Source organism: Mya arenaria, chromosome 15 (assembly GCF_026914265.1).
Source record: "Mya arenaria isolate MELC-2E11 chromosome 15, ASM2691426v1".
In the NCBI taxonomy this organism is placed as follows: Eukaryota; Metazoa; Mollusca; class Bivalvia; order Myida; family Myidae; genus Mya; species Mya arenaria.
In genome coordinates, this window is record NC_069136.1 from 26,967,326 (window position 1) to 27,111,504 (window position 144,179).

General features: G+C 35.7%; 8 protein-coding genes and 1 non-coding gene across 15 annotated transcripts; 5 read left to right on the top strand and 4 right to left on the bottom strand.

Moving 5' to 3' along the window:
* Positions 1–5,030: 5,030 nt before the first annotated feature.
* LOC128220043 (uncharacterized) lies at positions 5,031–31,458 on the bottom strand. Its single transcript, XM_052928290.1, has 13 exons — positions 30,076–31,458; positions 26,114–26,259; positions 20,628–21,056; positions 19,481–19,825; positions 13,974–14,105; positions 13,428–13,622; positions 11,716–11,868; positions 10,752–10,888; positions 8,384–8,594; positions 7,596–7,931; positions 7,108–7,178; positions 6,724–6,826; positions 5,031–6,187 (listed from the first exon to the last, which is right to left on the bottom strand). Exons 1-13 carry the CDS (start codon positions 30,816–30,818, stop codon positions 5,976–5,978), a joined length of 3,213 nt encoding a protein of 1,070 aa, XP_052784250.1. The 5' UTR covers positions 30,819–31,458; the 3' UTR covers positions 5,031–5,975.
* Positions 31,459–32,905: 1,447 nt separating this feature from the next.
* Positions 32,906–35,287, top strand: LOC128220639 (uncharacterized). The gene is made up of 3 exons (XM_052929117.1): positions 32,906–33,247; positions 33,481–33,677; positions 33,896–35,287. The coding sequence occupies exons 1-3, from the start codon at positions 32,933–32,935 to the stop codon at positions 34,947–34,949; spliced, it is 1,566 nt and encodes a 521-aa protein (XP_052785077.1). The 5' UTR covers positions 32,906–32,932; the 3' UTR covers positions 34,950–35,287.
* A 1,228-nt stretch (positions 35,288–36,515) lies between these two features.
* Positions 36,516–39,208, bottom strand: LOC128219258 (uncharacterized). Its single transcript, XM_052927070.1, has 3 exons — positions 38,792–39,208; positions 38,288–38,451; positions 36,516–37,815 (listed from the first exon to the last, which is right to left on the bottom strand). The coding sequence occupies exons 1-3, from the start codon at positions 39,206–39,208 to the stop codon at positions 36,651–36,653; spliced, it is 1,746 nt and encodes a 581-aa protein (XP_052783030.1). The 3' UTR covers positions 36,516–36,650.
* A 1,993-nt stretch (positions 39,209–41,201) lies between these two features.
* LOC128219896 (2'-deoxynucleoside 5'-phosphate N-hydrolase 1-like) lies at positions 41,202–48,063 on the top strand. The gene is made up of 5 exons (XM_052928041.1): positions 41,202–41,282; positions 44,977–45,110; positions 45,958–46,023; positions 46,860–46,970; positions 47,497–48,063. The coding sequence occupies exons 2-5, from the start codon at positions 44,978–44,980 to the stop codon at positions 47,598–47,600; spliced, it is 414 nt and encodes a 137-aa protein (XP_052784001.1). The 5' UTR covers positions 41,202–41,282; position 44,977; the 3' UTR covers positions 47,601–48,063.
* Trnar-gcg (transfer RNA arginine (anticodon GCG)) lies at positions 41,520–41,596 on the bottom strand. Its single transcript has one exon. It is a non-coding gene; the product is annotated as a tRNA-Arg (tRNA).
* A 91-nt stretch (positions 48,064–48,154) lies between the features above and the next one.
* LOC128219894 (gamma-tubulin complex component 3 homolog) lies at positions 48,155–81,027 on the bottom strand. Of its 5 annotated transcripts, XM_052928036.1 has the most exons (28): positions 80,854–81,027; positions 77,175–77,220; positions 75,926–75,987; positions 75,337–75,404; positions 73,977–74,057; positions 73,183–73,294; positions 72,793–72,907; positions 71,775–71,863; positions 71,171–71,233; positions 70,485–70,603; positions 69,895–70,020; positions 68,998–69,066; positions 67,667–67,799; positions 67,118–67,212; positions 65,182–65,253; positions 63,033–63,143; positions 60,601–60,703; positions 59,800–59,927; positions 57,255–57,319; positions 56,598–56,733; positions 56,145–56,213; positions 55,178–55,313; positions 54,470–54,558; positions 53,331–53,462; positions 52,985–53,017; positions 51,033–51,173; positions 50,550–50,669; positions 48,155–49,845 (listed from the first exon to the last, which is right to left on the bottom strand). In XM_052928036.1, the coding sequence occupies exons 1-28, from the start codon at positions 80,945–80,947 to the stop codon at positions 49,690–49,692; spliced, it is 2,763 nt and encodes a 920-aa protein (XP_052783996.1). In that variant the 5' UTR covers positions 80,948–81,027; the 3' UTR covers positions 48,155–49,689. The 5 variants fall into 5 exon arrangements, with proteins under 5 accessions (XP_052783996.1, XP_052783997.1, XP_052784000.1 ...); XM_052928037.1 differs by lacking the exon at positions 52,985–53,017; XM_052928040.1 differs by lacking the exons at positions 48,155–49,845; positions 50,550–50,669; positions 51,033–51,173; positions 52,985–53,017; positions 53,331–53,462 and adding an exon at positions 53,661–53,750.
* Positions 81,028–83,010: 1,983 nt separating this feature from the next.
* On the top strand, positions 83,011–109,787 carry LOC128220691 (uncharacterized protein C5orf34 homolog). 3 transcript variants are annotated; one of them, XM_052929185.1, is made up of 13 exons: positions 83,011–83,039; positions 93,928–94,102; positions 96,804–96,888; positions 97,239–97,293; positions 102,152–102,959; positions 103,273–103,407; positions 103,586–103,820; positions 104,493–104,610; positions 105,342–105,497; positions 106,819–107,004; positions 107,189–107,292; positions 107,907–108,046; positions 108,927–109,787. In XM_052929185.1, the coding sequence occupies exons 2-13, from the start codon at positions 93,958–93,960 to the stop codon at positions 109,370–109,372; spliced, it is 2,613 nt and encodes an 870-aa protein (XP_052785145.1). In that variant the 5' UTR covers positions 83,011–83,039; positions 93,928–93,957; the 3' UTR covers positions 109,373–109,787. The 3 variants fall into 3 exon arrangements, with proteins under 3 accessions (XP_052785145.1, XP_052785146.1, XP_052785147.1); XM_052929186.1 differs by lacking the exon at positions 83,011–83,039 and adding an exon at positions 92,208–92,224; XM_052929187.1 differs by lacking the exon at positions 83,011–83,039 and adding an exon at positions 92,558–92,574.
* LOC128220692 (uncharacterized protein DDB_G0274171-like) lies at positions 89,306–90,370 on the top strand. Its single transcript, XM_052929188.1, has one exon. The coding sequence runs from the start codon at positions 89,397–89,399 to the stop codon at positions 90,198–90,200; it is 804 nt and encodes a 267-aa protein (XP_052785148.1). The 5' UTR covers positions 89,306–89,396; the 3' UTR covers positions 90,201–90,370.
* A 26,045-nt stretch (positions 109,788–135,832) lies between the features above and the next one.
* LOC128219259 (FMRFamide receptor-like) lies at positions 135,833–136,957 on the top strand. The gene has a single exon (XM_052927072.1). It carries the CDS (start codon positions 135,833–135,835, stop codon positions 136,955–136,957), a length of 1,125 nt encoding a protein of 374 aa, XP_052783032.1.
* The last annotated feature ends 7,222 nt before the right edge of the window (positions 136,958–144,179 follow it).

A 144,179-nucleotide genomic window follows, 5' to 3' on the forward strand; every position in this document is an offset into this window, starting at 1 on the left:
TGTAATTCTGGTTGTATAATTATACAAAAAAGAAAGTGTTTGATTGAATGAAAGTAGCATGTTTTAATTGCATTTTGATGTTTTATGTATGGTTAATGTCCATTGAATATGTATTAAATGTTTTAATCATGACGTTAGACTGCTGTCCAGGTTCTAATTTTGGTTAAATATTGACGCAGGTTTGCTAATTGGAACATTATGACTTGCATGTTTGGGATAACTGTTAAACACTGGACTGATTAGACTTTCAATTTTATTTTTTTAAACATTTACTTAAATCTGCACTCTCACAGATTGAACATTTTGACAACTTTTTTATTTTTTGTCTTGGAACGAGCAAATGTTTGCATTTATATCTGCAAACTAGTGATAAAAGACTGATGGCATAAGATCAGATTTTCATATTTTCGCTCCAAAATTTATGTTTAATGCATTTTTCTTAAACAGTTAGTAATGGTTTAAGCCATAAAACATTAAATTTGGAATGGAAATATGAAAATCTGCGATCTGATCTTTTGTCAGCAGTCTTTTATCACTGGTTTGCAGATATTTACGCCAAAAATTGCTAATTCTAAGACAAAAAATAAAAAAGTTGGAAAAACAGTAAATCTGTGAGAGTGCAGCTTTAAGGGACAGACATTTATCTTATCATGATTTATGATAACAGTTAACTTCCTTATGTGATTTTGAAAATAATTTTTGCTATGTAACAAGATTTTTTTGCTGATGTCTAACATCATCTATAAAAGTGTTAAACATAGTCTATGTTCAAAAACGATACCGCAACATAGAAGAATGGGATTTAGTAATGGTTAAAAGTTGTTAGTATCCGCTATGACAGCATATGGTTTGCTTACATCATATCTTCTGTTAGACACTTTTCTGCTTGTTGTGGTTCAAAGAACATTGTGTGATCAGTTTATACATAAAAAATGGCACCCTCGTAAACCAATCAACAAGGCCTATGTAAAAAATGGTTTAATAGAACCAACCATTAGCCCAAACATACTTGTCCATGCCCTACAACTGGTCTTAATTATGCCCCCCTTCGAAGAAGAGGGGTATATTGCTTTGCACATGTCGGTCGGTCCCTCGGTAGACCAAAGCTTGTCCGAGTGATAACTCTACAATTCCTGGACGCATGGTCATCAAACTTGACATGAAGGTTGGGCCTGACCAGTAGATGACCCCTATTGATTTTAGGGCTCATCGGGTCAAAGGTTAAGGTCACAGTGACCTTTAATAGTAAAATAATTTTAGAGCTTGTCCGAGTGATAACTCAACAATGCCTAGACCTATGGTCATCAAACTTGATATAGAAGTTGGGCCTGACCGGTAGATGACCCCTATTGTTTTTGGGGGTCATTGGGCAAAAGGTCAAGGTCACAGTGATCTTGAATGGTAAAAGGTTGTCCGTGTGATAACTCAACAATGCCTGCACCCATGGCCCTCATACATGACATGGAGGTTGGGCCTGACCAGTAGATGACCCCTATTGTTTTTGGGGGTCATCGGGCCAAAGGTCAAGGTAACAGTGATCTTGAATGGTAAAAGGTTGTTCGTGTGAAACTCGACAATGCCTGCACCCATGGCCCTCATACTTGACATGGCTGTTGGGCCTGACCAGTAGATGACCCCTATTGTTTTTGGGGGTCATCGGGCCAAAGGTCAAGGTAACAGTGATCTTGAATGGTAAAAGGTTGTCCGTGTGATTACTCGACAATGCCTGTTCCCATGGCCCTCATACTTGACATGGCTGTTGTGCCTGACCAGTAGATGACCCCTATTGTTTTGGGGGGTCAATGGGCCAAAGGTCAAGGTCACAGTGATCTTGAATGGTAAAAGGTTGTCAATGTGATAACTCGACAATGCTTGCATCCATGGCCCTCATACTTGACATGGGGGTTGGGCCTGACCAGTAGACGACCCCTATTGTTTTTAAGGGTCATTTGGCCAAAGGTCAAGTTCACAGTGACCTTGAATGGTAGAAGGTTGTCCGAGTGATAACTCGACAATGTCTGCACCCATGGCCCTCATACTTGACATGGACGTTGGGCCTGACCGGTAGAGGACCCCTATTGTTTTGGGGGGTCATCGGGCCAAAGGTCAAGGTCACAGTGACCTTGAATGGTAAAAGTTTGTCTGAATGATAACTCAACAATGCCTGCACCCATGGCCCTCAAACTTGACTTGGAAGTTGAGTCTGACCAGTATATGACCCCTATGGATTTTAGGGGTCAAAGCAAACTCGACAATTCCTGGACCTATGGTCATCAAACTTGACAAGAAAGGTGGGCCTGACCAGTAGATGAGCCCTCTTGACATTGGGGGTCATCGGGCCAAGGTCACAGTAACATTTAACAAAAAAAATTTACTAAATCTTCTCCCAGTGATATCTAAACAATGCCTATGATCATCAAACTTGACATGGAAGTTGGGCCTGACCAAAAGATGACCCTTATTGATTTTAGGAGTCATCGAGTCAAAGGTCAAGTTTTCAGTGACCTTGAATGCGAAAATGTTTCGATAACTCGACAATGCCTGCACCCATGGCTCTCATACTTGACTTGATGTTGCGTCTAATCTGTAGAAGACCCCTTATGATTTTAGGTGTCATCGGGTCAAAGGTCAAGGTTACAGGGACCTTGAACGAAAAAATATTGTCTGTGTGATAACTTATCAATGCCTGCATCCATGGCCCTCAAACTTGACATTAAGATTTTTTGTGCCCAGCTGATGACTCTTTTGGATTTTGAGGTCAAACGTCATGGTCATAATACACTCTTTCCTCACACTTTGAATAGTCATAATCTTAAAACTGCCTCAACGGCATCTAATGTCAGTGACAAACCAGCTGTCATTTCGGTCCATGCATATTTCATTCAATTGTCCATATAATCCTGACAACATGGCGCTCGGGGGGGGGGGGGGGGCATAATGTTTGACAAACATCTCTTGTTACATTTATGTTGCATAATCAAGAATGCTAACCAGTCTGAGATGTCATGTTTGTTGCATACTCATAAACTTCAATCAGTCTGTATGTCCATGTACATGAATAATCAGGAATGTCAACCAGTCTGAGATACCATGTTTGTTGCATAATCAGAAATGTCAACCAGTCTGATATATCATGCGTTGCATAATTAGAAATGTCAACCAGTCTGAGATCCCATGTGTGTTGCATAATTAGGAATGTCAACCAGTTTGAGATACATATTCATGAATGTCAACCAGTCTGAGATCCTATGTGTGTTGCATAATTAGGAATGTCAACCAGTTTGAGATACATATTCATGAATGTCAACCAGTCTGAGATCCCATGTGTGTTGCATAATTAGGAATGTCAACCAGTCTGAGATCCCATGTGTGTTGCATAATTAGGAATGTCAACCAGTCTGAGATCCCATGTGTGTTGCATAATAAGAAATGTCAACCAGTCTGAGATCCCATGTGTGTTGCATAATTAGGAAGGTCAACCAGTTTGAGATCCCATGTGTGTTGCATAATAAGAAATGTCAACCAGTCTGAGATCCCATGTGTGTTGCATAATTAGGAAGGTCAACCAGTCTGAGATCCCATGTGTGTTGCATAATTAGGAAGGTCAACCAGTCTGAGATCCCATGTGTGTTGCATAATTAGGAATGTCAACCAGTCTGAGATCCCATGTGTGTTGCATAATTAGGAATGTCAACCAGTCTGAGATCCCATGTGTGTTGCATAATAAGAAATGTCAACCAGTCTGAGATCCCATGTGTGTTGCATAATTAGGAAGGTCAACCAGTTTGAGATACATATTCATGAATGTCAACCAGTCTGAGATCCCATGTGTGTTGCATAATTAGGAATGTCAACCAGTCTGAGATACATAATCATGAATGTCAACCAGTCTTGGATACTGTGTAGGTGTTAAAACTAGTATGATATACCATGTATTATGCATAATCGTGAATGTAAACCAGTCTGGGATACCATGTATGTTACCTAAACTTGTCTGACATATCATGAATGTCAACCAGTCTGATATAATTTACCATATATGTTACATAAACTAGTCTGAGATGCCATGTATGTTGGATAATTGTGAATAATGAACAGTCCGAGATACCAAGTAACCTTTATGTAGTTTGTTAATGATATTTCATATGAGTTTTATTGTACAGTGTGAAACTGTAATTATATAGTATTTTTAATTTGTTGATATGTGCTATTCCATTTAAACATATAGCCCCCGGGGGGAAGGCACTTTTAAAATACACAACCCCCATACAGAAGCAAATTTACCCTTTCCGGGTCAAAATTAGCCAAAAAAGACACCATCCCATATACTATTTAAATAATTGCCCCCCCCCCCCGTGGGTTATATAACTGGAATAGCCCTTACTTAGTTCATGAAACAATTTTCTGGTCATGTTTAACCATCACCGTTTAAGGTGGTGTCAACAATAAATCCTAAATTTTCGTATATTTTCTTTGGGTTGTATTTCGCTCTCCATTGGCTTCAGTTCAATGAACATGACCAGGGCTATAGATCCTGTACAGCCATTAAAACCCGGTCATGTTGATCACTCACATGGATAAGTTTAGTATATACTAATTTATTTTAGCTTGAATGTGACGAAGCTGATAGCTTATAGAATCACTCTCGAGTTTGTTTCCTGGACAGAAACCAATACAGTGTTCCCTTTGAGAGACCATGAGAAAGTAACCCTGGTGGGAATCAAACCCAAGACCTCTTGGGTGAAAGGCGGAGACATATACCACTACACCAGTGTGGGACTGTATAATTTTGACACAGGGATGCCTGGGTTTCAAACGTACACCGGCCAAAGTAGATATGAAGTGTACGCAAGATGATGCTAAAAAGATTAAATTACTGATTTTGAAAGCGAAATTCGACAATAATGATACAATTATTTAAAGCTTGACGTGTCTGTCTTAAAGTTTTTGACTTTGAAATTGAACAAAAGTATTGGAACAACATATAATATGAAAAAAATGACAAGATGAGAATACTGGAAACACCAAAATCGGAATGTAAATCATTTTATTCAAAATAACATCAAAGCAAGGCGATGTTTAAATATCATAAAATCCCTTTACCTAGGTGATTGTCTAGTATTTCTCTTCGCGGAATGTCAAGCATAGACTTCTTGTAGAGTAACTCGATTTGAGTCTGTACGAATTCTTAATTTAGGTGTATTAAAAGCGACTCGCCCATGGTTTGTAAAATGCATTTTTTTTAATTACGAAATAAAATGTGGCAAATCATAAGGAGTGTTAAAACCAAAATACCAAAAGCTGGAACCCTTCAGCAAATGTTGATATTTGCTCAAATATCGTTTTTAAAGACCACAATTTTCATTAGCGTTAATAATGCGATTGAAACTTAATTACGGCGTGATTGGTTGATTGACATTATTACGTGCTGTTTTCAATGTATCGTTTGTTAAAGCCCCCGTGGCCGTGTGGACAAGTCGGCTGACTTCTAAATTTTTCTTGACTTTAGCGGCGTGGATCCGAACCCCACTAAAACCAAGTACATTTTTATGCTTCCACTGTATTTTTTTATGCAATTTCGATATCACAGAGTAAAATAATGATAAAATAAGTGTTTTCAGACGCATTTCCGGGATAACTTATTTTTGGTCCAAAAACATGAGCGAGTCATTTTCAGTGCAAAATAGTGTAAACGTGTTTGCCTTAAATTCCCTTATTTTGCAGATTTGAGCAAATCTAAATACCCTTCCACCTCTGCTCTAGGCTGTACATTTTAACAACATTTTAAAGTCTGCAGTTCAAGCTGAAATAAGAATTCCTAAAGACCCAATAGCAGTTAAAGAAATACAATTTGTTCTTGACACATTTGCCATTTACATTTGCAATTCCTATGACACTTGAGCGGCTATCGTTTTTAAGGACATTATTGTATTATTTCCATGATAAAGTTCTTCATCACTTGAGACTTTTAATGTTTATGTGTTCCACTTGGCTTGATTGAGGTCAGTATAACACATGGATCTCTGAGGTTCGAACGTGCACTGTCCTCCGTTGATATAAAGTGTGCCCAATGGACAATGTTGAATGATTTCTTGCCCTTGAACACACCAGATAAACTTGTTACATAGCACCGGGTGGGGGAAATATACGCCGTTCTTGTCAGGTGCACATGGTCGTGAAGGGTCCACTGGAAAATAAAACACTATAATGTACATAATATGTATGTAGATAGTTGATTGACCTTCTGGCGGTGGAGACACGTTCCAATAAATTTGCATGAGACAAATGCATATACTTGAATAACCCTATAATATTAGTTGCCTTCATGGCCGAGCGGGGCTGGGGGATGGACCCGGTTCCATTCCAGTCTCATTTATCAGAGTTTTGATAGCGATAAATCTACGCATAGCATAATCATTCTGATGCACGAGAATGGTCTAATGCAGTCTATCGTCAGAATATTTTTCAACCGAAAATTATGTGGTTCCTTGCGGAACTTTTGAAACTGCCTCATTAGTTATCCGTGATTACGATGTGTCGTAAAAAGTTAAAAATCATTTGGTACGAAGACATCAAAAATAGTTAATGGTTAAAATTATTTTTTCACGCACGAGTCAGGTAAAACAATGGTACGCAAGGGGGAATTGCTTACACTATCATTATTTAAGGTTATTTTTTCAAGGACAGCGAAAGAAAATCGACACTTTGATATGAAAAACATACACTCGTGGTTTTCCTCCGGTAACGGCTCGTCACACATAAGTGTTCGAGAGCTGAAACAAAACTTTGATCCGCATCGTTGAACATACGTTTGGGTCTTTGTGCACTGAAAGGTTACATAACACTAATTGTTATTAGCATGTATGCAATAAATGAATTTTGTTCTTAAAACAAACCACTTCCAATTTGAGTTTTCACATACGCAATATTTACATTAATGAATGGAAATTCATAAAAAAACATGGGAAATAACAATAAGATATATAATTTTAAAAAGGGGGTTTGATTTTTTTTCTAAACCATTTTTGGAAGTGGGCCGCATTCGTTATCAATCCTTTAAAAATAATTTATTAATCAAATCTATTAAATGAGTGAATTTTTACTTACATGAACATACTGTTGGCAGTCGTAAGGGTGGGCGTGTGGAGTTTCGTCGCCGTGAACAGCGCAGAAGTTTCCTAGTTCGGGAAGAAATAGTATCAAAGTGTGAGTTTGTTTTGTAATCGAGCATGCATATACATACGAGTAAGGCCATGCTTGTCTCCCAATATAGACTTTTAATTTCTTAAATAAATAGAATAATAACGGACATGTTTTACTTACTCTACATGGATATCTTTACGGTGAGGATTTTGTTACAAACGTGGCAGATTATATATCGTTTTGTAAGCAAGCATGCATACACAGTAAGCCCACGCATGGCACACAATATAGACTCTTAATTTGTAAAATAAATAGAATAAAAACCGACGTGCGACATTTTTTAATTACTACGTAAAATATCTTTACGATGAGGGTTTTGTAACAAACGTGGCAGATTATTTACCGAATCAACTTTTCGGACATTAATTATACAGATTTTACAAACAATTTACCAGGGACAACATGGACGGTGGCGGACGTCGTTAGCGAGTAGCCCAGCGGCAGGGTCGCCAGATTTCCAACTTCGCACCGGACCTGCATCCCGTTGTCCTCGAGCCGGGGAACAATCTTGAATGAGCGCTGGATATACGTGGAACAATTCCGGTCCTCTCGCTCTGAGGTGACTGTGAAGTCGGCGTCCCGGAAGTAAGTCTCACCGGGACGTTTGATGAGTATAGTTATGTTTCCGACGGGATGGCCCACGTTGGCGGAACACGTGAACGGATGGCTTAACCCGACGCCTTCAACTATGGCGGACGGTATGGACAAAATTGGCGCTTCCGGTTTGGCTGAAATCAAGTAAAACACATAAATTGTACTTTTAAGCTAAGGAAATGTTATAAATATAAATTTATCTTATAAACGTATTAAATGATTTGATGCAAAATAAAATTATTTCGTTTTGCTAAATGTATCACATAAGTCAAATACAAATGACCTTTAAATGATACTTCACAGAACCAATGATAAATTATTTATGATTATCCCTTCATACAAGTTGTCAGCTCATTTTTCTTTTGTTTCTTTATCTTTTAATGCAAAGATGAAAACAAAACTTACACGCTCGTCGGCGAATAAAACGAACTTTTAAGTGACGGAGAAACATTATTTAATCAATGGCGAATGTCGGCGTGTGGTCCCTTCTACCAAAACCAAACATAATCCGGATCCGCTAGACCAACTAGTACATGACATAATGAGACTAAATAGTATGAACAACGCAACATAATGTTCCCATTACTGTATATCTGCAGTGTTCCGGCGGAAACAGGAATCCCGAGCTCCGGGTCCGTGCTGCACGTGTACGTTCCCTTGTCGCCGCATGTGAGCACGTAGATCCACATGGAGACCTCCGCCTCGTACGGCCTCACGTCGTCCACGTTGGTAAACACGCGGCCCGACATGGGAGACTCGTGCACTACTGTATCCCCTCCACGCGTCACTGTTAGAATCTATAAATCGTCACGGAATAAAAAGTATGTGTACGATATAAACATGATACATCACAACAGTACGGTGAATTAATAAACATTCATTTTATCTCCAATTGGAACACCTCGGCCATTTTCTATCGAAAACAACCTCGAATGTATTTTATAGACGGTTTACGAAGTCAGAATTCTTTACATTTTACTACGTTACTCGCGTAGTAATTTCAATTTTGCAGTTTAAAGCTGCACTCTCACAGATTTACCGGTTTTTTTTTACAACTTTTTATTATTATTATTTTTTTGTCTTGGAAAGAGTACATTTTTTTGCATAAATATCTGCAAACCAGTGATGAAAGATTGCTGACAAAAGATCAGATCACAGATTTTCATATTTCCGTTCGAAAATTAATGTTTTATGGGTTAAACCGTTTTAACGGTTAAAGAAAAATGCATAAAACATCAATTTTTGAACTTAAATATAAAAATCAGCGATCTAGTTTTTGTCAGCAGTCTTATATCACTGGTTTCCATGCATTTTCGCAAAAAATGGCTCGTTCCAAGACAAAAAATATAAAAGTTGCGTTCAATCTGTGAGAGTGCAGCTTTAACCATAAAGCTTGACTCCTAATCTGATGTATTTATGCAAGTATACTCTTAACTGGGGATCCATTTGAAATCAGTTATACAATATACACGTTAAAACACTACAGTTATAAATCATTACCTATTATATAATAAAAAATATGCTCAAACACTGCGAAAGATGCACGTGTCGTAAGCGGTGTGATACATCAGTCAATAAGATTCAATGTTATGAAATACAAATTACAATTTTTTCTTGCAATCGTGTCATCTGGCCCCATTTTCTCGAAACTTCTTAAGCTAAACAAGATTAAGTAGCTTATTTCAATTAGACAAAATACATATTTAAATTGAATTTTGATAAATGAAAAATAGTTTATTGTGATTATCATAAAGATAATAATTATCTAAAGTATAAAAAACTAAAAAAGGTAAATATTACCCAAATTATTAAAAAAAATAAATAGTGAGCTTAGCTTAATCCAGTTATAAGGGACTTAAGAAATTTTAAAGAAATGTGGGCCAGGTGTTTAGTCCCTTTGAAGTTGTGTGATTATCATAAAGATAATTACTATGAGCTTAGCTTAATCCTGTTATAAGGGACTTAAGCATTTTTGAGGAATGAGGGCCAGGTGTTGTTTCAGTATCAGTCAGAGATGGTGAACAGGCCCTAATTTCTCGAAACTTCTTAAGCTTAACAGGCTTAAGTCGCTTATTTCAATTATCCAAAATGCATACTGAAAATGGATTTTTATAAATGAAAAATGATTATTCTGATAATAATACAGATTATTTCTACATAATTTCTAAAAATATCTTGAAAAAGTTAATATAACACAGTTTATAGAACAACAAAAATAGCGAGATTAGCTTAATCCTGTTATAAGGGACTTAAGAAGTTTCGAGAAATTGGGGCCAGAGGTGATCTATTTCGTATAACTATGTATGTATTGTGTATAGTATAGTCTTGATTCAAGGCGGTTTCCAGCCTTTGACCAACACACCTGAGCTTGTCAAGTAATAAAACAAAATTAATGGGCGCATACCTGAATGAGCACATAAGAAATAAGACGTTTGTAATGTTTGAATACAATGTGATTACTTTGGCTCTTGTTTTTACCTTCTTCGAATAAAGATATTATTATAACTATTATTATTATTATTATTATTATTATTATTATTATAATTATTATTATTATTATTATTATTATTATTATTATTATTATTACTATAACTATTATTATTATTACTACACAAATGTATAACTATTATTAATTTATTATTAAATTATTATTATTGTTATTATTATTATTATTATTATTGTTATTATTTTAATAATTATTATTATTATTATTATTATTATTATTATTATTATTATTATTATTATTATATCTGCATTTGCATTTAAGATTTTCGATGCATGACACTCTCGCGAAATCCGTGTATAAAAATATTGACTAGTCCTCGAAAATTCCATTTATTATCACATTCGTATCGTTTTGAGCATTTCATCGGTTGCAGTAAAGGATGTTACTTTTTACCATCACTGACTGATACTGCCACTTATGGGAATATAGACGTTGAATACATACAAACCTTATAGCTGTCCCCGTCCTGTAGTTGCTTGGACACGGTGATATTGCGCCAGTGAGTGTGACCGAGGTAGTTGAGGCGACACTTCAGCAGTGTAACACCCTCGTTCAGGTACGCTATCACACTGGTCATCGCGAGGCCTAGAACGATTACAGTTTCTTCAATGTTCTCATACAAAAACATGTATTCAATTACTTTCAAAGGCGAACACTATTTGTTGATGCATTTGTTTTTAAATTTTACTGCTTTATCATATTAACTCAATTGCTTTAAATGGTGAAAAAAAAAAAAAAAAAAAAAACCACAACAAAATACAGTCGAACCTCGTTGGCTCGAACTCCCAGGAACCGGCAAAAATATCTCGAGCCTCGAAAAAATCGAGCCAAGCGGGATTGTTTACCTTCAGTATAAATAATTTGGTCCTTTACAGCTAGTTCGAGCCAACGAGGAATTTGAGCCAAGCGAGGTTCGACTGTATTATTAAGGTATAGATTTTTAGCCTTTATCGAAGTTTTTATTAACGTGGCAACATAGTCCCCATTTGAAAAAACGCCAAAATATCGCTATTACATTTTATCTATACTTCATTCATGTGTAAAGCATTGTATTTGTTTTGATCTTTAAAGTCAAAAGAATTAAACACGATTATGCAATAAAATTACAGTAATATATTTATTTATATCCATCAACCTATAAATCTGCGCCTTTAAATGTCGGTAAACATACAAGTGTGTACATGTATTTGCTATTCAAGCAAAAACAAACTTACGAGTATGCAAATTGATTGGCAATCCCAGGTGTGATTTAAAGTCTAGACAGATGTTTTTATATATATTTATTAATACAAAAATTAATGAGTAATATTTCGATTTTCAAATAATGTTCACGCTCACAAAATCTCACTTTTTTCATTTGGAGCAAAATTTAATAAAAGCTCAATGCGTAAACATCTGTCCAATAAACTTACTTTTTCGGCCGCACATGTCATTTCTCTCATCAAAGCAAATGTCTCCCGAGCACTCCCCAATGCTGTAAGTTGCGCGCCCACACAGGATGAACTTGGAGCATGTGATTGGGTGAGCAATTCGTTTTCCCTCCTTCACTGATGCGCAAAGACCCTCTGAAAAATGATTATCGACTGCTATAGTTCAGAGACCAATTAATTTCCTATATATTCTTTAGTCAATTGACCAATTTGCATGCCAGATAACACTTATCTCTAGTGCATCACGACCCTCAACAAAATGTATGGAGAAAAAGCTCAACTTGTGTACTAAGCAATAAAGCTGCACTCTCACAGATATACAATTTTTACAACTTTTATATTTTTGTCTTGGAAAGAGCAAATTTTTGCGTAAATATCTTTAAACCAATGATAAAAGATTGCTGACAAAATATAAGATCGCAGATTTTCATATATTCGTGCAAAAAGTAATGTTTTCTGGCCTAAACCGTACGGTTTTAAGAAAAATGCATAACACATCAATTTTTGAACTGAAATATAAAAATCTGCGATCTAATTTTTTGTCAGCAGTCTTATTTAACTGGTTTCTATGGAATTTCGAAAAATATGGCTCGTTCCAAGACAAAAAAAATAAAATAAGTTGTCAAACGTTCAATCTGTGAGAGAGCAGCTTTAACAACGTTAGAAAAAAGAATAGCGTTTCTCCTAAAAAAAAAATGAAATTGGTTAAATATAACCACTGATCTATATTAAAAATGAGATATCCGGTGTACGAGGACAAACAATGAGGTGAAAATGTCCAGCATTTTTAGCCTGTTTTTGAAAGCACAAACCATTCCGCTTCAAAACCTATAAATTTGGAAGGAAGCCAATCGTCTGAGATGGTAAAAGCATGCTTTGTGTCACTATCATGTGCCAATAAAAAGAAATAAGGCATGTGACAATGAGTAGGAACTTCCAAATTGGTTTAATATGCCCTTATACTGTACCAAGATTCAACATCCAAGCATGCATGTCAAGGTCAAAGGATAATTTTCCCATCATATAATGAAAACATTAATTCAAAGAAAGAACCATCGACGGTCGCTAAAACTGAATAGTTCGAGGATATCGTGAAATATCTAAGCCAAAGGCGTTGATTTTACTCAAGATTAAGTTTAATAATGACTTAAATCACACGCACAAATACAAAAATTACATCGGTCAGCATTCATTTATCCAGAAACAATACGACGTTATAATGCCATTTTCTGTATGAGAGTCAATCTGGACGAAACTACGATTTTAGAGAAGCACAATAAAGGTTGAATGCAAAAAGAATATATGTTTCAATCTTAGTGCATTATAACGTTTAATTAATTTGACTTTAATGACCAAAACTAAAAAAGGCGTACGGTATATGTACATATAAAAGTATATTAGCCTGTATATATGTGTTTTTTTTTTTCATTTAATAGCTAAGTGACCAAAAATTCCCCAACTAAAATGCGCCAAAATATCGCTTATACCTTTTATCTATAAAAAAATAATTCATTTTTTATTGAAGTGAAATAAGGTCATCATAATAATGCATTAAAATTCATTTACCTATGTTGTGCTCAGTTGATAATAGAGTTGAAATACTTGAAAGACTTCCATAACATTTAGTATTACTATGTCAAATTTAAAATGTACAATGTTCATTTTTAAGGCTGTATACATTTAAATTAACTCACTGGGCAACATCTTTATTTCCTGTACAGCTACCAACTCCGTGGATTGTTTTGAGGTATGACCGACAACTGCGCACTTGAGGAGAGAGCCGTTTGCCTCCCTTGTCGGTGTGTAATAGAGCGATGTTGTCACGATCTGTCCACACTCCCCAGAATTCTCCACCGTAAAACCCGCGACCGGCAGAAAATTTGATACCCCTACATGATACGAAATATACGAGTTTTGGGATGAATTATTCATATGATATTATGTACAATGAAGAAAAAATACTACTTTTGTTTGTACATGTATGCGTTATTTGTTTAAGTACAATAGAGTTACTATATCAAATTAAGTTTTCATCATACACGACCGAATATGTTTTATTGTCTGTTAGAAGATTTGAGTATCCCTAATTACCTTATATAAAAAAATGGAAATGCGTATAAGAATCTATGAGATGTAGAAGTGCAAACATTAACAATCGAATGCAGAACATATGACAAATCAAAAAGATGAACACAAATAATAGATTTATCGAATGAAATTAGCATGGTTGTTTTACCTACCCCTGCCTTTAATGAACCACTGAAGTTCCCCTGGAGGGTAACCAAGGTGGGCGGAGCACTTGACAGGCGTTTCTGGTTCCTGGTCTTCCACAAGGTTGTCGGGAATCTCCAACACGGGCATCGTAGCGGCTTCTATACATGCATAAAGGCAGGTTCAAGACAAAATCACACTAATTGGTTAACATGCGCCCGCCATTTGGCGCATTGTCGCATTGTTCCATCTTGAATGAAAACGGCGCCCGCCATTTGTCGCTTTGTCCCATTTTGAATGGAAACGGCGCCCGCCATTTGGCACATTTTCGCGTTATCCCATTTTGAATGTAAAATGGTAAGGGTCCAAAGCTAGGATTTCAGTTATTGCCCAGATGAGTGGTAATGAAAGTATAATGCTTGTTGAATGGAAAATGGTAAGAGTCCAAAGCTAGGATTTCAGTTATTGCCCAGATGAGTGGTAATGAAAGTATAATGCTTGTTGAATGGAAAATGGTAAGAGTCCAAAGCTAGGATTTCAGTTATTGCCCAGATGAGTGGTAATGAAAATATAATGCTTGTTGAATGGAAAATGGTGAGGATCCAAAGCTAGGATTTCAGTAGTTTCCCAGATGAATGGTAAAGAAAGTATAATGCTTGTTGAATGGATAATGGTGAGGGTCCAAAGCTAGGATTTCAGTAGTTTCCCAGATGAGTGGTAATGAAAGTATAATGCTTGTTAAATGGATAATGGTGGGGATCCAAAGCTAGGATTTCAGTTGTTTCCCAGATGAGTGGTAATGACAGTATAATGCTTGTTGAATGGAAAATGGTGAGGATCCAAAGCTAGGATTTCAGTTGTTTCCCAGATGAGTGGTAAAGAAAGTATAATGCTTGTTGAATGGAAAATGGTAAGAGTCCAAAGCTAGGATTTCAGTTATTGCCCAGATGAGTGGTAATGAAAATATAATGCTTGTTGAATGGAAAATGGTGAGGATCCAAAGCTAGGATTTCAGTAGTTTCCCAGATGAATGGTAAAGAAAGTATAATGCTTGTTGAATGGAAAATGGTAAGAGTCCAAAGCTAGGATTTCAGTTATTGCGAAGATGAGTGTTAATGAAAATATAATGCTTGTTGAATGGAAAATGGTGAGGATCCAACGCTAGGATTTCAGTTGTTTCCCAGATGAGTGGTAAAGAAACTATAATGCTTGTTGAATGGAAAATGGTAAGAGTCCAAAGCTAGGATTTCAGTTATTGCGAAGATGAGTGTTAATGAAAATATAATGCTTGTTGAATGGAAAATGGTGAGGATCCAAAGCTAGGATTTCAGTTGTTTCCCAGATGAGTGGTAAAGAAAGTATAATGCTTGTTGAATGGAAAATGGTAAGAGTCCAAAGCTAGGATTTCAGTTATTACGAAGATGAGTGTTAATGAAAATATAATGCTTGTTGAATGGAAAATGGTGAGGATCCAAAGCTAGGATTTCAGTTGTTTCCCAGATGAGTGGTAAAGAAAGTATAATGCTTGTTGAATGGATATTGGTGAGGGTCCAAAGCTAGGATTTCAGTTGTTTCCCAGATGAATGGTAATGAAAGTATAATGCTTGTTGAATGGATAATGGTGAGGATCCAAAGCTAGGATTTCAGTTGTTTACCAGATGAGTGGTAATGAAAGTATAATGCTTGTTGAATGGATAATGGTGAGGGTCCAAAGCTAGGAATTCAGTTGTTTCCCAGATGAGTGGTAATGAAAGTATAATGCTTGTTGAATGGATAATGGTGAGGGTCCAAAGCTAGGATTTCAGTTGTTTACCAGATGAGTGGTAATGAAAGTATAATGCTTGTTGAATGGATAATGGTGAGGGTCCAAGGCTAGGAATTTAGTTGTTTCCCAGATGAGTGGTAATGAAGGTATAATGCTTGTTGAATGGATAATGGTGAGGGTCCAAAGGAAGAATTTCAGTTGTTTACCAGATGAGTGGTAATGAAAGTATAATGCTTGTTGAATGGATAATGGTGAGGGTCCAAAGCTAGGATTTCAGTTGTTTACCAGATGAGTGGTAATGAAAGTATAATGCTTGTTGAATGGATAATGGTGAGGGTCCAAAGGAAGAATTTCAGTTGTTTACCAGATGAGTGGTAATGAAAGTATAATGCTTGTAGAATGGATAATGGTGAGGGCCCATGAATCGGATTTACGGTGTGTCATGGGTGAGTGTTGATGAATAGTATAGCGCTCTTTGAATGGATAACGATGAGGGTTCATGAATATGATCTCAGTTGTTTCCCGGGGGAGTGTTGATGAATAGTGAATCAGTTGTTCCCCAAATATTTATTAGGCCCCTTAAAACGTTGCACCTCGATGACGTTTACATTTTAATTGAGCAACAAAATGGTTTTCGGCTTATATTGGTAAACTCGATCTAGAATTGATGACTGCAATAATGTATTCTGGCTTATATTAATTTACAAACATATCAGGAATGAGAAAATGCAAATTGCAAAAAAGTACGTGTATTTGATGAACAATTTTAGGGTTAATTTGTTACTTAACTGCAAATTAATATCAATTTAAGTTTATTAATATTCATTGTTTGCAATTAATTATGAGCTCTGAATTTGCATTATGTGTTACCATTAATGATTGTTGATTGAAACGCTTATCCAAAGTTCATATTAAGCAGACAGAGAAACAAACATGATTATTGTCGTAAACATGCTATTAAAGAGGTTCTTTACGAAATATAATAAGAAATAGCATATATATATAACGATGCATGACATAATACAAGGAAAAGAGAAAGGAATAAGTATGTAAAATCAAAGAACATACAAGAAGGTTAAAAAAAAGAAGAAAAAAAAAAGATACATAACGAATCAACTGTGAGATTTATAATTAATAGAGTAATGAAATATTACGGGATGCTATTTTCAAATGTCATATTTCTTGAAAGATCGAAACGATGTCATTTATATTATAAGAATTTCTAAAAAGAAATGCTTGATTTATTAATGTACCTAAATAACTTTTAGTATGCTTACGTTTTTTAATTACATTATTTCGATAAACTTCACATACTTAGACTTCTACTATAATATGGTTAAATCATTTTTTCTGATGTTTTTATATGCAGGACATATAGTGATACAATGATATTCGTCTTCGTATGCATTAAAGTTACACACTGTTCAATAACATTGAGCTGTGTCTATTCTATTTCGGCCATTTATGGCTGTTTCTGTATGAATATTTATGCGAAAAGCTACAGAAACAAGCTCAGTAGCAAAACGTTTAAACATAGACCCGGTTTAATGGCACTGGGTAAACGCCAAAGACATAGAACATAAAATCACAAACAAGAAACATGGAAGAACAGCACAAAACTCCACAAACAGCACAGTGCATACATACTGTATATAAAAAACTAGGTATGTTTATCAAGAACTGTTAGGTACATGTACCGCCTTTGAACGGTCAGTAAAATGCAAATTTACTGGGGGTTTAAAGCAGTTTATGTGCACAAACCTCACTCTTTTCCCAACAATCCTTAATAAAGATTAAACGCAAAGGTAAATCTTATCAAAGTATGCATAAACTTGAGGAAACTTAACAAAATGTTCCTTAATGATTTCATATGGGCATAGAGTAACACTTTTGCTTATTCCTTCACATCATGATTACTTGAAAACATCGAGCACTCTATTCTTGAAAGTTCTTCGGTTAGGATTTAAACTCACACGTGAGAAAACATACATATCTTACAGAGATTTTACCTTATTGACCCAGTTGTGACGATAATCAAGACTTCCTAACATGTCACTTGGCATTTCTTGGTAACATTGTCGGTAGAAATAGTTTCACACCAAAATTTGATCATCATAGAATATCTGTTGAAGCCTATTTCAGTGTAAACAGCCATGCTGCTTGAACTCGTTCTAACACCAAGTATATATTTGCAAAATTTTATTAAGGTGAATATGCCCGATTGTTTTCGAAAGATATCCCCATATCTCTGACTCATGATTCAACGTTGCCCCCAAAAAACGTCAAACATTTGACAAAGAACGCTCTGCTTAGCATTGTAATGCTTTGTATTATTTAATATCGATAGCAGGCAAATGTCTTTTTTTAGGCTCTTTATGTTCTTATAAATGGTTTATGAATAAGAACATTAATTGCCTAAAAATAGACATTTCCCTGCTATCGATTCTTGGTTTACAACAAAAGACCCGGTAAAGTTAAAAACTGTTTCAAGGCAATTAAAGTCATCAACTGTTTCAAGATATTTCAAACATTTTAAGAATGCAACAAATCTGAGCTATTTTGCAATTCATCAACAGTTTTGACAAAAACTACCATATCGTTGGCAAATGACATGAGTCTAATCATCTTTGTCCGCTTAGTGGATCATCCTCTAAAAATAATTAAGTCAAGATCATTGAAGAAAAGTGCAAATGAAATCGGGAACATTATTTCCCCTTGTTTAAGGGTGACAGCACAACAAAGAGCTACATTTTTTTCACACGATTTCACATATAAATACAAATTCTGAACAGTTCTAAGCATTTTGCCATCAACTCCTGCTCTTTAAAGCTTTAGCCAGAGGCTATGTAAACTAACATTATCAAAAGCATTGTTTGAAGTAGCAATGATTAAGGATTGATCGCGTTCTTTCGTGTGTTCATGCTGTTTGATCGCAGGATCCCCAAATGCTTGTTTTGTAAATTGCAAATGTGCACTCTTAAAAAATATAAATCACCAATTAAATTAGGTAAAACCTTCTGCAGCTGTGTATTTGTTGTTAAAGAACGTTTATCGGCAATATAAGTTTGTACACAATTAAGGCGACCATATACTCCAAAAACAAAGTCGGAACAAGCAATTTGTGTTTTAAATAAAACGATCCTTGTGTCATCCAAACACATCAAAAACGAACTTCATAATCCCATTGAAATTATGTGCATATTTTTATTCGATATTCCGGGTTATTGAAGATGCATTTCGGACAAAACGTTTGTTGGCCCGACATTACCCTTGACTATGTACATGTATTTGTTTTGTCGGTGACACCAATATGAACAGAGGAAATCCACGTTCCCGGCTTGGTGCACGCCAACAAAACGCCTATGCATCCTGGCTAGTAATCAAGATGAGAAGTAATTGTGCGTACAACATCATCTGCGGTTAGAACAATCAAGGATTTAAAATTACCCAATGTGGTGCGAGGGGATTAACTGCCACTATTTCCTTTAGACAGATATAAACTTTAGAATTAAGTGACATGCAGCCTAAAGCATTATTCTTCCCTTCTGGTTGACATACGACCTTATTCCTAACAACGGTTTTGCCATGAGACAACCAGAATTCTGGCATTTCTTGAATGGCATAATTGATAGTTTTTATCCATAGTTGTATTTTATGTGTAATTCTTAAGAACAAATACATACTACTAGGTCACGTGTCACTTTTACAGGTCATATGACACTCAAAAAATAGCAAAATTCCATCCCTTCATACCACTGTGAAATTGCTTACCTGTAATTTTCAAAACGCCACTTCTATAGTACTCTTGCTGGTTTTCAAACTCCACCGAGCATCTAAACTCTCCGTCTTGGGTGCATGATAGTCGATGTAGAAACAATTTTGTCGTGAAATCTCCATTTTTGACAGCAAAACACATCGTCGCTTTCACGTCTTGGAAGGAATCGTTCAGACAGGATTGGGATAAGATGTCTCCTCTAAGTCCAAACATGGCTGCTCCTGTATGGGTGTGTTCAATAGTTAGTTTTTGGATGGCCTGTGTCTGCACCCGGGATATTTGACATGTTATTTCTACCCGCTCTCCGTCTTCGTTTGTGATGGCACCAGTGACTTGAATATCTGCAATATCATTCTCATTCATCAGAAGTTTGACAAAGATAAATCTGACAAAACTAGCATCATCATTTTGGTGTTTTGGTGTATGAGAATGTGTTAACTAAACTGGACTATTTTACGAAATGAAATTTATATGTTTAAATAGCATAACTGATACAAATAAGTATATGTAGGCGGGCTAGTTTTATTAACACCGGCCAGGTCTATGTAAATAGGTCCTTTTGTCGTTTAATTCGTATTTTAATTCGAATTCAAGGAAATTTTCATTATGCAAATTAATGAATTGTGGTTTATAGGTCCGTGATTGTATGTTATGTTTTCGCTGTGATAATGAAAGTTCAGAAGACTTCAAAACTTCAAAGACCAACCGCAAAGCGAAGAAACAAAACACCGGAGTGACAGTTTAACAACACGATTGAAGAACAAAATAAGGTGAATGTGAAAAGCTACAAAATAACGGCTGTGAGTCAACAATACATGTACACATTTATGATAAGAATGAGAATACAAGGTCAGTTAAAAGTTTTAACTGACCCTGTATTAATATATGAACTTATATGTTTTAACTTGAAACATATAAGTTCATATATTAATCAAGAACGAAATAAATACGGCAATGGAAATTTTCACGAATAAACTAAGATGAAACAATATTTCCCGCCTGAAATTGTGTAATCAGATTGGACATCAATATTAGCAATCCAATCAGGTTGCTAAGTTTGTTTTGTGTTTAAACTAGGCGAGGTTCTTCTGCACTATTAATGTACATGTATAGTAGTTGCCAAAATTTTACGGATCTGCTCACCTGGTTGTGGGTATCGTCTAGTTGACGTTTCCATCGGATGAAATATCACTGAAGATTGTGTCACTAAAGGTCTAGATGTTGAGGTATTGGATTCCCCAATCTTGGTGCTGGTTGCTGCGGACGGTGTCATTAATATTGGAAGTGGAAACGATGGATTCATAGACGATGGTAAAGATTCCGAGGATGATGCTGATGAAAAGGAAGATGATTCTGATGCTGATGCTGATAATGGTGATTCTGATGCTGATGTTAATAATGGTGATTCTGATGCTGATGATGCTGATAATGATGATGATGATGATGATGATGATGATGATGATGATGATGATGATGATGATGATGATGTTGTTGTTGTACTAAGAAAAGGGAAAGGAAAATGTGTCTCTCCATCAATCGTTCCATTATTTTTTCGCGCTGCCTCATCAAATCCTGAAATCAAAAAACAAATGAACATAGTTACATGCACGTTCCTACTTCATTTACTGTTTATTAATACGAATGTGAAGCCCTTCTGCACTCAATAAGTATAACATTTCAATGTGTAATTTATGTGCATTGCAATTATCTTGATGAGTAATGTATTTCAGAAGCAATACTTTATCCTAATTGCAATTATTTCCCTTTCTGAATGAACTGTTTTATTGAGAAAAAAGGATTTAACTTAAAGAAATTAACAAATGAGAGATGATTTATTCCGAGTGCGGAGTAATTCATCACTTAAGTCTGATATAACGCTCAGAATACAAAAAAAACGTCTTAAGAACGCTAGACACGTACAGTCCTTCAGTGCTCTTACGTAACAGTAACGACATTATCTAATTTTGAATACTCTATTATGAAGTGTCAAACGTTTATGCGATATTCGATATTTTGTATTTATTACGTGATAGATGTATATATATATATATATATATATATATATATATATATATATATATATATATATATATATATATTCAAACGTTTCATATTTGCATTATCTAAAGATATCAAGCTTCGACAATAATTGTGCTATAAAGCCTACAGCTTATACACTTATATCATATACTCAAATTGACTTGTTTAAATATACGAAACCTCAACAATTATTAACAATAAGTATGCATAAACATTTAACTATATTTCACTGTAAAATAATAACAATTAATATTAAACATTTCTTCCTTATCAATCAAATATTAAATACTGTGCTAGACATCTAATTGTGACGACTTACGCCTAAAATGTAACGGTAAAGAAGGGTTTCTTATTAATACATGTAATAAACAGAGCGAAGATTTGCATATAAGAAACATATAATATAATGGACTGCTTTGTCTAGCAAACGTCTACAGAAAGGACAATATCTAACTAATCTATATTATGTGTTTGTGTTTGGCCAAAGGCATGCATTTGCTGATATTGCCAATGAACCGATACGTTGATACAATTTGTTTCTAATATTAGTAATCCAGCTTTTATGACAAAAAATCCAAAAGCAATATACTTAAACACACATTTTAACATATTGTATTTGGCATATTCAAAATATGATCCCTTACTTTGCCATTCTCTCACATGAAGAAACATATATAAGATAGCTACATAGATCTCTTAAGATTGATTTATTACAAGCAGATATATCAACTTTCAAAAATCGTTTACACGTTTACACGAATAAGTTGTAATATTTCAAGAACACTATAAAATAGTTTCCACCATATCTAACAGCCATAAAGTAATATAGTTGATACCTTGGAATCTTTTTTTTAAACCCGCAATTTTAAGGAATTTAAGTTATAGTGAGCTAAATAAATTATTAATGACCTTTCAGCTTTAATGGCCATTTTATATATGCAAACTATATTTGTAAACTATTGGCCGACTTAATAAAATACGCTATTGTTATCATATGTCCATGACTTTCTTGCAGACATATTACAACTATTTTCGTTTGAGCAATGCATGAACTCAACTCAGCACAGAATATTTTGTTGTTTTTACAGAACAACACTTGTATCATATATCAAAGCAATATCATGTACGACCTTACGCACGACTATTTCAGCAATAAATGGAAATAGCTGTATTAACACACTCATTCGTATATTTCATCAATAAATAAACAAAACAAAATTGAGCTTAGAGCACAGCATTGACACATACCAATACGATAATATAATATTAAGATATTTATATTCTATATAAATAATTGTAGATTGTAGTTTTTGGTATTTAGTTGTTAAAATAACAACAACATTATATTCATATTCAATTTTAAATCGCATATTTTAATTCAAGCTAGAGAAGAGTAGATCATATACAGATGATGTGGGCATAAAGTCATGTCGACTAGTTGTATGTCGACTTGCGAGTTATAAAACCAGATGTCTTGAAATGTCGCAGAAATTATGTCGACTTATATAGGTTAAACGCGTTCACATCAACATAATTATTGCGGCATGTCGTGTCATAACTCGCAGGTCGACAAAAGCAAGTCAACTTGCAATTAATAACACCCCATGTCGTAATAGTTGCGTCTACTTTTCTTGTTACAGGTCGACAAATTACAAGCGATACAAGATACAAGAATGTTAAAATAAAGTCGAGCACACGCTAACAAGAAACATTAGGTCAATGAGCAATTTTCCGACATGAATAACAAACATTCATAACATTCATATCAAAACATATCAAAGAGCTGACGACCTGGAAATAAAAGCATGTAGTTTAAATAGGTTCACTATTGAAACTATGATTTACAAAAGCCATTTCTTCATATATCCATGCATTAAATTACAAAAAGTAAGATGAGCACTGTTAATACAGAGATAACATCAACGGGTTTTCCCGCCTGTAAAGAGAATCCACACGGGCACGGGTCCTCTAGTAGACATATCAAATTATGAAAAATCATATACACTTAAAGCAGCAGAATTGTAAGTAGTGAAAGGTAATAATTAAAAACATGGTACATTGATGTGTAGTTGGTAAAATCGTTATAATAATGCAACTTTTATTCATATTCAGTATGCTTGCTTAAACTTGTCTGGAATTTGAATGCCAAATCACGTCTAGTGGGTGTAGGCCATCCCACTGAAACAAAACTAATTTTCTGTGGAGACAAAGATTTAAAGATATTCAGTGATATACCTTAAAATTCTCAATTTCTTCTTATTTTTTCAGTTACAAAAGATTAGTTGCACTTTGAGCATTTACAAGAGGTACTTGTCCAGTTGGGGAAACAACCTCCTAAATTCCAGGTAATTTTGAGAGCACCGTATTGTCTTTGGGAGGCTGTTACATACCTGACTGGCCTCAAGGCTCAATGCGGAAATATTATTTTTCATACTCGGTTGTTCTTACCGAAGGCACATCTACACATTTTTCATATCTGAGATTAAAATTACATGTCTTCCAAGCTACAAGGTTTTAAAAAAAAATCTGGTGATATACCGTACGGACATTTGTAAGTTTCAACAGCAATGCATCTTACCCTGCTAGGATGTTATGTTGGTAATTGAATTCTATGAATATTTTTTTGGGGGTGTTATCATTAAAACATGTTGATGTTCTTTCTAACCTTTCTAAGTTGGTCTTGCTACAAAAATGCTTAACCAGTAGTTGAAATTGGATCTGATAAAATTTTTAAATATAATAAGCTTAGTTTTAATTGTCAAAAAATTGCTTAGTCTTTGCTGGAAATTTAGTTGCTTAGCTATTTTTGCACATATTAGAAATCTGGGCATTACAATTTAAAAAAAAACAAACTATCAACCTCAATGCCTAAAAGTTTAACAAACAAAAGTGTGATTTAAAGTATATTGAATTGTTTTATTTCTTTACCAGACTTTGAGGCAAATTATATTTGCTTGAAATCTTTCAGGATGGAGTCCCACTCTCTGGTAATTTGTCCAAGTTTGACCCGTTGTTTTCTGTTTGTAAGATAGCTGTTCAAAAGTGTACATGCTGGAGCTGAGAGGCCATCTGCATTAACTTGTCTAAGATGAGATCATGGGACAGGCAGTCGAATGTTTTTGAGATGTCCATTAGAACTGCACCTACATAATTATCTGTCCTCATCAAGGGCTTTTTCCCAGTCTTCCACCAGCCTTAACAGGGTAGTTTGACACCCATAAAAATATGCTCTTCTCAATTCTTTTTAAGGGTTTTCTGTTTTACTGAGGCATGCAAATTCTTGTAATAACTAAAAGTGACTTTCTTATTATAAATGGCTCACATTGTTCTCGTATACTAGTTGCTAGGAGGTTGTGACAGTCGCTAAGCCTCATATTGCTTGTCGTGTGATATCTCGCAAGTCGACATTTGAAAATTAGAAATTACTACATGAACACGTGCATCATCTGTAAATAGGGTAAACTCTTCCATAGCGACCCTTCTTACATGTATCTTGTTGACGATGATTTTCATTTTATGTCATTTGCTTGGTGGTGACGGTACGGGGGTGGTGGTAGTGGGGATGGTAGTAGTGATGGTGGTTGTGGTGATGATGGTGGTTGTGATGGTAATGGTGGTTGTGTTGGTGATGGTGGTTGTGTTGGTGATGGTGGTTGTGGTGGTGATAGTGGTTCAGGAGGGGATGGTGGTGGTGATGATGGTAGTGGTAGTTACAGTAGTAGTATTAGTAGTTATCATTGTTTTAATGGTATTCCATCATTTATCGTATTTAATTTTCTACAAGTTAATGTCAGATTTTAAACGGTAAATAGATATATGTTCCAACTCAAGTTTGTTTACTGTACCATTTACACAGCTGGTGAAACAAAAAACGTAATTACATTAAAGAAAATGAAATGGGAAAGGTTTGTTTAGATTAATATGTGCAACTAAAAGTTGACATTCGAGTGACAACTAGAAAATGTTTCTGTCATTTACTGTGATTTAACAACCGCATACTTTTTTGAAACTTCCAAGTCATTTAAATCCAATTAACAGTTTTTTTGCTCATAAAATTTATAAATACTGACATAGCTGCATATCTGGGGTTAACTGGTTGACGGAAAATAACCATAAATCACATAATGGCAATCAATAATGCTCTATTAGACACTTTTTATAGTATGTAGTCAAAACTATTCGTAAATGCGTAATGTTCGAAAAAACATTTTTTTTTGTTTTGCGAAGATTTTTGCTCGTAAATATCAACAGTTTTTATTAAGTTAAGATCTTACTAATATTATTTTCATTTGCCGATACAAATTAAATTGTGAAAAAACTGTTATTATTAATCATCATGTTACATGTCAATGTTATTATTTCATCTTCCAACTGTTAAAAATATCAAAGAAAAAATCTTTCTGAATCTGTTTTTTTTTGCTATCAAAAATTGATTATCACAAATCTAACTTAATTAGATTAACAAAAACAGAAAGAGAAAAAATATCCATAAAAGACAACAAAACACGGATATTGCAATAAATTAAGATTTTCTTGCCAGTAACCACACACGACACAATATAGAATGTATTCAAAATGGTCACACCCACCATTATTTCTCGTGTACTGCGTGATGACAACAGCAGCAGCAATCAACATCACTACTACCACTAGCACGACCCCGCCAATCACGAGCGTCAGACGCTTTTTCGTGCATCGTGGAGGAGGGGCGCTCTTCTGTCCTTTATCAATGTACCTGAAAGAAACAGTAATTCATTAAATGACGTTACGTTAAATAATTAACGTCCATTTATGCAATTACAAATATTAGGTATCGATGCTATCAATCAATTGATGTGAAATTCAAAGGCTAGAAACTGCGTAGCCCCTGAATAAAAAAAATATGTTCATTTCTTAATAAAAGCTGCTTTCTAACAGATTGACAGTTTTGACATTTTTTTTTCGTCTTGGAATGAGCCAATGTTTGCGTGAATGGCTCGAAACCATTGATCCAAGACTAACGAAAAAAGACCGCTACTTTCGATAATTGATAGTTTATGGCTTAAAACGTTACTAACGCTTAAATAAAGAAAATAATTTTCTGCAGTTTCCGAAAAGGATTGAGATATGTTCTATTGTAACTTTGTGAGTAATCTTATATGACTTAATTGAAGGCATTGATACCAAAATCAGCTTATTGGTAGACGAAAACTAAAAATATGTCAATCTCTGAGAGTGCAGCTTTAAAGGGGCTGTCTCACGTATGATAAAATAGCGGGGAAAAAAGAAAATTGTCGAAAACTGACATAAACTTGGCATCGATGTGTACAATGCATTGAAACTTACTAACTGAAGTACACATAGTTTACAATGTATTTAAGTTTAGCAGTTATTTCGTATTTTTCCATTAAAAAAGATTACTGGGTATGTCTACCAGGTAGAATTCATTCCTTATGCGTGATTGGCTAGTCGGTGTTATCACATGATATTACCCAGATAGGTATATAGCTTAATTTTGTCACCCGATTAGAATGAGCTTTTGTAGCGCAGTGAGTAAGACGTTCGACTACAATTTTGGCGACGCGGGGTTCGAACCCGGTCTCCGACACAATTTATTTTTTTACATTTTGGTACTTTTTTTACAATTATGATATCAAAGCGTAACACATTCTATTAGATAATTGTCCTGAGATTCGTTACAGAAAAAACTTTTTTTGGTGCCAATCTGTGACACAGTACCTTTAATAACAGAGCAATGTTTCGTTATGAAGGAAAATGCACTTCGTTACAACGTAAAATTTTACCGTTTTCTCTAGACTGGTACTCTCATTCTTTTTTCTCCAAAAAGGAACGTAGGGTACCAGTCTAGTTATCTCGGGATTACAAAATAACAGTTCGTTTGACGAAAAGAGTATTTCGTAAGAACGGAAAAATAAATTCGTTATAACAAAATACTATTCCGTTGTAACGAAAACCCTTATCCGTTATTCCGATATATTAATATAATATTTCGTTAAGATAGTACAATAAAAAATACATTTCTAAACCGACAGAAAGTGTGTGTTTTATCACTTTAGCATTGTGGGGGAAAGGAAACCGGATATAGCTCAAAAATCAAAAAGTGATAAATCGATAAGCGTTTGGTTTTGACACATGGTAAGTTTTTTTTAATCATTTTCTGTATTTTATGGTGATATATTTATCAAAATCGAAGAGTTTCAAATAGCTTGATCCCGTGTAATATACCACTAAGAAGGAAATGTGTCCCCTCTTTTGAACAATTCTTGCCGAAAGTTGCATGATCGCTCACAAATGTTCAGAAATGTGGTACGATTTCAAACATATAGACAAAAAATAGAAAATAAAAATAAAAACCGAATCGAGCGAATTCATTGTAATTACAGCATCTAGTATTGTGTAAGATATAATTACGGCATGTTTTGTTGTTATGGGGATAATTATACTTTTTGGTGACCTGAAGGTGTACTGGGGATATATGAAGCAAATAAATTACTGCACAGGGGATAGCTATTAAGTGGACTGAGGATAGTAACGATGTATTTAGAAAAACAAGATTGTGATAATGATTACGCCTCTTTACGTCTACGCAAGCTCGGGGAAAATTGTTCGATGTTGTCCATATCGAGGGATGAGAGCAAAAAATGTTGTTGTTTTTTGTATATGTTTGTACTGTTTCATTCAAATAGATTGGTTAACCATGATGTGTTTTTCACAAGCATCAACGTTCGAGTCGCAAATATTTAAATATTTGAAACACGCCGGTAATCTGATTGGAACGCAAAACATCTGGCCGTAGATTTTATGTGGTGTTTGCTATACATATATATGGTATTGTTTTGTAAATCACGTAAGTACGCTTTTGCACACAGAAAGTCATAAGTTAAAAATGAGATAGTGTGCTCAAATTTGGAGAAAATGGTCTCTGCTCGTTCACTTCAGTGAGAAATTATGTATTGTGACCAACCTTGATATTTAAGCAGCTTGCATATATATATATATATATATATATATATATATATATATATATATATATATATATATATATATATATATATATATATATATATATATATATACGTTAATATAAGGAGAGCATGGATCAAAATCATTGTTATCAAAAGTTTGCTAAACGTACGTAGGATAATTATTTATAAAGACTGGAGTAAAGTTCGAAATAGACATACATGTATATTGTATATAAACAGTGTTACTATAATTTTTGTCCCATTTTACATGCTTTACCCAGTACATATTTCTCGACTTTGGAAACTATCCTCAGTACATAATACGGCTATCCCCAGTACAGTGCTGTGAACATTTCTAAGGATCAATCATTAACAGTTTAAAGGTTACATTGCCAGTTCTTACAATAAAAAAATAGTTGAGCTCATGCTTGAAAAATCCTTCGATTCAGATTTTTTATTTATTCGATATATTTCCTAAAAATAACAATACTCGAAATTCTGTGAGTTTTGAGGTGATCATCTCAGGTTTGAGGTAACATTTTTCATGGTCTGCTGAATCGTAAGCATTATAAAGTACACCAAAGGCCAACTTTAGCATTCAACTCTTAGCTAAAACACTAGTTTCATTTGTGGATACGGTATCTAAGCGTTAACACATCTTACCTCTGGTAAAGAAAAACAACTGCATATATTTGTCTGTTTACTTATCAGTTTTTGAGCTATATCCGGTGTCCGTTCCCCCACAGTGTTCAGGGGCTCCGCAAGAAACATAGCAATATTACTTTATTTTTTCAACTGCATCGATTTATCACGCCAATTAAATAACCACAACGCAGAATACCAAGCAATCAATTGAAAAAAGTGTTGTTGTTTTTATTTCGTTGAAGTTATCCAACATATTTATTGGATGGTCAATATCGTTTCATTAGTGACTAATAACCATATTTTCTCGGTGCCCGAAAAGTTCGCGTGGGATAATAGTAAAGCGGAAAGATATGTTGCATATTTTACGCTTAAATTTAATGTTATGTACGACACATTGATAGCATTATTACCTTCCAAAATTGGCAAGGCTATTAAGTTGTCATATTTCGATCAAGCGCAATTGAACGGAGATTTTAAAAAGAAATAGAATGTATAATGCTCCTCTGACGCAGCCGCATTGGTGAGGTGGGCTATGTGACGTTAAAAGGCGAATTATTTCAGAAATCTTAGAAAAAATCGTCGATTTAACGCTAATTCTGTTTAAATGGAGTATCAGCAGACTTCATGTGATTTTAAATCTTACGTTTTAAGCCATTACTTACAATACCAGAGGGGAAAAGAGTCGCAGCTTATCAAAAATCGTATTAAGCCTTTTAAAAAAAAAATACTGCTTGGTTTGAGCGTTTTTCAAAAATGATTGGCGATGTAAGTAAGTGGAATAGAAAAAAGAGTTGGGAACACGACTTATTCCAAAGGTCTAACCAAAATAAAGGCAATACCACGGCATACCTTTTTTTGGAAATAGTCGTGTCCTAGCTTGGTCGTATATCGCTAACCCGACTGACAACTTGAACCTTACTTTCAAGGGCAATGAATTTTACCTGAAGTCATCGTCAATGGACGCTCGCGAGTTTGAGCGAGATGAGGTGGTCGAGGACTTGGACGACTTCCGCCTCCCGTTGTCGTGGTTACTACTAAACTTCCGGGATTTCGAATGCGGCCGTTTGGTACCGCTAGTTTTATGATGTTTGCCTCTACTTTGGCCTTCCGCATCCGATAAACTGTGGTTGCTATGTCTGTGAGCAAAAGTGTCCGGATGGGAATGTTGCATTGAAGAGAGATCATGGTTATATATCTCATCACTTTTACCATGAATACCATTGCCAACAGGGTGTATCATACTGGCATCTGTGTGGAACATAGTACCGTCAGAAATATTTATATCACCAGAATGTTTACCGTTTTGTACCAGATTGTAATCCATGTCATATGAATTCTGTACACCATGATGCGGATATCTGGCGTGAGAATGACGGATGTCGCTGAATTCTGAATCTTCATTTACATCATCCAATCGTTGTGACGGCAGTTTCTTGGACACAATGTGAGCTGCATTGTCTTTGTATATTGCATTATACTCTCGGGCATGCAAGCCATTCCTTCCGGGTCGAACAACCTTGTCTGACGCTGACCTTCTTGTTTTATGTCTCACCTTGTCAGGGTCGTCGTCCGAGTGACCTTCAGGCAACGAAAACGTTCTCGCTCCTAGAATGTCACTTCTGTGCCAACGGGTAGATGGCTGCTCAGAGTTTGCGCGGTCTCTGAAGTTCGTCTTGCCAGACATGTTTTAGATTTGCAATATTATCTGCTCCGTCTTACACACTCAATGTAGCACCTGCTACGGCTGCTTCTACTGTTGCTGTTTTTGTTGTTGTCGATGATGCTGTTGTTGTTGTGGATGTGTTATACCAAATACAAAACCCATGATAATGTCAGTTGGGTCATTTTGCCCATTATTACACTCCTTGATAACATACTTCAAATCAATTAAAATTCGTCTTTATACTTCGATATCACGTATAAGTCCAAAACTGTATATTCACGTTTGTAATCTTTGACTAAGCAAAGTAAGTTCTTTCGAGGCAAATTTTATCTTTCTGCAAATATAACTTATGGTAATTTCCTATAATATTCTATCTTCAATTGCAGCTAAGTTTCTTATTTAACTATTTAACGTGTACGTTTACCATGAGTTAACGCTCCACGCCAGTAAACAATACAATAAAACGTTGACACAGCCGTCTGCGGTATGTAAAAAACGTATCTATATTTTAACATATATATATAAGACTTTTATTCCTTAAATACATTGCATAATATTAAAGAAATCTCCATTAGAACAAAAACGGCTTTCAACTCTCCACAATATTTCTGACACGTTAATGAATTATTTGTAATACGACATTGTCCATAATGATTATAAATGTATACCATCAATTTATGCACGGTAACAAATGAAATCGCAATGAACTTATGTACGTTTTCACAAATGATTAATCGGTTAGTGAGAACAGACGTAATCTAGTTTGCTAGCTCTGTTGATCAAGGATGAAATAATAAAAAAAGTGCTCACAAAAAGCGCGCCACGGCGTAAACGTCATTGTTCAACTTTTTTCTTTCTTTTTTCTTTTTCTTTTTATTTATATTAAGTCTCTCACATATCTAGAGTTCCTAAATGGGACAAAACACTATATTAGCTATTTGATTGAAAAGGCTGGTACATTTGCACCAGCCAGTGTCTGTTCTATGATAGTTTAAATGATGATACGAGATGAAATAATGAGGACTAAAATTGGACGTAAAATAAAGTCCTTTCCGTTTTAACAATACGTTCATAAAATACCAAGGTTAAGTACTTGGACAAAAGAGTTAGTGTAAACAATATGACAAAGATTGGACTGGCAGAAAGGAGGTAGGATGGGTTGAGGGGAAAAGGGGCTATCTCTATCACCAATGCCTAAGTTATTTGACGACCATGACACCGCCGAAGCCAACAACCGGAAACTAAGTCGACTTTGACAATACCTGTGACCATACTAGTTTAATTTCTGATGCATATCATGTTTTGTCAAGAAACTTTAATAACATGTTTATGACAATAAACAATTATGTCTGTATGTTTGTCTGTCTGTCCGTCCGTCCGTCCGCCCGCCCGCCCGCCCGCCCGTCCGTCCGTCTGCCCAATCGTCCGCCCGCCCGCCCGTCCGTCCGTCAGTCGGTATGTCTGCTGTCTGGCTGGCTGGCTGGCTGGCTGGCTGGCTGGCTGGCTGGCTGGCTGGATGGATGGATGGATGGCTGGCTGGCTGGCTGGCGGTCGGTCGATCTGTGGGTCTGACTGTCCTATATACATTTTCTTTGAACAAAAGACGACCTAAAATTTCAACTCATTACAATTAATTGCCTAATTTATAGGTCACTTCAGAGTAGTACATGTAACGTTTGTGATAGGTGTATTTAAAAAGAAAGAAATGTTAACTCTGATCGACCATTTCGTAAGCAATTAAAAAAAAAATCAGTATGAAATAGAAGCAACATTAATACTAATATATGTTAAGTTTGTCTATTTGAATGCGCTCCTTGCTTTAATGGTTATACACATCACAAGGCATTCATTTACAGGATACGCACATTATTGTTTTAAACAATTTCAACAATTCATATCTGAGTGAACGATTAAAGGCCATCGTTATTTGATAATGTTATTGCAGTCTGAAAAGTGCAGACTGTTTTTTTTTAATTGAGATAAATGACTTCTGATTAGTGACTGTGTGAGCAGTATTGTCCTTTCCGATAACTCGATTATCTTTCCCTGAATACTCTTCAAGTGGGCATGCGCAAAAAGCGGAAATTTACTTCCGGGGACTACACAAACCAGGAAGTAAACAGCAACAAGTGAAAATGGAAAGTAAAGATTCAAAACTAATAAAGAAAACGGGCAGGAAAACCCCTAAGTACTGTTGTATTTGTAAAGGAATTTACAGAGGAAAGGTTATTGATGGGAGAAAAGTGTCATTGCACCGTTTTCCTCAGAACAAACGTTTAAAACGTGTGTGGGTGCAGCGATGTAAAACGGTCATGAGATCGTTCCAGTGGAATGAACACAGACGATTGTGTAGTGAGCATTTTGTTGGCTTCAGAGGACCTTCATTCCAGCATACACTTCCATCTATGTTTCCAACTGAGACTGGTGCTACCAAAACCTTCCAGCCAACGGTATTTTTTATTTCTTATATTAGTTTAAGTTCTTCCTTACATGCACCTCAAAATGAATTATGTTATATCAACGGTGCTTAAAAACAATGTCACAGCACTTATTTGTAAATTTTGTAATTTAAGAAATGATTAAAGAATTGTTTTCAAATACAGCCTGGAAAAATGTGTACCATATAGCCTGGCAGATTTTGTACTAAAACATTTATCTTATACAGTTTCATTTGCAATTTCAGCTCCTTGATGAAGACGTAGGTGATGATGATGATGGTGATACGGTCAATGACGATTTAGACCTAGAACTGTCAAATGATGATAGTATACAGCCACAACTGTCATTTGTATCCCCTTCCGGGCATGCCATTGATACCTCTGTCCACCTGCATGATTACTGCATGGGACCAGTACTACAGCCACAGAATCAGTCCTTTAGGTATTGTTCAATATATATATATATTGCTTCTTGTGCTATGAAATCGATCTGATAAGTTAATTACTTCTGATCATTTTTCTTCATTCTTTAACAAAAATAGGAAAATTTAAGTGTTTGTAAATGTTTAAGGCCAAAAAAACAAACATTTGGTTAGGGTTACCAGACTGTACATGTAAGATGTGGTAAATGGGTACATGATCAATTTGTATATGTTTCAGATGTTGTGACACACAGACTGAGAACAACTGTGCAGTGATGGAAGTACAAACTGAAGAAAGTTTCCTGGGAAAAACAGCAGACTTCAGTTCACAAACAGAACATTCTACTAGAGACTTTGGTGTACAATGTCAGCTACCTATGCTCACATATGATGACGTAAAATACAATGACGATTTGGTCAGTTTTTACACCGGAATCCCTAATCGAGTTGTGTTTGAAGCTTTGTTTGATGAAATCAAGGATGAAGCTGAAGTGCGGACATCAAGGCGGAAACTTAACTATAAAGATTCAGATGGAGGACGGCCAAGAACTCTAAGTGTTCTGGATGAATTTTTCATGGTGCTGATGCGCCTACGTCTAGGTCTGTTATTTGAAGATCTAGGTACTAGGTTTTGCATATCCACTTCACAATGTAGTGACATTGTTGAAAGATGGATCAACTATTTACATGTACAATTATCCTTTCTTGTTCAATGGCCATCTCGTGAGGTAGTGAAAAATAACATGCCTGAACAATTTAAAGAGAAATATTCTAACACTAGAATTATTATCGACTGCACTGAAATTTACAGTGAAACATCCAGTTCTCTTTCTTTGAAAAGTTTAATGTACAGTGATTACAAGTCTCACATGACTCATAAGATTTTGGTGGGTATAAGCCCAAATGGTGTTGTAACTTTTGTTTCTGACTGTTGGGTGGGCTGTACCAGTGACAAGAAACTCACAGAAAAATGTGGACTCTTGGACTTGCTTGAAGAAGGAGACGCCATAATGGTTGATAAGGGTTTCACTATTACAGACCTTACTACTCCAAGAGGCATTCATCTCATTATTCCACCATTTAAACAGAAAGGAAAACAATTCTCTAAACGTGAGGTTCTCCTTACAAAAGATATTGCAAGTTTACGAATACATGTTGAAAGGCAAATGGAGAGAATCAAGAACTTTCGAATATTGCATGGCAATATTCCTATAACACAGTCAAGGAGAATTTCTAAAGTGTTCAAAATATGCACATATTTGACAAATCTATGGCCACCACTTGTTCAATAATAACTCATGTGTCAATGAAAGCGTTTGTATATATCAAGCATTAGATTTAGGGATAAAAACTTGTATACTTCTAACTAGAACAATGAAATTACAATTTTGTTTTAAAATCATTTTTTCGAGCAAGTTATATGATAACATATGAGATTACACATTTGATTCAGGTTTGACAAAAATGGATAAGGAAATATGCTCATGTGAATGGATTTCAAGATTTGATTTGAAACATGTATGCATTAACTGATCAATTTATTGATATAATTTTTTGTTTGTGAAACATCTGCTTTGTATTTTGTGGTTTTATTATTTGTAACATTTCTAAGAATAAAAGTCAAAGATCACTTATTAAGTTTGGCTCTGAAATGAGTTTTTTTTTATTTGCCATGTGTAATTGATCTACCACGTACTTCAAATCATTAGTATTGAATTGCTTAAAGGATTTTTCAGTATGAACCATTTTCATATCAGTTTCATAATTGAACTAAGTGGAAATAAGAATAGGCAAGAGTGCCATAGATCAAACTGAAATGCCCGACAAATGTTAACTTTAAGATACATTAGATTAAAAAAACTAGCCCCATGCTAAATATGTCCCAATGTTTAAAGGGACTGTACACCAGATTGGCACCAATAAAGTTTTTTTCTGTAACAAATCTCAGGACAAATTATTTAATAAAATGTTTTACTCTTCTGATATGATAATGGTAAAGAAATACCAAAATGTAAAAGAAAATTGAGCTATGGATTGAACTAGTGTCACCAAAATAGCTGTCCAGTGTTGTATCCACTTTGCTACGAAGGCTTATCCGAAACCATATGAATGCTTAAGCTAATATACCTTACTTGGTTATATCCCATGATATCATCAACTAGCAAATCACGCATAAGAATGAATTCTACTAGGTATACATACCCAGTAAAAAAAAATTAATGGAGAAATATGGAAAAAATAATGCGAAAATAAATTAATTGTATACTACGGTATGTGGTACTTCAGTTAGTTAGTTTCAATGCATTGTACACATTGATACCAAGTTTATGTCAGTTTTTGACAAGTTTCTTTTTTTTTTCGATATTTCATCACACGGTGTATAGCCCCTTTAAGTTTTGCACCCTGCAAACATAAGAAAGTAACACTCATTTGTTGTTTTTAATTAGCAAGTCAGAAAAGGAGAACAACTCGACAGTCTTGAGTTATGGGCCGTGCAGTAGCTACATGCAAACCAATATTCAATTGAACATCTTCAATTGTTTTAGAGTAAAACTCAGCTACTTCTTTAAACAATGGCAATATAAACGCTATCACTATCCTGCACACAAAATGCAATAATAACACACTTGAAAGGTTAAACATATGTCCATTTATTAAGCTCAGAAATACATCCCTGAAAACTAGATAAATGGAAAGGAAAAGTAGAAAAGGTCAAACATAAAACAAGGAAATAATTAAAGTAGATTTACAGCATCGCATAATCACAATATGTTGACAAAAGTACACATACTTTCAAAATACTGCCCAAAATTTAGATTTACAACTTTTTTATTCATGGTTTCAAATTATAGTAACAATACAGTCATTTTGGAGTTTCATTTTGAATATAGTTATGAAAATAACTGAAAGCAAACAAGATATTCACATAAATTGCCATTATTGATCATTCAAATGTACATGTATAAACAACACATAACTAGACGATGTACAAATCAATTGAACAGACTCATTCCCCTTTTAACACGTTGTGCGTACAGTTCAGGAATGTATGATTCAAGGCAAAATCTGTCAAGTTGACACAACATTTTCAGCCAAAATGATTCACAAAATGCAATTCTCTGTATAGAAAGACCTACACATGTCCAAACTACAAAATCACACCATTTCCTCCCGGTGATTCCCATCTGCCCTTGGACCTGGTAGTAATATTTGTGTGTTTCCTTGAGTAACACCTTGCCATTCTCTAACTGACAAAAAAAATCATTGTCTTCACAGCATTCCTCAGGCGTTTGCATCCTCCATTTCTTAGAGGCAGGACACTTAATCTCAACCAGACCAACACTTTCTGTACAATGTGAACAGAACACAAGCCCGTCTGGACTGGCACCAAGGTAGGGTCTGTCGGCACATACAACTAGACCACTGTCTTTAACTGCTAGTCCTTTGTGGTCAGTTTGCATTGCTTTCGCATACATTCTCTTTGCAGCCTTCTCATGTTTAATTCCATATTCTGTGTACTTGCTTGTGAAATTGGAATACAACATCTGCCGCAGGAGTCCGTCAGGTTCAGTTGATTCTTTCCTACGACAGATGCTGCCAAAGTTTGAAGCTGTTAGGCGTTCTTTTCTGGCCTCTTGCCATTTCCCACTTTTTTGGCCCCTTGTTAAGATTTCAGTTAATTGAATTTCTTCAGCGCTTTGCTTCAAAGAGTCAAAATGATCCAAAAACACTGTCTTACTAGAACTGTCCCTCAAGTTTACACTATCATGGTAGTTGAATGGCACAGAATGTAACACAGGGAGATCTGGTTCATTTTCAGTTGTTTCAATTTCAAAGTTTTTTAACCAGCCTACATTCAACTTCGAACCAACCAGTTTCTGCCTAAATCTGTCAATGTTAACAGTGCATCCATTGATAGAGTTCAGTTCATGGTTTTTGTTTACAGAAACTTTACGTACTGACACGTTGTACAGTTTCTTCTTTGAGAACATAAGATCTTCAGATTTCCTAGGCGACAGCTTACGTTTCCGTGGTGCAGACAGCATGCTGAAGTTGTTCCAGGCACAGGGTTTGGATGTTGGAGCAAGGGTTTTTTTACGCGTCAGGTCTTCAAGTCCATACAGCAGGGCACCAATATGGTTGCAGCATTCACCTTCACTAGATGAAAATAAAAAAATTCATTTACATGTGTGCCTTTTTACTTGTTATACTTACATGTATATTCCAAAACATTAAAGTTTGAAAATGGAGGTGAATACACAGTATTTTACACTTAGTATTTCCTGGTAGGCCATGAACATACAAAACACAAACAGTGCCATAAGTAAACACCAACACGGTGAAGGGAGTTCATTGAATCAATACATAAGCTCGCCTGTTCTTTCATTCAGAAAAAAATAGCAAAACTCAGCTAACCATGAAAGCCAAAATTATGACAGTTATAACATGTGCTTTTTTGTCTCTTGTAACAAGTGTACCAAGTTTGATAAGAAGATATGAAATAGTTTGAAGAATGCCCCAAGTTTAAGTATTTGATAATACTGACAAAATAGCCTAGCGTGTGTGGGTTTGACACCTTTCATCAATGCAGATCAGAGACTTTGATTTATCACAAATTAATTCAACTTACCCAGCTGGACAGTTGCAGAACGCGGAGTGTATGCAGCCAGTCACTTTCGACAGAAGGATCCAGGGTTGGTACTCTGGTGACTTTCTTTTGTCTGCAGTTGGAAATGATGGCAGCACGGAAGCTTGAACATAACAGTGGCTGCACTCTTCGCTTATGAGATGGACCTGAAGAATAAATTATAAATAATATTTTAATTTAAATGACAATAAATAAACAACATACATCATAGAACATATGAAAATTGTACAAAATACATTATTTTTTTTAAAATTAAGATAAGTATATAGTCAGTGTGGTTCGACACATACATGTGCTTGCATCCACCACACCCCCCTTAATTGTGGCTAGCCCCGCCTACATAAAAATGTTGAGTACATTTTTCACACCAAATTATTTTTATGTCCAAGTCAAAATAGTCCCCTTGAGCTAATTATATAACTAGATGAAGTAAACATGGCAGAAAAAACAGCCTCAGACTTATTATAAACTCACTATTTGACATACCTCAACTTTCTGTACATGTCCGTCCACATAATAAGTCCTCGCCTTCAATTGACGTTTCGAGTCTCTTTTCAGTACAATGTAGTTGTATATATCCTTTTCCTCTACAGCAGGAAACAGATCAATAGTGGACTTCCATGCCTTCAGTGTTGATGGCGGTGGAAGACCCTCGCCACATGGGAGGATAAAGCGTTCGGTTGCTCTTCTCTCTCTTTCTTCCCGATCTCTCTCCTCCAGCACGCGTTTGTCAGTTATAGAAAGTCTATATGCGCCTTTTATCCTCTCAATCAATTCGCATTTAAGACCTGATACATTCAATTTCCGGTTCGCAAGGTATCTTTTCAAATCGACGACCTTAAATGGTGTCAACTCATTGTTATTCATACACGCCCCAGTGATCTCATTGTCTACGTCGGCCATCTTGCAAAATGTATTCCCCGGAAGTAGGAAATGGAGTAGCCTCCCTTAGAAATCAGGGGAAGTAACCAAGTTATCGGAAAGGACAATTAGTTACTGTTACATTTAGTGACCATGGATACCATACGTGCTATGATTTAACGTGAAACCCACAAGCAGTTGACTCATTGTATAATAATGATGATGATGATGATAATAATAATAATAATAATAATAATAATAATAATAATAATAATAATAATAATAATAATAAAATTAATAATAATAATAATAATCATGATAATAATAATAATAATAATAATAATAATAATAATAATAATAATCATCATGATGATGATAATAATAATAATAATAATAATAATAATAATAATAATAATAATAATAATAATAATAATAATAATAATCATCATCATCATGATGATAATAATAATAATAATAATAATAATAATAATAATAATAATAATAATAATAATAATAATCATCATCATCATGATAATAATAATAATAATAATAATAATAATAATAATAATAATAATAATAATAATAATGATAATAATAATAATAATAATAATAATAATAATAATAATAATAATAATGATGATGATGATGATGATGATGATGATGATGATGAAGATGATGATGATGATGATGATGATGATGATGATGATGATGATGATAATAATAATAATAATAATAACTACTACAACTATGACAAAAACAGAGAACATATAAATACAGGGTTTAACAATAATATCAAAATAATCATCAATCATTACACATACATGCACATTATGCAGACAATAATCAACAATCCCTATAATGCAACACACATTTATAATGAACTACGACTATTCATTTTTCAATTACATGTAAATGATCTTTATGTATGTTTAATACAAAGCTTTAAAAGTATTTAGTGTAGAAGCTTGTCGAAGAAGAACTGTAATAGTGTTCGATCCTTACATCTTTCGATAATGATTTATTCCTACATTTGGTTTTGTAGCGAGGTGAACTGATATGTTTGTGGGTAGTGGACCTTAAAGAGTATTTTTTATTGTTTGTAAATGAAATTTCTTCACTTTAATATGGTGGCTTAATGCACCAGTCAATTATAACCACGGCTCCCCCAGGTCCGGGGAATAGCGGGGACTTTGACTTTCGGTCCAGCCATGCCCGGGTAAAATCCCCGCCCTGCGGGTACGAACTGCTGGTTAAAACCCCGCTACTGAATGCCCCCGCACCCAGGGACCAGGGACCATAGGTAAGGACCATTCCCCGCTAATTTGGGCGGGAAGACAAAATCACCCGGCACTGCGGGGCCATCTGGAAGGTAAAAACACGGCTCACTTCCCCGGCTATCCTAGGTATACCCCGGTATACCTCCAGACCTGGGGGGGGGGGCGTGGTTACAATTGACTGGTGCATAAGCCCAAGCACATATTTAAAGAAAATAACGCCAACATGAAATTCACGTGTTATCAACTAACCAATTTCTTGAATAAAGGACCAGACGGAGTAAAAAGAGGTTTTTGTAAAATTACTTTGGCAGATCACTCACCATTAAAAAATCTTTGAGTCTTTTCTGAATTGTGGATATTTTAATGGTGAGTGATTTTATACCTCTGCTACATATTGTACAGCAATTTTCCATCGTAAGTAAAATATAAGCGTTGTAAAAAAGCTTTTTCATGTCATAGTTTAAAAAAATAACTAATGAGAAATGCAATTTTCGAGTTCTTTTACAATTGTATACTGTATGGGTCTCAAAATGACTGTGGTGACTTGAGCCCTTTGTAAAAACTCTTGTCAATACTTCAATACTTTGCAAGTGGTCAAATATAAAAATGCAAGGGAGTGAAAGGTGTCCACTTAAAAGACAAAATTGAATATTAAATCGTTCCTGAATACAATATTTTCAAATCGACTTTGTCAATAATATTCAAATATTGAATGTAAGGGGAGGTCACTGCGTAGACATTTTAAATATATTCGTGTCCTTTCACCTTAAACCGGAAACAGCATGTTGTAGAGCATAACAAACAAATCGAAAGTAAATCGACACAAACACAACAAAAAGGTAGAATTGATTGTGCAACCAGTGGTGGTGGTGTTAGTAGTTTATACTCCGGGTCCCGGCGTGAGCACATTGAAGGGTCCCAGAGTGACAGTTCAACCACCGCACACATATCCTGGGCGGTTAACCAGTACTAGGTGCCTCTGCAAGGAACTGACAACTTCTGTACATGCCAGGGGCAGTGGTACAGTGTGAATGGTCGTAGAAAGGATTTCATAACCAATCACAACAGAAGTGACTTGGTCCGCCCGGGAATTGAACCCGGGTTGTCCGATTCGCAGTCCAACGCTCTACCGACTGAGCTAACCGGGCGGACATAAGTGCAACCAGTCCCTGTGGTTTTCATATAAATACTTGGGTCAATGCATTAAGATATCCCTAGATGGCATTTGTATTTTTATGTACAGTCGAAACCCGTTGGCTCAATATTTTAGGGACCGGCCAAAATACAAGCCTCGCGAATATCGAGCCAAGCGGGAATGCTAACCGAATGTGTATTTATCTTTGATACATTTATTTGTTAAATTACTTAACCTCGTTATATCCTAAACGAGTTACTTAAAGAACTTCACCGAACACGTTACTGTATATGTTACCTTACTTTAATTTGACTTAGTTCGCGTACCCACATCGTTATGTTCACCACATTACTCAGTGTTATACTCAAGTCGATTGTAACCACGGCACTCTCATGTCCAGGGGTAAACTGGGGATTGCCAGGGAAATGGGCTGTGTTTTTTACCTTCCAGGTGGCCCCGCAGTGCTGGGTGAATGCGTAGGTTTTGTCTTTACATCAAAAATAGCGGGGAATGGGCCTTACCTAGTGTCCCTGGAGTCGAGGGCATTTTGCGGGGATTTAACCAGTAGTTCGTTCCCGCACGGCGGGGATTTTACCCTGGCTTGACTAGACCAAAAGTCAAAGTCCCCACTATTCCCCGGACCTTGGGGGCCTGGTTAGAATTCACTGGTGCTTAATGCTTACACGCCAGCTTAATTCGACTAAAATGTCGCTTTATAGCGGGGAATGGGCCTTACCTAGGGTCCCTGGAGTCGAGGGCATTTGGCAGGGATTTTACCAGCAGTTCATGCCCTGCAGGGGGGGTGCTTTGGTTTCAATTGACTGGTGGATTACTGGTACATGTACACATTGGCGTATGCTGCAGAATGTTGATGTTGTCTGCATTTTGCTTTTTAGATTCACGTCCACCCTCAACAGCCATTTTGGCCCCATACTTTTGATGTAGCTTTTACAGTATGTTTTCTCTTTTTCCCCTGAGTTCCTAAGGCTGAAATTCATCTGGGGATGCTGATTTAATGTGAATGAAGCCTTCTCAAAATGCATTGAGATTTATACTTGTAATGAAGTAATTTTGATGTATTGTACTTATGCCAACTAAAGATAGAAATTAAAATGATGGTATGTTTGTTCAAACTGTTAGGCTAGTTTAATTTGATTATAATTATGATACCATTTAAGCAAATCTAATCGGTAAGCACCTTTTGCCAATGTCGAGCTCATTCTTATAAAATATGGTGTGAAATTCTTACCTGGTACCGCAAAAATGACATCCAGCCAAGCAAATAAAACAAACTATGAAAATCGAACAAGGAACCGAAAAACTGACATCGAGTGTGGAAAAAAATTCACCTGTGGCCATGCCCCTCTATCAATAACCAAAAATATTCCCAGGCTTATAAATTATGATTGCAGGTAAATATTACAGAACAATAGTAAGTTCTTGTGATATAGTACTACAGTACCCCCAACAACATATATATAGGTGAGGAAATATTTATCCGTTTTTGTCAATTGATATGGGTGGGACAACCATTGGGAGTGGCATAGCTAAGCACCCCGCCCCTTTGCATGATCCTACCAGTGTAACTGATACCCGGTTTAATTTCAGAAAGAGAGAAGTCTCTGCATCATTTTGCGCGTTAAGGAAACTTTTTATGCCCCCTTTTGAAAAAAGTGGGGTATATTGTTTTGCACATGTCGGTCAGTCGGTCGGTCTGTCTGTCTGTCGGTCGGTCGGAATACCAAATGGTTTCCGATCAATAACTTGAGAACGCTTTGACCGAGGGACCTCATACTTGGTATGTGTATTGGTCATCACCAGCAGATGAACCCTATTGATTTTGAGGTCAGTGGGTCAAAGGTCAAGGTCAGTGTGACCTTTACATGAAAAACGGTTTCCGATCAATAACTTGAGAACGCTTTGACCCAGGAACCTCATACTTGGTAGGTGTATTGGTCATGACCAGCAGATGAACCCTATTGATTTTGAGGTCAGTGGGTCAAAGGTCAAGGTCAGTGTGACCTTAACATGAAAAACGGTTTCCGATCAATAACTTGAGAACGCTTTGACCCAGGGACCTCATACTAGGTAGGCTTATTGGTCATGACCAGCAGATGAACCCTATTGATTTTGAGGTCAGTGGGTCAAAGGTCAAGGTCAGTGTGACTGTAAGCTGAAAAAAGGTTTTCTGATTGTCCATATTTTATTTAAGTGTCCAAATCCTACTAACAATTTGGCTCCCAAGGGGGCATAAATGTTTCACTAACATCTCTTGTTTATCATTCATTATGTAGGGTTGCGAAAACAAAAATCATCAAAGACTCAGAAGCGTCTGTTTATATGGACTAGGAAAGGTCTATCATCTATACTTTCTGGCAATATACTGGAAGACAAATACTTTAAAACAAGCCGTGTGATGACATGTTTTTATTATAATAATAATGTCTTATTGAACCATGACATATAAATTATGTTCACTTAAATGTCATAGAGACTTTTGACGATTTTAGTGCTTGTCAGACTTGAAACAGGGATACATAACAAATGTCAAAATGTGAAAAAAATCCCTGAACTTTAATTATTTCGGTTACAACAGAACTATGCAGTTACTATTTTACCTTTTTATCAAATAAACATCAGGACCAGGGTCAACTATAGATGTCTTAGCATAAGTATACTGTATTTTATACATAAAATTTATCTAGTCAAGCGGTAATGTTCACAGTCCAATGGCATGTGGTGATGCCACTATATGTTAAAAAAGTAATAGAGTTACTGCATTCACTAGTTATTGAAAGAATAGCGCCAGTTGTTTTAGGTAAAGTATGGGTTGTAAATTATCTGCGAACAACTAATTGCATGGTTTAGTGATGTTCCGATGATCGATTATAATCGGCGACAATCGATAGTATTTAATTAAAATCGATTATCGAAAAAAAAAAATATATATATTAGTAAGTGTTCAGATGTTATACTTAACAAAATGGCTGATGAAAGCCACAATGAGCAAGAAAATGAACTATTTTTTATACAACAACACTTAATAACTTCAATCATAGACATAAAGGTATATGCATATAATAATTAAGAGTTTGATACTGTACATGAATAAAACTACAACTCAGGTACTATCTAGTATTTTAAAAACCGATTATACTACATTGTATCGATAATCGGTTACTTGAGTGGAACCGATCATCGATAGTAAAATTGCAACCGATTCCCAACACTAGCATAGTTTAGATCCGTCTACATTTCCGTGTATCTGTTCCGATATGGGATTAAATTTTTCAGACAAAAACAAATAAATCTCTTCAACATGGTACAAGCCTGCTCCTGGCTGTAGGCCATTACCTATGTATATGCATATATATGTGTACATTCTTTTATAATCAAAGGATGAAGATCTATTTCTGTGGGAGTATTCGGGCAGGAAGACAAGATGCTGACCTCTATTTGCGACTTATTACGCAGCTGAAAACCTATGGAGAAGTGCTCACTGAACATGTTGGGGCTAAGGAGCTGGAGAACGGTTTGTACATTATTAAATATAAATAGCTGTGCATATATCTATGGGAGGCTTAATTTTAAACAAAACAGTTACGGTATGTGTGTAACCTCCCCTCAAGCACCTTGCATAATAAATATTCCTTCGTTTTTTTCCAAATCATGCATAACAGGTAATATTTAAGTTTGTGAAACCAAATTATACCAAAATTGAGTTTTTGAGTACATTATTGGGTCCAGAGTTCTCCTTAAAATCCCCTTGAATACTACATACCAAAAGGGGTGGGGCCGTGGGGGGAGGGGGGGTTACAGCATCCTTCTTTAAATGAAGAATAACACTTGCTGAATAGTACTAATGAACATAGATATATGATGATTATCTTCAAAGTTGATTGAAACATTTGTCACTTTCGTATATAAATGTTCACCTCATCATTTAAAGCTGCACTCTCACAGATTTAACATTTTTACATTTGTTTTTTGGAAAGAGCAAATTTTTGCGTAAATATCTGCAAACCAATAATATAAGATTACTGACAAAAAATCAGATCGTAGATTTTCATATTTCTGTTTGAAAATTAATGTTTAATGGCATAAACCATTACTAACGGTTTAAGAAAAATGTATAAAAGATCAATTTTTGAACTGAAATATAAAAAACTGCGATCTATTTTTTTGTCAGCCATCTTATTCAACTGGTTTCCATGGATTTTCGCAAAAATTGGCTCGTTCCAAGACAAAAAATAAAAAAGTTGTCAAAACATTCAATCTGTGAGAGTGCAGCTTTAATGTTCAAGTGATGGATAGATAAGTGTGTTTGTATTTCATTTTTAAAGAATAGATAATAACTGTTCTCTTGTACTTTCTTTCAGGTGAAAAGAACCTTACAGACAAGTTTATTCATGACAGAGATGTGGATTGGCTGAAACAGTGTGATGGTATACTTTCAGCTTTGACTTTAATAATCAAAACAAAAAATCCACGTTTTGTGTACAGATTAAAAAAATCAGAGCGGCTCCTGGATTTAAAGTTAGAGAGGCATTACTTAGGGGAGTAAGCTTTTGGTTTGCACCACTCCCTCTGAATGAAGATTTATTTTGCTTAAAGTGTAGGCAGGGATGTTGGACAATTTTCTTGTCCAAAATGGTGCATTTTGGCATATTTTATTACTTTTGTTCTTCTATATAGAAATAAAAGTAAACTTGGACATTTTTTTTGGGGGGTGAAGGCTGGCTGCGCCCCTGCGCCACCCTCAAATTGTCCCAAGTTTCTCTGTAACTGTTAAAGACTGTAAGGTTTGTGTTGGAACAAAATCAACCAAAACTTCAACAAACAACTCCCAAAACCTGGGTCAGTATTCACCAACGTCTAGAGTCCGAGTTTGAGACTCTGGCTCAGGAAACTGAATTCTTAAATGTTTCAAAATAACTTTAATGTAACAAATTTTGACAAAAGATGTGTGCCTCATTGTAGAACAGATTATATGTAACAGATACAGTTGTTTTTACCATCTTTGCTCCTTTAATAGCATTTTTACAACAATCTTAGAATTTTACTCTTCCGAGTCTCGAGTCTCAAACTTACTCAAGATGTTAGTTAACGTGGGCCTATTTCAGTAATTTTAAACTTGAAGACTTGCTTCAAATACTTGTCGCCTTGCAGAATCAGAAAGAAAATGCAATTTTCAATTCCAAACAGTTTGTTCTGATTAGCTTTTTCTTAATGGATTTTCATTTATGTATAGCAATAAAGCAGTAATGAAATACTTTTCCAGTGGTTGTTGCCGAGGTGACCCAGCCGTCCCTTGGAGTCGGGTATGAAATTGGACGAGCTATTGATATGGGCAAAAGGATTTTGTGTCTCTTCAGACCTGCTCCTGATAAACGTAAGCTTTTATTATATGCATACAAAAAACCATGTTCAGAAGGAATATGTGTATGGCTGTATTCAAATCTAGTGACAATCCACGATTTCAGATCAATATTCCTGAAACTTGGTACACATGATGCTCGACATATTTTTCATTTACCATTTCATCAGAGAGTTACCTGCCCTTGAACTTGTCAGAAAATCAGACAAATTTCCCAATCGATAATCAAATCGAAACGGAAAACTATGATCAATCGTTTAAAAAGTCAGGGCAAGTGCTTTTTAAGACTAAACTGTGGTATGAAAATTTTGGCGACTTTATCTTGTAAATTTCAAAAATAGTCAGAAAACTCATTCTTTATACTTTTTTGTTCATTTAGCAACATCTTTTATTTCATTACCAGAACCACTCAAATTTAACCAAACTTGGCCAGTTGGTGGGCAGGTTTTGTGGGCTCTGTTAGATAAAAAAACAGTAATTAAGATGTTTTGTTGTAAAGTTTCCCTTGTATTTGAAATGTATACTCTTGACTGCCTTTCAGGTCTGTCGGCCATGATAGCAGGAGCAGACAATGGTTCATCATTTATTGTGAAGAATTACCAGGAAGAGCAGGCTGCCCAGATTTTCTCCGACTTTTTCAAATAATTTGAAGATGGAGATTGATTTGAAGATATACCACCAAATTGTGTTCATTGTTTATAGCCCAATTTTGAATTCATGTGACGCTATAATCTTATTATGACTGCTCTGTTAATTACCTATTTTGTTTAACAAAGAATATATTGAAATCGAACCCAACAGGCATTTGTGTGTCCAAGGCTATCATTCCACTAGTAAATCTCTCCATTGGTTGAACAGTTATGAAAAATCATACCAGGATGGTTCTGCATCATTTCAATTGTGTTTTTAGTGCCATAGACATCATTCCCGAGACTTATCACTGTTGCATGGCTTTGAAGGCCAAATCAGATTTAAACAATCGTTGAAAAAGGTTGCTGTGCAGCTGGAGGTATAACTTGCCCTACATATTATTGACAGCATATTACTTTTTACCCATGCTATTTTGAGATTCTTAAATCACATTGTGTATTAAAAAATCAGAAATTTGTTTTTTTTTGTTAATTTGAGTTTCTCTTGTTATGTTTTAAATATACACGACAAAAGTTGGAATAAGAAAGTGTGAAAGTTGGTATAAATATTTTTTATTTCCAAAATCCAAAATCTAATGAAACAACTTCAAAGTAAGCACATCTCACATACATGTATAATCTTAGACATACATGTACAATCTTAGACTTACATGCACAATTTTAAACATACATGTACAATCTTAGACATACATGTATAATCTTAGACATACATGTACAATCTTAGACTTACATGCACAATTTTAAACATACATGTATAATCTTAGACATACATGCACGATCTTAGACTTACATGTACAATCTTAGACATACATGTACGATCTTAAACATACATGTACAATCTTAGACATACATGTAGATTTTAAACATACATGTACAATCTTAGACATACATGTATACATATACAATCTTGTACATACATGTACTTTGTTCAATAACAAATATTCAATATTAAACATTCAAAGGCAATCTTAAATATATACATATAATATCATGCAATACTATATCACAAGTCCTGTCATATTGATGGGTTTGTACATGATGCAGGAATAGGTGAAAACAATGGACTGTCATGAGAAATGTTAACATAAATGAAATATAACATGGTTCAGATCTTAAATAATAAGCATGAAATGATCAAGATGCGTGTTAAGTAATGAGGACAAATTCTGAAAACTGAAAACTCAGGATAGTGATGGAAGGGCTGAACGCATATGGTTCGATTTTCATTTTTTTAAACCAGTATATGGGAATAGAGATTTACACAATCAGATGTTTATAATAATATAGAACTAGTATCTATCAGTCAACAACGCTTATGTAAATACACAGGCATCCGATAATCCAAAAACCTCATCATTTCTTCGAAACATATGCAATACTTCTAAATTTTGATCCATACAATTTTTTAGTGTCATTTGAAAGGGAAATGCTGACACTACTAATATCTAGAATAATAGAAAATATCCTAAAGATAGTTTTTTCAAAACGTGTTATGTTTCTTAAAAGAAACTGAAATCGTACATTTTAAGGCATATTTCACCATCTTTCAAGGGTCAAAACGCTTGTTTGTAATATCTTTTAGGTATTATTGTTTCTACACACATCAGCCCCTTTCAAATGATACCAAAATGATATGGGGTCATCACGAATAATTGTACACAGAACACCTGAATATTGTCAACCTCCCATTAATTCATCATACATGAATCTTGACAAAGAATTTTCTCAAAGTTTAATTTCTGTAAAAGTTTGACACTGAAGGCAGGAATGTGACTGATCTGGCGGCTGATGGGCTCAAACTATTTTAGCGTTGGGTTGGGACGGCACTTTACCCCACCATGCTGCATAAGCAAAACTGGCTTTTTAGAAGCCGTCTTGAGGGATCTCTCTGACTTACAACTTGAAGCAAACTGAATGTCAATACTAAAAAAAAATAAAGTAAAAACCAAAAGCAACCACCTAACTATTCATATCAATTAAAAAAATAAATATTTCTTCATTTTTCTATGATTTTTTATGGTCCCTGGCACTATAAGATCCACAAATCACATCCATGCATCTCATAATTTTTACTGGTATCATCTTTATGTGAGTCTTTTGGCACGCATGTTGCCGGGAGTGCCGTACAGCTGTGGCTCCCGCGCCTTATAATGCTCGTTAAAGTCTAGACGGAACGACAGGAAGCGCAGACTCACGTCCTGGTGGCTTGTCACCATCACCAGAAATTGCTGGACCATGTCCTGGAAATTATGGATTAAAAGTTTGATGGTCATTGAGTAGATAAAATAAGAGCTTGGCAGAGTGAACCCGAACAGTCGTCAATTTTTTTTCAGAAATGACAAACATTACTCGATAATAAAAAATGCAAGTTACAGATTTGGTCTTGCTAGACCTGGGCGTATAGTCTCTACCACGTTTTATTTGAATATCTTGAACGGTCTTAAGTAATGGCAAAGGTTCAAGTGTTTGCACTATGATGATGCCAACGACAACGACGCCAAGGCTTTCAAGCACCTCAGTGTTTTATCTTCAATGAATTAAATTTTGTTATTGTGTCATACAGAATCAGTAGATTTCAGAAAAAAGATGCCAAAGCTCGACTGATTTTTCAGTTCACCAAGGGGCATAACTCAACAACTATGTAAGCCACAGTGATTGGCCTTTCTTCTATTAGTATTATCAATATTATTGTTATTTCAAAGAGGTGCACTTAGGTTCATGTGAATAATTTAACAGTTTCTAAGTTATGGTCAACATTGTTGTCATCACAAGTTTTTGTATGAATCCAAAACCAACTACAATGATTATGTTAACATCAAGATTTTAAATTACAAAAGCAAAAATGTGCTACTACTTCAGTTTTAAAACCTTATTATAACTCGACATTCTGATTTCACCAATATATCTTAAGTTTGGCTACCGGACCAACTTTGTGAACACGCACCTGGTATGACTGTGCCAGGACGGCCATCTTGGCTCGTGTAGAGGGTATCACTGTCTTGAGGAACTCCACCCGGCGAGCACGCTCCTCTTCCTCCATTGCCTCAGTAATGCCCCAGTCACCCTGAAAACAGAAAATAATCTTGTATATGAATATATTCAAAGTTACTATCATTTAAAATTTCATTGCCTGGTAAACCCATTTTGTGTTTAAAATTAATGCAAAAATGGTCAAGCCTTACTATTTATCTAGGCTCAAATTGCAACATATTATAATGTATTTTGTAAAGTCAACTTAGGGCACAACTAAAAAATTACAAAAAAACAATGCTATGTGCTACATTCATGTCATATCATTTGAATATATTGAATGGTTTTTGAGTTGTGGCCAAGTTTGATGACGACAACGTGTACATCGAGGTTCTACAGCAAGAGCAATGCATACAGATGACAATGCTCTGGCGTGATTGGGCATTGATTATCTAACCTCACTAGTTCTCTGTCTCTGGAGCTTGGCATAATGTTGGCGGGCCAGAAGCTCATGTTGCGCTGTCTCATAGAAGGCGTCCTGGGCCTGCTGGAAGTCGATTATCAGATCGAATATCGTCCGCAGCTGGGTCAGAATGCCCTGGAGAGGAGGGATGGAAATGTTGAGGAAAATATAGAGATTATATTATAGGAAGCATAGAAGTTTGGTAGAGATATTTTCATTGTAAACAAATTCCCTTCAAATAGATAGTATATTAGAAATACTGGTACATTAGTTAGCTTTGTAGAACCTACTTTAATCGAAATACTGGTACATTAATTTTGTAGAACTAACTTTAACAGAAATACTGGTACATAAAATTTTATACTGGTACATTAACCCATACACTATGTACAATAATTCATGGTCTTCTACTGAAATGTTTTATATGTGATTAAAATAGAATGACCAGTAGCCCACCACATGTATTTCATTAATTTTTCATTCAATGCTTTGTTTTCAACTATTAACCATGAATGGGCCTAGAAGTGGTTTGTTAGTAAACAAAGAAGACAAATCTTATTCTTTCTTGCAATATTGTTAACAGCACAGCAATCAATATTACCAAACAGCTCAAACCAGTTCACATGTTATGCAAATATCAGGGGTTCTAACAGGTGGTCAATCCTGAAAAGTAGCTGGGTGCCTGTTCCACTAGGGATTCATGCCCAAACCAGAGTTAAGGGCTTGGACACTTCTTGAAATTATTTCCAAAAGTCATTTATATTCATTTCAATGAATGTCCTACTGTTTTCGTTTTAAATGTCTAAGGAAAAAATAATCTATACAATTGTATAATTGTCTGAAATTAAAAGATCCCAATCCTGAAATCAGGATTAAGGTAATCCTGAACTTTAGAACCCCTGGCTCCAATTTCTCGAAACCTCTTAAGTCCCTTATAACAGGATCAAGCTAATCTCACTATTTTTGTTGTTCTATAAAATGTGTTCTATTTACTTATTAAAGAATTTTCAGAAATTATTTAGGAAAAATCTGTATGATTATCAGAAAAAAACATTTTTCATTTATCAAAATCCATTTTCAGTATGTATTTTGGCTAATTGAAATAAGCGACTTAAGCCTGTTAAGCTTAAGAAGTTTCGAGAAATTGGGGCCTGAAGTATGATATGATTGTGTACAGTGATGATTTTATCTCCTTTTGAAACTGTTGTTAATTGGGTCTTTCAAATTATACAGGATCGAGGCAAACTGGTAACTAGGACTACTTACTGGCATTTGCATCTAGGTGAAACATTCATAAGTGATAAAAATCGTTAGGTTGTAAACTAGATATTATACTTAAACATACAGAAACTTTAAACCTGAACAGTCATAGGATAAACATGTACATTAAAACAAACATGAATCTTCATGCATTTAAAAAAAAAAACACACAACAGACTATGATGGACTTCATTCTACAATCAGCTTAATGTCTGATTATCAACAAAGCATTTTCTGTCAATTGCGTGGCACAAGTTAGACCATGTCAAATTGATTTTATGCTTTAGCATCCAACAAAAAACAAACCTTAATATCTTTATTGATTTTACAAATAAAACAATCAAAAAGCAACGATCATACAACTTCAAAATAATCACAGTCCATACATTTACAAAATTAAACTTCTCTTTGTATATCTTTACTCAGATGCTTATTTCATGAACTTACTGATTAAGCTCTTAAAAATCATATTTAGTTGATTGATTCAGACTTCGGTGAATGATTTTGTTCCTTTTGAAGGCTGAAAACCAACCTGTCTGATTATGCTAAACATTGAATCAATTTTGCCTGGCCTTAGAGCTAACACCAGCTTCATGTTCATGTCCTGAACCCTGCCCCACCACCAGTAAGCCACATCATACCCCCACCCCATCACCAATAAGCCACACTGTATTGTGAGCAGAGACCTGATATGTCACTCTCCCCCTACTATCATCATGCTAATTTACATGGAAAACAGATTAATGTCAGAATATGCACAAGATAACAAACAATTAGTATAACTATATGAAATTTCAAAAATTTCTTTCACAATGTTTCAGAATTTATTATTTATCTCTGATCTAAAGTTGAGGTAGTCAGCATATAATCTTGTTATTAACGCTTATGCAAAAACTATCATGCAAGTAAAACAATTATTAACTATTCTTAATTTATCAAAATCTTTGCAAAAAGCAATAGATCTCTGCTTAAGATTTAGCCCTGATGCAGGAATCCATTCATTTTACTGAACTCAATAATACATCTACCCACCCTTGACTGTTCATCCAGAAGACACCGTGTGATAACAGTGTCTAGGAACACCTGATGCGCGGCTATAACACAGTCCAGGTCTTCCGCCTCCCGCACCTTCCCCAGTAGTTCATGCCAGGAACACTCAAGTACCTGGGGAATACAATATTTACAATATAATGTTGGACCACACTATGTAATTAGTGTCTAGACACCTGATGCGCGGCTATAACACAGTCAAGGTCTTCCGCCTCCCGCACCTTCCCCAGTAGTTCATGCCAGGAACACTCAAGTACCTGGGGAATACAATATTTACAATATAATGTTGGACCACACTATGTAATTAGTGTCTAGGAACACCTGATGCGCGGCTATAACACAGTCCAGGTCTTCCGCCTCCCGCACCTTCCCCAGTAGTTCATGCCAGGAACACTAAAGTACCTGGGGAATACAATATTTACAATATAATGTTGGACCACACTATGTAATTAGTGTCTAGGAACACCTGATGCGCAGCTATAACACAGTCAAGGTCTTACGCCTCCCGCACCTTCCCCAGTAGTTCATGCCAGTAACACTCAAGTACCTGGGGAATACAATATGTACAATATAATGTTGGACCACACTATGTAATTAGTGTCTAGACACCTGATGCCCGGCTATAACACAGTCAATGTCTTACGCCTCCCGCACCTTCCCCAGTAGTTCATTCCAGGAACACTCCAGTACCTGGGGAATACAATAATGAATATGTACAATATAATGTTGGACCACACTATGTAATTAGTGTCTAGACACCTGATGCGCAGCTATAACACAGTCAAGGTCTTACGCCTCCCGCACCTTCCCCAGTAGTTCATGCCAGTAACACTAAAGTACCTGGGGAATACAATATTTACAATATAATGTTGGACCACACTATGTAATTAGTGTCTAGACACCTGATGCGCAGCTATAACACAGTCCAGGTCTTCCGCCTCCCGCACCTTTCCCAGTAGTTCATGCCAGGAACACTCTAGTACTAAATGAATTCTTACCTTAAAGCTGATGTAGTTCTTTGTCTGTTGAATGAAGTGAGTTATGAGGTACAGGTGGATTAAATGTGTCTATTTGAGACACAGGGAAAACATTGATACAGAAATTAATTCCAATCGATATACCTCAAAGCTGATGTAGTACTGTGTCTGTTGAATGAAGTGAACCATCTCACTTCCAAGAATGTGGCACTGGTGAAGAATTCGAGACAGTTCTGAAAAACACAGGATTCATATTACCCTGTCAGAGTGCTTTTGGCATCATAGGAATAATTCTATGAACAATGGTCCAAGTAAAAATATAGACAACCCTTTGAGTCTGTAAAGCTAACTGAAGGGAAACTAAAACTAGGTGCTTGCATAAGTTTGAAAAATAGGTCTTATGTTAACATTGTAAGTATTAGTTTTGGTATCAATAATACTTCAAATATGTTATGTCATATAGTGATAAGTATTGCTTCATGTGTGTATTTAGATTTTGAGATAAATTTTAAGTGAAAGTACTTGAATCAGAAACTAGATTCATAGCGAGGATTCCCATAACTCTTTACGCTCGGGTTGTGTAAAGCATGATGTAAAAATAGATTCCTGTCACATGATTGTCCCATTTCTATGGCACACTAAACAGTCTATGACAACATTTTTAAATTAAATGATTACAACTTAGTTTCTTCTTCTCTTTTCATATTTAGAAAACCCCAACAACTTCTTTCAACAGTTTTAAGACAGTGGAGAACTTATCATAAATGTTAATTAACACGTTTAAATAATTAACATTTGTCAAACTAAATTCAGTTCCTTTAAAAGCACTATGCAATACCACAAGAGACGTACCAGGTAAAGACTCAAGGAGTTTTGAGTTGAAGATCTGGTTTTTCCATATAAGGGCAAGAACATACTCCATCCTTTTGGCGCGCCATAGGAAGTTGAACACCCGGAGGTACATTATCATGCACTCTGGGGTAAACACCTGCAGATACAGACATGTATATTATAATATTTATTCTATTCTTTATATTCTTTCTACCCTTCTCCATTATTATCTTCTTACTCTTTTTTCTTTAAACACTTAAATATTGAAAGATTAAATAACTGCTACCTGCTTTGGCAGTCACTCATATAGACCTTTTTGTACAATATGTTTTTGCGTGCGATATCACTCATACACCAATACTTAAAAAACAATTATTATGTAATACAAATATCAAGTATGCTATATTAATGTCTCATTGATATGTATATATATGTTTGCAATGTGCTGTGTTGTATAATATTTGTTAATTTTGAATAATAATTTTTTTTTTTTATAATATTGATTATGGCTAAGCTGAAAAAAGCTGTTTTGAGAATTAAATGGTATATACATGTTCAATTCAATAGAATTTAATTTGATTTTTTTTTTCTTTATGAAACAATATAAAACTATTTCTTGACCATTCTCCTCCCATACCTATGCACAATGTTATTAGTTAGTCCCTGAAGAGCATATCAGTACAAACAAGAGTGCTACGAAGCAAACATTAATGCTCATCTGTTTTTTTCCCTCTCACAAACTTGACACAACTCAACATTTATCAAATTTAGAGTTATGAGCCTTGCTTAACAAGTGCTTATTGTCCTTGGCAACAAGTGCACCAAGTTTCAAGCAAATATCTGGAAAATTTATTGAGTAACGACCAAGGTTTAAGTTTCGGCACAATGATAACTCTTTTTTTTAAGAAGAGATGAGCTTAAAATGTCATAAATCGAAAAATGAATACATTGAAACATGTGTTTTTATGGAAAGAACAAAGTTACGTACTGTTCTGATTGGTCCGTCCACATGATAGTCGAGACTGAACACATCCCAGCCTGTGTCTCCTGGGGATACCTGCAGGGAATGGTAATATTATACTCATGGGTGAAAGACTGACAACTTAAAAATATGCTATTTTAAGAATGAAATAACATTTTAACATAAGGTTTTTTTAACATTATAATCGTAGGAGAATTATTTTATAAAATACTGAGTTAAATATCATTGCAAAAAAAAAATCAACTATGTAAACTTACTCTAACTGGAAGCAAAAGAAGAAAATGTTATTTTGATTTAAAAGGGTTAAACATCCAGGTTAAAACTATTCTTCAAATGTTACTTTAACTTTTTCAAAGTACTCCTATTCTTGGTCTGCCATGCTTAGCAAGCAACACAAACGTTACAAATATTAAGATTATTTTTTTCCTTCTTTTCGTGAATCAAAACTAAAAAACAAACCTCAAGCAAGCGGACATCAAGCCTCTTAAGGATGTCTGAGTCGTCAAACTGTGCGTTAGTTCCACGTATAGCTGTTTCCAATATACCAGTCAAGTTGTGAAGATACAGGTTGGAGGCCGGCTTAGCTAGGTCCTCCCTGAATATAGACAGAAAAGTTTAATAGAAATAGTTACACACACATGCCTTGACTAGCACTGTCACAAGAGTGATGACTACTCCCAGTGCTCAAAATTAACACAAGCCCGCAAGCCCTGCACTAGCAAAATGTCTTTGGGCTTGTTCATCCAAAAGTCTAATTTCAATGATTGTACTCCCACAAACTGCTTGGAACAGGTATATTAAACTATTTCTTTTAAAAGGGGCCATACCTCCTGTATTTCATGGTGTTCATCAAGTGTACCAAAAAGTATTTAAATACCCCCATATATCCCCCCACCCCCAGATTTTGTTTTGTGGGGGGCATAATAACAAAAACATTTGGCATCGCAATGAAAATGACACCCAAGACTTTCACAATACCTTGATTTCTTTTTCTCCACAAACAATAATCTAAATGCTTATCAAACGTCTTCTTTATTAATTCAAACCTCAAAATTGGTTATGTTACTTAAGCAGAACCAATTTTAACACAGCAAGTACAAAATTGAAAGCACATACTCTAATAAGTCCATAAGGTGTCTGATGAAATCTCCTTGTCCAAGCAACAGGTATCGCCGCATCGCCTGGAATATATCATGATTTATTTGTGAGCTGTGACAATCAAAAATGGATCATCTCAGTAATTTTTGAAGATGTCAGTTTTTATAATCATGTCACATGTTTTACATACAATTGATGGTAAATAACCATGAAAATATCTTTGACACTCTAAACTTGCCACTTTGTAGGGGCTGCCAGTTTCTTTGCAGTGTAACAGCTAAATATTATGTCATGTTTCTGATATATCATATGAACGATAACACCCATTTCTGCTTGACACTGCTCATGAATCTCTGTTATTTTTAAATACCATGTATTTCAAGGCTTACAAAACTGGACAATTAGCCAGATTTAAACTCGCTGAACCAATTCCATTTTATTGTTAATTCTATTTTTAATATCTACCCAAAATGGCTAACTCAGTGGCACATGTAATACACATTTTTCATTATTAAACAAGAGCTGTCACAGTATGTGACGAATGCCCCCCGAATGTGACATTGACCTATGAACAAGGTCAGTACATGAAAAGTTGATCCTGCCTTTACGTGTCAAATACATATGGCAAGTTATTTTAAATTGCCTCTAAACATAAAAAAATACCACCGATACTTGACAACCGACACTGTTATGTCCTTATAAGCAGCATTCCATTGTGAATAAACACTAAGTGTGACCTTGAACTTAGAGGTAGGGACATGGGTATTGCACATAACATGTCGTCTTGGTATGTCGGACACATGTGGCAAGTCATTTTAAAATCTGTCCATACAAGAGAAAGTTACAGCCTGGACACTACAACCTATACTCTGAGTCCATATATAATATGCAGCATTCCATTGTGAATAAACACCTAAGTGTGACCTTGACGTTAGAGGTAGGGACACGGGTCTTGCATGCGACACATCGTCTTGGTATGTGGAACACATGTGGCAAGTTATTTTAAAATCTGTCCATACAAGGGAAAGTTACAGCCCTGACACGACAATTTATACTTTATGTCCTTATATGCAACACTCCATTGTGAATAAACACCTAAGTGTGACCTTGACCTTAGAGGTAGGGACACGGGTCTTGCACCCAACACGTCGTCTTGGTATGTGGAATACATGTGGCAAGTTATTTCAAAATCTGTCCATACAAGGGAAAGTTACAGCCCGGACATGACAACCTATACACAATGTCTTTATATGCAGCACTCCATTGTGAATAAACACTTAAGTGTGACCTTGACCTAAGAGGTAGGGACACCGGTCTTGCACGCCACACGTCGTCTTGGTATGTGGAATACATGTGGCAAGTTATTTCAAAATCTGTCCATACAAGGGAAAGTTACAGCCCGGACACGACAGCTTATACTCTCTGTCCATATATGCAGCACTCCATTGTGAATAAACACTAAGTGTGAACTTGACCTAAGAGGTAGGGACACGGTTCTTGCATGCGACACGTCGTCTTGGTATGTGGTACACATGTGGCAAGTTATTTTAAAATCTGTCCATACAAGGGAAAGTTAAAGCCCGGACACGACAACCTATACTCTATGTCCATATATGCAGCACTCCATTGTGAATAAACACTAAGTGTGACCTTGACCTTAGAGGTAGGGACACCGGTCTTGCACGCGACACGTCATCTTGGTATGTGGAACACATGTGGCAAGTTATTTCAAAATCTGTCCATACAAGGGAAAGTTACAGCCTGGACACGACAATCTATACTCTATGTCCTATATGCAGCACTCCATTGCGAATAAACACTAAGTGTGAACTTGACCTAAGAGGTAGGGACACGGTTCTTGCACCCAACACGTCATCTTGGTAGGTGGAACACATGTGACAAGTTATTTTAAAATCTGTCCATACAAGGGAAAGTTAAAGCCCGGACACAACAACCTATACTCTATGTCCATATATGCAGCACTCCATTGTGAATAAACACTAAGTGTGACCTTGACCTTAGAAGTAGGGACACGGATCTTGCACGTGACACGTCATCTTGGTATGTGGAACACATGTGGCAAGTTATTTCAAAATCTGTCCATACAAGGGAAAGTTACAGCCCGGACACGACAATCTATACTCTATGTCCTATATGCAGCACTCCATTGTGAATAAACACTAAGTGTGACCTTGACCTTAGAGGTAGGGACACGGGTCTTGCACGCGACACGTCGTCTTGGTATGTGGAACACATGTGGCAAGTTATTTTAAAATCTGTCCATGCAAGGGAAAGTTACAGCCCGGACACAAGTTATTGAGCCGGACACACAGACGGACGGACGAACGGACGGTGCGATTTTAATATGCCCACCTTTGGGGGCATAAAAATAATATTTTCAACATCTTTACCCAGCATAATTAACATAGTATTTAACTGAATTTTCTCACCATCTCCTGCGTATTATCTATCCAAGAGAACTTTACCATTTACAGTAAAATTTGGTAACTATTAACTGTCACATTGACTCCTCAATACAAAATCTTACTGTATTAAAGTTTACCTTAAGGTGGTCCATGAACTTGTATTTTGCATGTAGCACATCGAGCAGGTGTCGACTTGTCTCCTTGTATACCTTGTCGATCATGTCCTGGAAGTTATTACTTTGGTCCTGGGTGAACATCCACTCGGCTGAAATGTGTACATCAGTTTTATGCGCGATACAATAGATCCTGGTCAAATACCCATCCTGCCAGAATGTGTACACCTTGTCAATCATAAGGACGTCCTGACTCTGGTTCTGGGTAAACACCACTCTGCTGAAATATGCACACTACATTTGATTCTAGTCAAACACCCACTCCGCTTAAATGTGTACATCAGTAGATTCTGGTCAAATAACCACCCTGGAGAAATGTGTACACCTTGTTGATCAAGTGGAAAGTGTTACACTGGTCCTGGCTGAACATTTACTTCGCTGAAATGTGCACAATGTTTGATTCTAGTCCATCATCAACTTGGCTAAAATGTAGACACTGAAAGTTATTTTTTCACAATTATGATAGACAAATTTATACAGATAAGGTTTTTATTGTCCAGGCATATGAATTGATGCACTAACATATGCTCAACCTCCATTTTATAACCATGCAAAGCAGGCTTGATGTAGGTGGTCTAAAAGTATAGATGTCCAAATTTCCACCAGGTTTTGGTTTTGGTTCAGACCAGGGATACTTTCTTATTACCTCTCAAAAAGAAATCAGCACTGCTTTTTTCCCAGGAAGGAGTAGGTATATTGGTGAGATGTATCAGTTTTCAAATGTCTGCACAATCTAGTGTAAAACTTATTATACAAATCCCTTACCCTGACTCATATCGAAGGCCATAGCCATCTCTCTCCCCGGGGTTGGGGTTCGGTCCTGACAAACCTGGCGGAGAAAGTTGATGGACTTTCCTGTCAACAGGATCTAAAATGTAACATAAATGATAATGATAACAATATGGGCTGCCAAGACAATAGTAATGATTTTGGCTGCCAAAGGGTTAGAGTGTTGACACAATTGGCAGTGACCTTGACCTAATGGCCCCAAAAAGATAGGGGTCATCTACTGGTCAAAGGCATTTTTCAGGCTAAGTTTAAGGGTCTAAGGTCAATCTGTTCTTTGTAAATGAAGCCAGGGTACTAAGAAATGTAAAAATAGCAACAAAATGCCTAAAATTGTGAATTTACAACAGCATATTTCAACAAGAAAACAAAGCAAAGGCACTTTAAGAAACAGAATGCGAAGAAATTTAAGAGATAAGGAATGCATTTAAACATTACTGTACTAGATGACTTGTTAAAGTTGAAAAATTCTTTATTTTGGAGACAAAAGAAACACTATAAGCTAACATCCCAATTAAATATTAGCTATCCTTTAAAGATAAATAATGTAAATATAACCGAAACATATAACAAAATTAACTAGAGATTGCTTTTTTGAAAAAGCGCTTGTCTCTCCCATTGTGTGGTTGTAGGTGAAAAATAATCAATGATGGACATTAAATTTGTACTTTTGGACGGGAGGCAATTACCAACTAGCATACCAAGTATGAAGTTTCTGGGTGCAAGCATTCTTTAGTTACTGAGCGGAAACCGTTTCTTCACCTCAAGGTCACAGTGACCTTGACCTTTGACCTACTGATCTCAAAATCAGTAGGAATCATCTACTAGTCATGACCATCTAGCAAATAAAGTATGAAGTTCCTGGGTACAATCATTCTTTAGTTATTGAGCAGAAACCATTTTTAAGCTAAAGGTCACTGCCAACATATCGTTTTTTGCATAAAGATAACCTTGACCATTGACCAGGGCTTCCATTAAGAATTTGAAACTGGAAGTATAGACTTCCTGTCCATCAATATTGGAAGTTTTTCACTGAAATGTGGAAGTTTAAGTCTCCCCGAATACACTTTTTCCAGTATTTTTAAAATAGGATGACAGATGTTAAAAATCAAATAATTTGAAACAATATATCTTGCCGAATTCACAGATTTATATTATAATAATTCATTTTACTTCAAGACTGATTGAAATTGTGTGCATAAAAGTAATATTGACACCAGGTTTTGATATTTTGAACTTCCAAGCTTTTGACTTTGGAAGTTTTCTTCAAAATTATGGAAGTTTTTGTACTTCCAAGGAATTAAGTTTGGAAGTTTAAACCTATTTCTAGGGGGTAATATACTTCCAAACTTCCTTTAACGGAAACCCTGATTGACCTTTTGATCTCTTAATCAATAGGGTTCATCTACTAGCCATGAACAACAAGCATACTAAGTATGAAGTTCCTGAACCCAAAGGATCTTTAGTTATTGAGCGAAAACCAATTCTTCACCTCTTCTTCATTTCTTCCTTGGTCTAAGCGTTCTATAGTTATTGAGTGGAAACGAAGTGATGTAGTGACGGACTGACTGACTGACGAACAGGGCAAAACAATATGTCTCCCCATGAATGGGGTAAACATAAAAATAAAATACTTATTTTAAAAACATACATGTAATCAACTTAAAATACCAAACAGAAACACAAATAAATATTTGCATTAAAACAGCAACAAATATACCGTTATGTAGGTTATTGTCTATATTTTTGCAAAAAAAGATGAATAGATTTATTCTGTAAGAAATACATGATACATTGTTTACTAAAAAAAAACATGTGTAAAATAATTAAAACATTAATAACCTCACGAGCCATAAAAAAAACATCACATGAACACCTACACCATGGATGACTCAATAAAGAGTCAACTCTTATTTCCATAGTAAGATTCAATAGATATAAACAATTATCGGTAAGGCTTGAATTCTTATGACCAATTGTAATTTAAATACTTTCTTTTTACGTGTTCATTCTTTGACTGTGATGACAAAGTGTAATTTAGCATTGAAATGTAACAGTGCTGACATAGTTTACATAACTCCATGACAAGAAAACACTGATTTTCATAAATAACGTTGAGCAGTTAATTTTTTAAAGACTTTTAAGCCTCAAATTACACATTCTTATGTCAAAAATTTTGACAGTTTCTCTCTGGAAGTTTAATTTTTTTTTATATAAATGAACCATCGTATCAATTTTGCGAAAAAAACTTCCAGGGTCATGACAGGGAAACAAACTCTTTGAGCTTGATTTGTGGTGATATAGGCTGTAATTACAGCGAATAACACAGGATTACCGTACTATGTAAACAAATGGCACTGAATACACTAAAACAGGTGGATTTCAATAACAAAAGTATCTCAAGAAGTTACCCTGCGAGCTTGGTCTGTGGTTATATAAGCTGGAATCATTGATTTCCGTAAACTGTATTTATCGTGCCATAATCGGTCATTCTTCACAGTTGGGTCAGCAGCAACAAAGAACTGGAATAGAAGGGTGAAGTTGTGAAGTGCATTTATTTCTGTCAATTTTTTTTTTAAATCGCATAATTTATATGTACTGAAGCATGCTTTTATTTTGCAAGGTCCTTTTTCGCAGTTTGGGTTATGGGCCAACTTCCCTTAGTGTCAAATTTTTTACACCATTTTTGAAAACTTGTAATTACACATGTGCATATATATTGTCAGTGGGCACATGTGTAGAAAGTAAAATGTGGATATCTTGTTTAATGTTTTTTTAGTTATGGGTATGGTTGAAGTTTTTGCCTTAAAACACCGAGGATGTTTGGACATAAACTCAACATTTTTCTTGATGAAAAAAAAAGTAACAGACACCTAATAATCGGTAATTAATGTTTTCATATATGTAAGGTTTTAAATTTGCAACCTGGTTGATTTGCAAAAAAAACACCATATTCTAAACTATTACAAAATCTAATCAGTCTAGCATATTTATCCATTTTGTTATCATATTTTAATGCCCACATATTATGAAAGACTTGTTGAACAGGGTTTATTGTAAAAAAAAATCTAAAAATTATATGAATGAATATACAGACGCATAGCTAGGGCCAATTAGGGATTACACAGATCTATGCCGGACTGCATACTAACCCCTTCACCCCCTTCCCCACTTCAGTTTTTAGTTCAAATTCAGGGTTTATGGGATGACAAAGAATTTGACCTGTCAAAATTTCATTACGGAACTGCATATTAATTTTGTGTACAGTCAGCTACGCGCCTGATATGTGTTCTTAATAAAAGATCAATGAACAGTCTGTTTTGATATATAATACAAATACATGCATGCGGGATTTATACTGTAAACAACTTCTTTATAAGACCATGAATAAATACCATGGCAACATCATGGTGATAATTTCTTTAAGCATACACAATCCTAGAAAAAAACATAAAAGAATCATAGATATACAGGTACAATACATTATTAAACAGTTATTTACAAAGTGTTTGCATTACATGTGCAAAAAGTAGACTTGTTGAGTAGGATATTAAAACAGTAAAGGTAATATACATGTAACAGTTACCTATAGTATATATAACCTTTCATGTATAAATGCAATAATACTTCTGATGTTATTCTAAACAGATGCCTCCTTATGGGGTTGTTTTTCATAAAGACAAAACTTCAACACTCCATCCTTAAATGTGTTTTAACAGTTTGGAAATTTATTCACAGACAAGCAAACTCAGAAAATGTACTCATCGCCTTTCACATTTTTCTCAGACAACCCATACATGGGATTTCCATCTCCCTGAATCCTGAGGTTGTATTCATAAAGCTTCAAAATTAAATGTTTCAATATAGTGAATTCCATCAGTTTTACAAATCTCTTGAGAACACTACCTAGCAAGGATGTAAGAAACTAGAGCTATCACTGTATGTGATATATGCCCTATCACAGCACCTTCTAGTAATAGAACAACCATTGTCCATGAAAAGGCAGCAATTCAATCAATGCTCCTATATCATATTATATCATATGGTGCAGGAATAGTGAAAAGATGACATCGCTAAAAATGCCAAATTTCAGACAAAGTGATTGTAATATAGCCCTAACCACCAAATGGTGGGGTTATCAATAACAAGCTTATACTGGTGTATCATATTTATTTATTAAAACATCACTAATAAATATATCAGTTTTATAAAGTCCCTGTATTTTCCAACATATTCATGTGCCATTATTATATGGAATTTTACAGTTCATTTTTTTATATCTTTAGTGTAAAAACTGTGTTAGTTTTCTTTAAATTCAACTTAAACAAGAGGCCCAAGAGGGCCTATGCTCTACTGGCATGGCTCACGTGGTCATTTTCAATCCAAAGCATGTACGTATGAGTAATAGGCAACAAATACATAGTTCACTTTTTGTGTTTGGGTTAGCCGAAAACACTGTACAATCAACATCTGAGGACAGAAAGTGTTGTAAGCATTTTTTTGTTTTTACTATGATGCTTTATGCATATGGTGCCTGGATTAAACAACATGTGTATATACCTCATCATGAGTGTCCTCTAGTTCACCATCGTAGATCCATCTCAGCAGGGTGGCATAGATCGGCTGGGACACCTGCACAGTAGGTAAATAACTCCATTGAGGTATTAATTTAACTGTAGTAGTAGGGCACAGTGTACAAAACTGTAGAATCAGGTACCAAAATGAAGCAAATAAATGCATCAGCATGACTTTTTTAAATAATAATTCTTTAATACAATTTTCACAAAAATCAGTGCCTTGGTGAAACGCCATTGTTAACCTTTACGCTAGCTACACCAAACCATAATACCTACTGTACCAGATCATTAAGCTAACTACACCAAACTGTAACACTATCTACACATAACTGTTACACTAACTTGACCAAACCATTACACCAACTGCCCCAAACCATTACGCCAACTGCCCCAAACCATTACATCAACTGCCCCAAATCATTACACCAACTGCGCCAAACCATTACACCAACTGCCCCAAACCATTATGCAAACTGCCCCAAACCATTATGCCAACTGCCCCAATCCATTACACCATCTGCCCCAAACCATTACACCAACTGCCCCAAACCATTATGCCAACTGCCCTAAACCATTACACCAACTGCCCCAACCCATCACACCAACTGCCCCAAACCATTACACCAACTGCCCCAACCCATCACACCAACTGCCCTAAACCATTACACCAACTGCCCCAAACCATTATGCCAACTGCCCTAAACCATTACACCAACTGCCCCAACCCATCACACCAACTGCCCTAAACCATTACACCAACTGCCCCAACCCATCACACCAACTGCCCCAAACCATTACACCAACTACCCCAAACCATTACACCAACTGCCCCAAACCATTACACCAACTGCCCCAACCAACTGCCCCAATCCATTACACCAACTGCCCCAAACCATTATGCCAACTGCCCCAATCCATTGCACCATCTGCTCCAATCCATTACACCAACTGCCCCAAACCATTATGCCAACTGCCCCAATCCATTGCACCATCTGCTCCAATCCACTACACCAACTGCCCACAAGCATTATGCCAACTGCCCCAATCCATTACACCAACTGCCCCAAACCATTACACCATCTGCTCCAAAACATTACACCAACTGTCCCAAACCATTATGCCAACTGCCCCAAACCATTACACCAACTGCCCCAAACCATTATGCAAACTGCCCCAAACCATTACACCAACTGCCCCAACCCATCACACCAACTGCCCTAACCATTACACCAACTGTCCCAAACCATTACACCAACTGCCCCAAACCATTACACCAACTGCCCCAACCAACTGCCCCAATCCATTACACCAACTGCCCCAAACCATTATGCCAACTGCCCCAATCCATTGCACCATCTGCTCCAATCCATTACACCAACTGCCCCAAACCATTATGCCAACTGCCCCAAACCATTACACCAACTGCCCCAAACCATTATGCCAACTGCCCCAAACCATTACACCAACTGCCCCAAACCATTACACCAACTGCCCCAAACCATTATGCCAACTGCCCCAAACCATTATGCCAACTGCCCCAAACCATTATGCCAACTGCCCCAAACCATTATGCCAACTGCCCCAAACCATTACACCAACTGCCCCAAACCATTATGCCAACTGCCCCAATCCATTACACCATCTGCCCCAAACCATTACACCAACTGCCCCAAACCATTATGCCAACTGCCCCAAACCATTACACCAACTGCCCCAAACCATTATGCCAACTGCCCCAAACCATTACACCAACCTAACCACTATGCCAGCTATACCAAACTAGTGTGCTAATTACACCAAATCATTAAGCTTACTTTACCAAATCATTAACAAACCTCACCACACTAAAGTTAACACAAGTTCAACCATAGTAAGGCTTTAACATAAGCAATTAAATAAAAAACGTTTCAAATACCTACCATGGTTAGAATATGTTTGATTAGGGACTTGACAAATGGGTCACCATGTTGCATGTAGGAATAGATAGTTGAAGCCAACGCTCCTCCCTTCTTCCCTGTAATGTATTTCAAACAGGCAATGAATGGCACTAGTAGAAGTATGAATATAAACAATATATAATACGAAAAATTGTTTCTCTAAATTTGAATTTCCAAGATCCTAAAACCAAGTAATGAAAACGCACAATCTAAATATGAAAACATGGCTGTCTTTCTAGTGATTTTTCAGACCCTGAAAAGTAAGGGCACTGTCCCATTCCTCTAGATAAATTCCTGGAAAAGTTGTGACATGTTTTTCTATGACTTAAAGCTTATATTTGATTATGCTCCAGTTATGTGAAAAAAAACACACACAAAAATTCCAGTCATTTTCCCAAAATGCGGGGGAAACAAACTGTGTGATACAACCTTAAGGTACATATCAATACAATTTTACAACAAAAATGCTAAAATGAGAAAATTCTATGAAAATGATATGCATACTAAAATACACCCTGGACATTGTCTCACCTTTACACACATCAACCAGGGCTGCAAGGGTCTTCAAACGTATGAGGGGGTCGAATGTCCACACGACCAGCCGACGTAGCGTAATACTGCCATGTGTCGCCAGCCCAATACCCTGGTCAACCTCATCTTGTATCTTGAAAAAGAAGATAAACAGGTATCATGGTCAAAATTTCTCCTTTAAAACAGGATTAAGCTTAGCTCACTATTTTAGTCTTTCTAAAATTTGCATAATATTTACATCTTTAAGTGTTTTTTTATAGTTGTTCTCTTTATTTCAATCACGATAAGCCATTTGTTTGCAACTCTTTGTTTAGTTTAGGTGAGTCAGCCTTTTTACCCTTCTTTGCCGTAGCAGATACCCAGCTACTTCCCCAAGGGCCAGACCCTTTTTTTCCCTACAAAAAGCCTCTGAAATTCCACATCTAATTTTTTAAATTTCATATAATTAAAAATCTCACAATTCATCAAGAGATGTTTCTGATTGAAATATTGACTGCTTTATTGTTGTTTGTTTTTACTCTAGAGAATTTTTGCCCAAAACTTGAAAAACAACAAAAAGGGCTAGGTTGTGTTCCCTGCAAGTGGTAAAAAGGCCGTGATGTAAAATTGTTATTAGAACAGGCAACCACATTGGTCATCAGAACAATAACATTGTCAGCTGTTTGATCTCTTAAACAGTCTGTCTACTATAGTCTCCATTTAAGGGCTATTCCATTCAAACATACAACCCCCAGGGGGAAGGCACTTTTAAATTATGGCACCCCCCTACAGAAGCAAATTTACCCTTGTGGAGTCCAAATGAGCGAAAAAAGACACCCACGTATATACTATTTAAATAATTGCCTTCCCCCCGTGGGTTATATGTTTTACTGGAATAGCCCTAAGGAATGAGACACCAGATGGTCCTAAAATCAGCAAATACATTAATTCCACATAACAAGACTAGAATTGTCATTTACAAGCTAGTATGAGGCTGATAATACATCTTTTTACATGATTTAAAGAATATTTTGTCACTGTCTCTGCTGAATTTACCCGTTTAAAAATAGCGCATAATGGTTTCCCATTTTATAGTGAGTATAATAAGCATGTGCTACGTTTAAATTAACTGGAATTTACATAGACAAACCCAGTAAATTTCATATTAAAAAAGTATGAAAAACTCTAAAAAAGTACATGTGCCATAAGCCAAGTGAAACATCAGTACATTCAATGCGTTGTACACAGTGATATCATATTATAAATCTTATGTAAGTTTTTGGCAATTTTCTTTTTTTTCTTGCAATTGTATCATCTAGTGTCCAGTCCCTTTAATTCCCTTTATTTCTTACCTGAGATTCCAGCACAGCTATGAGTCTGTAATATTCTGTCAGTTCCTGTTGTAAAGCTGCACAGAAACTCTGGAAATGTAAAAGTCCTGCATTGACTACATTCACAAGTGTCTTATGACATCGTATACAAAAAATTACATGTATGTTATCATTAGTAATGATATAAAATCAAAATTTGTGTCAACTGAACAAATACACTTTTTGAAAGTGAGAGTAGTCTAGTAGTATAGGTATCCACCTCTCACCCAAGCGGTTTCAATCCCCACTATGGGTGTCTTCTCATGGCCTCTCATAACAATCAAGCTTAAAGAACAGAGTATAAAACTAAACAAATACACTCCATAAAACTAATTAATGGGTAAGGCCTGAATGCAAATAGGTACAGTTTGAGTTTTTATTAAATGATTTCATTGGTTTTTACCAATTTACCAAGCTTTAATATTGATGACATTGGTAAAAAAATATTTTGGGGTAAGTATAAAAAAGACGATATCCATACGCAAATATATGCCAATACAAAATCTAACAAAATTTTAACAATCTTCAGTACTGGCAAGTGTCAGGTATAAAATTTCTTAAAAGAACAACATCATTACATCAAACTTCTACACAAAACATTTCAGGGGTTTACTGATTTGCTAAAATATTTTTTCAACTCCTTTTTGTATTTATAAAGTCAAATTGGGAATTATTTCAAATTTAGAAAAAAATTCTTGCATTGGGAATTTGGCTAAGTTTGGTAACAAATTGGTAAGAAAGTGAAATAGGGAATTTGGGAATTGTTTAACATTTTGGGAAAAAGATCATGTTTCTGTATTCAGAATGACACCATTTTGGTTGCCCCAAAATTGTTAATAAGAAAAAAACACCACTGAACCCTGAAGTAAGCATGTATACCTGTCCCACCAGTCCAAATGTCTTGTCTGCACTCCGTGTCTCAACGTAGTTTTTCACCTTGTTAAACAGCCAGCCACACTCAGCCAGTTTGCTCACTAGCTGACGAATGGCTTTAGGAATGCCAGCCTGAAAAATGTGTCACATTTTTGTTACTAGGCATGGACCTGTGGGCCGTTTCAATTTTAGTGACTTCAATAATCTGAAATTTGTATAAATGTCACAAATGGTAAAACATGACTTATTTTATTTCATCACTTTGTTTTTAATTCTGACTAAGTTTTAATTCACTCAAATAAGAACCAAATAATGAAATTCATCTCCATTGCCCTCCTTCAAGTGTATATTTTTTAGGAGCATTGACCTCTTAACATTTGTAGCAATAAAGACATTTTTCAAAAACATGGTGATTCATGTAAGATCCCTCAAATACATAAAATTAAAAACAATTTTTAACAATTCCTTGATGATAAAGTGCAAATCATCAACAAAGCTCTAGGCAGCAATCAAACGCGGGATCATCATATCTGGAGTCTGATTTCACTAACCACTTTTCAATGACCACCCATATGATTTCCATACACTTCACATACCTGGGCGTCGACCTTATATCCGTCTTTGGAAGGGTCAAAGTGAACCCATTTGCCCTCAATGCCTTGAAAGACGTAAACCAAGTCACGGACAAGTTCAGTCTCCGGGATCTCAAAACTCGCTGAAATATGAAAGTAGAGCTGCAGCCTAGTGTATAAAACAGGTCAATTTTTATTTGGTCAAAATTAGCCAAAACAATTGCCAATATTTATCCAATAGTTGGTATTAACCAATCAAATCATTTAAATTTGCAATCTAGCCAAAAGATAACCGGACAACATCTCAAAATGTTATGCAATTGGTCGCAGGTGTCAGACAATAATACAACCTTGCGTAAAGTTTCATTGAAAAAAACTAAAGTATCAAACATTCCTTAGCCAAGATGAAAGTGTCTTTCAAGTGTCTGCAATCCGAAAGATCAAGCTAAAATCCCACAAACTGGATATGTTGCTTGTCTGAAGTGCCCATCAATAAAGCTTGACCTTAGACTTACTGGCCCACAATTAATTAGGGATCATCCACCGACCATGATGAATGCGCATACCAACAAAAAGTCATTAAAAGGTTACTGGCTGGAAACAACACCGTGATGCCGCTATAGCCATATAAAGGAATCTCTATAGATGTGTTTACAGCAGATCACAGGTACTGTAAAAATGTGAATGGAAGTAGACAGAATGTATCTTACTATTCTCCCCCTGGGCTTTCACCGTGCTTCTTCCACCTCTAGGAACCACAGCAGAACTCGATTCTGGAAGCAAATACAACATTTGCTATTATGCAATTACGGACTTTCATTGATCATAGCAGATTTTACAGTCTAAGTCAGATATGGTGTGTAGTATATAAACAAGGGAGTTGTGGTGCAAACCACAATGCTTATCTGTTATTTTCAAGTCGAAAAAGACAATTATTTTGCCTGAGTTATAGGCTTTGCCTCTGGCAACATGTGTACCAAGTTTGGAAAATCATGAATGGCTTTTGAGTTATAAACAAAGCTTTTTGCATAACAATGACGCGGACAATGACACCAACGCTCTGACGATACCCCAACTTTTTATTTTCCCAAAACAGACCAGCTAACACAAAGTTTTTTCTTTGATTCTGGGACATTGACTTGATTATTTCTGATACTCTGACGTGAAACTTTAAAAAATACTGCTTACTTCCCTGCGTATCAGGCGTACAGGTCCAAAAAAACAAACACACAAAAATCTAAAAAAATACAAGGATATTCTTTCTTCAAAATCAGGAAGACAAGCAAATAAATATATTTAAAGTCTAGAACTGACCTGTGTCCCTTCTGGAGACAGCCCCAACCAGACGAGACATGGCGGCATGTCTGTGTGTCTTGTCGCCATCCACAGATGCAAATGTTGTCCTGGAACAGAAGAAAGGTTGAATATTTGTCATCAAGAACCTTGGGTGACTAACAAACTCCTGGAATGCAAGGTTTTGTATTTCATTCACAACATGGCACATCAGGGACAAGGCCATACCTAATTGATTCACTGTTTAGCGTCTTATTCCCATTTGACGTACCAAGCTTGAGTTATTACTATGTATATCACCATGGATACCAATACAGCCAACAACCACCTTTCCATGGCAGAAATGAGTCATTTCTATGGATATCACCATGGAAACCAATGCAGTCGTTACTATGGATATCACCATGGAAACCAATGCATCCAACAACAACCTTACCTTGGCAGAAATGACTGTGGTACGGGGGTGGGGTCATTACTATGGATATCACCATGGAAACCAATGCATCCAACAACAACCTTACCTTGGCAGAAATGACTGTGGTACGGGGGTGGGGTCATTACTATGGATATCACCATGGACACCAATACATCCAACAACAACCTTACCCTTGCAGAAATGACTGTGGTACAGGGTTGGGGTCTTTACTATGAATATCACCATGGATACCAATACGTCCAACAACATTCTTACCTTTGCAGAAATGACTGTGGTACAGGGTTGGGGTCTTTACTATGAATATCACCATGGATACCAATACGTCCAACAACATTCTTACCTTTGCAGAAATGACTGTGGTACAGGGTTGGGGTCTTTACTATGAATATCACCATGGATACCAATACGTCCAACAACATTCTTACCTTTGCAGAAATGACTGTGGTACAGGGTTGGGGTCTTTACTATGAATATCACCATGGATACCAATACGTCCAACAACATTCTTACCTTTGCAGAAATGACTGAGGTATGGGGTGGATTATTACTATGAATATAACCATGGATACTAATTTAATGAAACCAATACAACAATAACCTTACCCTGGCAGAAATGACTGCGGTACAGGGGTGGGGTCGTTACTACGGATATCACCATGGATACTGCTGATTCCACTACTGCCTGTCGTGTCAATGGAGTGTATGGATGGGGTTCCACCTGCATGAACAAAGTGACAAGTATGATAATCAACAAAACTAAAACTAAAGGAGTTAATTTTTACAACATAGCAAAAGTTCCATATATACTTCTTATGTGATATTAAAGGCTTACAATATAGGTTGAGGATTTTTATTCCTGAGTCGTAATGCTTTATTATGTTTAGGCGTACAAAAATAATCTGTTTTTGGTTTCAGGCCCACAAAAAATAGGGTAGGTACTATGTAGGTTTGAAAATCTTTTTGATTACTTAGTTCATATAAAGCTTAACAAACCATGGTGTTCATGTGACCCAGGCCCAGGCATAAGTCTCCTCTGGGCTGCTGCGTTGAAAGGGGTAGACGTCGCATAGGCAGGGAGCCCTTGGCCAAATAGTAAACTGGTCGACTGAAACATTATTATCATTTCTACTAATTAATAATTGTTTTCTATATTGCATTATATTTTTACCACTTATGTTTTTTATGTATTTGTATCATCCAAATACATTTAGTAATCTGGTTGGCTCAAATATGACCATTTGTAGGTGTGTTATGATCACCATATTATGTATATAAAAAACAAACATTTAAAATGTAAAAGTATTAAACGAAGTGCAGAAACACAACATAAAATAAGTCTGGTCTTAACAGACCCTAGATTAGTGTTTTCCAATTTCGGCAATAACACATATAGGGTGGGCGAATTAGTGCAACAAAAGTAAGTAAAAAATATCTGTAGTCTAACTACCAGTGTTTTCTCTTCATCCTATTTGTTAATAGTGCCTTTAAAACTGAAAATAGCGACAAAAAGACTAAAATTGTGAATTTACGAAAGTATATTTCAAACAAGGAAACAAAGCAAAGACATTTTAAGATACAGAATTTGAAGAATTTTAAGAGATAAGGAATAACTGTACTATTTGACTTGTCCAGAGTTGAGACAAAAAAAATTAAAAAATTGAATTGTTAATTTTGAGCCCATTTTTTGCCTTTGGTGAAAAATATTCTTTTTGGGATTGCAAATGGGACTGAATTTTGGCCCCATTATCAGTTAAAAAAACCCATAAACTACTAAATGTCACCCTTACCTTGTCACGAGCATGTCTGGCCTCGCTTTCACTGATGGACTTTAACACATGCAACACTGCCCATCTGTTCTTGACCAATCCCTACAAAAAGCATATAAAATTGAATACAAGGAATATAATATTATCAATACTATTCTATCTCAAATAGGTTACTGTATTTACAAATCATACTTTTTATCTGAAAGAAGACAGAAAATTGTTAACCTATGTGCATTATTAAATGCCGATCTTTTGATTATTCAAACATTATATAAGAATAAAGGAATTCATTGTCCTTTTCTCAATAAGTTCATTATGAAATTTAAAAGTAACTAAGAATATACTGTTAAAAACAAGTTATATTAATTTAGTAAAAATGCAATGTATTAAGATAAAAAAAGTTGTATATCATGATTTTTTTGTTCACTATTTGTCATGTTTACAGTCATTGAAATTAGACTTTTGGATGAACAAGCCCAAATTCCTATACAGAATACTATTGTTTGGCATCAAATTTTCTAACAAGCCCTGCTATATAAAATTCAGAATTAGAACAAGCCCGGAAGACATTTTACCAGTTCAGGGCTTGTGGGCTTGTGTTAATTTAGACCACTGTGTTTATGATCTGTATATGTTTTTATGAATAAAAGGATCACCTCTAATGGTTCAAAAAAAACAACAAAAAAACCTACGAACAACCATGACAATGAACAATTAAAGCAAGTGGATGCCTGGACACACACCCTTATTACAGTTGATCAAGTGGTTATCATAATTATATAATAATATTGACATTTTTAAAGTCAAGTCAAGAGGCATAATGTTATTGAAGTTTTTTTTTAATTTTAATGAATAATAATTAACTCATTTGACTTTATGATCAATACAATATAAACAAAGCATATGATTATCGAACAGATAAGAACAGAAGAAAAAGATATAAGTGATATTTTGGCACTTTTTTAACTGGGGAATTTGTGGCTACATAGCTATTAAATGAAAAAGTGATTTTTATCATATAAAGGCTGATGTCTTTTTAACAGTACACAAATCATAGGTGTACATAAATCATATGCTTTTTTTGGTCAGAATGATGAATAAATTCTGAAAAATATCACATAATATATTTTATAATAAGGAAAATTCAAATTCATTAATTATTCCATTTTTGGATGATATTTTATCATTGTAACAAGCATTTTGTTTCCATTTCACACAAAATATTTTTTTTCGAAGTCTGACCCTATAAAAAGAGAATTTAAAAGGAATATTGCATTTTTATATTTCCATCTATATATTAAGTATGTTTTTACCAGAATAAAAACCTAAATAAATGGTAAATAAACTTCTTTTTTTTTTCAACAGATTAGTAAAAGCCAACCTGTGTCTGTAGCTTTCTGTGCAGTTCTGCAAACGTGGCAGCATCCTTTTCCCTTCCACGCCTTACCACTGTACCAAGAAAAAAATCTAGCTCTATATAAAAAGTTGGTGAATTTTTCTTATAATTTGGTATTAATTGCAAATAACTGCAAATAACCAGTGCTCTTAATATTATGTAAACTAAAAAAATCAATGTTTACAGGTAAAAACATGGGTAAAAAGTTGATATTTTATCTACTATATATTCAGCATTTAAGTCAGATTTTAGCGTTAAAGGAATATAAATTGTTCTTTAATATTTGTATTGAGTATAATACATATTAAATATATTGGTATGACTTTCAATTTGCTTACAGACCATACTATTTTTGGGAAGTTGTTATAAACTCCAGAATCAAGAGAAAACATTTTTTATTTCAAAATATTATTAACAAAAAATTTAAAAAATGTTCTGCTTGCTCTGAATAAATTCATAAAAATCTGAGGTCCAAGTCGGCATAATACAAGAAAGCATGTTATATTGGCTTTAACAGTAATATCATTCAAATCAGACAAATAATGACAGATCTACTGCATGGATCCATACTTACACTGCTTTCTTATTCTCTCGGAAACCTGGAACTCATCATTGTCCACAGGCAAGCTTGAAGAACTGAAATATAAAAAAAAATTAGTGGCATTATCTCGGTAATTATATTATTTCATTTCATCATTAATGAAGTAGAAATTATCTGTAAGAGTTATTGAAACACATTCTATTGTAGATATGTCAAAAACTGACCCAGTCTAAAATATACAGGTTAGGCCTAAAAAAAAAATACATTTGGTTCGGGTTACCCGACCCTACCTACGGAATAGGCGCCGACCCTACCGTTTTTATAGTCAGTTTGAAAAAAAAATGAAAAACTAAAAAAAAAAAAAAAAAAAAAAAAAAAAAAATATTTCGTTTTTTTTTTTAATTGCTTTTTAATATTAAGTTTAAACCTTAAATAATTGTACAGAAGATAGCTTTGACACCATTCTCCAATGATGAAAATTATATTCTTATATAAAACCTAATAAAAAAACAAAACAAGAGATGTTAGTGAAACATTTATGCCCCCTTGGGAGCCAAATTGTTAGTAGGATTTGGACACTTAAATAAAATATGGACAATCAGAAAACCTTTTTTCAGCTTACAGTCACACTGACCTTGACCTTTGACCCACTGACCTCAAAATCAATAGGGTTCATCTGCTGGTCATGACCAATAAGCCTACCTAGTATGAGGTCCCTGGGTCAAAGCGTTCTCAAGTTATTGATCGGAAACCGTTTTTCATGTTAAGGTCACACTGACCTTGACCTTTGACCCACTGACCTCAAAATCAATAGGGTTCATCTGCTGGTCATGACCAATACACCTACCAAGTATGAGGTTCCTGGGTCAAAGCGTTCTCAAGTTATTGATCGGAAACCGTTTTTCATGTAAAGGTCACACTGACCTTGACCTTTGACCCACTGACCTCAAAATCAATAGGGTTCATCTGCTGGTGATGACCAATACACATACCAAGTATGAGGTCCCTCGGTCAAAGCGTTCTCAAGTTATTGATCGGAAACCATTTGGTATTCCGACCGACCGACAGACAGACCGACCGACCGACCGACATGTGCAAAACAATATACCCCACTTTTTTCAAAAGGGGGCATAATAAAAAAAAATAAAAAGCCTACCTACCCTACCTATTTTTTTTAAGGATGTAACCCTAACCAAACAATTTTTTTTTTTAGGCCTTATGATTATGTACAATAAGTGCTTTTTCTAAAATGATATTAAATTATGAGCCTACCAATACATACCTTGCAAGTAACTTGTAAGCTAGTTGTAAATATGGTTGAACTTCATCTGCAAATGGTGAAAATATTTTAGTGAGCTGGTGATTAAAAACAAATAAACTAAAAAAAGTTACTACCAATAACCTTATAATGTTGGGATTCAAATTAATAAATCCTTTGTGAACTGAGCGGAAACTGCCGATTTAAATAATTACTAGAATGGGTCATGGACACTACGGACCATGGACATTACGGACCAGACATTACGGACCAGATTTAGGGACACTACGGACCAGATTTAGGGACATTACGGACCATTTTCAGAAACCTACGGACCATCATTTATAATGTTTTTAAACATTTGTTGTTTTTTAATTCATTCACTCATTGGTCTTAAATTTGTCAATAAATACTTGAATAATAGTGCTCAGTATGAAAATTATCTTTAATGTAACTGAAAAATCCCAGGAAATTCCAATGTTAAACATCAATGTATTTTTAATAAAATATTATAATAATTTGAATAATAATGAACGAAATATGTGTTTATCTTAATAATTGTAAATGTGAATATTAATGTTTTCATATGTGATCGATTGCTTTCTGAAATAAACTTTGAATCGTCATATTTGATTGTTTTCCGTTTCATCTATTTTAATTGAAAGGTTGTTTCTTCTGTAATATACCGCCGATAATTACGGGTACAATTATAACTAATAAACACTAATTACGGCAACAGAAATTGCCAGTTTTAAACATCAGTTTGCAAGAATTGCAACAAACACACATCGTTTATTTAATATAAAGCAAGAGTATGGTCCTTTCAGGGCTTTTTCTGGCCATTTTGGGAAAAAGACCCTAGACATTTTGGGAAATTTTGCGTCGTGAAAATGCCAAAATTGGGAAAATTTACAGTAAAAAGAAAAGGCTGTCTAGTCTCCTGCGAATTAGGAAATGATTTAATATTAGTTTATTTTCCCTTTAAAAGACCCCCAAAATATCAATCCTTGGGGTGTAAATATCTATTGCAATAAATCATGACAGATAATATTTCATACTGATCTCTGAATGTAATGAAAATCAATGATTTCCGAGTTCAATAATCAAAAAAACTTTACATCACATAATTTATGAGAATGTTGAAAATAAACAAGTACAAGTAAAAAGACTTTCTAAAAAAAAAAAAAAAAAAAAAATTTTTTTTTTTTTTTGATTGGGATTTTTTTCTGAAAATTGGGAAAAATATCTTATATTTTGCTTTGGGAATGGGTCCGATAGTCGGACCCGTGGGTACTATAGAAAAAGCCTTGCCTTTACTTTTATTTTCGGGATATAATTTCCATAAAAAGGTTACAAGTAGTAGTTAAGGTTATATGTTTTTATTTATGTAATAGTTATAAAAAGAATAGCCATAAAACACTTCAAATGGAATTACATAAAAGGTTACAAGTAGTAGTAAATGTTGTTATGTATGTAATAGTTATATTAGTGTTTTAGCCAGGAATTAAAAAGGGCAGGGTGGGCCAAAAAAGGGCAGGGTGGGCTAAAATAGGGGCATGGTGCTTTCTTAAATGGGAAAACAATGCGCACAATATTAGCTTTGTATTGTTGTAAAACGATCATGTACCTTATCAAAGCACATGCATGTTCATGAACACATTGTAGTAATATCCCTACTGAATACTCTTAATTCTTTTTTCTTGTTCATTTTCACTTCAGACACTTTCTTTACCATCTCGGGTTGTTGTCACCAGGGCTCTCACAAGGCTGATTTTTTGGGGAAGTCACTTCTCCCACCAGTCAAATTAGGGAGAAGTGGGGAGACTTAAAGGAGACGTGATACTTATCTTTAAACCTGAGATAAATATTGTTCCATGCCACAAAACTTTAAATTCACATTTACTTTAATTGCTTTTACTAGATGGAATGTTAAAAAAAGTGTTCTTGTTTGGCCTATCAAAAGTGTACTTGTCTATAGTCTCCTTTTTGCAATGTAAAGTTTACCTCCAAAAAAGTGTATAAAAAAAACAAAGACAGTTAAAAAAATACCATTACAAAAAATCAGAATGGCCTTATATATGAGCTGTTAAAAACATTTAAGTGCAGGGGGCGAATCTTGTTTTGGTACGATCAGGATAGGGTACGAATGTCAAATTCAGCTTTGCTGTTGTTTACTTGTCTTTGGTTAAATAAATTTTAATATGCTGACATTTTAAAACAAAATGACATTTCAAATCTCTATCCTTCATGAAAAACTCACTAATACTTAATAATAGAACTAGAAAATCGAAAAATAAACTCCGAAAAATGTTATGACAAAATGGCGGTGACTCGCCGAATCTTCTACTTTTAAACATCGTACAAATGAGGAAAATACTGTAAGTAAAAGCTATATAAAGCAAATAAAAAAGTTTTGAGATATCAAAACAAATTTTCATTACGAACATTCAACACAAAAACTATCAAATATTGGTCATGAAGTCAAGTATTTGATTTTCTTAGGCTAATAGCGCCACCGTCTGTTTTTCAATGACCGTCTGCTTCAAACGAAACACTGTTCTACAAAGTGTGCCTTGTTTTTACACTGCAAGTATCAATTGTTTACTAATACTTGACAGCATTTTTCATCCTTTCTTCGCGTTTTCTATCGCAATTTAACAAACTTTTAATCATTTGACCAGTGTCTTCTCTGATTGGTTAAAATGGGACGTTTCAATAATTGGATGATAGACGACCCAATTGTGTGATTAGGAGATTACCGATTATAAATTGCTAAATTAATTAAATTTGTAACAACATCGGCATCAAAGATCGACATTTAGAGGTACAACTTCGATGTCTCAGACAAGGAATAATGTGTCATAATGAACATCAATTAGCACCCTGATTATAAGCGCGAACTACCGTTAATCAGACCCGCGGTGATGACGGTCATGTGCCTTAGAACGCACTGATCTGTGACAGATTAGCAAACGGCGACAGTACGATTTATTTTGGTAAATAAACTGTTTTGGAAAATATTTCTGCTCGATTTATTTTGGAAAAAAAACATTTTTGGAAAATATTTCTTCTGTTGCTTTTAACTGCCGATCATTCAAATTTCGTTCATTATTGTTCACATAATTGTTATAAATGCATAGGTCTTTAACACCTTTTGGAATTTCACAAGATTTTATATTGAACCAATGCTCTATTCGAACTTCACGGGATTTTTCACAGTTTTATGGAATATATAACGTCATACTGAGCACTCATATTCAAGTATTTATTAACAAATTAAAAACTAATGAGTGAATATTTAAAAAAAATATGTTTAAATCATGGTCCGTAAGATTCCGAAGATGGTCCGTAATGTCCCTAAATCTGGTCCGTAATGTCCCTAAATCTGGTCCGTAATGTCCCTAAATCTGGTCCGTAGTGTCCCTAAATCTGGTCCGTAATGTCTGGTCCGTAATGTCCATGGTCCGTAATTCACTAGAATGAGCACATGTATGCCTGCAACACACTCTACATGCTAGCATCGCAAAACAGCTTTTACAAGTGAGTCATCGGTATATGGATTGCAACAGGCTTAAGACTGTGTTTTCTGTTGAAGTCTAACAGAGAGCAGTATTTACGCCTATTAAGGCATGATCTTTGATCATTAAAACAGTAATTTTAATAACTGGTTGAAAATTTTAAACACTCCGAAAGATGTACATACTTTCAGGGAGTTTCGTCACTCTGCAGCATAATCTTTTCACAAGAGCAGGAGTTGCAGATGAGCTGCCACCTTCCCTCGAGTGAGATCTACTCATGACTCTGGTAGACAAGCAAGAAATATGTTATTTAAACTTGACTTGTCATATTTTGTTTACCCGCGACACATACATGTAGAGCTATGAACAGTGCTCAGTTTCGCAATTAAACGTTATTAGTCAAATCGGTTAATAATAGAAACGGTCCGTGTTGAATTTCGGAATGTGTGAAGACACGGACCTATACATTTTATAGGTCCGTGGTAAAGCGTAAAGTCCTAGCTGGAGTAATGCAACTGAATTATTTATCACCATGGTAAAGCAACTGGATTGTTTTAAGAGTAATGTTCATCCTGTTTGATTCTGAATGTCTTTTAAACATGTTTCAAGTCAATCTGCATCTGCTACTTCTACTGTTACTTCTACGTACTCCTACTGCTACTTTTACTGCTTAACTGCTGCTGCTGCTACTACTGTTACTGCTACTGCTACCGCTACCACTGCTGCTGCTACTACTACCACGACGACCACCACCACAACAACAGTAGCAGCAGCAGCAACAACAATAAGAATAATTAAAATATTAAGAATAAATAAAAACAAATTAGTTTTCAAGTTTTATTTGCGCTCAACACAGAAACATGTGAATGGCGGTTGAAATGAAATATTATTATATGACATATAATTATATAATGAAAAAACAACAACTAATAAACCAGGCTTCAGATGTTATAACGTAGCATATTTGAATATGAAAAGACATAAATTACACTTGATCAACTTAAAAACAGTTATAGAAGAACTATAAAAAAGATCTACAAAAGCTCCTATAGCATCCGAGACCAACAATGCAAGCTAGCAGAATCCTTCAGAGAAATGCATGCTCAACCTTGATGGGGTCGACTGGTCTTTATATAAAGTGAAAATCTCAATCCACACGGATCGAGCCCGGGCTTAACTAATTTGCATATTACCAACCAAGTACATCAACGTACTATGAACGTACTTCCGTCTACAACGGAATGTTATATAATGAACGTACATCGGCCTACAGCAGACCGTTACACTACAATGTCAGGTGGGATTCTTGAAGCTTTATTTACGACCAAGATAAATTTGCATATCTTACTTGGCTTTTGGCAATCATTCTCAAAAACCATCTTTTTAAAACATGATATACTGATAAAGTCCTATGCATGCCTCTGTAAAGCTATCAAATACTTCCTTCTTTCATTTGCACAGTTTGAGCATGTCAAAATACAGTGGAATTCATTGCCAATGTCATTTTGGTTTCGTTTAAATAGGGGGACACCTGATCGTGTTGGCCATGTTGGCTATGTTTGTAAACTTTCGCCAGGACGCGACAACAAATTGGTTATTTTCATTCAACACACTATTTGACCTATTGTTGTACTGTTTCAACGTACTAGTGTACGTACGCGACATTCACCAATGAAATGTGGTTTACGTATGCAGTGTGTGTATACCACGGGATAATTACGTCATATATGCTACATCAGAAGGCAAAATTAAAGACTTAAATCAAAGATAACTTTTCTTTTACTACACCATTTTAAATAAAACAAAGGGCAGTCTATGCAGCTTAAAGAGTCCCGCCTTCGTTTTATTACCGGAGTTCGATAAGGTAATTAGTTTCATCAAACACTTCGACGAGCCTGTTTCCAGAATAAAGTTTTGACAGTGCTCCGTCAGACGGCCATATTGTGAAAAGGTTTGTCGAAGTGTTTTAAGGAACTAAACTCTCAATCAAACGCCAGTAAAAGACCAAATGTGGGGCTCCGTAAGCGGCGTAGACTGCGCTATGTTTCATTTAAAATGGTGAAGAAATATGGGAAACAAATTATCAATCCAGATCCATATCTGAACATGTTTTCTCTAGCCTTGCATGGTTACCTGCCCTTGCAATTAGCCTGGGTTACATGCCCGTCCCATTTCATTATCTTGTTGTGCAGAGTACGCTGGATACCAGACAATTGTTTTCTCTTGCAAAAAAGTGACTCAACCTTTCACAAATATTGGCAACGGCACGGCCACTGAACACCAGCCCCACCACTTATCGGCGGTGCACACAAATAAGCTATCGACACTTTCGTGGTGCAGCTGTGCCTTGTACATGTCTTCTTCTTCACACGTGAGTATGATTTATGTTTTATTTGATAAATTTATTGAACGGACATATTTCGAAAATCGGACAATGTGGTGCTGTGTAAGAACACTTTTTACTGCAGGATGGCTACGATTTCGTTTCGATAGTGTGCGAACCGTGGTGCCATGAGTTTTTCTCCCTAATCGGACTTGTATATTTTCAGATCTGCTAGTATTCTAAGTATAATCCGTTGCTTACACACACCGTAAGACCATTGTTGCGCACGCAAATGTAACTGGTATTGTTGGGATAAGAGTGAGGTTTGTGCACATAAACTGGTTTAACCCCCCAGTAAATTTACATTTTACTCACCGTTCCAAGGCGGTACCTAACAATTCTTGATAAACATACCAATTATATATATATATATATATAGAACACAAAATCACAAACAAGAAACATAGAACAGCACAAAACTCTACAAACAGCACAGTGCATACATACTATATATATGTATATACTTACGCCGGAACACAACACAACTAATAAGCACTTAAGTTATAAAAGAGGTAATATGCAAATATTTATAAAATTGATTGTGCTGCTGCTCTAGTGATAGCGCTGACGAGTAGTGGTGGCGCTGTCGAGTATGTTTTGTGCCTGTTAGTTTTTCAAACTCCCTTTGTCGCTACTCGCCCACAGTGGCTTGATGACAAAGGCTCATTAAAGTCACAATAAATAATTTCAACTAGCCAAAATTATATTTTAGACATACTTGAGCATGTATATCATCAATATAATACATTGCCATAAACATAAAATGAAGTTTGACAAAATTCAAAAATACCCTATATGTTTATGGCAATGTATAATATTGATGATATTATTGTGACTTTAATGAGCCTTTGTCATCAAGCCACTGTGTACTCGCCAAGGGAGATTGCTGCGTAGAAGATTGAGAAACATAAATGAATTGTTATTATGGTACTTATGCAATAATACACTTCATTGGCAAACAATTTAATTTCAGTAATACAAAATACACGAAAAACTATTCATTTCATTAATACTTTTATTCAAAAATTTACAAACTACATGTACTTGTTTTCTACCGATGTACCGGCATGTACATCTAATCACGGACCTATATTTACACCACAACTCCCATTCCTTAAATGAATTGCATTTCGGCATTCTCATTCATCAGAGGTCGATAATGATAAATCTATGGTATGCATAGAATCATCACTCTGGTGAACGAAAATGCCTTTCGGAATATTTTCCGATGAACGCAACATCTTTGGATATCTTCGGATCGCGAAACATCGCATAACAATATATATGTAAATATTGAAAACTGTTTATCTTGTTGTTGTTTGTATTGTGTCAGCAGGCACCAAAACACTTAAATCAACAAATTAGAAAGTGTTAATTTTTGATATGCTAAATGTACTGCTGTCATTAGTGTTTCAACGTCATTTGACAGACTGTTTCCGGTTCGGTCGGGTCGTTCTATTTACAGAATGGATGAGAAAGAATTACTGTATGGTTATCATTTTTGTTACAATTCTTGAATGAAAAAATGAGTTCTTGGTGTAAATATAGGTAATGAATTGCATGATTGAAATCATTATCAGGGATATGAATGCAGGTGGGCTGGTTAAAGTTGGGCTTCGAACTCCACACACTTAAACCAGCCCAACTGCGTTCATACCCTAATAATGACATTAGTCCCGCAATTCGTCCCTTTATTAAATAAACCTATGGTTTAAAGGTCCGTGATCCGATGTTGTTTTGGATGGAAAATTGCCGAGACGTTCCGAATGTAATTTAAGACTTCGTTATCGATTATAGTATACATTTTTAAAACACACTGTACTTTACATTTTATCGTGCAGCGTGGAAAATATCAAAAGCATTCTTCAGTTATTTATGAACTGGGCTTTAAGTAATTAAAGCTACATTTTGGACAATATTAAATATAGTCGGCGCCGACTGAAAATGTTAGCAATTAAATGGCATAGATGAAACAACACACCCTACTAAATATGCCCTATTAATGGCGACTAGCAATTATCATGAAAGGTTACATTATATGAGTTTATAAATGCCTAGTAAACATATTGTACATTTATACTGTTGGTGCCAGTGGATTAAGGGGAGGCGGGGAGCACTCGCCCCCCCCCACCCCCCAATTTCGTCCAAGCTTACCTGTAATGTCAATATCGGAAAAAAAGTATTACAATATGACCAAAATGCACCAATACGGACTGGAAATTGTCATAATTTCCTTGGTAGGAATTCCCCCAATTGCCCTGCCAACATTATAAACCATTTCAATATCTGAGAGTAGGACAAATGTCCAAATATAGTGGCACTAGGTTACGCCCCTAAACGCCAATTCCTTGATCCGCCCCTGGTAAGTTTGTCTCCGCACTGATATATATTCAAATTTCAGGAACACAAACATACTCAACATTAAGGTGCACGGATTAAAATCTAAAATTATACAGACATAAGTGTACATACAGTCGTTAGCCCTGACAATATCTTCCGTACTAACATGCTTGCCTCAGCACTTGAAAAAAATAAATTAAACCCCACCCCTATACCGCCCTCTTAAGATATAGAATATAGTTTGTTTCAATGTTAACGGATCTTAAATGACTATTATTTTTACTTTTTCAGAAAAGCGCGCCAAATTGTATGCGGACGTACCTAGACTGGTACCCTACGTTACTTTTTCTTTTTTTGGAAAAAGAGAAAGAGGGTACCAGTCTAGACGTACCGTCATTGACATTTGGTCCCAGCCCTGCGCGAGCTGACGTTTGATTTAGAATTGAAAGCAGCCTAAAAAAGTGAAAAATATCAACATGTTATTTCACTGAGTGAAATATAATTTTCATTTCACTGATAAATAACTGGAAAGCATATAATTAATAGAGGATAGTTTTATTTCAGTTTAAGATCACAATATATTTCGCCGAGTGAACAACAAAGGCTTTACTAGTATTTCAACAGTGTCGAAGCCACTAGTGAAATGTTTATTTTTGGTGTTCATGATGTATTTTTTTTTGCGATCTTACACTGAAATAAACTTTTTTCTTTTAAAATGATTAAGCATTATTATTTTTTATTAAATATTTATCAAAAAAGCGCGCAAAAATTGTATGCGGACGGAACGACGTTTCGGAAATCATGTTAAAATTATGTCCCAGCCCTGTGAGCGCTAGAGTTTGATTTGGACGCGAGAACGGACTAAAATTCTTGACCAACAAGATGAAACTCTTTTGTATTAAAATTTCATACTCTCGACTGTTATTCTCTAGTTTCAAACAATAATGCACCAGTCAATTGTAACCACGCCCCCCCAGGGTCCGGGGAATAGCGGGGACTTTGACTTTCGGTCCAGCCAAGCCCGGGCAAAATCCCCGTCTTGCGGGGACGAACTGAAACCCCGGCCAAATACCCCCGCACCCTAGGGACTCTAGGTAAGGCCCATTCCCCGCTATATTTGGTGCGAAGACAAAACCACCGCATTCAATCGGCACTGCGGGGCCACCTGGAGGGTAAAAACACGGCCCATTTCCCCGGCTATCCCCGGTATACCCCCGGACCTGGGGGGGGGCGTGGTTACAATTGACTGGCGCATAACTTAAAGTGAAGGTCTAACCCGGGTTTTGTGTAGCTACGACATTTACCAGTACCAGCGTAGACATACCACGTGTTTTACGACGTCACATTTGGTTATTATAGGAAGCAAACGACAGCTGGATTCGGAATGGATTATGGTGAGTTTGTTATTTTCGTATCCATACATAATAACGCTCACCTCAAACAAAAAAGGTCACGCTTTGTATGTTTAGGCCTCATTATCGCCATCGTTATACAAATTATGAATATTTAACATTTTGCTATGCCTCAAAACCTTAAATTACGATATTCTGAGTAAACAGTTTTCAGCGAAAATACGCTCATACATGCACAATTAACATTACGAGGTCAGTTACTCTGACACCATAAACGGTTTAAAGCTGCACTCTCACAGATTTACGAATTTTACAACTTTTTTCAGTTGTAATGGAAAGAGCATTTTATTTGCGCTAATATCAGCACCAATGATAATAGATTGCTGACAAAAAGTCAGATCGCAGATTTGCATATTTCCGTTCGAAAATAAATGTTACATGGCTTAAACCGTTACTAACGGTTTAAGAGAACTGCATACAACATTAAGTTTTTAACTGCAATATAAAAATCTACGATTTTTTTTGTCAGCAATCTTATATCACCCTTTATTACCTTATCATCCAAATTTGGCTCGTTAAAGTTGTCAAAACATTCAATCTGTGAGAGAGCAGCTTTAAATAGCAGGGGCAGTCCCAGGAATTGACACAGAAGGGGGGGGGGGCACACCCCTCCGTCAGCACCGAAGTTTAATTTAACCATTTCTAGTCCGAAATGTTGGATTTCGGGCTTATTTTATTATTTTTTCCTTTATCGAAATAAAAAAATAACCTTGCATTATTTGAGGGGCGGGGGAGGGGCAGTGGCACCCACACCCCCTCACCCCCCCCCCCAAAAAAAAATAAATAAAAAAAAATAAAAAAATAAAGTAAACAAGCTAGTGGATAGTATTTGACTGACCCGACGAAGCGATTCTTGGTGCCCTATAAAGCAATATTATATGAACTAATATATAACAGAACAAGTCTCGGGGCGGGACCAATGCTACATAGCATGTATGTAAGACATCGGTCAAGCGGTCTTGCGGTTCAGTAAGACAATAATAGTTGTTGATGTTGGGTTTGAATATATAGTTATAGCTGTAATTGCCATGGACTGGAACCATTTGAACAAACATGAGTGAGATCATGACGTGAAAGCTTTAGGCCAAGTTTCGAAGAAATCGTACGAGCGGTTCAAGGGCAGAAGAGATGTTCACACATCTTTCCAAAACAAGTACATATGGAAAATATGTACCCTAGCATAGAAAACAGTCCTGAAAACAGTCCGTTGTCATCAGGGTCGGGTGGAAAAAATAAGGTAAATCAAGAATACTCAATTTCGTTAGGCCTCATAGACCTGATTATTGCTATTATAATGCCATTTGGTCATTGAAAACTATATGTAAACCCACGTGACACGTTATTTGACCTAGATAAAGGTCATTCTATCTAACACGTTGATTATTTTGATGTAAGATGTATTTTATGAGTTTGAAGCGTTTTCAGTGTGTGTATACCACCTGATAAATAACATCATATATATATATATATATATATATATATATATATATATATATATATATATATATATATATATATATATATATATATATATATATATATATATATATATATATGCTACGTCAGAAGACAACATTTTTCTTAAATTGAAGACTTCGATCAAAGATAACTTTTCTTTTACTACTCCATTTTAAATGAGACAAAGGGCCACGCTTTCGTTCTATTACCGGAGTGTGATAAGGTGATAAGTTTCATCAAACACTTCGACAAACCTGTTTCCAAAATAATGTTTGGACAGTGCTCCTTCAGACGGTCGTATTATGAAAATGTTTGTCGAAGTGTTTTAAGAAACTACACTCTCAATCAAACTCTTGTAAAAGACCAAAGGCGGGGCTCCGTAAGCGGCTTAGACTGCGCTATGTTTCATTTAAAATGGTGAATAAAAATGAAGGTTATCTTTGTTAAAAGTCTTAATTTGAAGCAAAATATTGCCTTCCGAGTCGTAGCATTTATGACGCAATTTATCACATGGTATACACACACTGGTTTTGTCAGGTAAATGGTTGGAAGTTGCCAGCTTAAGGTAGGGTATACAATTAAAAAGATATATATAGTTTTTATGATTTTTCTCCTTTATATATATACTTTCAGTAACACAGCAACGATCCAGTTGATACAAAAATTGAAATGAAAACAAACTGAGTTGATATAAAGATTCATATTGGTTAAGCCAGTTTAGATAACTACCTACATTTTTATCCAATGAAATTGCAGATAAGAAATCGTTTAGTACTAGACGTAATCATTTAGTATTTCAACCCTGCCCGTTCTTGATCATTAAGAAATTACTTCATGTCATCTAAATACATGTATTGCAACAATGTTACTAGTCTCATGAGATCCCCGGACAAATATATGCACTGAATTGTATTTAATATATTATTTTGTTCAAACAAGTGATATATTATCACGGGCAGGCGTAATTCGTTTAATCGTCATATCAATTGCCTTGGTAAAATGTCACCAGATTTCCAGATAATGCCATGGGGACTTATATATAAGCACATTTTTAAATCAACACAGAGACACTTCATACAACTCTTTCAGCGGAATTTTATGTGTTTTCGAAACTAGGACCTTGGGAACGATTAACATGATGTTGATATACCATTTTGTCGAACTTTATTTCATTGCAACTAACTATGTCTGGTGTTTCCCTCCACCAGGCCATTGTGACAATATACAATGCGGGTTTCCTCTGTGCCCGCCCGGAGTGGACCTCGTTCTAAAACCGGGAGCATGCTGCCCAGGCTGTGCAGTCGAGTGCGACCAGATACACTGCGACTGGCCGGACTGTGGCGACGCCTGGCCCGAGACTAAGCCAGGTGACTGCTGTCCAAGCTGCCCAGACGAGTGCGACCAGATACACTGCGGCTGGCCGGACTGTGGCGGCGCCATGCCCGAGACTAAGCCAGGTGACTGCTGTCCCAGCTGCCCAGACGAGTGCGACCAGATACAGTGCGGCTGGCCGGACTGTGGCGGCGCCATGCCCGAGACTAAGCCAGGTGACTGCTGTCCCAGCTGCCCAGACGAGTGCGACCAGATACACTGCGGCTGGCCGGACTGTGGCGGCGCCATGCCCGAGACTAAGCCAGGTGACTGCTGTCCAAGCTGCCCAGACGAGTGCGACCAGATACACTGCGGCTGGCCGGACTGTGGCGGCGCCATGCCCGAGACTAAGCCAGGTGACTGTTGTCCCAGCTGCCCAGACGAGTGCGACCAGATACACTGCGGCTGGCCGGACTGTGGCGGCGCCATGCCCGAGACTAAGCCAGGTGACTGTTGTCCCAGCTGCCCAGACGAGTGCGACCAGATACACTGCGGCTGGCCGGACTGTGGCGGCGCCATGCCCGAGACTAAGCCAGGTGACTGCTGTCCCAGCTGCCCGGATCTATGAGGGCCTCTACTGCGACTGGCCGGACTATGGAACCTCCACGCCCCAATTCAAGCCGCATGTTTGTTTCCCTGAATGTCCATCGGACAATTAAAAACGATAATGAGCTGTGTCTGGCGTTCTTAAATAAAATATCGAAGATGTAACCTAAAAAATAAATATAATTTAATGTGTTTAGTCTTTGTTTATAAATATGTAAGCAAAATTTAAAAGCAGCATAATCGGTATTGGAACTGCATTCTCTTCAATAGTAGCATTTATGTTAGGTCGTGTTGAAAAATCGGATAATCGAATCGACTCAACACGATGTGACACATATAAACATTTTAAAACTTTGTTAAATCCAGAAAAAATATTAATGTATTAATCTACCATTTTATGTGAGGAAATCGTTAGCGAGATTCCGATGTTCTAGCCATAAATTGTTTATTGAGACTGGTCGACATTTGGGTATCGAAAGGGAAAATAGGGTGTGTAGATATTCGGCTTAATTAATTTTGATATCAGATGTGTAGAAGATGAATTTCATGTATTCTTTCAATGTAACAAAATCAGGCCAAAAAGGCAATTTTATATCTATAAATGATACACGGGTAGGCAAGACTTCCAAAACTTCATAAATCTTATGCAAAGTCTAAACGATGACCGAATAAAAAATATAGCATTCTTTGTAAATGCAATAATGAAACAAAAAGATAAGGAAAAATGAATGTCATTAAGGAATCACAACTCAGATTTTATGTTTTGTATTGTATATGTTGTATTATGGGCCGAAAAATTGAATTGAATTGAATTGAATTGAATCGGAAGGAATATTTCGAACAATCGAAACATTATATTTATTTTCATTATGTTGTAATTAATTCAGATACAACATGGATAATACTTAATTTTTTCTCCAACCCAGGGACTAAGAAGTCTACACATGTTAATAAATGAATACAAATTTCAGTAAATGAACAACGAAATATACACTGACTGTACACTGGGCTTGGTTTTGAGGTTTACAAGTAGAATGTATCGTACGCAAAACGTGGCGTTTACAGATATAATGTATTCAAATGCGAAACTTGGACGTTTCGTACCACAAAGGTTTTGTATCATGATGCATTGTGGACGTTTTCGTACCAATCATACCAAGATTTTAAGGACATTTAAACCACAATGGAATCTCTCCAACTCTAGTTCATGGTAATATGCTAGACGGTCAAGATTTTTACTAGTATTTCATTTCGTATTGTATTTGCTAAGCTACCGTTAGATTATCAAATATTGAAGAAAAGGACTTGGTTAAAAAGTTCTATTCATCAAAGCAATGTGCTAAACTTAAGCAAATGCGCCAGTCAATTGTAACCACGCCCCCCCCCCCCCAGGTCCGGGGTATACCGGTGATAGCCATGGAAAAGGGCCGTGTTTTACCTTCCAGGTGTGCCAGGTGAATGCGGTGGTTTTGTATTCGCACCAAATATAGCGGGGAATGGGCCTTACCTAGGGTCCCTGGGTGGAGGGCATTTGGCGGGGGTTTCACCAGCAGTTCGTCCCCGCAGGGCGGGGATTTTGCCCGGGCTTAGCTGGACCGAAAGTCAAAGTCCCTGCTATTCCCCGGACCTGGGGGCCGTGGTTATAATTGACCGGTGCATAATTCACGGTGTTTATGAGGCGGTAACAATACAGGATTTAAGTCGTAACTTGCAAGCGATGGGCCGCACTGTGTAAGTTTTATTGCCTTTCATTTGTGTTATTTTTTTAACACTAAACAAATCCACACTTCGGCAAACAAAGGGTAGGGTGGAGGGCAAAAAATAGGGTCGGTCGGGCAAGGGAAAACAGACAATATTCTGTGACGATATACCATTCAGCACATTGGTCAAGGTTTCAAATAAGTTACGGACAGAGATCTCCAACACTTCATAGGGGAGCTCACTGCGAATGATTCAAAGATATTTCATCCATTTGAAAACTGGTTTAACTAATCTGTATTTTAATCGATTAGTTTGAAGGGAGATTACTCTCAGACTTTGCAACAAGTAAACAATTTTTAAAATTTATGTTTGTTTTTGTCCTTTCGTTTACCGATTGCCCTTTGTAAATTAGTTTTATGTTCTAATAAAGTTCATTTATATATTTAAATGTTTACCTCCGCAACGTATACCTTTGTTGTTTATGATGAGACTTACACAATTTCAAGGAGTTGGAAGTTCAGAACTTGACAGAAGTCAGAACACGTTCACAAGAACACTATATCAAACATTTATGCACAGTCAGTTGTAACCATGGCTCCCCCAGGTCCGGGGGTATACTGGGGAAAGCAGGGGAAATGGACAGTGTTTTTACCTTTCAGGTTGCCCCACAGTGCCGATTGATGGTCCAAATAATTGTACGTTGACAGATTTTTTTACGATTTTTGATATGGCAAATCCTTCACCTACAAATTGTTTTGTACCAAAAGTGGGTAGTTGTTCTGATCAGTATTCTGGCGTAGTTAAGCATATTGTGTCCATAACATATCTTAAAAACAAGAAATATTACCAGATAATGTAATTTTATATTAGTTCCGTACACAAAAAATAAATATCCAACAAATAATTATGAGCCTGATGGAGTTTTCTTCATTTCATTCTGTCAAAACATAACGCAAGGCTGCAGTTCACAGTTTTACAACAATAAGAGCACTTCGGTCATGGCCGAGTTGTTACAATTGTACTTAAGAGGTCTGTCACGAAGCTTGTCGGAGGTGGCCGAGTTATTACGATTGGGTCGAGTTGTTCCGCTTGGCATAATTGTTGTGTGTGTCAGTCAAGTTTCGTTTAATTGGAAAGGTCGACCATGTGTTTAATGCTTGTTTTGTGCAAAATAGCTTTGTACTTACATGGTAAAATATGAATATAAACCTTTATTTTCCATTTAAAACATAAACTACTTCACTAAATACAATTTCAATATTTTTCAAACCCACCCAGTTTTTGCACAAACCCGTTTAGACGTTAGGGATTGAAAGAATCCGGTATAACACATCTATTATTTTAAACTATGCCGATTGAATGCGGTGATTCTGTTTTTGTGCTGAAAATAGCGCGAAATGGGTATTACCTAGGTTGTCTCCAGGGTGGAGGGGGCATTTGGCGGGGATTTTACCAGTAGTTTGTCTATGCAGAGCAGGGATTTTACCTGGGATTGGCTGGACCAAAAGTCAAAGTCCCCGATGTTCCCCGGACCTGGGGGGCCGTGGTTACAATTGATTTGTGCATTAATGGTTCATATTTGCAGCAAACGCATCTTTCGTTTTGCCTTTGCATTAAGCACACATTCTTAGAGATTTTAAATATTCAGACCTGTAGTGCAGGTGTCGTTTAATCAATCTCTCTCTCTATTAGATGTGCATGCCCTAATAGTAGTCCATATAAACAGCCGCTTCAGAGTTTTTGATGATTTTTGTTTTGGCAATTGAACAGAAACTGTATAACAAAATAGCTAGGTTTTTACCATTCATATTTCAATATTTCTTTTGGAGATTCATATTCTTCTTTGAGAGTTAAGTTAAATTAATGTTAGATTAGTAAGGGTTTGTTTAGGATTAGGATTACACTTAACACATAAAAATACTTGGTGACCAACTGTAAAATCACTCTTTTCTTAGCTTAAAATGGCATATAGTATTCAATCAGAGCTATGCGCAGGTGTTTAGTAATGCTCACAACAGTTTTCTTTTTTTAAACCTGGTTCCGTCAAGTATTCTTAGTGGGACAGCAGTGCCCGTAAAATGTCCGGGTCCAGACCAAGGTTGATGGTTCTGTACAGTAACGATGGTGTTGAAGTTCGATACACGGATGGTTCCAGGCTCCACCTTCTTCCCTGTGGTACCACCTTCCTCCATCACTCAGCACAGGACGCTCATCCAACCCATGGTTTGTGTATATGAGATCTCTGTAAAACCTTAAAAAATGTTTTAAAACAGCTTTGATTGACTGCTGATGAGGTTATTATGAGGAAACCTTTGCTGAAATATAAATTTTCCTTTTAATAAACCAGTGACACCACTCATTTTCACTGACAGCATCACTTTTGACCTCACATATACATATAAAAAAAATAACCATGCTTTTATTATGCCCCCGAAGGTGGGCATATTAAAATCGCACCGTCCGTCCGTCCGTCCGTCCGGCTCTGTAACTTTCCCTTGTATGGACAGATTTTAAAATAACTTGCCATATGTGTTCCACATACCAAGACGACGTGTGGCGTGCAAGACCCGTGTCCCTACCTCAAAGGTCAAGGTCACACTTAAGTGTTTATTCACAATGGAGTGCTGCATATAAGGACATAGAGTATAGGTTGTCGTGTCCGGGCTGTAACTTTCTCTTGTATGGACAGATTTTAAAATAACTTGCCACATGTGTACCACATACCAAGACGACGTGTCGCGTGCAAGACCCGTGTCACTACCTCAAAGGTCAAGGTCACACTTAGCGTTTATTCACAATGGAGTGCTGCATATAAGGACATAGAGTATAGGTTGTCGTGTCCGGGCTGTAACTTTCCCTTGTATGGACAGATTTTAAAATAACTTGCCACATGTGTTCCACATACCAAGACGACGTGTCGCGTGCAAAACCCGTGTCCCTACCTCAAAGGTTAAGGTCACACTTAGTGTTTATTCACAATGGAGTGCTGCATATAAGGACATAGAGTATAGGTTGTCGTGTCCGGGCTGTAACTTTCTCTTGTATGGACAGATTTTAAAATAACTTGCCACATGTGTTCTACATACCAAGACGACGTGTCGCCTGCAAGACCCGTGTCCCTACCTCTAAAGTCAAGGTCACACTTAGTGTTTATTCACAATGGAATGCTGCATATAAGGACATAGAGTATAGGTTGTCGTGTCCGGGCTGTGACTTTCTCTTGTATGGACATATTTTAAAATAACTTGCCACATGTGTTCCACATACCAAGACGACGTGTCGCGTGCAAGACCCATGTCCCTGCCTCAAAGGTCAAGGTCACACATAGTGTTTATTCACAATGGAGTGCTGCATATATGGACATAGAGTATAGGTTGTCGTGTCTGGGCTGTAACTTTCTCTTGTATGGACAGATTTTACAATAACTTGCCACATGTGTTCCAAATACCAAGATGACGTGTCGCGTGCAAGACCCGTGCCCCTACCTCAAAGGTCAAGGTCACACTTAGATGTTTATTCAGAATGGAGTGCTGCATGTAAGGACATAGAGTATAGGTTGTCGTGTCAGGGCTGTTACTTTCCCTTGTATGGACAGATTTTAAAATAACTTGCTACATGTGTTCCACATACGAAGCCGACGTGTCGTGTGCAAGACCCATGTCCCTACCTCTAAGGTGAAAGATACACTAAGTGTTTATTCACAAGGGAATTCTGAATATAAGGACATAACAGTGTAGGTTGTCAAGTATGGGTGGAATTTTTTTATGTTCAGAGGCAATTTAAAGAAACTTGCCATATGTATTTGACACGTAAAGGCAAGATCAACTTTTCATGTACTGACCTTGTTCGTAGGTCAATGTCACATTCGGGGGCATTTGTCACATACTGTGACAGCTCTTGTTATGAATAAATATGAACATGTATTACTAGGGCCAAAAAAGAGTGATTTTAGATTTTTGACCCCTGCGCAAGTTGCTCATCCCAGTCTTAACGTTTTTTATTAATTTTTTTACCTATATTGTCATGTAAGTGATCAAAATGCATTTCAAAAACAATTCTGCACATTTTTGGACATTTAAAGAAGGTGCTTATCATTAAAGGGATTGTACACCAGATTGGCACCAAAAAAAGTTTTTTTCTGTAACGAATCGAAGGACAATTATTTAATACAATGTTTTACTCTTTGATATCATAATTGAAAAAACCCATACCAAAATGTAAAAAAAAAATCGAGTCGGAGACCGGGTTCAAACTGGTGTCGCCAAAATTGCAGTCCAGTGCTGTATCCACTGTGCTACGAAGGCTTACTCTTCTCAGTTGGTATATTTAAGCTTTATACCTAACATATCATATCACGTAATAACATCGACTAGCAAATCACGCATAAGGAATGAATTCTACTAGGTTGACATACCTAGTAATATTTTTTAATGGAAAAATACAAAAAACTACGAAAAATAAATATTAAAATTGTAAACTATGTGGTACTTCAGTTAGTAAGTTCCAATGCATTGTACACATCGATACAAAGTTTATGTCAGTTTTCGACAATTTTCTTTTTTTGGGCTCTTTTATCATACAGAGTACAGTCCCTTTTACATTGTGTCATTTTTTCAAGTCTTTGTAGATAATTTTCCATAGGCTAGCTTTTAAATGAACATGTATATTTTTTCCGATATGGTGTTTTGTATGTTCTTTTAATAACATAAAATGGTAATGAGCAGTTAAAAACGTCACAGTGTCAGATAAATTTTAACAATATAAATCTATTTTATACTTTTGGTGATGTTTTACAGTTTTATCATTGATTCAAGTATATTCTTCACATTTTACACAAAATTTATTTGTTACATGTATACATCTGACCCTATTAAACATTAATGAGTCCCTTTATAATTATAAAAAAGAATTGTTTTTCTTCCAGGTTTGAAAACTATTCAACAAAGATGCCAATTTGCCACAAGCAACTACAGAGATCTTGTTATTGCTGCCCTGGATTTCAGAAATAGGTAATTATTGCCATTGTCTGGTTTTCAGATTCAATCAGGTCTCTGAACCTTTCAATTGTTCTTCATTTAGCCTTAAGAGGTCTGCTTTTTGGAAGACAGAAAGTTGGGAAATTGACAAATCAGCCACATCAAGCAACTATTGGCCTTTGAACATAATTATTACAAATGAAGTTATCATTAATAAAAAATGACATTAATAATATATTTTCTTTGTTTATTAATTTAATCCAAACTTCTTTTTTTTTTTAAAGGATTTTCATTAGCGCAGCATTTTCTTGATGAATTATGACTATTATTTCATTAATGTTTCCATAGCAACCATGGATTTTGTTGTTGGTTTTATCTTGTAGATTTGCAGAAAGGCCATTTCTGTGTGAAGAGCTGCTCGGGAAAGATCAGATTGTGGTAGGTTTTTTTCTTGCTATGAAGGTATATTATGTACCATTTTGTAATGTTTTGATGTCTGGTGCCCTACCATAGATTATTTTGGTATCATTGGAAGGGTTTTATTAGTAAAGAAAGAAGACTTAACGCAAGTATTTATCCCACCACAGATAAGACATACAAAAATAAAAAAGTACTTGTAGGTAAAAAATAAATTAAAAATGTTTAAAATACATTTTTAGCTCACCTAGGCGTAGGCTGGGGGTGAGCTATTAGGATCGATGAATGTCCGTCGTTTGTCGTCCATTGTCTGTCCACTTTTAGTTTGTCAACACTCTAGTGGTCACCTTTTTGCTTTAATTGTCATGAAACTTGGTCAGGGTGTTTTTCATAGTAATTTCTCTGACAAGTTCGTATATGGGTCATCTGGGATGAAAAACTAGGTCACATAAAAATCTTATTAACACTCTAGAGGCTACTTTTTCAATCCAAATACCCTGGAAATTTGTCAGAAAGGTTGTTTCCTTGATTCTAGCTAAAGTTCGAACATGGGTCATCTGGGGTCAAAAACAAAGTCACAAAGCCCAAATATGGAAAAACCTTGTTGACACTCTAGAGGTAACATTTTCAGCCCAAATATTTTGGAAATATGTCAGAAAGGTTGTTTCGATGATTTCTAGGTCAAGTTCGAATATTGGTCATCTGGGGTCAAAAACTAGCCCAAATATGGAAAAACCTTGTTAACACTCAAGAGGTAACTTTTTCACCCCAAATATTTTGGAAATATGTCAGAAAGGTTGTTTCGATGATTTCTAGGTCAAGTTCGAATATTGGTCATCTGGGGTCAAAAACTAGGTCACAGAGCCCAAATATGGATGAACCTTGTTAATACTCTGGAGGTAATATTTTCAGCCCAAAAATCCTGGAAATTTGTCAGAAAGGTTGTTTCGTTGATTTCTAGCTCAAGTTCGAATATGGGTCATCTGTGGTCAAAAACTAGGTCACAGAGCCCAACCCTCGTGTCAAGTTTATCCCTGCCCAACAGTTTAGACCGTTTTACAGATGAGCGATTTAGGGCCTTGTTACTATATTTTGTTGAACTAAAGTGGAAAAAAAAGCATACCAGGGTATACCATAGCCATTCATGTAAGATACATTCATCCCAACCCCGACGTAGGGTGTTCTACTGAAACTTTGCAAAACTTGTTTTTGCAAAACACCCTACGCTTAGGTTGATATGAACCTATCTTACACTCTGGGCGTGGAATGTACATGTACTTCTTATCTTACTTGTTTTAAAGGGACTCGATCATGGTTTATATAAACGACTTCATTTTCATAAAAAATAGTTTGGCAAATCATAACGAGTGTTAAAGGGACTATACACCAGATTGGCACCAATTTTTTTTTCTTCTGTTATGAATCTAAGGACAATATTTTAATAAAATGTTGTACCCTTTGATATCATAATTGTAAAAAACATTACCAAAATGTAAAAGAAAATCGAGTCAGAGACCGGATTCAAACTGGTGTCACCAAAATTGCAGTTCAGTGTTGTATCCATTGTGCTATGAAGGTTTACCCTTAACCATTGGAATATTGAAGCTATATCCTTAAATTGGTAATATCACGTGATAATATCGACTAGCCGATCACGCATAAGAATGAATTCCACTAGGTTTACAAACCTAATAATCTTTTTTAATGGCAAAACTACGAAAATACTGCGAAAAAATAAATTAATTGTAAATTTGTGGTACTTCAGTTAGTTAGGTAGTTTCAATGCATTGTAAACATCGATACCAAGTTTATGTCAGTTTTTTACAATTTTCTCTCCTTCGCTATTTCATCATACGGTGTATAGCCCCTCTAAAACTAAGATACTGACAGCTGGAACCCTTCAGCAAATATTGATATATACTCTAAATTGTTACAGAGTTAATAATGGGTTTAGCAATTCATTCTGAAGTCCTTGTGGCCAAGTGGTTAAGGCATCGTGTTTTTTTTACTTTACTGGCATGGGTCCACATCCAACTAAAATCAGAATATTTTTTAACTTTAAAACAGATGGATGGTAATGAAAGTCGATGTGAAGGTATCTTATGCGAAGAGCAAGCTTTGGATTGCTTTTGAGGGGGTTAGGGTCAAGGCCATGGTCACTGTTACTTTAAATAGAAAAATTGTTTCCGCACAACAACTTGAGTATAAGATTCTTAACTTGAGTAATTTTCAGTTAATTCTCATTTTGATTAAATTATAAATAAAGGCCCATTTCGAGAAATTAATTAACTATAATTTCTGATTGCCCATATGAAAAAAAACCTCGTTTCGTCGCATTGCGTTTTTTCTGGTTTATACTTGAATTGTAATTTTGAGATTTTCTGACATAACTGCAGTAATTCACAGCTATTTTATGCTTGATTGTTGCTAGGAGTGACCCCTTTGATAAATCTGAAAACTTATTTTTGGTCCAAAAACAGGACTTATTACTATATATATATAATATATCAACTATATATATATAATATATCAACTGATAGTATTTCCTTTCAAACGCATATAACATATATGCCTAAAATGTGTTGTACATTACTTCATAAAGCTTCAAAAGATATTGCCTAAAAATATATTTGGTTCGGGTTACCCGAACATAACATTAACATAACATAACATTGTGTTTATTGTAATATAAGGCCACCAGCCCAGAATACATGTAACAAATTGTAGTATTTAGTACGTCAAATATGAACTATATTGGATATTTACAAAACATGTTGTATGTTGTTGCACAAATCAAGCATATCAAAGTAATGGTCATATACAAATATATGTAAACATATAACCACACACACACCTACCTATACATGTACGAAAGAGGCCCCGACCCTACCGTTTTTATTTTCAGTTATAAATAGTGTTCAAGTGTCTGTTTTAATATACCCCTTAATATAACATAAACACCATTTTCCAATGATGACAATAATATTCTTCTTACATAAGGCCTAATATTTATATTCAAAAAAGCCCACCTACCCTACCTGTTTTTGAAAATGATGTCACCCTAACCAAACCATTTTCTTTGGCCTATGCACAGTTTTACCCTGTTCTGTTGACTCTAGCAAATGTATTAAACCATATATGTATGAATGTTTATTGCACTAAAAGCATACATATAAATACATATATAGCTTTTATCCGGGATAAATTAGTGTTTACCACCACAAAATATCACGTCTATTGATGGAAAGCCATACAAATGTACCATAGTCTGCCAGAGTTAATTATCTAAAGTTAAGCTAAAACATGGATGTGTTATTAGTACTTCAGCTAGGCCTAAATTGCAGGGTGGGGCACCCCACTCACTTTTTTTCTGGCACCCTGCTGCCTTTTTACTTCATCCTGCTGTGCCCTCTTGTTTGACAGAGTCAAATTTCAAAAATAAGTATAAAATGATAAATATAAATAATTTAGACACTAAAGTAAAGATAATAGCTAAGGTCGTCATAATAAACTTTACGTATTGAAAGTTATTGTTACAACACAAACTCAATTGAACATTGGGCTTTGCAAGTATCCAATTAAAGCTCATTCAATGCGCATCAAAATGCCCTTTCTGACCTTTCTACCCTGCCCTTTTCAAATCTTGGCTGGAGCACTTAGTTGTATTGTGGAATAATTTTCTAAAACTATTTAAATGATTTTTATTTAGATTTTCCAAAACGAAACCTATCGAAACCTATACATGTACAAGGAAGCATCAATCTCAGTTGGAGATCACTGTTTACAGATGTCAAAAGGCTTGACTTAGATGTTAATCTACATGAATGTTTGTTGCCATAGTAATGTTATCATTTCCCCTGAGATGTTAATCTGCATGAATGTTTGTTGCCATAGTAATGTTATCATTTCCCCTGAGATGTTAATCTACATGAATGTTTGTTGCCATAGTAATGTTATCATTTCCCCTGAGATGTTAATCTACATGAATGTTTGTTGCCATAGTAATGTTATCATTTCCCCTGAGATGTTAATCTACATGAATGTTTGTTGCCATAGTAATGTTATCATTTCCCCTGCAAAGCAAAACAATTTTATTTGTCTAGCACTTTGAGTCATATGAAGGATAAACCATCAATCTCAGTTGGAGATCACAGTTTACAGATGCCGGAAGGCTTGACTATATGGTTGTTAATTAAACAGACATGAATGTTTGTTGTGAAACTTAATGGTAGCCCTTCTCCTGCAAAACAAAACCAGGTGGCATCAATTTATTTGTTCAGCACAATGAGTCATGGAAATGATAAACAATCAATCTCAGCGGGAGATCACTGTTTACTGACGTCTTAAGTTAAGGTTTGGCTTGGTTTTTGTTCAAACTGACATGAATGTTTGTTGCGAAACGTAACGTTTCCCATTCACCTGCTAATCAAAACCAGGAGAGAAAACAAAAAATGGACAGTTTGATGTAACGTTGAGTCATACTTATGTAATACGCATCATTCGCAAGTGGGAGATCACTTCACAGTTTTGCTAATCACAATTGGAAGGGAAAAATGCAATGGAACCAAAACATGGAGCTTTGTTCTATTCTAAACCTTTCCATTATGATGTTTTTGATAAATATTATCAATGTCATGTGATATTTTTTAGGATCATGAACATATAACATAGTTTAGGTTTTATTCAGAAACACAGTGAGCCATGGTAGTGGTCATCGAAATGCAAGTCAAGATTGTATAATACAGTCATGCTGGAATTCCGACTTTTATCATTTTGCTTAACGTTTCCTTTAATAGCATTACTAGCATCTAAAATTACACATGATAAACTTTTTTTGTCATAAAACTACCCAAATGTTCCAATTTATTGATTATTTTAGAGCCTCTACGCTAAAGTAAACGAAATAGCATGGCCTAAAGAACATTCTACTGAAAATATTGACGTTGGAGATGATGGAAGTGTCTGCGTTACGTCAAATGATGAGTTCGGTAGTGTGGTACTTTCTCCACATCGGACAGACTTCACAGTCTGCTACCTCTCAGCACTTAGCCGAGAGCGAATCAAAGAAAAGAATCAAAATCATAGGAAAGCTAACAGTAGGCAGCACTTCAAAAAGGATGGGCATCACAAAAACGAACAAATGCATGGAGAGTCAAGTGCACGAGATACAAGTGAACGTGGAGATAACAGAATACATATATTTGAAAAAATGCGCGAAGACTCCAAAACACCGGAGTACACAAAGATAACAGAAAATGACACTTCAGTTGGACTAAACTTGTCGCCAATAACACAGGCGAGCTGTGTGGACAGTCCTGGGGGTATAAGTAACGCAAGTGGAAGTCCATTTTCAATTCATACTTCGGGCGAAAATTGCAATGCCAAATTTAGGCCTTTTTCAACACCTACAGAAGGGCTGGATGCCAAAGAAAATGGCAGTTATACTAATAATGCTGAAGGCAGTTTTCTTGGAGAAACATATGGAAAAAAGCCTGTTGATTTTACTCAGGATATACAAAACCAGCATCATTATTTTAAACCAATCGCAGTTTGCAAATCAGAAATGAAAGCTTCTCATGATTGTGGGGACGTTGGCAGAGCATGTTTGGAACAAGAAGAGCCAACGTTAGCCACAAAATGTGAGGATGAAATTTGTGGTGATATTAGTTCCTGTTCAAGCCAAGAAGGTAAATTGTACCAAACATGGTTAGTTTAATGTTAAAATTTCGGAATTTGAAAGATAGATGTGGAGTGGGATTATTCCTCTAACTGTTAGGCCATAAAAAGATTCACCTTTGCGTCATAAGACAGGGGATTGTTTTTATATTTTTTATTCTAATCCTTATATAATTTTGTTGTGTTACATGTTCGTGTTAAACACTGTGATACAATATTGGCAGTGTGTGTCGCATTACTAAGCCTTTCATTAGTGTCATCCATTTACAGCCTTTTCGTGTTGTACCAATCTTTTTTAACGTAAACATTGTTGTATAACCATAGGGGATAGTCAAACCCAAGTTAGATACACTTGGTTGACGAGGCACATGTCTTGTGATGAATGCCACTCCAGTTTTGGTCACGTGGTGAAACTTGCAAAAGAGGCAGCTGAGACTGGAATAGTTGTGGACATGAAAGGTAAACATCAATGCGTTGTACATGTATGTAATGAGTATTTTGTCTTGTTTTTTAATGTCGCTTAATAATAATATTTGTGGTGAATGAGCTGATTCTATGAATTTCTTCGATGTTTTGGACATTCTATATATCAACCCTTTGTGTCATACTATCCAATGCATAGTGTTTCTTACTTCAGGTTCAAAGAAAACGGAAAAGAAATCAACAAATATCTCATCATTGAGACAAATAAATAAGAAACACTGCATAATGTCACCAGTGCCTTCCCCGCTACCTTTAGTTTGCCCAGGACAACACCTGCACAAACTCTTTGGAAAGAATATTTATGATGATGGCAAAAACCCTGTTGAAGATCCAACAACTTTTTCTTTTGGCCGATTGAAGGTCTTGCTTATCGATGGTGTAATATTCAGGTACAACTGGTTTATTTTCACATCTACACCTACATGACATTTTTGGCAAACAATTTTATTTCGATTTAAATTGTAAATTGTATACATACATATAGGAACATCTGACATGACAGCCTTTCCTCATTTGAATATTCATAACCATTTAACAAATTAAAACGTGTAGGGCATATTAATGGACAGTGTGCATGCACTATGATTTAAGAGTTTCTTTTGGGACTCTAATTAATTTCAGAGAACAGGGGCCGTATTCAATAAGCATCTTAGTGAATATTTTCAACTTAGTGAGAATTTCGTAATCTTTGACAACTATTATTTTAAATACGCGCTACTTTTCATCAGATTTATTCATATGCATATATTGTTTAGACCATTTTCTTGCTTATTTTCATATTTTTGGTGTACAAACATTGTTCGTTTTCTTAAAATTCAAATTAGAAAAATGGCAATTTTTCACTAAGTTGAAAATTATTACTAAGATGCTTATTGAATACGGCCCCAGACATAAGTCCATTTTAGCCTCATGATAATACGCATGTGACATAGTTAAATGCTACTGTAGCATGATATATTGTTCAATATTTTATAATTTGCACTGGGTACATTATATCTCTGTAGACTCTTAATATCTCATATTGCATGATTACTTAACATTGTATGGTGTCATTGTTTCAGAATTGTAAGACTGCAGTCAATGAAATGTATTGAGGTTTATCCAGGGGATGGTTCTGTGATTGCCTCTCAGGGCATGACCGGTCATTTCTTTCAACACATCATACCAATTGGAAACAAGGTTGATTCCTTTCATCTAATTGAGTTTTTTAACACGAGATAGGGACAATGGTTTTAACACGAGATAGGGACAATGGGGTCGGAGCCATACTTTTTACAAGATTGCTTCTTGGTATCACGTTTATAGAAATTTGTCTAGTACATATCCGTTAAATTACGTATTGTCTTCTTTATAATTAAACACATCTTAAAGCTGCACTCTCACAGATTGAACGTTTTGACAACTTTTTTATTTTTTTTGTCTATGAAACCAGTGACATAAGACTGCTGACAAAACTTAGATCGCAGATTTTTGTATTTAAGTTCGAAAATTTATGTTTTATGCATTTTTCTTAAAACCGTTAGTAAGCCATAAAACGTTAATTTTCGAACTGAAAATGAAAATCTGCGATTTGATCTTTTGTCTGCAATCTTTTATCAGTGGTTTGCAGATACTTAGGCAAAACTTTGCTCTTTCCAAGCCAAAAAATAAAAAATAAAATTAAAAACGGTAAATCTGTTAGAGAGCAGCTTTAGTATGCTTCCCGCAATGTTTGTTGCATAATTCACTACCCCGTGCGGCTAGACTTGCTATCAGTTAATTAATCTTTACGTGCCATATGAAGATGCTGACACTAGTTCAATACAAGTTCAAATATGTGAATGAATAGCTCTACAACATTTATATTTTTCTTGACATTTTTCGATACATGTGGAATGTTAAAATCTATGCATTTATAACACTGATTGTAGCTGGAAGAGCGTACATACTCGCTCAAATCTCCGCCCGGACAGGCAGTGGTTGGGGGTCATTCTATAAAGGGCCTGTTAAACAGAGCCAACCGCTTTCTTGCACATGTGAGACAGGAAGAAAACATGCCTTCATCCCTTGGGCTATGCTGTTGGAAGGTTTGAGTTAATTTCCTCCTGCTTAGATTTTGTAATGTTTTATTAGTGTTGCTGCTTGTCTAAGCTTCGTAGACACTTCTTTGCTTATAAAGCTATTTTTGAGTCTAAAACTTGTGCTCTTTGAAACTCATCAAATTTGTATGATAAATATGTAATATTGTGCAGAACACATCTCATAAAAGCAAACTAGATAGTTTCAACACATGTCAACTCATTCTGACAGCCTTTTATCTGTCTTTTGTGCAGATGTTTATGCCTCATTTTTTATTAGGGGGGGGGGGGCATATATATTTGCCTTTGTCCGCCCGTGCGTACGTCCGTAAGTATTATATAAATTAGAACTGGTAAGATCATTTCCTGTGTCACGTAAGGCAATTGACAAGACTCTGAACCACCCCCAATATAAATATTCGTAACAGTTAAACCAATTCAGAGATCAACTGGTCACTTGATGACCCTGAACAAGAAATGCACGTGTCAGGCGTGTAGCTGCTTATACGCGAGTACTCGGCTGAATCCACATGATTCTGACAAAAATAAAACAATTCAGCCAAAGTTGCAGTATGCGTCCTTGACTAGATGCTGTTACGATCCTTAAACTGTCAATTTTCCAGTACTAAATAAACATCCCAGAACGCCCAGATTGCACCATTGTTTTCCAATTTTTCGGGGGATGTGGGAGGGTGTGTGTGGGCATGCCCCCGTACTTCCCTAGCACAATTATGAATCGACATGAATATATAGACAATTTTGACCAATTTACATGAAAGATAACACTGATTTCTAGTGTTTTACGACTCCAAACACCATATCTATCGAGAAAGTTTTACTTGTGTACGTATCATTAAACAACGTAAGAAAATAGTAACTTTTATTATTAGGAAAATAAAATTCAGTATTCGATAAAGTGTACACGGTGAACGATTACAAACAATGCGGTGAAAATTAAAACAAAAATGGAGATCAAATTGATGCAGCATGTTCAGCCTATTTTTCCCAAATTAAAATCACAAATTATTCAGCTTCACCAGCTGTACAACTGGAAAGTAGCCAATAGTCTGAGATGGTTTTATCATGCGTTGATTCACTGTCGTGTGGTTAAAAAAGAAGGATTGTTACACCGAGAAATCCATTTCGTTTTGGTTTAATTTGCCCTTATATATTTATTTTATTATCAAGAGCGACTGTTATCCAGCGCCATTTCAAAACCATTAATGGAAAATAAGTTCTTTGAAATAACTATTTTGGGAGAAAACAGCAATGAATTGCACATGTTTTATTAAATTCTTACGAACCTTTTAAAAATGCGGCTTGTTTTCAGCATGAAGATGTTATATTGACTGAACCAGGGACCACTACAACTCTTGAGGAATGTGAAATTCCGGGCTACGGTAAATTTACTGCTCGGTCGAATGGTGAAGTTAGAATTACATTTACGGACAGAACTTGTTTAGACATGGCTGCAGATTTTTCTTCTAAATTGGCCAAAAGACACGAAATAGAAAAGGTAAGGTATTTTTCTAGCAACGGATAAAACCGTTATAGTCTTGCGATATTGGAACCTTAAAGTATGTCATTATAACCAGAATAGAACAGAACTTTTATTAGGCATACACATTAATATGTTCGTAGTGATATGCATTATTATATACATTCACTAGTCATTACTAACTGTTTTACCATGATAACAGACATCCAAGGTATTGGTCGACAAGAAGCTTGGTGTATGCAGATTGCTGTTACCAAATGGCAATTATCAGATGATTAACGTAAATGATCCTCGCCAATACAAGCGGTAATTGTTCTGAAAATGAACTGTTAATTTGTCTTATTATGACGGAGCAAATTATTCTAGTTTCCTAAAACAGTTTGTCATTTTCTGCTGTTTAGCGAGCTTCCACATACTAGTTTTCCCCAGAGGATGAACGTTTGATATTTCGCATTCAGAATCATTGAAATCCCATCCAATCTACCATCTGCACGTATTTAAAGCTGCACTCTCACAGATTGAACGTTTTGACAACTTTTTTTTTGTCTTGGAACGAGCCTATTTTTGCGAAAATCCATGGGCGCTAGTCATATAAGACCGCTGAAAAAATTACAACGCAGATTTTTATAGTTAAGTTCAAAAATTGATGTTATATGCCTTTTTCTTCAACCGTTAGTAACGGTTTAAGCCATAAAACATTAATTTTCAAACTGAAAAATGAAATTCAACGATCTGATTTTTTGTCAACAATCTTATATCATTGGCCTGCAGGTATTTACGCAAAAATTTGCTATTTCCAAGACAAAAAAAAAAGTTGTAAATACGTATATCTGTGAGAGTGCAGCTTTAAACACAAAGTGTTCTAAAATATACTTTGCTTGCTTTATGTCTTTACTGTTAAAGTTCTTGTTGTGATTTAGGTACGTTTCACTTGCTTTAGAATGGATTGATTGGGTGAATAGCCCCTCTAAGGAGAGAGAACAGTTTTACAAAGACAGACCAGAGGCTGCATTAAAACAGTCCGTTGAAAAGGAGCTCCAAAAGATTCAGTGTTTCAATTGTATCCTTTTTAATAAAACCATCTTTTTAACTTTTCATGGTTAAGGATGCCCATCGGTAGCATCTGTGAATAAATGATGCAATCTGATTGGTCCCATGATCAAAGTTTATACTCGAGTAAAAAACATTGCATCGCGAAGTGGTGAACACTGTACACTTAAACATTAATTAGCGAAATATTAGAGATATACAATTAAAACTATTTTTTTTAATATCAAAGACATAAATCTGTTTTACTCATCAACATGTGTAATGGTGACGATTAACAAGCGACATCGCTAACACATGGAAATCGATTAACATAGAAAACAGTTGTGTTTCTAAAATCCAATAAAAATAAAAATTTCAATGCATATATATGAAAGAGCACACTTTAAAACACATTTTCCTTCAGCTATAATAAGCACGATAATACCATTGTTTCATTTCTTTAACCAACACTTACTAATTTGGTCAATTGAACATCAAAAACAAACTCTTAATACAAATAATCGCCGAAATTTACACAGAACTTGTTTGTAGAATCTAATGTTCTTTAAAAGGAGTGGCATTTGGTGGTTACAATTAACCTTTAAGCACGATGATTTATGGTATAACCTCTCAAAGTTGTCTTGAAAATGTTTCAGTTAGGCGTAGGGATAGAATCGCTACACTGTCATCTTCAGTGACTCCATACTTCACAAGAAGAAATGTATTTTACTCGAGTAATATATGCTTGATACCCGAGGTCAAATAGCGTGGCGTAGTTCAAATGTAGTTAGGAGTTGTCAGAACAGAATATATATATTAGATGAGTGTAACAAGCTCGCCGTCGTACAATTATAGCGGATATATTGATTTTTAACTTACTAGTAGTTTTAATGATCTTAACTTTCATTCAGACATAGTGGACAAAACCGTTTTGAAGTCGGATATGTTGGAAAACCCGAAAGGAGCTTCTTCGCAGTTTGTACCATCGAACAAACCAGGTCCTGGTATTCTTCGCAATACTGACCAGGTTCGAGCAAAAGAGAGCCGGTCAGGCAATTTTCCACCAAGAACAGTACAGATTCATTCCCCAAACGCAAGCCAAAGCAGTTCGATATCAACAGGAAGTTCCTCAAAGCATTCCTTGTTAGAAAAGCATATTCCATCGACAGGGTATTCTGAAAGCGGTATGACAAACTCGGAAACATTCTTTCGTAGGAATGTAAGACCTGTTCCTATTGGTCAAGACAATTTAGATAACAGAATGTCTGAGCTTGACGGGTTTAACTCTGTTCGACAAGCTTTGATGAAAACGTCAAACTTTATTAAGGACATTGATCATCTTTTGGACACAAAATGACATTTTATTGCCGTATTCATTGCGATTGAATATGCCAATAATTATTTTCACAGAAACAATTGACCTCTTTTACACTCATATTTGTTAAATTGTAAATAGTAAGGTCAAACCAATTGTGTTTTATGTTTAGAGCCAGGTTTCCACTTTCAAAACCTCGGTAGGGCAGAAAAGTACACCAATTTTCGCAAGGAAAATCACAATTATAAATTTACATATTCTTACACCCAGAAGTTTAACTTATGCTTTTATGATATTCTTCTGGACTCTTAGCAATATGTTGGTTGTTATTGCATTCTAGAAAAACAATGAACGTTGCTTAAACTTTATCATGGTAAATTAATGTTACGTTCTTCACCCGCTCAATGACGCTAAACATAGAATCAAATTGTCATGGCCTTTATATATTATATTATATTTAGAAGACACACATACTATTTATTAAAAGTTTGTAAGGTTAGTTATATTGTGTTTGTTGGCAGATTGGCAACTAATATGAATTTGCACATATTTTATTGTTGTCACTGTCCGTTGTCAGTTTAGTTATAATATTTGTGGTTGTGAAGAAAAACGAAATGGCATCTATCAGAGAACGAAATTTCCATGCTTACTGAGTGTGACACAATAGTCCATGGTCACAATATGTTTTTTTTAACAAGTTCGCAAAGTTTCTACATTTTATTTACAAGAACACAATGGTGGAATTTTAAGCATTTTCATGAAAGTCCGAACCAGACTCTCTGAGCTACGAGCGATCGGCCCGCATCTCAATCCAACCTACGTCATATCCACGTGATCTCACCTAGCTACCTTTGTAACATAGGTATTGCCCTAGGATTATGATCACGTGCATATGCAAGACCGCATTGTGTTACACTGACGATTTCCTTATACAGAAATAGTAATGATGTTATGTATTCGTCTAAGAATCAAAGCATAACGAGTGTATACTATAATGTGAGGAACAGTTGCAAAATGCGACTTAGCATGTGGAATTACGTGTGAGAGTCATGTCATCCGGGTATACATAAGTAAAATAGTACAAACAAGCTCCAAACTAGGCCAAGGCGCGTCAAAAATATGTCCCAGGAGCTGCAAGATATAAAACATATAAAAATGTTCGAAACCAATGCTCTTTAGCTATTTTCTAAGAGTTTCGGGTCAGCGTGTGTATACCACGCAATAAATTGCGTCATAAATGCTACGTCGGAAGGCAATATTTTGCTTTGAATGAAGACTTTAAACAAAGACACACTGCAGGTCTATTCTAAGATTTACTCACAATGTATACTATTTGAAACACTTTGCCATGCGCTATGGAACGGAACGGTCAGCGTGCGCACAACTAAGTAGTTCATAGTTATCTCAAATATTATATTTTAAAGGATGTGAGACGCTGTTCTAACGAAACTTTTACATGTCATAAACGCTGTTCTCTAGAGTCTTTTGCAAGAGACAACTTATTCCAGGACGAAAGAACGGGTTTCATTGTACAACATATTACGATGTCAACAAGGTACTCAAAGGTGGTCCACCGCTTTACGTCTTCGTTAATTTCGTCGCAATTGGTTTCTTTCAATTTTCTTTCCTTTTATGTTATACGTAAAGGCTTGTAAAACGTTTTCTACAAACTTGAAATTAGTTTTAGGTGAAGAAAAATAATCTCAAGTAGTGAGAAAGACAATTATTGACGATCTTCAACAGCTGCGAACATGATAATTAGCTATAATTGGGCCATTTGTCTACAACGGAGATCTAATAATAGGTAACTATTTAGTTGTATTACTTAATTATTCTATTACTTTTTAGCTCGACTATTCGAAGAATAGGTGGGCTATACTACTCGCCCCAGCGTCGGCGTCGGTGTCCGGTTAAAGTTGGCACGGGCAAGGTGGGATTTTCACTTATAAGTCCAATACCCTACATTCAATTGACTTAATACTTCACACAGTTGTTCAGGGCCATCACATGATGAGATTAGATAACTCCATATTATTCTTTACACAGATTATGGCCCCTGATTGACTATGGAACTTGGGTTAAAGTTTTAGGGCAAGTTGGAATATTTATTAGTAACTTTTATATCCTTTGTTCAATTGACTTAATACTTCACACAGTTGTTCAGGACCATCCCACAATGCGGTTAAATAACTCCATATTATCCTAAATAGAAGTTATGGCCCCTGATTGACTTAGGTTAAAGTTTTAGGGCAAGTTGGGATTTTTACTTAAAACTCCAATACCATTCATTCAATTGACTTAATACTTCACGCAGATGTTCAGAGCCATCACATAATGAGGTTAGATAACTCCATATGATCTTTAATACAAATTATGGCCCCTGATTGACTATGGAACTTGGGTTAAAGTTTTAGGGCAGGTTGGGATGTTTATTAATAACTTCTATACCCTTCATTCAATTGACTTCATACTTCACACAGTTGTTTAGGACCATCACATAATGAGGTTAGATAACTCCATATTATTCTTTATACAAATTATGGCCCATGATTTACTTTGGAACTTAGGTTAAAGTTTTAGGGCAGGTTGGGATATTGTTTAATAACTTCTATACCCTTCATTCAATTGACTTAATACTTCACACAATTGTTCAGGACCATCACCCAATGAGGTTACATAACTCCATACCCTTAATACAAGTTATGGCCCCTGATTGACTTAGGTTAAAGTTTTAGGCAAGTAAAAGTTAAGTGCAAGTTGGGATTTTAATAAAAAAATTTTTTTATACCGTTCATTAAATGCACTTAATAAAATTCAAAATTATTTAGGACCATCTTACAACAAGAAACATAACTCCATTTTAAGCCTAAATACAAGTTATGGCCCTTGATTTTTTAATTTTTATTTTTTAATTTCCTTTGAAAGGCATATTTGTATATTCTTAACCACATTTTCTTAATGGGAAATCAAGTTATTTGAATGACTTGCGTCATTGTTTGGGCGGGCTGGTGGGAGGGCAGCATCAAAGTCACCTTATGTATCAAATAATTTTAGTTAGGTTTGACATAAAGAGACCAAATTTGGTATTATTACATCGTTATTGTATTCTAAGTCAAAGGGGCGTAGTCGAGCGCGCTGTCTTACGACGGTTCTTGTTATTTTAAGTGATCGATGTTCGCAATCAACAAAATAAGCCTTGAAGCATACGATATTAAACCATTGCCTGCCAACGCTTTCTACTTCAGTGATATCAATTTAAGGGGTCAGACCGATACCATACGGTTTCGCCTTACCTACAAAGTTGTATCTCTCGAAGACCATCATCTGTCAAATAAACGTTATTGCCCATTTACTTCTTAACAAACTTCAACATGGTTATCCGGAGTCTAATTCATGCTAAAACAGGTATATTTGGACCCATCCAGAGTTTAATAAGAACAACGTAAAAATGGTATTATAAGGATACAAAACTGACCATGAGACCCCGATGTTATATTCCAAAGGTCATACAATTTCCAACAACTGACCATTAAACCCCGATGTGACGTGCCTCGAGTAATTGAGTTCAAAACACTGATCATAAAACCCCTATGTGACATATTTGGGTGCATTCAATTTCAAACACCGTCAATCATACTCCAATGTGTCATGCATACAGTCATTTATTTCCGAACACTGGCTATAAGACCCCAATTTTACATACCTGGAGTTATTCAGTTCCAAACACTGACCTTCAGAGGCCTATGTTAATACCTGGGGTAACTCAGCTCTAGACACATTAGACCCCAATGTAAAATACCTGGGATTATTCTGTTTCAAACATTGACCATTGGACCCTGATGTGACAAAACTAGGTTTTGTAAGTTCCAACACGGGTGATCAGATGTGGCATATCTAGGCTAATTCAGATTTAACATAGACCATCATTTCCCGACGTGTCATACCTGGGATCATTCAGATCTAAACACTGGTCATTAGATACCGATGTGACATGCCTAGGTTCGTTCAGTTTCAACACTGACCATCATACCCCGATTTGACCATCATACCCCGATTTAACGTACTCGTGTAGAACTTAGGATTGACCTCCTGATTTTACCTCCTGGCACCGATCCGTCATTCTCTTCTCTCATGATCCAATACTTTCTACATTACCACTTCTCCCGCACTCCTGACTAGGGCCATGATTACGAACAGCCTCAAGTCCAAGTCTAGACTCAGACTCAGAAAATCACTCTTATTGAATTACAAAGTATCATATTTATTCCATTTCTTTTACAAAAAATATATAAATAATTGTAAAACATTCAAATAGTAATATATTTCAGCAAATTTCACCATCAATGCTTTGATAGAAGGAAAATTACAATGAAATAAAGTTTTGCCATAATGAGTCTTGAATCTGAACTCAGACTTGAGATTGTTCGTAATCACTGCACCTACTTCATACATCTTCATTTGTTCAATATGAGCTCCAATCGTTGTCACAATGTAGGGCAGTTTTTAAGTCGAAACAATATATTCAAAAGCAGCTTAAACGTCTGACAGAAGCGAGACATTGCACAATCTTAAAGATTTTTGCTGAATCCTGTCCGTAATATTACATTTTCATTTAATTATTACCATTTAATTAATACCTAAATTACAACAGTATATAACTGCTCAAGAGATCCAACGTCATACCTAATTGGAGATAAGTGTTCAGTGTTTATTCCGCTCAATTCATGTTTTTATTTGTGGTTATGCCGTCTACCCAATTCTAATTTTAGTCTATGTGCAGCCACTCTTAATGTGTTAACGTTGTTCTGTTTTTTTTTTGTGAACCCTTAACCTAATAGAGTCTAATAACGTTTTAACTCTGGTTACCGAGTTTGTTTCTGTTGTGTCGACTAGTATTTATAATATCTGTCATGTGTTTTCGTTCCGGATCGAAAAATCCGACCCGAGGGCACCTACGTTGCCAGGTAACGAGGCTTGCCGAGTTACCGGCTACGCAGCGTGCCCGAGGGTCGGATTTTTCGATCCGGAACGGACACACATGATAGATATTTTTTCTAGCATACCTTGAATTACGTTTTTTTTGTGAAAAAATGCATAGAAAAGCGCAGTTTTGTAAATTTCACCAAAAAGCACGTGCGATGATGTTAGCTGACGTCATGACGCGCATTAATATTTATTCACTGCATACGTCAAGAAGTTCCTTTAGTATCACGTCTTTTAAGGGTTATTTTGTTTTGTTTTGAATGTGTGTTTTTGTTAAGTTAAGAGTTATGGAACTCATCTATTGATATCTCATAATTATGGTTACATTTAATGTAAAATAAAAGAAATGAAAAGTATTACGTCACAGCGCGTGACTCATTTGGCATGGGGGGATGTCATATGGAGTTTTCCAGCACGGCTGAATTCACCGGAAATGCCTATCCGGTGTGCTAGAATAAGTTATATGTAATTTTATAATAATTCTTTGTTCCGTCATTGTTATTTTTAACCAAAATCGGATGATGGATGACACGTTATGGACGGTTAATGGAATAATTCCTTATTCTTTTTTTATAATTTTATATGTGTTGAAACTTTTAAGAAATGAAGGTGATTCATTTTAAATTTCATCTATTTTTGAATATGTTCATACTTCAATTCCGTTATTAAGTATCGGAATTATTAGTTGACCCAAAATTAATAAGACGTGACTTTAAAGACAACGTTAAGTGCTTGGCATTCTAGAGTTTCAAATGTTTTATTAAATGAGCCACCAATGGAACACGTTTTCCCAACGAATGTAATTCGATTAAGTCTTTAAGTTAAACCCTTTTTGTACGTCTTCTCCAGAATCGTATTATATAATACAGTCGAAACCCGTTGGATCGAATTCCCCGTTAGCTCGAACTGGATGTAAAGGACCGATTTCTATATACTGAATGTAAACATTCCCGCTTGGCTCGAAATTTCCGAGGCTCGAGGCTATTTAGCCTGTCCCTAGCACTTCGAGTCAACGGGGTTCGACTGTATCATATACGCGTACATCAAGAGTAGTGGTTTGTTATTGTGTTCAATATAGATTTCTTTAAATCCATTAAGATGGGCAAATTTAAAGGGGAAAAGCAGTGACCTTGACGTGTGAGCATAACATTATGATTACTCAATCCAATTTGAAATGTTATGATTGATTTTGAGGTGTTAAGAATAGATGATTACTAAATGAACACACAACTAAGCCATGGGAAATTTGAAAAAAAAGATCGGCTGTCATCGACCCAGAAATGAGTTAACGACCAACCCCCAGACTGACAAACATGAAATTACAAAATGCTACACAACCGAAAGTATACTCGTAAGTATAATCTAAATTTAGCGCACCTCATAACGCAATTTACATATCACGTGACTTTCGGAGTACCTAAAAATGTTGCTTTATATACTACATTTTTAGCTTAGAACTTTTTGGGTTTAAATAGTTTTCCCGGTAATGCACCAGAAAAATACAGGTAGAGTATAATCAATATTTTGGTTTTAGTGGGGTGCGAACACAATCGGTATATTCAAGAAAATATCAGACTGAACGTCACAAGAACCACTAGACAACGAGGACTTTGAGTCATGATGATTCTGTCGATATTTTGCAACTTTACCATACATTAAAAGCATCACGTGATAATGTCAAACAACCAATCCAAGGGGGTCTAACGTTGGTTTTTTTTTTTCAGGAAATTTAAGTGAGATAGGCTCGTTGCGGAAAAAAGGGCGGATTATTTGAGTATTTTGGGGAGTTTGAAGGATATTTTGATCTGGTAAGTAAGTTTATATTATGCGTGTACCGCAATATAAATACCCCTACCCGGAGGCCAGACGTGTAAGCTTCTCTCGTTGTTTTTAGCTATGTTTCTAGAGGCTTTAATATTTTTTTTATTTAATTATAAGCTAAACGATAGTTTGTTTACAAAGTGAAATAGAAAACTGCATGACTTGAAACTGTGTTTTGAGTCAAAATACACTATTCTTGAATGATTGAAACTGCACGAAACATGTTTTTGTGTTTATTTTTACACAAAAATATACTTTTTACTTTCAGTGTCTTTGCATCGGAGCAATTCTATTTAATAGATCTTAAAAATACAACTATACACGGACTGGTGTGGGGTTTATTAGGAAGGCGCGTTAACAAGTGTGCTTAATTCTAAACTTGTTAATCTTTAACCGAACAACAATCCTTAAATATTACCTGACCGTTTAAATCACCAAGATCAAACGAAACATAATTAATATATCTTTGTCGAAAATAATTTGCGATTTCGGATTATTGCTTATTGTCAATTGAATGATTTACTAGTCACATGCTGAATCCTGACAAAAAGGGAAATAAGATGTACCCTTTTGTTAAACAAAGAGGTCTGGCGATATCCCATTTAGCGTCATGTCAAATAGTATCATGCCAGTGCTTCTATGATGCCTACAAGGAGAATATTTGTATTGTACAATAATGTTTAATTTAATATTTTATTTCATGTGAATGTTTTTTTTTTTTCTTTTTGAGATCTCGAGGACCCCTTTTATTTGTCCCGTAAAAGGGACCATGGGGTCGGGGCCATCCCCATTGGCCCTTACAACATTCAAAAACAGTTATATTCAAAGTGCATGCAGTTATCAAGTAACAGTTTTGACAAAAATGTTTAGATATTTCGAAAAGCAGTACTATATATTGCATATGTGAAATTTGAAAATATATGAACGATGATACCGACAGCAATTTTAATGCAATATTATTGTTTAAAAATACCATATAAGTGTATTCACTATTGATGTTTTAAGCATATTAATTATTTCGATATGTGAATCTCTCGACATATGAATAACCCATTATCAAGAAATACAAGTATGTTCAAATTTCGCATTTGACCATTTAGTTACACCAAAATTAAACTACTTTATTAATAACAACGCCCTTTCCAAACAGGATTTAGGATGTTCAGATTGTTGTGATATTAAACCCAGTTGTATTTTTATAAGCTGTAATAAGTTTTCATTCAAATACAAAGGCACTGGTAACAAGAAAATTAGAATTAACTTTCCCGTGTCTTTGCATTTGAACACAAACATACAAGGTACCATACACAAAGACTATCCATTTCAAAATAGTTAAAATAGGTATTTGTGGCGAAACAACGCGTCCGAGAAAAAGATTGTAGATATTCTATGGGATATTCAAAGATGTTCCTTGAAATGCTTTTTAAACCAGTTGAGAAGCAGCACGTTTGCAAAATAGCTATTCAAAAATAAATTACAGATCTTAACATTTAGTTTGTAATATTTGACTAACAGGTTCCAATATCAAATGACATCAATTGGCATGAACTAGCAGAATGGCTCAACATCATATTAATTACACATAAGTTCCGCTATGGAGAAAACAGTTGGATTTCTAGAGCTTCAGCCGTCTCTAAAATGTGAGAGGTCAGCATTTTCGTCACGTATTCCTGAATTGTGGGTTATTAAACGCACTCTATTCTCTGTATGTTAAGTTACCGCCTGGTTGCTAATTAAGTAGCTAGTTAATTGTTGCTCATGTATTTCTAAGATCGACATTATTCTTGAAAATGGTTCATTTATGTACTTCAAGCTTTAATTGATGCGCACCTGATACTGATTTGATGGTTCTATTCTGCCTCTACATTCAGAAAATAAGACAAAATTACATGTTTGCATTGAGTGTTGGATTTTAAGATCAAGCCCTTTTCTGTACTCAATGTTGACATGTTTAACATGACCATGGGAATCCAGGGAATCGTCTCGCCACCGCCTGGTGATGAACCATTTGTTAAGATGAAACAAACTTATGTTCCCAAGGCAAAGCAATATACACGGCAGCAGAAACTTGCATCGATACTACTGTATGAATTGTTTTAAATGTATTAAAATGTTTGACGGTCTCAACTGATATAGTATGTGTTTTTATGTACTTATGTTTAAATGTATTCGTTTATAATTACCTTTTTCACAATAAACCATGTACATTAAAGTGTTTGTTTTTAGTTTTAATCGATTATCTACTGCCGAATACCTGCCGTGCACGAAATGCTTGAAACGAAATAAATTTGAATGAAATATATGAAACTGGAATTATTTTGATGTGTGTATTATGTTTTACACACGATATAACGGTATATGTTTCTAAAGAAAACAATACATAATTTTGAAGAAATATATTTCAGTGTGGGGAAACACGTGACACACAAATGGTAACGTTCGCACAGGGAGTAGGACAAAAGAGAACAAATCGGGAAAGTTATTTGCATATGTCTACGTTTCTTTGTTTCTACAGAATCGTTTAATCCGTATTCCGCGTCCAACCCTCCATGCCTCCTGCGTGGTCAATAGTTTCCTAATTGTTATTCTCTTTGTTCGTCGATAGTCATGCGCATTGTCATCCCGATTTTACGTCATTTTTGCCACTGATTTATTCTGCTTGTTTTGTAAATAAATTGTCTGACAATGTCGCTTGTCGATGTTTGACCATTCCAACTTTTCACCGAAAAGTCACTTTGAGGTACAACGCACGAATACAGCATTTTGCGAATTTCTAATTAAACGCTCTAAATCTCCCAAAATAGTCTACATTCTAAAAAGTTCTATGCTTTTCCACATTTAAATGACAGTTCTATTGTTATGTTATGCCCAAGGAAACCTCCCAAAACAGTCTACATTCTAAAAAGTTCTATGATTTTCCACATTTAAATGACAGTTCTATTGTTATGTTATGCCCAAGGAAATCTCCCAAAACAGTCTACATTCTAAAAAGTTCTATGATTTACCACATTTAAATGACAGTTCTATTGTTATGTTATGCCCAAGGAAACAATGAAAACGTCAACTGAATACTTGTCCCGTAAAAGTGTAGAACGTTTTCTAACTGTCTGTCAATAACCACGCAATAGCAATAGCTAGCAACTTTGTTTTATTCGCGCATAGATCTGAACCTACAATTATATTGGCTTCCTGATGGCACATATTTGGTTATGGGTATCACCGCAAACAAGTAGGATGGGTTTTTTTTTCCGGCGCCATTGTCAACGTCCGTCGTCTGTGTCGTTAATTCATTATGCAATCAATCATTATACAAGTTGTAAACAAACCCATCAAAAGAAAGTATAAAACAAGGATCAGCATGTCTGTATATGCCCAGCTTATAGTTTCGATCTCCATCAGGGTTATTTCATCATTGACTCTTAAAAAGGCCACTATGTCTAAATTCTAAACGGGAAACATACTCAACAGTGATTCATATCACATGTTGGCTGTCTTAACAAAAGAGGTAAATAAATTAGTATCAACTCGATCATCAGGTCATTACTCATCCAATATCAGAGTAAGCAGCATTTTGAGCTCAGTTTCATACTACCAAAATCATCTTTGTTAGTCTATATAAAAAATTACCAAATTAATCTGTTATTTATTTAAATTAATGGTGCCAAATTCATCTTTTTAAGCCTAGTTGAATGGTACCAGAATTCATTATGATAATTAAACACATGCAAAACATACACAAATGCGCAATCACTTCAAAATTAAAAAAAATCATACAGGAAGCTGAACATGGTAGTTCATAGTTTTGTACATGATGATTGTACAATATAATAGGGAGGTTGTATTCGACTCGAGTGGATTTTTGCAGGTTCGGATTTCACAAGGAGCGAGCCGAGTGAAATCAAAATCTTCAAAAATCCACGAGAGTCGAATACGACATTCCGGATCAAAATGCAGTATTAATAACCCTTTTATTATATACATTACTGGTTAGATCCCTCTAAAGCCACATGTTTTCATAATAAATGTCATTCTAACGATGATTTTGTTTTGTGACGTCATTTTAACATCGCTCATCGATACTTGTTATGACGTGACGTCACAAGAGTGGAATACGGCCGTATTGTACTAGAGTGTACTAATATGTATTGCGTGTGGATTTATAATGGGTATATAATAAACTCGTGTTCCATTTAAGTGTCGAGTATGTATTCACTTTCTCTGAACGTAAGTATTTAATATATATAATATTTATTTTTTAAAGAAATAACATACCGCCGCCAAAATTAACAAGGTTATGTTAAACTTGTCAATATAAAGAGCAGAAACTGGCTTGATCTGAATATACAACACACACTAGTTAACAAAATTTTATCTTATTTTCGGAATGTAAAGGCAGAACCATCTTATATTAATCATGTGTTCATGGAATCGAGCAACCAATACAAAATGAAAATTATTTTCCAGTACATTATCGATCATGGAAAAGATTGAGGAACAACTTAGGCCAAAAAAATAAATAAATGGTTTGTTTCTGGTTACATGCCCAAAAAATATTGGGTCGGTAGGTAGGGTTTTTTTTCTCGTTTTTTTCTTCTTCTGGCAGTCAACTTCAACATCTTCTTTCCTGCCATGTAACTCATCGAAAAGGTATTTTATAGTTTGTTCTTGTTCTACACACTTTAATTGTTTGAATCCCAATGCACAATGAGTGCAAGGGTATACATTTACTGCAATCAGGCATGTTAATTTCGTTGCCATTCTGGTCTACTCAAGGGGCATTTTGTTGCCAGGAAAAAAAACTAATGCACCGGTTGGTGCTGGAAAAATATATAGTTGTGAAATTTAGCAAATGGCATAAATTTCGGACATTTTTTTTCCGGATACCGGATTTTTTGGCAAGTGATTTTTTTTTCTTGCAATAAAATATTTTGAGTCAGTGGCAAATAAATTGAGTCGGTCGGGTAACCAGAAACAAACCTAATTTTTTGTTTAGGCCTTAGAAGTACGTGGAAAATGCTTCACACACAATAAGTACAATTCAGGGACTGAGGAAGCTCTAGAAATCTAAAAGGTTTCTTTATAGCGGTAGTTTTATCTGTATTTGACGACGAACCATTCTGCGAATTGTCATTTAATTGCATTTGATGGTGAAGCCTATAAATCTAATGTTTCAGTTCTATATAAAAACAAGTGATTTAATTTGATTTATCATTTAAAGAAACGTGAATCTCAGCGGGTTAAATACACTGCTCAAAACTTTAAAAGTAACACCTTTATGTAGTCTCCATGATATCTTTATTTTTTTTATATCTATAAAAAAAATTCAGATGCGTAGTTTATCAACAAATGAAATCGGTTCTTGAACTGTTTGGAAAATAGATATATTAAAAGTAAGTTTTAAAAGATACCGACGGCAGGAACCCTTCAACAAATGTTGATATATGCTAAAATATTATCTTTGATGTCCACGATTTAAATAGCGTTAGTAACGCTTTTGAACATAAGGCTAAACTGTTAGATTATCCCTCAGCTAATGTAAGTAATGTAATGAGTCTTTTCGTGCGAACGATTTTGTTATCAGTTTTTCTATTTTTTCTTCACTATAGCGGCGTGGTTCGCTCACGACTAAAACCAGTTAATTTATAATTTAATTATATTGTTTTTCTGTAATTTCGATATCAAAAAGTAAAATTATTATAATATTGATGTTTTCAGGTGCATTACCGTGAACAATATTTGGTCCAAAAACTTTACCAAGTCCAATTAAACCTTGAAAGAAATGCACATTTTTTTCCGAAGAAAGCTGGCTTTTAAATTAGTCCATGAATTGTTAAAAAATAATATATCAAATGTTTGTCCTATATGCCCTTTTTATTTGTATGCCATTAAAGTTAGAGAAGACGAATATGATAAACTCGTGTGATTTTCAAAATTCCTGATGGAGCAGCAGTGAATATGGTTCACTGTTGAACATCAAATGTTTGACTAAATTCCAATCAAATCATTCTGATGACTGCTGTTATTCAAATACAGCAATAATGTACAGATTTAATGTCAAAGTGAACGAACTATGTTGGAAAATTGCTAAAAACAGAATTTAAGAACACCGTGCAATCAGCGTTACCAAGCAAAAGGTGACAGGTCCACCATATCATACAGCGTTACAATATTTGTTTCTAAGTACACCCTCGATGACAATATTATTCGTTAATCATAGCAAACAGAATCAAAATACACTGCATATCAGATATCATACGGACAAAAGCTGTCTTGCCATTTTATGGTCGTGTTTTTTTTTTGCTGTATTTTACTTTTAAAGCGGATCATACTTGCCATATATAATGTCGTGATTTTTGCCAAACGATGGAATCAATAATAACAGGAGGTGATCTTGCACATTTCCTCTAATAAAACCATTTCAATTTCTCGATTAATTTTATGAATTATCTTACCTCTGGTCGTGTTCACCACCATGATACAGCATATTTCCACCACTAACCAACGTTACCTCCACCACTACATCCACCACTAACCAACGTTACCTCCACCACTAGCCAACGTTACCTCCACCACTGGCCAACGTTACCTCCACCACTAACCAACGTTACATCCACCACTAGCCAACGTTACCTCCACCACTAACCAACGTTACATCCTCCAGTAACCAACGTTACATCCACCACTAACCAACGTTACCTCCACCACTAACCAACGTTACCTCCACCACTAACCAACGTTACCTCCACCACTAACCAACGTTACCTCCACCACTAACCAACGTTACCTTCACCACTAACCAACGTTACCTTCTCCACTAACCAACGTTACCTCCACCACTAACCAACGTTACCTTCTCCATTAACCAACGTTACCTCCACCACTAACCAACGTTACATCCTCCAGTAACCAACGTTACATCCACCACTAACCAACGTTACCTCCACCACTAACCAACGTTACCTCCACCACTAACCAACGTTACCTCCACCACTAACCAACGTTACCTCCACCACTAACCAACGTTACCTCCACCACTAACCAACGTTACCTTCTCCATTAACCAACGTTACCTCCACCACTAGCCAACGTTACCTCCACCACTAACCAACGTTACCTCCACCACTAACCAACGTTACCTCCACCACTAAGCAACGTTACCTCCACCACTAAGTAACGTTACCACCTCCACTAACCAACGTTACCTCCACCACTTACCAACGTTACCTCCACCACTAACCAACGTTACTTTCTCCACTAACCAACGTTACCTCCTCCACTAACCAACGTTACCTCCACCACTAACCAACGTTACCTCCTCCACTAACCAACGTTACCTCCACCACTAACCAACGTTACCTCCTCCACTAACCAACGTTACCTCCACCACTAACCAACGTTACCTCCACCACTAACCAACGTTACCTCCACCACTAACCAACGTTACCTTCTCCACTAACCAACGTTACCTCCACCACTAACCAACGTTACCTCCACCACTAACCAACGTTACCTCCACCACTAACCAACGTTACCTCCACCACTAACCAACGTTACCTTCTCCACTAACCAACGTTACGTCCACCACTAACCAACGTTACCTCCATCACTAACCAACGTAACGTCCACCACTAACCAACGTTACCTCCTTCACTAACCAACGTTACCTCCACCACTAACCAACGTTACCTCCACCACTAACCAACGTTACCTCCACCACTTCACCTTGTAACGATTGGACACGGTGAGTATTCTCATACGAGAACGAACAAAAAGGTGTCCTGAAATTCTATCAAATTTAAATCAATGCTTGGTTTCCTTTTTTGCTAAGCAAGAAATGATCTTTAAAAGTGTCGCCATATCTATATTGATATATTTCTACAAAGGTATGATGACTCTTCATATCCAACTTCTTTTGCAGATTCATAACCCATTAAAATACATATATGGTTGGAGTGCACAAGTAACCCGGGTATTAAACAGTTTTTTTCTCAAATAATACTCTCATACTAGAACAAACGGCAAGTATCAACTGTCATGAAATTCGAACAAATTAAAATGAAAGTTGGGCTTCCATTTTTAGGCTAAGCAAGAAATGATCTTTAAAAGTATCTCGTGTTTAGAGCGCAAACATGTCGGAACATCATGAGCTGCTCGCTTGCCAACGCGTATGTTTACAATAACTTTTTTATGGAATAAATATTGAGATGGTGTTGTAACCATTCCTTTCCCAATCCTTCCAATTATCATACTGTTCCTAAACGAGTGATGTTATCACAATGTTGAAGCATGGGATTATTATTTACAAAGCATACACCGACTAATAAACGCTCTGGACAAAAATGCACACAGTTACCTCTAGGGACTGGACTAGACATTTTGCGCTATAAACACGCGACACTTATGAATAAAAAACAACAACATTTTACTGTGTATGCTATTTTTCTTCATAATGATACATTTGTGATTGTCGACAACCTTACTGTATGTAATGTTTCTGAATTGATATACGTTGTCTATACCATATCGATGTATTAATGATATTAAAAAGGAGAGAAGTATTAATATTAGCTCTTAGCTATCTCTTTAATCCTTTTCCTTGTATACTTGTAATATGCTGATATATTAACAACATATGAATAAATATTGCTTGAATCAAAGCATACACCGCATGTTAAGCCCATTGTCGCAATTATAGGAACAACATAGTTCCATAACACTGACGCAGCTACTTGTAGGTTTTGTCAACAATTGTCTCTGAGAATTAACCAAACTGACATGTACCAAAAATGCAATTACATTTGAAACGGTACTTTTTTGAGGTGTTATGTGCAAGAGCATTTGTTAACAGAGAATGTAATGAAAATGTAAAAATAAGGATCAAGTAAATCCAGCATGTTCAACACGTTTATTTTAAATCACAAATCATTCAGCTTTAAAACCTTTAATTTATAGGTTTTAAAGCTGAATGATTTGTGATTTAAAAATACGTTTTGAACATGCTGGATCTACTTGATCTTTTTTATAGTATAAAGATGGAATGGTCTCAGATGTATAACCATATGTTGACTCACTGTTTCAAAGAGAAGAGAAAAAAGACATGTAACACCTAGTAGTCAATTCCGAATTGGTGTAATGTGTCTTACTCAATCTGAGCGCAGGTTGTTACGTACCGAATCAAGTATTTTGCGTTAAAAAATATCTCAACGTCGAACTGTAAGCTGCTAGCAATACCTATTGCTATAAGTGATAACATATATTTAAAGTATAACTTCTTGAACATGCTTTTAAATATTGAATTCTATATAGTATCAGCCCATTTCATTGATTTTTATTTTATTTCGTTTATGTGAGACAAAACGTTGATGAGTTATTGATACTTAGGTGACGGAATCACGAATTCAAGCTTTTTGACATACAATTTTAAGGACACATATATAAAACAACTTTGTACTTCTTATAATTCTTTTGAGAAATGTCTTTAGTTAAGCCTAATTCAATTTACGTACGGCCGTTGCCTTAAAAATAAATTCTAATATGTTACCAAGAAACCAGTACAGTAACCGGTTATTGGTGGTCGTGTTATTTCCGATGGTTGATCTTACGTTTTTTAACTGGACTATTTGAAGAACAAGGAGGCTATACTAATTGCCCTGGAGTCTGCGTCGGCGTTTTCACCGGCGTCCGGTTAAAGATTTAGGGTAAGTTTACATTTTTACTTAAAACTTCAAACAGTTGTTCAGAACCATCACACAATGAGGTTACATAACTCCATACTATCCTGAATGCAATGTATGGACACTGATTGACTGCGAAACTTAGTTAAAGTTTTAGGGCACATTTTGTCAAGTTAACGTTTTAGGGCAAGCTGGGGTATTTACAAATAGCTTTTAAATCCTTCATTCACTAACTACTTTACACATTTATTGCGGACCCACTAACGATTACATAACATCATTTTACAAATATGGCCACTGATTGACTTAGGAAATTAGGTTGAAGGTTAAGGGCACGTCCGATTTAAGTTTTAGGGCAAGGTCATTGTTATTAAAAAAGAACATTGGTTGGTACTGATTAACCTAAGTTAGGGATGACGTATTGTGACCAACCTGGAAGATTTTATGGAGACCTTACAATGGAGTGTGTTTAGGGCCCCGAGAATCGTGGTCAATGTTAAAATCACTGTTACTAAAATAGAAAAAATGCATGTACTGAATAACTTCAGTTAGGGTTGACAAATTGCGAACAAACTTGGTATATATAATTTGTTTATAGAGACATTACGTTTGGAGCCACATGGGTCAAGGTCAATGTTACTAAAATAGAAAAAAGAAAACCTGTTGGTACTGAATAACTTTAGTTTGGGTCGACAAATCGCGATAAAACTTTGTATTAACGAGTTTATGAAGACTTTCATGGGGTGAAGTTTGGGGCCCTCAGGGTCAAGGTCAATGCCACTATTACTAACAATATGTAACCGTCTGGTACTGTATAACTTTAGTTAGGGTAGACAAATTGTGACCAAACATGGTATGTAGGAATGGTTTACGGAGGACTTCCATGGGATAGCATTTGGAAGGTTGAAGTTCAAATGATAATAAAATCATAAGAAAACTTGTTTCTGCGAATTGCGGCGTTCGTTATTTACTTTTTAACTTAGCTTTTAATGCTTTTGACAGGCATATTACATCATTATTATATTCACTTTTAAGACAAAGCGGTGTATAATTATATACATTCTTTAGTTTGTGATAACCACTTTTTGTAATGGAAATGCCAAAACAGAACAAACGTCGGTGACAAATCTGATTTAACTTCAAAAAATACATGTACATTTAATACTTTTCCTACTGTTTTCTCTTTATTGGAAAAGCTGATAATTGTGTTTGTTTAAATGCTCATTGTTTGGTATATTGGTATATTTGGAATTTTATATATTTGATCTATTCCAGCAGTTCGGAGTTGTCCTTAATAAAACAAAACAAATGGCTTTATGTGTTCGCATTTGGAGAGATTTAAGTCTGCACATTTAGATTTTGCGGATAAAACGACCATGTGGTAACCCTTTTCTATCAAAATCATTGTTTACAAAGCAATGAAACAGCAATAATGTAGATTTCTTTTCATCCCCGTCTCGTGTCTTATTACACTCTGGAAGACTTACGAGAAAGGAAAATCTGTCCTAACTGATCATTTAATATGCCCCGTGAGGACTTCCGTCGCAAAATGTCTTAAAGGTCATAGCTGATTGTATTTTTTTCTTAGACAATACTAATAAAATAATTACTTATGAAGTTAACAAGGTGTTTAAAGAGTAGTTAGCGTATATATATTTACGTTTCCCGTCCATGCTGTATATACTTTTTGTTTATAATTGAATCGCTTTATGTAACCACATGTGTAATAAAATGTTGGTACTGTTTGTTTGGATTTCTTTTTGAAATTCTACATTTATATAGTTAATGTAGCTCACATTTCTCGAGAAATCTTAAAGGGCCACCAGATGGTCCTAAAATCGGAATATACAGTATTCAAAACAAGCCTAGAATTGTCAATACGAGCTAGTATGAGGCCGATAAAACATCAATTTACATAATTAAAATAATATTTTTTCGCTCTCTCAGCTGAGTTTACCCGATTCCTTTCCGATTACTCTTTCATCTACCCCTGAATAAACTTTAACTGGGATATTTAGTCCCCGGAAGGAGAAAAGTTATAATTAAAATGCCATGCTTCAATTTTGGTTTGTGTGGGTGAAGCCAAAGATTCTTATTTAATTACATGTATTTGTATTTAAATAAAAAAATATTCAAGAAACATTGGCTTCACCCAAACAATTTGAATTATAACTTTTCTCCGTCCGAGGGCTAAATCTTCCTTTCGAAGTGTATTTAGGGGTAGATAAATTAGTTATCGGGATAGGACAAGTCACGCGATCAGTACATATATAGACGCTATGTACGTGGTTTGACGTGGTAGACAAACCCAGTAAATTTCGAATTGGAAAAATGCGCATAAACTGCAAATGATATATGATACATCAGGAAGTAAGATTCAATGCGTTGTACACAACAATATCAATTTTATGTAAATTTTGAAAATTCTCTTTTTTACCTTCAATGGTATCATCTTGTTTCCATTAAATCCTCAGGCTTAGCACACTATTTGAGTTTTGGTACACATTTTTGTGATATTCTTATTTTGAAGAACTTAAAAATGAACATGTATTAAGATGATTAGGATAATCATTAAATATATTTAAAAAATATAACACATCTTACATAATAAGGACCGGCCAGTTAGCCTCCGAGGTGAAGATTTACCGAGGCGTTAGCATGTCCGAAACACTTTAGATAACGATTCAATATTTTTAAAAGCGCTTTCTTAGTGTTATATTGAACAAAGCAAATAATGTTTGATTGCGACATTTTTTGCCGTTGTGGAAATCGCAAGACGCATTCAATAGTTTAATGACGTTTATTTTAAATCACAAATCATTCAGCTTTAAAACCTTTAATTTATAGGTTTTAAAGCTGAATGATTTGTGATTTAAAAATACGTTTTGAACATGCTGGATCTACTTGATCTTTTTTATAGTATAAAGATGGAATGGTCTCAGATGTATAACCATATGTTGACTCACTGTTTCAAAGAGAAGAGAAAAAAGACATGTAACACCTAGTAGTCAATTCCGAATTGGTGTAATGTGTCTTACTCAATCTGAGCGCAGGTTGTTACGTACCGAATCAAGTATTTTGCGTTAAAAAATATCTCAACGTCGAACTGTAAGCTGCTAGCAATACCTATTGCTATAAGTGATAACATATATTTAAAGTATAACTTCTTGAACATGCTTTTAAATATTGAATTCTATATAGTATCAGCCCATTTCATTGATTTTTATTTTATTTCGTTTATGTGAGAAAAAACGTTGATGAGTTATTGATACTTAGGTGACGGAATCACGAATTCAAGCTTTTTGACATACAATTTTAAGGACACATATATAAAACAACTTTGTACTTCTTATAATTCTTTTGAGAAATGTCTTTAGTTAAGCCTAATTCAATTTACGTACGGCCGTTGCCTTAAAAATAAATTCTAATATGTTACCAAGAAACCAGTACAGTAACCGGTTATTGGTGGTCGTGTTATTTCCGATGGTTGATCTTACGTTTTTTAACTGGACTATTTGAAGAACAAGGAGGCTATACTAATTGCCCTGGAGTCTGCGTCGGCGTTTTCACCGGCGTCCGGTTAAAGATTTAGGGTAAGTTTACATTTTTACTTAAAACTTCAAACAGTTGTTCAGAACCATCACACAATGAGGTTACATAACTCCATACTATCCTGAATGCAATGTATGGACACTGATTGACTGCGAAACTTAGTTAAAGTTTTAGGGCACATTTTGTCAAGTTAACGTTTTAGGGCAAGCTGGGGTATTTACAAATAGCTTTTAAATCCTTCATTCACTAACTACTTTACACATTTATTGCGGACCCACTAACGATTACATAACATCATTTTACAAATATGGCCACTGATTGACTTAGGAAATTAGGTTGAAGGTTAAGGGCACGTCCGATTTAAGTTTTAGGGCAAGGTCATTGTTATTAAAAAAGAACATTGGTTGGTACTGATTAACCTAAGTTAGGGATGACGTATTGTGACCAACCTGGAAAATTTTATGGAGACCTTACATTGGAGTGTGTTTAGGGCCCCGAGAATCGTGGTCAATGTTAAAATCACTGTTACTAAAATAGAAAAAATGCATGTACTGAATAACTTCAGTTAGGGTTGACAAATTGCGAACAAACTTGGTATATATAATTTGTTTATAGAGACATTGCGTTTGGAGCCACATGGGTCAAGGTCAATGTTACTAAAATAGAAAAAAGAAAACCTGTTGGTACTAAATAACTTTAGTTTGGGTTGACAAATCGCGATAAAACTTTGTATTAACGAGTTTATGAAGACTTTCATGGGGTGAAGTTTGGGGCCCTCAGGGTCAAGGTCAATGCCACTATTACTAGCAATATGTAACCGTCTGGTACGTATAACTTTAGTTAGGGTAGACAAATTGTGACCAAACATGGTATGTAGGAATGGTTTACGGAGGACTTCCATGGGATAGCATTTGGAAGGTTGAAGTTCAAATGATAATAAAATCATAAGAAAACTTGTTTCTGCGAATTGCGGCGTTCGTTATTTACTTTTTAACTTAGCTTTTAATGCTTTTGACAGGCATATTACATCATTATTGTATTCACTTTTAAGACAAAGCGGTGTATAATTATATACATTCTTTAGTTTGTCATAACCACTTTTTGTAATGGAAATGCCAAAACAGAACAAACGTCGGTGACAAATCTGATTTAACTTCATAAAATACATGTACATTTAATACTTTTCCTACTGTTTTCTCTTTATTGGAAAAGCTGATAATTGTGTTTGTTTAAATGCTCATTGTTTGGTATATTGGTATATTTGGAATTTTATATATTTGATCTATTCCAGCAGTTCGGAGTTGTCCTTAATAAAACAAAACAAATGGCTTTATGTGTTCGCATTTGGAGAGATTTAAGTCTGCACATTTAGATTTTGCGGATAAAACGACCATGTGGTAACCCTTTTCTATCAAAATCATTGTTTACAAAGCAATGAAACAGCAATAATGTAGATTTCTTTTCATCCCCGTCTCGTGTCTTATTACACTCTGGAAGACTTACGAGAAAGGAAAATCTGTCCTAACTGATCATTTAATATGCCCCGTGAGGACTTCCGTCGCAAAATGTCTTAAAGGTCATAGCTGATTGTATTTTTTTCTTAGACAATACTAATAAAATAATTACTTATGAAGTTAACAACTTTTTTTTGAATAAGGTGTTTAAAGAGTAGTTAGCGTATATATATTTACGTTTCCCGTCCATGCTGTATATACTTTTTGTTTATAATTGAATCGCTTTATGTAACCACATGTGTAATAAAATGTTGGTACTGTTTGTTTGGATTTCTTTTTGAAATTCTACATTTATATAGTTAATGTAGCTCACATTTCTCGAGAAATCTTAAAGGGCCACCAGATGGTCCTAAAATCGGAATATACAGTATTCAAAACAAGCCTAGAATTGTCAATACGAGCTAGTATGAGGCCGATAAAACATCAATTTACATAATTAAAATAATATTTTTTCGCTCTCTCAGCTGAGTTTACCCGATTCCTTTCCGATTACTCTTTCATCTACCCCTGAATAAACTTTAACTGGGATATTTAGTCCCCGGAAGGAGAAAAGTTATAATTAAAATGCCATGCTTCAATTTTGGTTTGTGTGGGTGAAGCCAAAGATTCTTATTTAATTACATGTATTTGTATTTAAATAAAAATATATTCAAGAAACATTGGCTTCACCCAAACAATTTGAATTATAACTTTTCTCCGTCCGAGGGCTAAATCTTCCTTTCGAAGTGTATTTAGGGGTAGATAAATTAGTTATCGGGATAGGACAAGTCACGCGATCAGTACAGATACATATATAGACGCTATGTACGTGGTTTGACGTGGTAGACAAACCCAGTAAATTTCGAATTGGAAAAATGCGCATAAACTGCAAATGATATATGATACATCAGGAAGTAAGATTCAATGCATTGTACACAACAATATCAATTTTATGTAAATTTTGAAAATTCTCTTTTTTACCTTCAATGGTATCATCTTGTTTCCATTAAAGCCTCAGGCTTAGCACACTATTTGAGTTTTGGTACACATTTTTGTGATATTCTTATTTTGAAGAACTTAAAAATGAACATGTATTAAGATGATTAGGATAATCATTAAATATATTTAAAAAGTATAACACATCTTACATAATAAGGACCGGCCAGTTAGCCTCCGAGGTGAAGATTTACCGAGGCGTTAGCATGTCCGAAACACTTTAGATAACGATTCAATATTTTTAAAAGCGCTTTCTAAGTGTTATATTGAACAAAGCAAATAATGTTTGATTGCTACATTTTTGCCGTTGTGGAAATCGCAAGACGCATTCAATAGTTTAATGACGTCAGCGGTCCATATATTACGGCGTCTGCAGTCCATGTTATATTTTTGGCGAGGTACTAAGATATCAAAGCGATATCATATGGACCGCTGACGTCATAAAAATGGATTTGTATTTAAATACACTGATATACGGACCGGTTGACTATATGTATACAAAGACGGAACACATTTATGTTAAGTAAAATATTTTAGATACATTACACACCACTGAGATCATATGGCAGTATAAGGACCGGCAAGTCAGGGGGCTGCGTGTCCGGTCCTTATAATGCCATTATGGGCCGATGTTGTGTGGTAGTTTGCTTATATAACGATCATTTAATAATACCATTCAATATTTTTCAAGCGTTTTTGATATATTTTATTGAACAAAACGAAGTATGTGTACTTGTGACAATTTTTGTTGTTGTGAAAATCGCAAGCCGCTCTCACCAGTTTTATGACGTCAGCGGTCTATATACTAAGACGTCAGCGGTCCATATTATATTTTGGCGAGGTAAATTTAAAGTTTCAACTTAAACGGCTAGTGAAAATGAAATCATAGACAATTACCGTGACCCGCAGACACGTTTAAACGCCAAGATCCAAGGGTTCAGCATGAAACGCCTGACAGATCAAAATCACCAAATTTCAAAACCTTGATTAATATGATATTTCGAAAAGGAAAGACAGATATGTGAGGTTTACAAATGTAACCCAAAATAATCTATGTTATATAGAGAAATGTTTCAGGGATCTTTTGTATAAGCATGTTGAAAAAGTTTGAGAGTAAAACTATATTTCATTGTGAAATTGCTACCTTAAAAGCTTTGATTGTGAGAGTTGCTACATATATGCTACTAAATCATGGTCATGACCTAACTACATAGTAAGTGTATAATCCCTAGGCCGAAGGGTTCTTTATATATTGATCGAAGACCTAATGTCTGCTGAAAGTAATCTAAAGGTTACCACGACATTTACTTTTGACGAACTGACCTCGAAATCTAAAAGCTTTATCTGCTGGTCATGACCAACCTGCTTAGAAAGTTTTAACCTCTATCGATTGAGATCAGTGGGTCAATGGTCAAGGTCGTTGTGAACTTAAGTTTACATTTGATATCTGAAGAACTCGTTGGCTCAGGAAATTTGGTTCAACTTGGTAAAATGATTGGTCATGACCGGCAGATAAACTTTGAGGTCATTGGATTAAAGGTCAAGGTCGTTGCGACCGTAAGATGAAAATACGTAGTTTCCTATCAATAATTAAAAAACGCTTAAGCCTAGAGACCTTAAACTTGGTTGAGGTCCATCTAACTTGACCAGCAGCCTAACTGTTAAGTTCAATAACTGAAGAGTGCTTGTATTCAAACTTGGTATGCCGGTGAACTGCAACTGCTTTCTTTAGTCTTGTTTTAAAAACATTCGCGACGTCTTTGATGCTTTGCATCAACTTAGGCTTGTTATCTAATGTCGTTGGCGGTCCTTTTCATGGTCATATATATCAATAATGTGCTAATAACTGAGAGGCGTGCTCATTCACCGTGTTTCGATACATAAAACCTGTCCTTTTTGCTTCTTTGCAATAGTCGTCAACTATCGAACGCTCCAGGCTGTACACTGTGGCATTGGTTTTCTTAATTGACAGAGAGTCTAAGACTGTCGCCTTCACTCATCAATTGGGAGTTGAGCTGTACATGTTAGATAGTTGCTTCAATGGATGTTTCTTGGAGGTGATATTAAGGTAAGTTTCTTTATAATTATTTATCAATTAAACTTATAATATTAAGTATTCCATAAATATATTTTTGAAGTATCGTTATAAAAAAGGCTTTGCTGTCGATGTGTCCGTAGAAACTATGAATTGTTTTGAATTTTGATTTATAAAAAATAACATGAATGTATCAAACATCCTTTTGCAAGATCGTTAGAATGCAGAAAACACAATGATTATTAAATTCAATCAAGGTTTTACATCATTGTTACTTGACGTCGTCTGCAAAAATGAGTCCTTATAACGTTTTCACGTTAACCACTACTGCAATACATATCCAAGAGATTGGATTACAAAACAAACAAAAATCAATGTGTGAAATTAAATTAAACTTTTCGAAAATATGTTAAATTTGCTTTGCTATGCCTGCTTAATTGGCACAAAACTAATGAATGGAAACCTATTTGCTTTTCTTCATCTGATTAATTTTCACTGACAACTGATATTTTTGAATGCATGCTAACTTGGTGAGAAGGGCGATGTGTCGTAATACGGTAGAATCGTCCCAAATTGTTAAAATAAACTATTGACCTGTTAAACTGTCCTTGTAATTCAGTTTATTCAGAGTGTAAATTATGTAGTATTTTGTTTATCTAAATCGATACTTCCAACTTTAAGATGCACTCCTACTCCCAAATATGAGATAATTGTTTCAATATACGATAAAAGATGAATAGATGTCGATGGATACCGAGTTTAATTTCAGAGAAAGGTGCATAAAACACGGTATTTCTACCGAATGAGACGATAGTAGATCACAGTAAATCTTTTAGCACTCACCAACCATTTAATGCTTTTCGCGTTTTCAGCTATAAAATACACGGTTACAATATTGTAATTAGTAATTAATATTGTCCATAAATGCATTATTTAGTAAGTAGTTAAAGGTTTATCACTCAAATGTTTTGTTTGTTATACATGTGCATGTATTGATTTCGAATAAGATTGTCACTTTAATGCAAGAATCCCTTGATACGGCAATTGGAAGGAGGAAGGGAACAGGACTGAAAACATTATATGTACTTTGGTAATGTTTTCATTTGGACACGACATATACAATTTTTTGAAAGGGCGCTCTTCATACGATTTCGCATGAATATGATACACATCATCGTCCACACCTGCATCATCAAAACGGAAGCCATATTAAAAAAAATACAGAAATATCATATTTTCGAATAGAAATAATATCTTATAATGATAAAGGATTTTTTTTCCAATACTCGAAATCGTGTTTTATATTTACCGATACAAATGGTTTATACGCAATTATAAAATATATTTTATGAAAAAATGTTTCATTTCCATGTCAACAAAAAACAACAAAAATGAACAAAGACAGACTTGAAAGTTGCATTCTTCGTATGTTCTGCTTGATTACAACGTTTGTATACTTTCTAGTTTATTAACTGTCCAGCAAAATGAGTTTTTGCCACTATTCCGAGACCTATTTTCAACCAATCATATACCGCGTATGTTCCTGTGTCCACTTAAATATCAACTGCGCAACCTTAGTGGATCGGACGCGTAAGCGGACACGTGAAATACATCCAACAGTATTTAACATATACAACGGTTTTAACATACATGTCAGAGTGTACACGGAATACCGGCTTAACGTTAATAAAAAATTGTGTAACCCCCTCCGTCATTGCATAACGGATAAACGAATCATACAAAACAAATACTAGCTATTTTTTATTAAAACTGTCTGTTCTTGAAACAACCACTATCTTCCAGATTTTCCAATAATAAATGTTTTAATTAAAAAGCAGATATTTCAGATATGGTATTTGTTTATGTCATTTCAGATAAATATCAGCTGTATATCAAAGGAACCGCATGTGCAATGATATAAAGTCTCGGAAAGATACATTGTTCAAAAATGGATCGCAACTGCTCATCCCTCCATAACAGTGTGGTGAATATCAGCGAATGTTTAGATCAGGACTTAACGGGCGAAACAAATCAAACATTATCTACACTTGAGCGATATATTGTACCATTTATTGCAGTTATCGGGATATTAGGAAATCTATTGGCATTTATAGTCTTTCTACGGAAACCAATAAGAAACAATTCGTCAAGCTTTTTTCTTGCCGCACGTTGCTTGTCGGACGCGGGATTTTTGTTGGTGCTCATGGTGATTTGGGTATCGACGGTGTTTGAACTGTACCTAAGCAAAGTGTTGTTTTTGTGCAAAGCTTTGATATTTTCTACATACGTCTTTGGGTGCTTATCTGTATGGCTTGTAATCTTGGTTACAGCAGAAAACTATACACGAATTTGCAAGCCTTTCCTTGTACACAGAGTGTGTAAGACTCTTTATGCAAAAATAGTATTTTGTGTGATTTTGGTTGTCATCATTAGCAGCTACAGTTTTCCATTTTGGACTATGACGGATAACTGCGTGCCGTTTCCAGCTCATTACGCGTTCGTTACAATAATGGTGTATATTGACTCGGTGCTGACCCTGTTCTTACCGATTATTCTAATTGCTATGCTAATGGCTGCGATGGTCACATCAACTATTCAAGCACGTAAAAGGCGACGAAGGCTTAGTCGGTCATCAATGAGTAATACCATGAACCCAACAATGAAAGTAACGACTATGCTCTTCGCTGTCACCGTTACATTTATAGTTTTGAACATTCCATCACACAGCGTTCGGCTTTGGTTAATGGTGTCCACATTTCTTGAACATGACAATGTAGTGACATCGGCTGTATCCATTAGTCAGACTATATCATCCCTGTTGTACTACCTATCAATGTCTATCAATGTGATCATTTATTATATTTTTGGAATCAAGTTCCGGGGAACGCTAAATGGACTTTTCCTACCAAAGCCAATCAGCGTCCACTCGTCTACAAGGCCAGATTGTTACAATTCTCGTGAACGCTTGAGGAAAGTTTCTGTGCCTCTCCTCGGTGTGATCAACTATGCAGCGACCAGCGACTACTTCTATTTGGGAACCAGAATGACGCGCACCAAAAGCTCTGATTTGTGAATAAATTGACCATGTATTTGGACCGACGTAAACATTAATAAGCATGGCATTATTAAGATGCCGTGACTTTTGTAAAATGATGTCTTTTGTGAAAAATATTTCTTGAATAAAGATGTGGACGAATTACTATAATATCTGTAAAATGTCAGGAATTTCTTTCTGCAATAAATGCAGAAATATATTGTAAAATATTGCTCACAGATCATTTAGCGATTGATATTTTTACAAAGGCTCACCATTCATCTATATAAACAATATGTCGCAATTTCACAAATTAAAGCCTGCGCTGATGTAGCGAACTATTGGTCTGCAGCTTGCACAATAAAGTTGGACTTCTTATTCGAATACTTTGAAAGTAATTTCCCCGTTGAGTACAAAATAACAGTGATGATTTGTTTTTGTGGATTTCATAATATTTTGTTAAGTACCCAACAACTGGGTCAGCCACTGTTTTAATCAACCGCATCACACGATTAAAATTGAATACGGTTGACTGCTAATTTACTGAAATAAACGTATTGGACAAAATATAATGTTGACCACTTACCATTTTAATGTTTAAGATAAAGTCAAGGAAATGAAAGAAATGAAGTTATTGCAATTTGTGACATACACTATTTTTTTAAGATTTTGTAAGTTAAGACTAGTATCCTACACATTGTGTAATATTCTTATTTTGAAGGGTTTTGAGATTTAAAAAGGAACATACTTTGTACGATTATGATGATAAGCAAAACATTTTGTAGCATATAGGTATCGTGTCGGTATTTCAGAATTTAGCATGTTGTCATATGTTTCCGTGATGTATGTTCAAATACGGCTTAATGTTAACATTGGATTTAATTTGTTATGTGTTGAATGTGTATTAATATAAAGAAAATTCATGAGATATATCAACTTTTCTTCCTTCTTTTTTAAGTCGAATGTGTCATAATTCAGCAGACGCACACAGACGTCTGCAACATGGCGATAGCATTCCGCCGGTTTCAAGGAACGTTAAACAGTATTCTTGCCTCTCTGCCTTCGGCCGAAAGTGCAATTGTAACTAAACTCCAAAGTGACATGGACAAGCTTAAGTCAGCAGTCACAACTATAAACAAGCGATTCGTAGACTCACAAATCAAGGTAACGCATACAAACGTCAGTATACCGAAAAAGGACTATCGGCCAATGATGTACAGCGAGGTCGTTAGTTCTCCATCTCCCGTGCGAATTTCAAACGACTCAAATGCTAAAGCTCAAAACCATATGTAAACGCACATTACAGCTCCCAGCATGGAAATGATTTCTACCGAACAAATAAAAACGAATGCCGATAGCAATGCAAACCCAACCCATATCGCTCCAAAAGAGCATACTACCTTGCAATCTACTTCTTACGCTACAACGGGAAATAACAGAAACACTGCCAATTCTTGCTCAAAACAAAGCCTAAGGTCTGAAAATCGAAGCGAGGAATGTAGAACAAACTTTACAAAACATCCTACGCCGGAACCAAGCGATACAAGTCCCCAACCGAACAATCCATTCATCGCCGTGAAACACCGCCAGACTACATCATACATTTTGGGGAATATTGACCCAGACGTCGTCGAACAGGATATCCATGATTACATGACAGGTATGAAAGTTCGAGTGAAACGTCTTACACTATTTCGTGGACGTCATGGTTCATCCGCACGACTAAACATATATCCGGAAGACGAAGAAACAGTTGAAGATAACTCATTTTGGCCCGAAAATGTAACTTGGCGTCGGTGGGTCATCAAACAAGAGTGGGAGTGCGAACGGGAGGAGTCCCATCAGCGACGTCGCGACAACCTAAGGCACCAGCCATACCGTCATTACCACCGATATGATGACTCCTACAACAAGCGACAACACAGAGTCGAAGATACCAGCTCACGTGACAATGACAGGAACAGCCCATGGTACTCTGATAGAGACGACTACCACGATATTGATGAGTGGGACCCATCGAGGGACTAACAATTATATTTAGTGACAAAAAACTGACAAGATCCAATCTTACAAGCATCATTTTATAATGCCATACTCTTTTTGGACTCATTTTGTTATTGTTTTCATCGTACCTATGTCACTTAATATTTTAGTATGGAATGTTAGAGGTATCATGTCATCAACATACTCTCTCTCTAAGTTACTCGATGACGATACGATTGATATCGCCCTTCTTACTGAGCATAAGTTGTTACCGCACTCAGCCCATTTTTTGGATAGCGTTCATCCGAATTATACCTCATATTACACTATTGATGAATCGCTGGGCCACTTTAATGTCTTAAAATGTGGTAAGGGAGGGACAGCAATTATGATTAAGAACACCATTGGTTGTAAAATAAGTAAAATCACAGCCATAGATAATGATAGAATATCAGCGGTCGAGATTATTTCTCACAAAAAGGTTCCGACGTATCTTTTCTGCATATACATGCCGTCTTGCAGCGACATTGGACTATTTAAGGAAACCCTTAAAGACGTTTGTGCTCTCTTTAACTTCTACTCCCGGATCGGAAATGTAATATTGGCCGGAGATTTCAATGCGCAAATAAACTCTCAATTCGGCCCACAGTCATCCACCCCAAAATCCCGTATTTTTACAGAGTTTATAGCTAAACACCAACTTACGTCGCTGAAAGAGCACATAGGAAATACCAACTTATATACTTTCCACCCGACGAAGTCGACAATAGATCATGTCTTAGTCCATAACTCATCATTAGATATGTTTCACTCATTCTCAGATCATGCGCCAATATTATTTTCTATAAACCTCGACCTAGGGAGAAATGCACAACCCACAGTGCATAGAACATGTATAGCATGGAATAAATGCACACGGGGGCACATATCGAACTACCAAAGCCAACTAAGTAGCGAACTAAATAGCATCACGAACGAAAACACCGATGGATGCTCCCCTGATTGTATTAACTCATTGCTTTGCAATGCTTTAAAACAGGCCGCCTCACAACTTCCTGTAAGTAAGTTTAACCGAAAACCAAACCGTATTGACGGAAGAGGTCAAAGCGTCGCATGCGCAGGCCCGAGGCGCTCGGCATATATGGTCAAGTCAAGGCAGACCCCGCAGTACAATGTCAGACTCATTCATAAACTATAAACAAGCCAAACGCACTTTCAGGAAAATACAGCGGAATTGTCGCGAGTCCCATGAAAACCAATTATATGACGAACTTAATAGAACAGCTGAAGTAGACTATCGAATGTTTTGGAAGTTGTTAAAACGAAACAGCAAACGATTTTTTGAGACTTGCTCTGAGTTGAAAATAGACGACACGAGTTATAAAGATGACAGAGTGACTGACGGATTTAAAAACCACTATTCAAAAGTTTTTTGTCACCCAAACGAGCATGACATCCTATCAGTGTTATCTTACATGTAAAACCACTAACAACACCGTCACCCCAATTAGCTTAGATGAGGTTAACAAAATAATCAAATCCCTCGCGAAGAGAAAAAGCCCTGGTCATGATGGAATAATGAATGAACATGTCATATTTGGCGGACTTGCTGTCACAAAAGCGCTTACACTACTATTCAATTTAGTCCTGATGCATGAGAAAATACCAATAAATTGGAAAACCAGCGTTATCATCCCTGTATATAAAGGTAAAGGAAAAGACAAACCTTCAAGCTACAGACCTATATCATTACTCCCTTGCAAAATGTTCGAAAAGGTTATGGCCGAACGGATCAACTGTCATGTGTCGTCAGCAGGTAACACCTTCCCAAGCCCACAACAAAACGGATTCCAAAAGGGTCTCAGTTGTGTGACCACATCCTTTAATCTCCAAGAAACAATTTTCTATGCTATAGACAAAGGTAGCAATGCATATGTTGCATGTCTTGATCAGAAAGCCGCCTTTGACACAGTGAGGCACTCTGCATTACTCCTCAAATTAGGTCGCATTGGCCTTAAAGGTAAACTACTAAGGGTCATCAAGTCCTCCTATGAATCCCTCAAATGCACCGTACGTGTTTGTCAAGACCTAATGTCAGATACCTTCGACGTAGTCCGCGGCGTGCGTCAAGGGGGAGTCTTGTCCAGTTTTTACTATCTCGTTTATCTCGATAGCCTATTACAAAACTTAGAGATAAGTAAGCACGGCTCTCGGCTTATGTCTGTTAATTGCGGCAGCCCGACATTTGCCGACGACATCTCTCTCATCTCGTTATCTCTGTATAAGCTGCAATGCATGGTGGATATTGTGTATAGTTACTGTAAACGTTGGCACGTTGATATCAATGTCGATAAATCTAACGTAGTCGTATTTACTCAAGCCCGCCGAGTCCCACAAGTATGCATCATCTATGGGGACCAAGAAATAAAACAATAAATGCAAGTTATGCTGGGATATCCGTACTTCCAATGATTGCGATTTATGTTATTTCGTATTCTTCATCCATGTTTACAACCTGCTATTATGTATACAATTTCAAGAAAAAGTAGTTTTCGTCACACAGCAAGGAGTATAGCAAAATTGTGGTGCAGACCTTCGATTTTACGAAACAGACATTGTGCTAAGTGTAACTTAACCTTTCAGGAAGAGCTTGTACAATTATTAAGCGAGTGTTACCACACATTGGCAATTATAGAAGACTTTACTACCCAAATGAATACTATTTTGAATGAACATGACTATGAAAGCTTAAATAACTTAGAACAAATACAATGGACTCTGCGACTTCTCGGAGCACCTTTAGAACCTTTTATAGACACGGACAACAACGCTCTACTTCTGCAATGTTCATACAATTATACATTACGGTGTATACGTGCATACTTTGACTAGAGTTTGCTGAAGCGACATTTAATAGCGCTTATCATAATAACCATAGCTTGGTTGCTAATCAACTACCGATTATAACCATAATCATAATCACTTTTACCTCAACCTATCTACGTGCACAGCTAAACCGAACAGTATAGAAACATGTTCCGTAAAAGCCTCTTGTTCTGTTTCGTTAGGGTGATTACACAGCAATACTTGTATACAATGCATGCATCGTTTTCTTATACATACCTGTTATTATACTCATCACAGCTATGTTTATAATCACTAATTAAATCGCTAGCTCAAATAACAATGTGGACCCGTTATAAGATGAAAAAAAATAGAATACAAAACCTAAAAACAAAAGCATCCAATGTACATATGTGTAACTAAATGTATACATATTATATATAATTATGTTAGATACGTTTTCCCTGTTTATTGTGTTAACTTGTTCTATATTGCTCAATGTTAGAGCACCTTACACGTTGTAAATATATTTGCATATCTTCTGTATAGGAGGAAATAAAGATTTGATTGATTGATTGATTGATCTCCAATGACTACAGAAATAAGGTCATATATAATTAACGACCGACCCGTAAAACAGACACCTTTAAAGCTGCACTCTCACAGATTGAACGTTTTGACAACTTTTTATTTTTTGTCTTGGAACGAGCCAATTTTTGCGAAAATCCATGGAAACCAGTTATATAAGACTGCTGACAAAAAATTAGATCGCAGATTTTTATATTTAAGTTCAAAAATTGATGTTTTATGCATTTTTCTTAAACCGTTAGAAACGGTTTAAGCCATAAAACATTAATTTTCGAACGGAAATATGACAATCTACGATCTGATTTTTTTCAGCAATCTTATATCATTGGTTTGCAGATATTTACGCAAAAATTTACTCTTTCCAAGACAAAAAATAAAAAAATGTAAAAACGGTAAATCTATGAGAGTGCAGCTTTAACAACCAACAGCAAAGTGTTCAGCCAGAAACTCTTGTTAAAGTTAAATCATCAAACTTCATAATCTAAATTAATAAGTTATTTCAAAAAAGTAAGACGGTTGTGATAGGTTCACAAATGTAGCCAAACTGGATGTTTTATGGAGCAGTATTTCAGGGATCTTAATCAATCATTAACATATAAAATCTTTCATTGTGGAATTGCTACCTCAAAAGCATAGATGGCGAGAAGAGTTGCTAAATGTATGTTACAAACAACATGCTTACTGTTATCTACACATTTTATCTCTTAAAGCGGCACTCTCACAGATTTACCGTTTTGACGACTTTTTTTTTTTTTTTTTTTTTGTCTTGGAATGAGCCAATTTTTGCGTAAAAATCTGCAAACTAGTGATATATGACTGCTGACAAAAGATCAGATCTCAGACTTTCATATTTCTGTTCGAAAATTAATGTTTTATGTCTTAAACCGTTAGTAACGGTTTAAGAAAAATGCATAAAACATCATTTTTTGAACTTAATTATGAAAATCTGCGGTCTGAATTTTTGTCAACAGTCTTATATTACTGGTTTCCATGCATTTTCGAATAAATTGGCTCGTTCCAAGATAAAAAAATAGAAAAGTTGTCAACACGTTCAATCTGTGAGAGTGCAGTTTTAAAAAAGGATATAGATACAGTAGCAAAGACGCAAGATAATATGGACCCATGGTACCTACATTGCACTGGTATTTTGCCCTTGTTCTGAACATAAAGCAGGCTTTAGTTTTTATTAGGCATGAACATCGTATCTATTTTCACTATGTTAGTATGAATTTTCTCACCAAGTATGTTGATATACATTGTTGGTAAATGGTTTAAACAAAAAAAAATCAGCTCAAGAACTGTCCTTGAGGAATTACTGGAACATTCTAAGTATGACTGATTTTTTTTCTTTTTTTTTTTCTTCTTTTCAATGTAATGACCTGACTAAGATAATACCAATCGGACAACTCCTCCATTTTCTATCAAAAACAACCTCGGATGTATATGGAAGGTTAACAGTGCCGTAATGCTTTACTTTTAACTACGCTGCAAGAAGATCGCATAATTATTTAAATTTAGCAGTCAAGCCTAAGGACTTTATTCTTAGGAATCTTTATGAATGACGACACCATTACGTCATATGTACTTCCGTTGTGTGGAAAATTCTCAATAAAAAAAAAGTTCTTATGATTGATAGACATGTTTTCACATGCTCAATACACTGTAAATCAAAACTATCATTATTCCTGAAACTTTTATATCTTAAGTATCTATTCTTGCTTGATTTATCATTTAGAGTAGAGATTAAAGCATAAACCGCTGCCCTATAGTTGAAAAGTCATTTTGGAAGATCTGTCATGGCGGACGGTGCAATTTTTAGAGTTTGTTTTTCAAGCGGAGTGATTTT

Excerpts from the sequence above, each read along its gene's own strand:
- LOC128220043 (XM_052928290.1), bottom strand. The coding sequence starts at position 30,818 with ATGTCTGGCAAGACGAACTTCAGAGACCGCGCAAACTCTGAGCAGCCA. Across the intron at positions 14,106-19,480 it reads TGGCGTTTTGAAAATTACAG|AAGCCGCTACGATGCCCGTG; the intron begins GTAAGCAATTTC and ends ATGCATGTATAG. Across the intron at positions 7,179-7,595 it reads CACCGTCCATGTTGTCCCTG|GAAACTTCTGCGCTGTTCAC; the intron begins GTAAATTGTTTG and ends TTCCCGAACTAG.
- LOC128220639 (XM_052929117.1), top strand. The coding sequence starts at position 32,933 with ATGGAAAGTAAAGATTCAAAACTAATAAAGAAAACGGGCAGGAAAACC. Across the intron at positions 33,248-33,480 it reads CCAAAACCTTCCAGCCAACG|CTCCTTGATGAAGACGTAGG; the intron begins GTATTTTTTATT and ends TTGCAATTTCAG. Across the intron at positions 33,678-33,895 it reads CCACAGAATCAGTCCTTTAG|ATGTTGTGACACACAGACTG; the intron begins GTATTGTTCAAT and ends TATATGTTTCAG.
- LOC128219258 (XM_052927070.1), bottom strand. The coding sequence starts at position 39,208 with ATGGCCGACGTAGACAATGAGATCACTGGGGCGTGTATGAATAACAAT. Across the intron at positions 38,452-38,791 it reads GACATGTACAGAAAGTTGAG|GTCCATCTCATAAGCGAAGA; the intron begins GTATGTCAAATA and ends TTTATTCTTCAG. Across the intron at positions 37,816-38,287 it reads TTCTGCAACTGTCCAGCTGG|TGAAGGTGAATGCTGCAACC; the intron begins GTAAGTTGAATT and ends ATTTTCATCTAG.
- LOC128219896 (XM_052928041.1), top strand. The coding sequence starts at position 44,978 with ATGAAGATCTATTTCTGTGGGAGTATTCGGGCAGGAAGACAAGATGCT. Across the intron at positions 45,111-45,957 it reads GGCTAAGGAGCTGGAGAACG|GTGAAAAGAACCTTACAGAC; the intron begins GTTTGTACATTA and ends ACTTTCTTTCAG. Across the intron at positions 46,971-47,496 it reads CAGACCTGCTCCTGATAAAC|GTCTGTCGGCCATGATAGCA; the intron begins GTAAGCTTTTAT and ends ACTGCCTTTCAG.
- LOC128219894 (XM_052928036.1), bottom strand. The coding sequence starts at position 80,947 with ATGAGTAGATCTCACTCGAGGGAAGGTGGCAGCTCATCTGCAACTCCT. Across the intron at positions 71,864-72,792 it reads CCGCAGTCATTTCTGCCAGG|GACAACATTTGCATCTGTGG; the intron begins GTAAGGTTATTG and ends CTTCTGTTCCAG. Across the intron at positions 53,018-53,330 it reads TTCTGGATGAACAGTCAAGG|CATGATGATAGTAGGGGGAG; the intron begins GTGGGTAGATGT and ends CATGTAAATTAG.
- LOC128220692 (XM_052929188.1), top strand. The coding sequence starts at position 89,397 with ATGATGTTGATATACCATTTTGTCGAACTTTATTTCATTGCAACTAAC.
- LOC128220691 (XM_052929185.1), top strand. The coding sequence starts at position 93,958 with ATGTCCGGGTCCAGACCAAGGTTGATGGTTCTGTACAGTAACGATGGT. Across the intron at positions 103,408-103,585 it reads AATAGTTGTGGACATGAAAG|GTTCAAAGAAAACGGAAAAG; the intron begins GTAAACATCAAT and ends TTCTTACTTCAG. Across the intron at positions 107,293-107,906 it reads GATCCTCGCCAATACAAGCG|GTACGTTTCACTTGCTTTAG; the intron begins GTAATTGTTCTG and ends GTTGTGATTTAG.
- LOC128219259 (XM_052927072.1), top strand. The coding sequence starts at position 135,833 with ATGGATCGCAACTGCTCATCCCTCCATAACAGTGTGGTGAATATCAGC.